Source organism: Rhinatrema bivittatum, chromosome 19 (genome assembly GCF_901001135.1).
Source record: "Rhinatrema bivittatum chromosome 19, aRhiBiv1.1, whole genome shotgun sequence".
NCBI lineage: Eukaryota > Metazoa > Chordata > Amphibia > Gymnophiona > Rhinatrematidae > Rhinatrema > Rhinatrema bivittatum.
This window is the reverse complement of record NC_042633.1, coordinates 1,040,108-1,184,286: the sequence shown is the minus strand read 5'-3', so window position 1 is coordinate 1,184,286 and position 144,179 is coordinate 1,040,108. Positions and strand designations below refer to the sequence as shown.

The 144,179-nt window shown below is 45.4% G+C and overlaps 2 protein-coding genes across 4 annotated transcripts; one reads left to right on the top strand and one right to left on the bottom strand.

Annotated features, from left to right (window-relative positions):
• The first annotated feature begins 12,663 nt into the window (after positions 1-12,663).
• Positions 12,664-13,866, top strand: LOC115080965 (gastrula zinc finger protein XlCGF67.1-like). The gene has a single exon (XM_029585454.1). The coding sequence runs from the start codon at positions 12,748-12,750 to the stop codon at positions 13,480-13,482; it is 735 nt and encodes a 244-aa protein (XP_029441314.1). The 5' UTR covers positions 12,664-12,747; the 3' UTR covers positions 13,483-13,866.
• A 56,005-nt stretch (positions 13,867-69,871) lies between these two features.
• Positions 69,872-133,054, bottom strand: LOC115080795 (G2/mitotic-specific cyclin-B2-like). 3 transcript variants are annotated; one of them, XM_029585205.1, is made up of 9 exons: positions 132,869-133,054; positions 118,010-118,138; positions 117,712-117,813; positions 115,651-115,818; positions 108,874-109,032; positions 108,202-108,438; positions 106,749-106,889; positions 106,221-106,331; positions 69,872-70,166 (listed from the first exon to the last, which is right to left on the bottom strand). In XM_029585205.1, the coding sequence occupies exons 3-9, from the start codon at positions 117,730-117,732 to the stop codon at positions 70,062-70,064; spliced, it is 942 nt and encodes a 313-aa protein (XP_029441065.1). In that variant the 5' UTR covers positions 117,733-117,813; positions 118,010-118,138; positions 132,869-133,054; the 3' UTR covers positions 69,872-70,061. The 3 variants fall into 3 exon arrangements, with proteins under 3 accessions (XP_029441065.1, XP_029441063.1, XP_029441064.1); XM_029585203.1 differs by lacking the exon at positions 132,869-133,054 and adding an exon at positions 132,647-132,767; XM_029585204.1 differs by lacking the exons at positions 115,651-115,818; positions 132,869-133,054 and adding an exon at positions 132,647-132,767.
• Between the last annotated feature and the right edge of the window lie 11,125 nt (positions 133,055-144,179).

The window sequence follows — 144,179 nt, the reverse complement described above, 5'->3', positions numbered from 1 at the left end:
ATAAAGTCAAAATACACAACAAAGAATCACAGTTTTACCCTTCCATGCTAGGAGTTCCACAGGGCTCCTCTCTCCCCCCCACGCTCTTTAACATTTACCTCCTACCCCTATGTCAACTATTAACCAATCTGAACCTCAAATACTTTCTATACGCAGATGACGTCCAGATTGTCATCCCTATCAAAGAATCCCTTACTAAAACTATTAAAATCTGGGATAACTGCCTTCAAAATATTGACAACCTCCTCTCCAGTCTAAATCTAATCTTAAATTCCGCAAAAACCGAACTCCTCATAATTTCCCCCGAAAACAGTAACCTCACCTCAAATCCACCAACCGGCCTTCAAACGGACATCCTCAGTGACTATCTCATAGAAGTTAACCCAGATATCTGTGCTATCACAGAGACATGGCTAAAACACACAGATACTGTACTCACAAATCAGCTTCCCATGCAATCTTACGACCTATTCTCTGTCCCCAGGCCGAAAAAAAGAGGTGGAGGACTCCTCCTTGCAGCAAAATAGAATTCTCCCTCTTTAAATCAGAACAAATCCAACTAGCATTAGTTTACGCCCCACCAGGAACCTTAGAATTGGATCCCTCACCGCTGATCGAACTTATAGCCAAACACATAATCACTGACAAACCTGCAATAATCCTCGGAGACTTTAATTTACATGTAGATGCTACTACACAATCCATCAACTGCCAAACAGTCCTCTCCTCACTCAACCATTTGGGCTTTACACAAATCATCAACAGTCCTACCCACAAGGCAGGCCATACTTTGGACCTTATTTTCATTAACGAACCCTTTACCATTCACACCAACCCCACTTGTTCTCTAGTTCCCTGGTCTGACCACAGAGTCATCCACACAACCCTTAAGATCAACAACCCACCACCTCAAGTCGCTACCAAATCCACCATCCACTTCAGGAAACCATGCTCTCCAGACACACTCAGCGAAAAGATGTCCGAAGCACTAAATCAACTAGACCTTACAGACGCAATAACTGCAACCACCTCATGGATCACTATCAACAATAAAATCGCAGATCAAATCTGCCCTACTTCAACCAAAACCATACAACCCACATTAGACAATAGAAAACCCTGGTTTACCCCAGAACTTAAATCACTAAAGCAATCGCTAAGAACAAAGCTGGAGAAAAAACCCAACCACTTCGACACATGCCATCTACAAATCCCTCCTCAACACTTACAGGAATACTATCCTTAGAACAAAGAGAGAATTCTACGCAAAAAAAATCCACAACTTCATTTTCGACTCAAAGGCTCTTTTCTCATACATCTCCTCTCTAACCAAACCATCTCCTCCCACCATCCCAGACCACCAAGCTCTCAACAAAGCAAACGAACTCGCCGACTACTTTAAGACAAAAATCACCAACCTTACACATTCAATCACAACCAACAGCTCCACCCAAACATACCACCTAACAGCCCTGCCGCAACAAAACACATGTCTGGATTCATTCGAGCTCACTTCTTCACTGGAGATAGAAAATACACTCAAGAAACTCAAACCATCCTCCCATCCATCAGACCCATTACCAACAAATCTCCTCATAGCCATACCAAACACCATCTCAAAACCAATTGCAGAAATTATTAACTCATCCCTTTCTCAAGGTCTAGTTCCCAACCAGTTAAAATTGGCAATCCTCAAACCACTACTAAAAAAACCAAACGCCTCTCCATCGGACCCAGCTAACTTTCGACCTATCGCTAACTTACCACTCATTGCCAAACTGATGGAGAAAATTGTCAACAAGCAACTGTCAGAATATCTGGAAGATCAAAATATTCTATCCCCGGCTCAATATGGTTTCCGAAAACGCCTAAACACCGAATCTCTATTACTATCTCTCACCGACACCATCCTCGTTAACCTGGAGAAAAAACAATCGTACCTGCTTGTTCTTCTTGATCTTTCTGCTGCGTTTGACACGGTAAAACACACGATACTTATAGACCAACTTGCCAATATAGGGATCAAAGGCACAGCTCTAAGATGGTTCCAGTCCTTCTTAAGCAACAGATTCTACAAAGTTAGAATAAACAACAAAGAATCGCATCCAGTCCTCACAGATCTAGGAGTCCCACAAGGTTCCTCACTTTCACCCACCCTCTTCAATATCTACCTCCTCCCTCTCTGCCACCTACTCTCAAACCTCAAGCTTACACACTACCTCTGTGCAGACGACATACAAATCCTTCTCCCGATTTCAGAATCCCTTCAAAAAACCATCACATACTGGAACGAATGCCTACAGCCGATTAAAAACATTCTCTCAAACCTCAACCTAGTATTGAATGACAACAAAACCGAAATGCTCATTGTCTCCCAGGATCCCCTTACAATCTCATCAAACCTCTCTCCTCCTAACTCAAATAGCAAGTTCTCACCCGACGTCAGAGACCTTGGAGCCTGGCTAGACAACCATCTAAACCTAAAAAAGTTCGTAAACACTACCACTAAGGACTGCTTTTACAAACTGCAAGTCCTTAAAAAACTTAAACCCCTCCTCTACTTCTCGGACTTCAGGCTCGTACTGCAATCCATCATACTATCAAAGCTCGACTATTGCAACTCCCTTCTGCTAGGTCTACCCTTCAACACCATCAAACCATTACAGATGGTACAGAATTCCGCTGCTAGAATCCTCACAAGTTCTAACAAAAAAGACCATATCACCCCAATCCTTCGTAACTTACATTAGCTTCCCATCAAACATAGGATACTCTATAAGATACAATAGTACACAAAGCAATATACAATCTGGCTCCTATCATGCTAAGCACTCAACTTCAACCGCATACATCTTCTAGACCAATTAGAAGCGCATACAAAGTAACACTGCATGTCCCACAAGTAAAATCAGCATTGAGCAAACTAGCATTATCTTCAGCAGGACCCCACCAGTGGAACGCGCTCCCCCCATATCTAAGACTAGAACCCAGTCATCAAGAGTTCAAAAAAAGACTGAAGACCTGGCTTTTCCAACAAGCCTTCCCAGATTCTCAATGATACTTAGACAGGAGGACTTCCTAAATACTAGGTATCCCTAAATTGACACCTCACCAATTCCTACTATCAGGACTCCACAACTGCTCAATCAATTTTTGAGTCCATAAGTTCACTATATTATTCTTATTGTATCTATATGGTAGATTTGACAGGTCATCACTACTACGTTAAATAGTTAAATTGTATGTACATATTATATTATATTTATTATTACTATGTTAAATTGACATCCGGTTTTATTGTTCCTTATGTTCTACAGTTCTATGTAAAGCCCCCTTCCGCTGTTGGGCAGTTCATCATTTTATGTAAACCGGAGTGATTTGTAATTCCCACAAGAACTTCGGTATATAAAAATTAAAAATAAAATAAATAATAAACTTCACAAGTAAGAGACCTAGGAGCCATCATCGATAATCGGCTAAATCTAAAATCTTTTATTAATCAAACCACGAAGGACTGCTTTTATAAGCTGCACGTCTTAAAAAGAATCAAACCACTTTTCCATTTCCACGATTACAGAACAGTCTTGCAATCAATAATCTTCTCTAAATTAGATTATTGCAATTCTATTCTATTAGGTCTCCCGTCTTCTCATACTAAACCTCTTCAGATGGTTCAGAACATGGCAGCCAGAATTTTGACAAACACAAGAAGAAGAGACCACATATCTCCGATTCTCAAAGACTTACATTGGCTGCCAGTGCACTATAGAATCTTATATAAGTCCATCAACTCTCTCCGCTTAACCTCCAAATCCCATTTAAAAAACATACCTCCATCAGACCTATCAGAGAGTCCTACAGAGATTCACTACAGGTTCCTCCTGCCAAAACCTTTCACCATATGACTCTCAGAGACAGGGCTTTCTCTACAGCAGGACCTACTTTGTGGAATTCCATCCCACCAGAACTGAGACAGGAACCTTGCCTCCCTACATTCAGAAAAAGACTTAAAACCTGGTTATTATGAAAGCCTTTCCAGATACCAACTGAACCTACTTTCAACCTTTGACAACTCCATAATGTTCTTTCTCTTTTAAATTGACAGGTTTTATTTACCTTGGTTATCTCTTTTTTATCTCATTGTTAATCTTTCTCTCGCCTTCTCTAAATTCCAAGTTGCATTTTGTCCCTGTTTTATTGTAACTGCTACTTTCTTCTTCTATCACATGTTAATTTTTTAAGTTTTTAAATATTTATCCTTTTGTCACACCCTGTTATTTGTAAACCGGCATGATGCGACTCCCATCGCGAATGCCGGTATATAAAAAATTCAAATAAATAAATAAATAAATCAAAACAATTAGGTGCGACTTAACTGAACTGCGTTAAATAGAGCTGGAGAGTATGGGATTCTAGGAAATTTAGGTATGCGGTTAGGGAGGAGAAAGAAGATATAGGATTCTAAATTAGAGGTGGTAGGAGGGGGGAGAAGCAGAGGGGAGAGAAGCACTTAGATTGCAATTAGGAGCAGTTGTAAAAAAGGGTATTGAAAGTAGTAAGCAGAAATAAGGGGAAATCAGAATTGGTGCATAAAAGGAAGTATTGGGTAGATAGAGGCAGGGCTTATAGAGGAGTAAATAGACATATGTATATCAGGTATAAGCATGCGTAAATAGCCATGTCTTGAGCTTTTGCTTGAATGTTATGGGAGACAGTTCAAGGCGTAGTTCGGAGGGCATAGTATTCCATAGCGAGGGGCCTGCAAATGAAAACGCTCGTGCTTTGGTAGAGGCATGGTTATATAGTTTGGGCGAGGGGGTCTGTAAGGTTGCGAGGTATGGATTTCTGGTAGGTTTAATAGATGCTTGAAATTGTAGTGAGTTATTAAACCATTTCATTTCAGGATTGTGGAGGGCTTTATGGATAAGTGTTAGTGTCTTGTACTGTATGCGAGATTGAATGGGGAGCCAGTGTAACTCTTTCAAAACTGGCGTAATGTGTTCCTTTGAGTTTGTGTTAGTAAGGATATGGGCTGCGGTATTTTGCAAAATTTGTAAGGGGCGGATGACATTTTTGGGAAGGCCTAAGAGAAGAGAATTGCAATAGTCCGTTTTAGAAAATAACATGGCTTGTAGAACTGTCCGGAAATCAGATGCGTGAAGCAAAGGTTTCAATTTTTTGAGTGTATGTATTTTGAAAAAACACTCTTTAAGAATTGTATTAATAAATTTTTTAAGGGTCATTTGGTCATCAAGAATGACTCCTAGGTCTCGGACTTGATGGGAGAATTGTATGTGAGTAGATGTTATAGGTGATGTAGGAGAGGAATGTAGGGGGGTAGGAGAAGAGATGATCATGAGTTCTGTTTTTGTGGAGTTAAGAGCAAGTTGTAAGGAAGTTAGAAGGTTATTGATAGCAGCGAGGGTGGTGTCCCAAATTTCAAGGGCTTTGGGTATGGATTCCGTTATTGGAATGAGGATCTGTACATCATCAGCGTACAAAAAGTGTGGAAGCTTAAGGTTGGCGAGGAGATGGCATAGCGGTAGAAGATAAATGTTAAACAGGGTAGATGAAAGTGAGGAGCCTTGAGGGACTCCTTGCGTCAGGGGGATTTCCTTTGATAAATGGCTGCCAATTTTGACTTTATAGTTTCGGTTGGACAGGTAGGAAATAAACCAGTTATGGGCAGTACCAGTTATTCCGATCTCGTGTAGTCGTTGGAGGAGTATTTGGTGGCTGACGGTATCAAAAGCCGCTGAGATATCCAGGATCACTAGAAGATGAGGTTGATTTTTATCTAGGCTTTTGAGAAGGTAATCAGACAGCGATAAGAGAAGGGTTTCAGTACTATGTAATTTGCGAAATCTGTATTGCGAAGGAGAAAGGATCTGGTGTTCTTCTAAATAGTCACTAAGTTGACGATTAATAGTTTTTTCTAGGATTTTAGCAATAAATGGGAGATTAGAGATTGGGCGGTAATTGGCAAGGTCTAATGGGTCGAGCTTGGGTTTTTTTTAGAATGGGTTTAAGTATAGCATATTTAAGAGAGTTAGGCACTTGCCCAGCATCGATGGATGCGTTGATAATGTTAGAGATGGGGCTGGCTATTAGATCAGGAGGGGCTATTGCACAGTCGAACGGATGATGTTGCGGTAGTATCTCTGCTTTTTCCTTAGAGAACACGTCTGCGAACTCCTCGTAAGGAGCCGGTAGTAACAAGTCCGTCTGTGCCAAAGTTACTTGCCGGATCTGAGGGGCCTTGATACAATTCCGAAGGCACTGAGAACTCCACTGAGCGATCTGCAAAGAGTCCCAATGGATTACCGGAGAGTGTTGTCGCAACCAAGGTAGTCCGAGAACCACTGGGTGTACAGCTTTTTCCAGGATCAGGAACGAGATTTTCTCTGTGTGCAGGATCCCGGTCTACAGGGGAACGGGTGCAGTGACCGTCGAGATGCTGCCAGGGAGCACCGTGCCCCGGATGGATGTGATCAGCAGCGGTGGTACATGAGGCCGCGTGGGGATCTGGAGTTGTTGTACTAGCTCTTGGAGAATAAAGTTCCCCCAGCACCGGAGTCGATAAAGGCCAAGGTCTTGAACGAGCCTCCCGGGTACTTCAGGGTTATAGGTACTGTACATTGAGGAGCAGAAGTGATACAGCCTAGGAGTAGCTCCCCAGAGCCTCCTAGGCTTTGGTGTTTTCCGCCCTCTCCTTACATTGGTTCAGGAAATGGCCTCTCCCACCGCAGTATAGGCACAACCCCAGTGCTCGGCGGCGGCATTTCTCCTCAGGGGATAGTGAAGTACGCCCCAATTGCATGGGTTCCTCCGTGGGGTGTCGAGGTGCCTTTGGTAGTCAGCATCAGAGGCCTAGCGAAGGCGGGAGCCAGAGGAACCATTCGGTGCGATGGCCTTCCTTCCTTGGCCCTTTGTTGGAGGCGCCGATCAATGCGCCCGGCGACATCAGTTAGGGCGTTGAGGTCCTCGGGGAGATCTCGAGCGGCTAGCTCATCTTTGACCCTTGCCGCGAGACCTTCTAGGAACACTCCGCATAAGGCGTCATCACGCCACCTGACTTCCAGTGCCAAGGTGCGAAATTCGAGGGCGTACTCTGCCAAGGGGCGCGCACCCTGGTGTAGTTGGAGCAACTCCGAGGTTGCGGAAGCCATACGAGCAGGCTCATCGAAGGCCAATTTGAAATTTTCCACAAATAGCGGCAGATTGTGGAGCATGGAGTCATCTCGCTCCCACATGGGTGAAGCCCAATGCAACACCCTTCGTCCAAGAGGGAGAAGATGTAGGCCACTTTAATAGAATCCGTGGGGAACTGTGCGGGCAGTAATGAGAACCGCACGAAGCACTGGTTCAGAAAACCCTGACATGCCTTCGACTCCCCAGAATAGCGAGACAGAGCTGGAAGCTGGGTGGGAGTGTGGATATTCACCACCAGAGGTGGTGCTGGTTCTGGGACCGGTTCCGGAACCTCGGCGTCCAGCCGATTAGCCAAGCGTTCTACCGTGGCCTCCAAGGCGTCCAGACACTGCTGTTGCTGCTGTATCCGCTGTGCTATCCCAGGTATAGCTTGAAGACCAGCGAAGTCCGCCGGATCCATGGCCTTGCAAACTGTTGGGAATCAGGAGGGTGGATCCTTGGTCCGACCGGCGGAGAGGGACTAACGTAGATCTCCGCTTGATGGCGTAGGTCGGTAGGCGATACCGTCGCTGCAGGAGAATGGCTCTTCAACCTCGAAACCCGTGCCCCTCCAGGAGAGTCCTGTGGAGGCCGGACCTCTGGGACTTAGGTGGCTTCACCCTGGAAACCTGCAGTCCCCCCAGGAGGAGCCCATAGGGACCCGGGCTGCTGGGACTTAGGAGAGTGGCAGGTGGCACAGACAAGTAGACGGACCAGATCCAAGGCAGGCGGCTGAAGGCATAGACGAGTAGACAGACCAGGTTCAAGGCAGGCGGCTGAAGGCGTGGGCGGGCAGGATCAGGCGGGCAGGATCAGGCAGGCAGACGAGCAGGAACAGGCAACTTACTACTCACAGGAGTCGACCACGTTGCAAGGCAAAGTTCTCGGTTTAGACGCCGGGGTTAAATCCCCCTCGGCGTCTGATGTCATCGCAGGGGGCCGGCAGGGTTTTCGCGCCAGAGGCCCTTTAAAAGGGTGCCCTCTGCACGCGAGCCTAAGGGGTGGGGTCAGCAGTGCTTGACGGCGTCTCCCTCGTGGAGATATGCCGCGATGCAGGCCCGAGCGGGCCCAGCGGATACGAAGGCTCGGGTGGCGTCCTGCGGGGTAAAGAAGGTAAGGGTCCGGTCGCGAGGTACGTGACCGGAACCGCAATAGGTTGTTGTCTGTATATAGATCCACTTTTCTTAATTCCCCCCTGCCACTGAAGCAGAAAGTTATGCTGGATATGCATTGAAAGTGAAGTATCACACTTTCTCCCCTGCCATTGAACCAGAGAGCTACGCTAGATATGCATTGAAAGTGAAGTCTCAGTCTTTCCCCCTGCCGTTGAAGCAGAGAGCTACGCTGGATATGCATTGAAAGTGAAGTCTCAGTCTTTCCCCCTGCCGTTGAAGCAGAGAGCTACGCTGGATATGCTTGAAGTATCAGTCTTTCTCCCCTGCCATTGAAGCAGAGAGCTATGCTGCATATGCATTGAAAGTGAAGTATCAGTCTTTCCCCCTGCCGTTGAAGCAGAGAGCTATGCTGGATGTTCATGAAGAATCAGTCTTCCCCCCCCCCCTGCCGTTGAAGCAGAGAGCTATGCTAGATATGTGTTGAAAGTAAAGTATCCGACTTTCCCCCCTGCCGTTGAAGCAGATAGCTATGCTGGATATGCATTGAAAGTGAAATTTCACACTTTCTCCCCTGCCGTTGAAGCAGAGAGCTATGCTGGATACACGGGACGTTATCAGTTATTCTCCCCTGCCGTTGAAGCAGAGAGCTATGCTGGATATACATTGAGAGTGAAGTATCAGTCTTTCTCCCCTGCCATTGAAGCAGAGAGCTATGCCGGATATGCATTGAAAGTGAAGTATCAGTCTTTCCCCCTGCCGTTGAAGCAGAGAGCTATGCTGGATACACGGGACGTTATCAGTTATTCTCCCCTGCCGTTGAAGCAGAGAGCTATGCTGGATATACATTGAGAGTGAAGTATCAGTCTTTCTCCCCTGCCATTGAAGCAGAGAGCTATGCCGGATATGCATTGCAAGTGAAGTATCAGTCTTTCTCCCCTGCCGTTGAAGCAGAGAACGATGCTGGATATGCAGGAAGTATCAGTCTTTCTCCCCTGCCGTTGAAGCAGAGAGCTGTGCTGGATATTCATGAAGTATCAGTCTTTCCCCCCTGCCGTTGAAGCAGAGAGCTACGCTGGATATGCACTGAAAGTAAAGTATCATTCCTTCTCCCCTGCCGTTGAAGCAGAGAGCTATGCTGGATATGCATTGAAAGTGAAGTATCAGGCTTATTTGATCAGGTTTATTTGGTTTGGGGTAGTTACCGCCGTAACAAGCAAGCTACTCCCTGCTTTTTTTGAATGGAAATCCTTTTTTTCCACATTACCTGTTGCCATTGGAGCTTAGAGCAATGTTAGAGGCTGAGGGACCTAAATATGTATGTACCTGGAGGAGGGGAGGAGCAGGGGAGATAGGATACAGACCTTCCGATACCTGGAAGGTTTTAACGATGCACAATCAACGACAAACCTTTCACTTTGGAAAGAAATCAGTAGAACTAGGGGTCAGGTAGTGAAACTCCAGGGAGGACGACTCAGAGCCAACGCCAGGAAATATTTCTTCATGGAGAGGATGGTGGAGCCTGGAATGCCCTTCCGGAGGAGGTGGTGAAGACAGAAACAGTGAAAGATTTCAGAGGGGCAAGGGATAAGCACTGCGGGTCCCTAAAGGCTCGAGGATGGAAGTGAGGAAAAGAGCGCATGGGGGTTACTGGGGGTAACTTGCTGGTGCGGCAGTTGCTACCCTTAACAATTAAGCCTTGACACTGTTAATGCAGCTCCATCCTTGCTCTCTGCTTCAACTGCACTGGTTAAAGGAAATTCGATTCAAACAGCATCCGAGGGCCCTGACCTTTACAGTCTGGGAAACTGATAAGCATGGGGGTAACCTGCACGGTGCGGCAGATACTGGCATAAGCTTGCTGGGCAGACTGGGTGGATCATTTGGTCCTTTTCTTTTTTTTTTAATGTATATTTTATTATTCTTATAAACAATACTGACAGCAATGTCCGCTTGTCTTAACAAAGGTGCAAGAAATTTACAAAAACATATTATAAGATAAAGGAATCCCCCTGTTATAAAGCAAAAGAGACTGGGTGGTTAACAATTTAAGCAATACTTAGCAACTTTCAGAAGAAAAATATAATGGTGCATACATTACATACCTTAGACTAGGATATAGTGACAGGCAATCGTGCATCAAGAAAACTTCTCAACTCACTTGGTTCAAGAAACACAAACCTTTCCTGTTGGTATTTAACCACACATTTACATGGGTAATATATAGTACACTGGGCCCCTAATGACTTTACTTCCTGAACCATTTGTAGGAAATGTTTTCTGCGAACTTGGGTTACCCTAGTAATGTCAGGGAAGGTCCAGATCTTTTGACCTAGATATAATTTTTCTCTATTTTTCAAAGACAACTTGAGTATCTTATCTCTATCTGTGCTCTTCGAAAATTTGACACATAAAGTGCCTCTAAATTCAACCTGCTCAGACGTAGTCTGTTCCAAAAAGGCTGTTAAATTGCTTGATTCACCCTGTTGTATATTCTGTGGACTATTTCCATTCTTCTTTTTCCCCATAGCTATAAAGTATATTTTTTCAATAATTGGTATCTCTCCTTCAGTTAATTTCAAAATTTCCATCATATAATTCTTAAATTGCTCAGAGGGAGATATTAATTTTACATTAGGGAAGTTCAAAATTCTTAACTTGTTATATCTTATTTGATTTTCAATCATTTCAATTTTCCCAGCATTCAACATGTCACCCTGGATCAAGCCTGTCTGAAGGTTTTCAACCTGGGTGAACCTATTTTCTAAACTTCCTAATTTCTCTTCATGTTTAACAACAACTGGTTCCACCTTTAAAATCTGGTTTTGCCTGCCCACACTAGTTGCATTTATTTGGTCCTTTTCTGCCATCATTTCTCTCTTTCTTCCTGTGTGCTGTGGAGTATTTCTCACTGACCTAAGTAAAAAGGGGAATAAAGATTCAATCACAAATCTTACACAGTTTATTGCAGTTTTTATGACCATCACAATAGGCTCTGCCAGTCAATAGACCTTCAGCTGCCTTATATTTAAGCAGAGTCTCTTTGTAACTTCCTCTGTTTGCAATAAGTTAAAAATTGGCACCGAGAGTTTAAAATGGCGGCAGAGCCAATGCATCTGAATGTAAGGAGGAATGAGGACGTGGATCACCGCTTATGAGATTTCCTGTGTGATTTCCCCCGATGCAGAATCCGCTTTGAAACAGAGCCTGTGTCTGGATTTTTTTGTGATATTTAAGAAGAAAAGAGACAAGAAGATGTCTTATTTGCATTTTAAGATCAAAATATAAAAAGTTTGCATTGTCACTGTGACCACTGATTAAATATAAGGCAGATGAAGGTCTATTGACTGTAGGAGCCTATTGTGATGGTCGTTAAAAACTGCAGTAAATTGTGTAAGATTTGTGATTGAATCTTTATTCATCTTTTTAGTTTGGTCATTCTATAGGAATTGACACTCAGTCTTTGGCTTATGAGAATTTCAAACGTTCCACATCGAAGGTGAATTTTAATGCTGGCTCTCAGTTAAATTCTCATTACTAAGACATTAGAATTCAGTTACTTTACGCTGACAGGACTGAGGTTCAGGGACCTGGGTCCAGAATGAATCCTAGGTCCCCAGCAGGGCGTGGCAGACTTTTTGGTGAGTGATTACATTCAGAGTGACGGGAATCAGAGCAGAGACTGGAGGTGAGAATGAGAGGCACAGAACCAGCAGGGTGAGGTCAGATGTGGCCTGTTCCCCTCTGTTCATGTGCTGTTGCCCACCTGTACCTGTCTACAAGCAGCACCAGGCTCTATTATATATGATAGGGATCCATAGCCACACTAATGCCGTTCAGTGATTAGATGGAGCTATCTCCCTATATACGTCCCCCTCCATTGTTGTAAATTTAGTAATCATACTCTCGCTTTTATCCACCAGAAGATGGATTCAGGAATAATCGTGAGAGGCAGAGAATGTGTGATGGGCAGCAGACGGAGGAATGGAAAGAGAGAGACCCCTCCAGAGACAGCCCAGGACCTTCAGCTGAGTATGCAGGAGGAATCAGTAGAATAACATCACCCAGGGGGAAAGGAAAGAGTCCATATGCATGTTCTGAACGAGGAAGAAATTTCAACCTCTGCCCCAGTCTTGTAGAAACTCAGAGACTCAGTGAAGAAGAGACTCCATTTCAAAGTGCTGACACTTCAGAAAACTTCACCACAAACTCACAATCTTTTGTACAGCAAGAAATTATTGAATGTGGGAACAAGTTTCCTGAGAAGACAAGTCACACATCTATCCAACAATGTCACAGAAAGGAAGAAACAACATTTACAGGTTCTGAAGAAGAGATAAGGACCCTTACGAATTAAAAACTTACAGCACATGGAAAAGATCACCTAAAAAAGAAACCATTAAAATGCACTCAGTGTGAACAATGCTTTTTCTTCCAAGCTGAGATGGAAGCACAAGTAAGAATTCACTCTGGAGAAAGACCATTTCAGTGCCCTGAATGTGAGGAGAGGTTTACTGAGAAATCAAACCTGAGAGAACAGAAACAAATTCACAGACAAGACCAACCTTTTAAGTGTTCTCAATGTGAAAAATGTTTCAGATATAGATCCTGGCTTAAAGTTCATCAGAGAAGTCACAAGGGAGAGAAGTCATTTATATGGTCTGAATGTGATAAAGATTTATTTCAGAAATGTAGTTTAACAAAACACACAAATACTCACACAGGTGTGAAACCATTTAAATGTTCTGAATGTGGTAAATATTTCACTACAGAATCCATTCTTAAAACCCACAAAACCACCCATACAGGTGAGCAACAATTTAAATGTTCTGAATGTGATAAATGTTTTGTACAAATGTCCAATCTCAAAAGCCACAAAAGAATGCACACTGGTGAGAAACCATTTAAATGTTCTGAATGTGATAAATGTTTCACTTGCATGCCCACTCTTAAAAGCCATGAAAGAATGCACACTGGTGAGAAACCATTTGAATGTTCTGAATGTGATAAATGTTTTGCACAAATGTCCCATCTCAAAAGCCACAAAAGAATACACATAGGTGAGAAACCATTTAAATGTTCTGAATGTGATAAATGTTTTGCATTCATGTCCCATCTCAAAATCCACAAAAGAATGCATACTGGTGAGAAACCATTTAAATGTTCTGAATGTGATTAATGTTTTTCACAGATGTCAGTTCTTAAAAGACAAACTGTCCATACATGTGGGAAACCATTTAAATGTTCCGAATATGATAAATGTTTCGCTCACATATTGGCTCTTAAAAACCACAAAACCATCCATATAGGTGAGAAACCATTTACATGTTCTGAATGAGATGCTTCGCTCAAAGATCCCAGCTTAAGTACCACAAAACAGTCCATATATGTGAGAAACCATTTAAATGTTCTCAATGTGATAAACTTTTCTTGCAGAAATCTGATCTTAAAAAACAGAAAAAATGCATACCGGTGAGAAACCATTTCAATGTTTTGACTGTGGTAAATGTTATACTCAAATATTTAACCTTAATAAACACAAGAGTCCATACCATTGCGAAAAGGTTTAAATGTTCTGATTTTGGTAAATGTTGCAGACATATATCTGCTCTAAGAAGCACAAAAGAATCCATAGTAGTCTGATTCAGAGCAATTTCCAAACACTCCCTGATATGTTTCCTGTGAAAATTACACATGATGACCTTCAGAAGGAGGCTCTCTTTGGCATAGTGCTAGTACTAACAAGGGTATTATTCGTAAATTTGAGATATAGATCATTTCTGACCTAACCTGGCTATGAATTAGGTTAATTCCTGTCAAGGTCATTGCAAAATATACTAATTTAGAGAGGACTTCCGGTGATGACGTCACCCGGAGCGTAGCCGGCAGTGAGAGCTCCGTGGCTCCCCATCGATCCCCCCCCCCCCCCAAAATGGGCGGAAACTGCAGCATTTTTTAATATATTTTCATGGAGAGACTCTTTGTATACCCCTGCTCCCGATGTCAAGGTGAGACAAGCTGGTTGCTGCGGGAGTGGATCGCCGCTTCCACGAGTTTGGATCTGCATCTCCCATAATCCAAATGGCGCTTACCCGCCGAGATTGTTAAGCGCAGTCCTCCATCTATGGTGGCGTTCGGGGAGGCAGTTAAGAGGGCAGAGAGTGCGCGATTCCTACTGCAGCTATAATAGCTGGCGATTGGTAAGGCAGCGGATGATCGGGGCCGCGAAGACGAGAGGCTCGGACTGTTGAATCTCTTCCCCAGAACAACCATGTGGACAAGATGGCAGCGACTGCAGCGGGTTTTTCGTTTTGATTTTTGGGGCATGATTCATTGATTTGGTGCTCTAGATCCCGGAGGTGACCCTTGCATAGAGCCTCATTTGTGAAGCAAACGCTGCGGAGCCATAACAACCAAAAAAAATAAAATAAAAAGCGCTCGTGATTTAGCTCCTCTAGTGAGATGGCATCATAGCGGGGGCAGTCCTTCATTTATTAATCAGAAGCTCACCTGAACATTGGTATTATTAACGGCCTCCCTGCTGATTTTTTGAGGTGTACAAATAAACTGCTCTGCTCACTTTGCGGTTCTTTGGCGGCAGACAGGACATTTGACCCTGTGATTTTGTTTATTCCCTGTTATCTAGCCGGCTGAGATCACTGTAAACGTCACTGGATACAATACCTTAGTTTCTCAAGCTGGTAAATTCCATCATCACTGGCTTTTTGGCACTTTTTCTTAATGCTGGCCTCTCTTCTGCTTTTATGGGGCATATAACAACCCTGCTTTGCTTATCTAGCACTTGTTGCATGAAGATAGTACATCCAGCCCTGCGACCTCTACCTATCTCATGTTTTCTCATCTACCGAGATATCTAAAAATCTGCCTGGACATAGTACAGCACAGACAGATTTTCTTACAGTGGACTGACTGCTGAACACTGATAACGTTTAGAGTGGGGGGAAATAAGGCCTGTCCTGAGCGAAGAATTCCCGCAGCCACAATGGCTACTAATGCGGAGGGTGCGAAACAACTCACATCAATTCAGAGGATGTCTTAATGTAAATCTCGCCTTGGGTATCGGGAGCGCCGGATGAGAGACTCATCAGGCTGCAGACTCTGATGGATGATATAAAGGGGACACTGGAGGGGCAGGCCAAATGAACGGATAAGTGACCAGGATGACAGGCTCGTAAATGCAGAACGACAGGTCCAACTTTGGCATATGCAGGAACTGTCAGAGACCAGTAAACGGAAGGCAGAGGGTATTCGGGAAACGTTGCAAATGCTCTTACACCAGAGAGCGTCAAAATCCTTGCGCTATTATCAGTTTCAGCTGTATCGTTATGGCAATAGAGCTAGTAAGCTGGTGGCTAGTCTAGTACGTGCGCGTGGCCCCAAATCTTTCATCACTGGTATTAAGGATCGCACTGGGGTGCTTCACGTCACTGCGCAGGCGATAGCAGCTCAATTTCATGAATATTATAGCCAGCTATATGGGGCTAGGCCTAGTGATGCTGAGATGCGGGAAAAATTCTTTAATAACATGCCTTGGCCTAGGTTTACTGAGTCAATAATAGATTTAGAAATTCAGGCCTAAAACCAGGTAAGACAGCAGGGCCAGATGGTTTGGGACCGGAATTCTCTAAGATCTTAAAATTTCCTGTATCACCGGTGTTGCGACAGTTTATAATGGGCTGCATCAGGGTTCGACAGTTAGTCCCCTGGAAAATCAATCAACTATAGTTTTATTGCCGAAACCAGGCAAGGATTTGCAAGATGTTGGTTCATATAGACCAATTTCTCTTATTAATGGTGACTTGAAGATTCTTTCTGCTGTTCTTGCCACCAGGTTAAATTCCCTCTTGCCCTCGGTAATTCATGAAGACCAAATGGGGTTTATTAAAGGGCGGCAGGGAGTCAAGAACGTGAGGAGGTTGATTAGATTATTAAATTTTCATCCGACAACTGAGGAGGTGGTCTTGAGCCTGGATGCGGAGAAGGCTTTTGATTCCCTTTCTTGGAATTACTTATTTTGGGCTCTGCAGACTTATGGTATTTCTGGTCCTTTTCTTACTTGGCTGCAAGCGCTGTATGACAACCCTGGTGCTCGCCTTCTTATTAATGGGGCATTGTCTACACCCCTCCCTATTCAATGTGGGGTACGACAGGGGTGCCCCCTCTCACCTCTTCTATTTGTTCTGGCGTTAGAGCCTTTAGCTATTAAATTAAGGCTGGATGGGGAGTTTAAGGGCTTGCGACTGGGCAGACATCAGATGAAATTGGCACTGTTTGCTGATGACATTTTGTTGTTTGTTGGCAATCCGAAAGTTAGTATCCCAGTCATTATCAGTCACTTTACAGCTTTTCACACTATTGCAGGCTTAACAATTAACTTTGCAAAATCGGAAGCGTTGGCGTTAAACCCTAAGGTGCAGTGTCAGTGACGGGAAATTTTCCCTTCACGTGGGCCCAACACAAAATAAAATATCTGGAGGGTTGGATATCATAAGATTTGGCAGATCTTTACGAGCTAAATATATCCAATACTATTGCAGCTCTGGTCGCCCAACTCCAGACGTGGCGGGCCCTGCCTCTCTCTCTATTTGGCAGATGTGCTTTGATTAAAATGGTTTTATTGCCGAAGTTACTTTATAAGTTGCACATGTTGCCTTGTTGGTTTGCGGGCAGGGACGTCAATTGGTTACAATCGGCGTTTCAAAAGTTTGTGTGGGCTGGGAAGAGAGCTCGACTGCATTACAAGGTGTTAATGTGTTCCCTGGGGGAGGGGGGCCTAGGTCTGCCAGATATTCGTCTCTTTAATTTAGCCTGCCAGCTACGTTTTGTAGGTGAATGGCTACTTGATCGCTACACTTACTGTGAGGATGGGTTGGTTATTAGTATGGTTTCTCCATGGTCCCCTTTATACCTCCTACAAGCCAGTAACAATGTGTATCGCTCTCAAATTCCACGCAGTTTGGTTCACCCCTGCCGTCAAGCTTGGCAATGGCTCCAAGTTCAGGGAGGTTTGCCGGCCTCCTTCGAAGCGAGACGCTGACGACATCCGGCTCACCTTCCTCCGCCTCCGAGGGGCACGCCGAACACCTTCAGCCAATCAGGGGACAGCCCTGATTGGCCTTTAAATCTGAAGATCTCCCGGACTGAGCCCTCTTCCTCCGGATGCAGCACGGCGGAGCAGAGAAGCAGGGCCTGCGCGATCGGCGCCGGAGACCCGCCGGGGTAAGGCCCGATATTTTTCACTTACCCACAGCCGCCTCCGACCCCGACCACGAGGCAGCCCCTGCCGGCCTCCTTCGAAGCGAGACGCTGACGACATCCGGCTCACCTTCCTCCGCCTCCGAGGGGCACGCCGAACACCTTCAGCCAATCAGGGGACAGCCCTGCTTGGCCTTTAAATCTGAAGATCTCCCGGACTGAGCCCTCTTCCTCCGGACGCAGCACGGCGGAGCAGAGAAGCAGGGCCTGCGCGATCAGCGCCGGAGACCCGCCGGGGTAAGGCCCGATATTTTTCACTTACCCATGGCCGCCTCCGACCCCGACCACGAGGCAGCCCCTGCCGGCCTCCTTCGAAGCGAGACGCTGACGACATCCGGCTCACCTTCCTCCGCCTCCGAGGGGCATGCCGAACACCTTCAGCCAATCAGGGGACAGCCCTGATTTGGCCTCCTAATTTAAATTGAGAGACGCCTAGCGTCGCGCGCCTAAGGAGCTCGACAAAGGAGCCTGCTCCTTTGTGCGCTCCTTAGTGCACTCCCTATTTGTGGAACCCGCCCGGGACCCAATCCCCCAATGGGAGACCTTTAACAGAGCAAAGGAACCGATGCTACCTAACCACCATTCTAGCATGTTATCTTTCAACCCAATCATCGGAGCCCAGAAATATAATAGTCCTCGATATAACTGCTGTGACCAGAATCATCCCAGCAACCACTCAGACAACCAATCAAGCTTACAGAGGACAGAGCACCTATCCAGCCGAACCAACTAAATTACTAACACCTTCAGCAATTCATCCAAATTAACTCATACAGACAGACACCCTCTCTCACCCATCCTCAGTCACCTCTTGAATTCATACAGACGCACACCATTGGGCTTCCAAACCCAGACCCAATCAAGCGCATCTCAAAATAAACCTCCACCAAAACCATCCTCACCATGCTCACATATAACATCCCAATCATCCACAACCTTAGGAGAACCCCCATATCTAACTTCACCAATGTCATACAAAAAAGAATCAACCCTATCACAACATCACCATTGAACCAACTTCTAGGCCTCACGCTACTCTCAGTAACCCTTATCAATGCGCAATCCTTAACTAAGAAGACACACATCCTCAACGATTACCTCTTGGATAGCAACCCAGACATCTGTGCCATCACAGAAACCTGGTTCAAAAACTCTGACATTGCCTTAACCAATCAACTACCAATTCAGACATACGACATCTTCACTTTTCATAGACTCAAAAAAAGAGGAGGCGGACTTCTCCTAGCCACTAAGAAAGAACTCAGACTGACCGCACATTCTATCAAGACAGAATCCAAATTAGAACTGGGTCTAGTCAAATCGAAACACTTACAAATTCTGTTAGTCTACGCTCCCCCGGGAGTTCTAGAAACGGACCCATCACCCCTCGTAGAATCCATCGTGAAACATATTAATTCAGACCTTCCAACAATAATTATGGGGGATTTCAACCTCCACACAAACGCAATACCTCGCTCTACCAACTGTGAAACTCTCCTCACCACTCTTGGCGCGATGGGATTCACTCAGACCATAAACAGCCCCACGCATAAAGCTGGTCACACCCTGGATCAAATATTCATTAATGCTAACTTCACCTGCACATCAGAACCTTCCTGTACCCCAATCCCTTGGTCAGATCATTTCTTAATAGAATCTTCATTTTCCACTCACAGACAGACACACACCTCTCCTCACACATCTACCATTCAATTCAGGAAAACATGTCCTTCCGACATACTCGGCGATCAGCTATCCAAAGAACTCTCCAACCTAGACCTAGCTAATCCTGACTCAGCCCTATCCTCCTGGCAAAAGATTACAGAAACAGTCGCAAACAAATGGTGCCCAATAATCTCCAAGTCACTCAACCCAACAAAAAAGGGAAACCAACCTTCGTTCTGCTCAGAACTGAAACAAATGAAACAGGATTTACGCCAGAAAGAAAATAGATGGCGCAAAACCCCAAACAATACAACCCTCGCATCATACAAGGGTTTCTTAAATCACTACAGGACCGCCATTCTACAGAAAAAAAAGGAATACTATGCAAACAAAATACACCACTTTCAATATGATGCGCAGGCCCTTTTCTCTTACGTATCACAAATCACCAAATCAACCCCACCACCTATTCCTGATGAACAAGCTCTCACCAAAGCCATAGAACTTGCTTCCTACTTCCAACAGAAGATCTTAAATACCCTCGCCCTCTTTCCTACAAATACAACTCCCATCAAGTCAGGTGAGAATTCCAATCCTCTAAACAGACCCAAATTTGACTGTTTCGAATCAATCTCCACCAAAGAGATTGAATCTCTTCTAAAAAGACAGAAACCTTCTAGCCATCCAGCTGACAATATCCCATCGAGACTCCTGCTTCTCATCCCAAACTTGATCTCAGGACCCCTGACCAACATAATAAACAGCCTCCTATCCCAAGGAAGCTACCCAGACATCCTAAAAACAGCTTCACTCAAGCCCCTCCTCAAGAAACACAATCTAGACCCAAACGTACCAGCAAATTTCAGACCCATCTCTAACCTCCCATTCGTCGCTAAACTAACGGAGAAACTGGTAAACACACAGCTTTCTGACTATCTGGAAGACCACAAGATCTTACACCCTTCGCAATATGGTTTCCGTAAATCACGCAATACTGAAACCCTCCTCATCTCACTAACAGACCATATTATTATAGGGTTAGATAAAGGACACTCCTTCTTACTAGTCTTATTAGACATCTCGGCGGCTTTCGACACGTCAATCACTCCATCTTGTTGGATCGCCTAGCAGATATTGGCATCTCTGGTACTGTGTACAACTGGTTCAAGTCCTTCCTCAGCAATAGGACTTACAAAGTCAAAATCAATAATAAAGAGTCACCTCTAACAAAATCTAATCTGGGCGTACCACAAGGATCTTCTTTATCCCCAACCCTCTTTAACATATACCTCCTCCCCCTCAGCCAATTGTTAACAGATCTCAATCTAACTCATTATCTGTACGCAGACGACGTACAGATTCTAATCCCCATAACAGAATCACTCTCAAAAGCGCTCACCCATTGGAATAACTGCCTTTTATCCATCACCAACCTACTCAACAGCTTAAACTTGGTCCTCAACGCTTCTAAGACAGAGCTTCTCCTCATCTCCTCAAATGATATCAATATCCACCAACCAACACCACTCAACCCCCACATCACATGTAAGCAGGTTAGAGATCTTGGGGTGATTCTAGACAATCGTCTAAACCTAAGGAAAATGGTCAATTCAACAACGAAAGATTGCTTTTACAGATTACAGGTCTTAAAACGACTTAAACCTCTCTTATTCTTCCACGACTTCAGGACAGTCCTCCAAGCGCTACTGTTCGCCAAAATAGACTACTGCAGCGCCCTTCTACTAGGACTCCCCAAATCCACTACCAAACCTCTTCAGATGATTCAAAATGCGGCAGCAAGATTGTTGACCAGCACCAGCCGCTACGAACACATATCACCAATTCTCAGGAACCTACACTGGTTACCAGTAAATTACAGAATTCTATACAAATCAATCACCTTAATCCATAAAACCATCCATCATCAACTTCAACTTGACCTAGAAATACCTTTCAAACTTTACTCCTCTAACAGACCAACTAGAGACATTTACAAAGGCACTCTTAATGTTCCACCCACTAAAGCTACACGCCTCGCTACGACCAAAGACAGAGCCTTTTCGACAGCAGGCCCTTCCATCTGGAATAGTATCCCATCAAACCTCAGACTGGAGCCATGCCTATTAACTTTCAGGAAAAATCTTAAAACCTGGCTCTTTCTCCAAGCCTTCCCTGAACCACCAGACAATCACTAGCTGGCCTTCTTTCTTACCCAGTCTGTCACTCCGTTTCTCAAAGAAAAAAAATAAATGGACTCTTAGACTTCAGATTAAAGCACCGTTCTTAAGTTTGTAACTTGTACACTCTACGGTAAAATTACTTTACTGGCCTTTTCTTCTTTCCAGCTTGTTGCAAGCTTCCAAGTTCTCGCCCCCTGTTGATTGTAACTTTGACTTATTCCTGCTTTGGTTATCTTTCGTTTACGTGAATTTGTTACTCTAGTTTTTTCCCTTTGTTAAACTGTAAACCGATCCGATATGGTAATCTACTATGAAGGTCGGTATATAAAATTGTTAAATAAATAAAATAAAATAAAATCTCTTTTAATGCCGTTGCTGGGTAACTGGGATTTCCCCCTGGGGCGGGAACAATATGCTATTTTTGATGGATGGTTACAAAAGGGACTCCCGTTCATCTATCAATTTTATTCTGAAGATACACCACTAGTGCAAGAATTTGCACCGTTGGCTACAGACTATGAATTACCAGCTAAGCATTTTTTGCCTATTTGCAAATGCGCCACTATTTGCATAGCTTCAAATGGACAGATGACCATAAGAACATAAGAAAATGCCATACTGGGTCAGACCAAGGGTCCATCAAGCCCAGCATCCCGTTTCCAACAGTGGCCAATCCAGGCCATAAGAACCTGGCAAGTACCCAAAAGCTAAGTCTATTCCATGTTACCATTGCTAATGGCAGTGGCTATTCTCTAAGTGAACTTAATAGCAGGTAATGGACTTCTCCTCCAAGAACTTATCCAATCCTTTTTTAAACACAGCTATAATAACTGCACTAACCACAACCTCTGGCAACAAATTCCAGAGTTTAATTGTGCGTTGAGTAAAAAAGAACTTTCTCCGATTAGTTTTAAATGTGCCCCATGCTAACTTCATGGAGTGTCCCCTAGTCTTTCTACTATCCGAAAGAGTAAATAACCGATTCACATCTACCCATTCTAGACCTCTCATGATTTTAAACACCTCTATCATATCCCCCCTCAGCCGTCTCTTCTCCAAGCTGAAAAGTCCTAACCTCTTTAGTCTTTCCTCATAGGGGAGTTGTTCCATTCCCCTTATCATTTTGGTAGCCTTTCTCTGTACCTTCTCCATCGCAATTATATCTTTTTTGAGATGCGGCAAACAGAATTGTACACAGTATTCAAGGTGCGGTCTCACCATGGAGCGATACAGAGGCATTATGACGTTTTCCGTTTTATTCATCATTCCCTTTCTAATAATTCCCAACATTCTGTTTGCTTTTTTGACTGCTGCAGCACACTGAACCGACGATTTCAATGTGTTATCCACTATGACACCTAGATCTCTTTCTTGGGTTGTAGCACCTAATATGGAACCCAACATTGTGTAATTATAGCATGGGTTATTTTTCCCTATATGCATCACCTTGCACTTATCCACATTAAATTTCATCTGCCATTTGGATGCCCAATTTTCCAGTCTCACAAGGTCTTCCTGCAATTTATCACGATCTGCTTGTGATTTAACTACTCTGCACAATTTTGTGTCATCTGCAAATTTGATTATCTCACTCGTCGGATTTCTTTCCAGATCATTTATAAATATATTGAAAAGTAAGGGTCCCAATACAGATCCCTGAGGCACTCCACTGTCCACTCGCTTCCATTGAGAAAATTGCCCATTTAATCCTACTCTGTTTCCTGTCTTTTAGCCAGTTTGTAATCCACGATAGGACATCGCCACCTATCCCATGACTTTTTACTTTTCCTAGAAGCCTCTCATGAGGAACTTTGTCAAACGCCTTCTGAAAATCCAAGTATACTATATCTACCGGTTCACCTTTATCCACATGTTTGTTAACTCCTTCAAAAAAGTGAAGCAGATTTGTGAGGCAAGACTTGCCCTGGGTAAAGCCATGCTGACTTTGTTCCATTAAACCATGTCTTTCTATATGTTCTGTGATTTTGATGTTTAGAACACTTTCCACTATTTTTCCTGGCACTGAAGTCAGGCTAACCGGTCTGTAGTTTCCCGGATCGCCCCTGGAGCCCTTTTTAAATATTGGGGTTACATTTGCTATCCTCCAGTTTTCAGGTACAATGGATGATTTTAATGATAAGTTACAAATTTTTACTAATAGGTCTGAAATTTCATTTTTTAGTTCCTTCAGAACTCTGGGGTGTATACCATCCGGTCCAGGTGATTTACTACTCTTCAGTTTGTCAATCAGGCCTAGTAACAGGTGGGAGAGAAAAAAAGGGGAAAAAATGGATAAAGTGCGTAGCTTGCTGGGCAGACTAGATGGGCCGTTTGGTCTTCTTCTGCCGTCATTTCTATGTTTCTATGTTTCTATTTGATTCAGTCCATCTGAATCATTACCCATGAAAACCTTCTCCATTACGGGTACCTCCCTAACATCCTCTTTAGTAAACACCGAAGCAAAGAAATAATTTAATCTTTCCGCGATGGCCTTATCTTCTCTAAGTGCCCCTTTAACCCCTCGATCATCTAACGGTCCAACTGACTCCCTCACAGGCTTTCTGCTTCGGATATATTTAAAAAAGTTTTTACTGTGAGTTTTTGCCTGTACAGCCAACTTCTTTTCAAATTATCTCTTAGCCTGTCTTATCAATGTCTTACATTTAGCTTGCCAATGTTTATGCTTTATCCTATTTTCTTCTGTTGGATCCTTCTTCCAATTTTTGAATGAAGATCTTTTGGCTAAAATAGCTTCTTTCACCTCCCCTTTTAACCATGCCGGTAATCGTTTTGCCTTCTTTCCACCTTTCTTAATGTGTGGAATACATATGGACTGTGCTTCTAGAATGGTATTTTTTTAACAATGACCACACCTCTTGGACATTTTTTACTTTTGTAGCTGCTCCTTTCAGTTTTTTCTAACAATTTTTCTCATTTTATCAAAGTTTCCCTTTTGAAAGTTTAGCACGAGAGCCTTGGATTTGCACACTGTTCCTTTTCCAGTCATTAAATCAAATTTGATCATATTATGATCACTATTGCCAAGCAGCCCCACCACCGTTACCTCTCTCACCAAGTCGTGTGCTCCACTGAAACCAATACAGAAAGGAACGTCTATTTGCTCAGACTGTCTTCGAGGCGGCCTTAAAGCCCAATTCAATCAAAGGTTGGTGCAAAGTGGACAGGCGATATAGTTCACCTCGGCAACTTTCATATTTAGCACAATATTGGACGGAGCTGGGGGTGACTGATGTATCCTCATCATATCTGCTTACGTGTTTCAAAACTATGCAAAAAAGTTTGCCGGACCTCTCACTCCAGGAACTACAATTTAAAATGTTACATCATATTATATGTGATGACACACGGCGTTATCAAATGGGGAGGCTTGCTTCGCCTATGTGCATCAAGTGTACTCAAGATAAAGGTACTCTGGTTCACCGATTGTTCACGTGCCCACGGTTGGCGGGGTTTTGGAACGAAGTACTGACTGTAGTTGCTCAAAGTACTCATTCAACAATTGGCAGGAGTGGGAAGCTTCTTCTGTCGAGCCTGCGGGGGTTAGTGCCTGGTATTATCGACTTGCATCGTCTGTGCAGATGGCGAGATTAGCCTCGTTGCAAGGCTTGAGGCCGGCGGACACAGACTGTAGACAATGCCGCAGGAAATCCAGACTCCTATGCTTTCAATGGGGTATCACACTTCATGGAAGTAATTACATTGTGCTAGTTTCTGGTTAATAAATTCTTGGTTATTGGTCTGAAGGGCCAGGTAAGGGGCTTGTTGGAGGGACTATTGGACCTTAAAGTATTGCTTTAAGAGGTTAATCTCACTGGCAGACTACGCCTTATGAGTTCATTGTGTGTTCTTTTCCTGGGGGTAGGGGTGGGATGAGTGCATGTTTGGATGACTGGTGTGAGTGGGATGTGTGAATGATTTGACAGCTTTGTCTGGTGGTTTTAGTCCACTGGAATTTGAAATGGAGTGGGGCAGAACGGCTGATTATTGGTGATAGTATAGCGATGGGGTGTGGTTTGTACTTGTTACTGATCAGTTGAAGGACATCGGACACCCTGTACATGTTGTGATGGTTGTACTGTCTTTACTCTTCAATAAAAATGATTTTGACAAAAAAAACTAATTTAGAGAAACTGCCCCATACAACAGCATGAAATGAGCCATGTGAAACAGAGACCATATAAATGCTCTGAATGTGACAATATACATAGTCACACAGTAAGGATGGTAGAAATGGACCAAATGGTCCATCCAGTCTGCCCCGCAAGCTTCTTATGGTAATATTTGCTGCGCCATGCAGCTTAGCCCCCAGTTTCTTTTAAGGGTAGCAACTGCCACTCCCTGCAGTTATCCCCAAGCCTTAGGATAACTCATAAAAAATGTAGTGCTAGCAGCATTTTTACGGGGTGATGAACCTTCTTGAAAATTCAGACAGTGCTGCCTGATCTGCTTTGCTTATGGACTTGTCCTGTATTTTTTCCCTTATGTCCGTGCATCAGTACCCCAGACTGTAAAACTCAGGGATCATGTTGATTGTCTCTGAATCCAATTCCTCTTTCCTGCCACTCCCCCCTCACTATCAAAGCAGAGAGCGATTGTTGCACTTGCGTTAAAAGCAGGAAGACTTATTGGTTAAGGTTAGTAATCCCCATGCTTTCTATTAAGGGTAGCAACTGCTGCTCCGTGCAGGTTACCCCGATGCTTATCAGTTCCCCAGAATGTAAAAGTCTGGGCCCTTGTTGCTTGTGGTCTGAATCCAATTTCTCTTTTCCCCTGTTGAGGAAGTGGAGACCTGTGTTTTATTTGCATGAAAGCATCAAGGCTTATTGGTTAAGGCTAGTAACTGCCGCAGTGAGAGAATTACTCCATGTAACCTTTTCCTCACTTCCATCCTCGAGCCTTTAGGGATTCTCAGTGTTTATCCCATGCGCCTTTGAAATCTTTCACTGTTTTTTTTTTTTTAATTTATTCTTTATTAGTTTTTTTCAATGATAACATCATGAAAACATTTACAAATATGTATCCCAATATTTCTAAGGCAATTATCCATAAACAAAACCATAATACTATTGTTATACATACACCATAATTGGGGGAGATTATATAATCAATATTTTAAGGAAAAAACAATATCTATTTTAACCCCAATTTTTGGGACTATCTTAGATAATTTTTACCACAATGGCGATAGGAGTATCTATTTATTTCTCAAGGACCTTTTACCTCTAAAATTTCAATTTCAGATAAAGATTGAGTTTTATCTAACAGGAATGTCTCTAAGTGTACAGGGTCCACAAACCCAAATTTCTTCCCCTTATAGGTTACATAACAAAAACACGGAAATTTTAAAAAGAAAGTAGCCCCAATAGCCACAACTCGATGTTTCATAGCAAGGAAGGTTTTCCTCCTTGCTTGTGTGGGTCTGGCTACATCGGGGAAGATTTGGATCTTGGATCTGCAAAAAGAGACATCCCTATTTAGGAAAAATTTCCTGAACAGTTTATCTTTGTCCTGCTCTGAAACAAAGGCAATAAAAAGAATTGCCCTATTCTCAATTATGTCCAGAGATTCCTCCAAGAAGGTTGAAATTTCCAAACTTGGATGTTCCTCTGTTACATCATTTGGAATATTCCTCTCCTTTTTCTTTCTAAAATAATATATTTTAGATAGGATAGGAATTTCTTCCTCTTTATACATTAATATCTCTCTTAGAAATTTTTTAAACATTTCTAATGGGGATAAAAGTCGAGTTATAGGAAAATTCACAATCCTTAGATTATTTAATCTTAACAAATTTTCCATACGTTCTAATTCTCTATGGATGTTTAAACTATCTCATATAAAGGTATTCTCTGATGATTGTACCACTTGAATTTTTTCTTTCAAATCAGATATATCTTTTTCACATTTTGATACTTTCAACCCTTGTTCCTTAATTACTTCAGTATTCACATTGATCACAGCTGACAAAGATCTATTCATTGCTACAACATTATTATCTAATTTTGAAATTATTCTCCATATATCAGATAGGGTAACATTGTCTGGGGGAATATCCGAGACAGTGCTACCTATAGAAACTGGTAAAGATTCATCATTTAATACTTTAAGCAAAGGTTTTTCTAACCCATGGTTTTCTGCTTGGGTTACCAAGCTTACTTCCAAGGGGTTTAATCCTACCAGTTCACTCGCCATTCCGAGTTGTGGACGCTTTCTTGGCTGCGGTGGTAAAGCGGGACCTTCTCCAGGACTTAGGGAAAACAATGATGAGTTTCCCGATAGTTCCTCTATTTGATCAACCCTCTGTCGAATGACATGTTGATCCATTGGGCCGGTGCGCTGTTGCTGCACTGGGGATGATGTTAAAGTCTTAGCCTTTCTCTTCTTCCCCATCCACAAGGAGAAGAATAACAAAGGTCAAAGTTCCTGGCCAAACTCCCGAACTCACCCGGACGAAGCTAGACTAAGCCGCGCGCCCGGCTTAGGCGTTGCGCCGCACCACGGAGAGATTTAAAAACCGTAGCTACGCCCCCTCCTGACGTCAGCAGACGCGTCTGTCTCAGCCCAGCTGAAGGTGATACCAGGACTCTCCCTGGGCGGCGAATCTCTCAAGTTTTCGCCGCAGTTGGAATCGGGAACAAGTCTCTGCCAGCAGGTAACCTCGGGGAGAGATGACCGACAGCCCACTCCTTCTCCTCTTACTCCCCACTTTCACTGTTTTTGTCTTCACCGCCTCCTCTGGAAGGGCATTCCAGGCCTCCACCAGCCTCTCCGTGAAGAAATGTTTCCTGATGTTGGTTCTGAGTCTTCCCTCCCTAAGCTTCATGTCTTGACCCCTAGTTCTGATTTCTTTCCAACGGAAAAGGTTCGAAGTTCATGCCTCTGTAAAACCTCTCAGGTATCTGTAGGTCATAAGAACATAAGAATCTGCCATACTGGGTCAGACCAAGGGTCCATCATGCCCAGCATCCTGTTTCCAACACAGAAATGAAATGAAACATAGAAACATAGAAATGACGGCAGAAGAAGACCAAACGGCCCATCCAGTCTGCCCAGCAAGCTATGTACTTTTTTTTTTTCCACATACTTGTTACTCTTGGCTTTTAGTACCTTTTAGTTCTATTTCCCTTCCACCCCACTATTAATGCAGAGAGCATTGCTGGAACTGCATCGAAGTGAATATCTAGCTTATTTAGGGGTAGTAACCGCCGCAATAAGCAATCTACACCCATGCCTCTGTCCACCCAGACTATGCAATTCGGACCTTGTTGGTTGTTGTCCATATACAGATCCTAAGAACATAAGAACATAAGAAATTGCCATGCTGGGTCAGACCAAGGGTCCATCAAGCCCAGCATCCTGTTTCCAACAGAGGCCAAAAACCAGGCCACAAGAACCTTGCAATTACCCAAACACCAAGAAGAACCCATGCTACTGATGCAATTAATAGCAGTGGCTATTCCCTAAGTATAATTGATTAATAGCCATTAATGGACTTCTCCTCCAAGAACTTATCCAAACCTTTTTTGAACCCAGCTACACTAACTGCACTAACCACCTCCTCTGGCAACAAATTCCAGAGCTTTATTGTGCGTTGAGTGAAAAAGAATTTTCTCCGATTAGTCTTAAATGTGTTACTTGCTAACTTCATGGAATGCCCCCTAGTCCTTCTATTATTCGAAAGTGTAAATAACCGAGTCACATCTACTCGTTCAAGACCTCTCATGATCTTAAAGACCTCTATCATATCCCCCCTCAGCCGTCTCTTCTCCATGCTGAACAGCCCTAACCTCTTCAGCCTTTCCTCATAGGGGAGCTGTTCCATCCCCTTTATCATTTTGGTTGCCCTTCTCTGTACCTTCTCCATCGCAACTATATCTTTTTTGAGATGCGGCGACCAGAATTGTATACAGTATTCAAGATGCGGTCTCACCATGGAGCGATACAGAGGCATTATGACATTTTCCGTTCTATTAACCATTCCCTTCCTAATAATTCCTAACATTCTATTTGCTTTTTTGACTGCTGCAGCACACTGAGCCGACGATTTTAAAGTATTATCCACTATGATGCCTAGATCTTTCTCCTGGGTGGTAGCTCCCAATATGGAACCTAACATCGTGTAACTACAGCAAGGGTTATTTTTCCCTATATGCAACACCTTGCACTTGTCCACATTAAATTTCATCTGCCATTTGGATGCCCAATCCTCCAGTCTTGCAAGGTCCTCCTGTAATGAATCACAGTCTGCCTGTGATTTAACTACTCTGAATAATTTTGTATCAGCCGCAAATTTGATAACCTCACTCGTCGTATTCCTTTCCAGATCATTTATATATATATTGAAAAGCACCGGTCCAACTACAGATCCCTGAGGCACTCCACTGTTTACACTTTTCCACTGAGAAAATTGACCATTTAATCCTACTCTCTGTTTCCTGTCTTTTAACCAGTTTGTAATCCACGAAAGGATATCGCCTCCTATCCCATGGCTTTTTAGTTTTCGTAGAAGCCTCTCATGAGGGACTTTGTCAAACGCCTTCTGAAAATCCAAATACACTACATCTACCGGTTCACCTTTATACACATGTTTATTAACCCCTTCAAAAAAATGAAGCAGATTTGTTAGGCAAGACTTCCCTTGGGTAAATCCATGTTGACCGTGTCCCATTAAATCATGTCTTTCTATATGCTCTACGATTTTGATCTTGAGAATAGTTTCCACTATTTTTCCCGGCACTGAAGTCAGGCTCACTGGTCTATAGTTACCCGGATCGCCCCTGGAGCCTTTTTTAAATATTGGGGTTACATTGGCCACCCTCCAGTCTTCAGGTACAATGGATGATTTTAATGATAGGTTACAAATTTTAACTAATAGATCAGAAATTTCATTTTTGAGTTCCTTCAGAACCGTAGGATGCATATCATCCGGTCCAGGTGATTTGCTACTCTTTAGTTTGTCAATCTGGCCTACTACATCTTCCAGGTTCACAGTGATTTCATTCAGTTCGTCTGAGTCATCACCCCTGAAAACCATCTCCGGAACTGGTATCTCCCCAACATCCTCATTAGTAAACACGGAGGCAAAGAATTCATTTAGTCTTTCTGCAATGGCCTTATCTTCCCTAAGAGCCCCTTTAACCCCTCTATCATCTAATGGTCCAACCGACTCCCTCACAGGTTTCTTGCTTTGGATATATTTTAAAAAGTTTTTATTATGAGTTTTTGCCTCTATGGCCAACTTCATTTCAAATTCTCTCTTCGCCTGTCTTATCAATGTTTTACACTTACCTTGACAATGCTTATGTTTTATCTTATTTTCTTCAGATGGATCCTTCTTCCAATTTTTGAAGGATTTTTTTTGGCTAAAATAGCCTCTTTCACCTCACCTTTTAAACATGACGGTAATCGTTTTGCCTTCCTTCCACCTTTCTTAATGCGCGGAATACATATGGACTGCGCCTCTAGGATTGTATTTTTAAACAATGTCCAAGCCTGTTGAACACTTAACTTTTGCAGCTGCACCTTTCAGTTTTTTCTAACTATTTTCCTCATTTTATCAAAGTTTCCCTTTTTAAAATTTAGTGTTAGAGCTGCAGATTTACTTATTGTCCCCCTTCCAGTTATTAGTTTAAATTTGATCATGTTATGATCACTGTTGCCAAGTGGCCCCACCACCGTTACTTCTTTCACCAAATCTTGCGTTCCACTAAGAATTAAATCTAAAATAGCTCCCTCTCTTGTTGGTTCCTGAACCAATTGCTCCATGAAGCAATCATTTATTACATCCAGGAACTTTATGTCTCTAGCAAGTCCTGATGTTACATTTACCCAGTCAATATTGGGGTAATTGAAATCTCCCATTATTATTGCACTGCCAAATTGGTTTGCTTCCCTGATTTCTCTTAGCATTTCATCATCTGTCTGACCATTTTGTCCAGGTGGACGGTAGTATACTCCTATCACTATACTCTTACCCAACACACATGGGATTTCTACCCATATAGATTCTACTGAGCATTTACTCTCTTGTATGATCTTTATCCTGTTGGACTCTATACCCTCCCGGACATAAAGTGCCACACCCCCACCAAGTTGATCCTCCCTATCATTGCGATATAATTTGTACCCTGATATTGCACTGTCCCATTGGTTATCCTCCTTCCACCAAGTCTCTGTGATGCCAATTACGTCAATCCCATCATTTGCTGCTATACACTCTAACTCTCCCATCTTACTTCTTAGACTTCTGGCATTGGCATACAGACATTTCAAAGTGTGGTTTTTGCTTGTTTTAACTAGCTGCTTTTCAGTTGTTTGGGATAATTTGGAAATCATTAGCTCTCTTCTACATTCCCCCTGCCGTTGTATCAGAGAGCTGATGCGTTGAAAGAGAAGTGTTAGACTTTCTCCCCTGCCGTTGAAGCAGAGTGCTATGCTGGATATGTATTGAAAGCAAAGTATCGGCTTATTTGGTTTTGGGGAAGTAACCGCCGTAACAAGCAAGCTACATCTCGCTTTTTTGTGAATGCAAAACCTTTTTTTCTTTTTTTTTTTTCTTCCACATTTCCTCTTGCTGTTGAAGCCCAGAGCAACGCTGGAGTCTCACCAACCGTGTGCATGTACATCGAACAAGGGCATTATCTCCAGGTAGTAGCCCTCATTCTCGCGAGCCACATTAACAATCAACAAATATTGAACAAGCCTAATAATTGGCAATACCTATAGCCTCTGTCCTAACCGGTAAATTTACATACTCTTACCCACCCATCTGTTTTTTTTTTTTTGGAGATGGCAGCCCTCCATCCTTCCGCTCCGTGAAGGTGGTATACCATTAGCATCCCGCTCCATGAATGCCACTCCAGCCTTCCGCTCCGTGAAGGTGGAACACCGACCACTGGCATCCCGCTTCGTGAATGCCTCTGTGGCTACTGCCGTGCAGGGTTCTGCCGCCTCCTCCCACCCCTGGCCTTGCGGGCCAGGTTATTGCTTATGCCAGGCCTTCATTGGGCCATCCCCCATGCTTAGCATATATCCATCCCCCACGCTTTCCCCCTATGCAAAGTCCTTGGTGCTCCGCTCCTCCCCTTCCCCTGACACCAAAACTTCCCTCCCTGTGCAGCGACAAATCTCCTTATGGACGGGGTGAGGACCCTGCGTCCGCTACTTTTCGTGGCTGTGACAATTCCCCCCCCCCCACAACAAGTCCTATAATTTGGGCTTCAAGGGCTGCTGCTTCTCCCTTTTGCTGCAACAGGTCTAAGGCGATCTCTAGCTCAGCCTTTCTGCGCACTTCGGCGGCGGCTGTGGCAGCAGCAGCTTACTGTTGTTCTTCTATTCTGAGCCCTTCTATCTTGAGGGCTGCTGCTTGTTCGGCGTACTGTATGCGAGCCACACCCTCTTCATTCACGTCCTCTAGACTTGATGGATCCACAGTGTTTATCCCACAGTGGCCAATCCAGGCCATAAGAACCTGGCAAGTACCCAAAAACTAAGTCTATTCCATGTTACCGTTGCTAGTAATAGCAGTGGTTATTATCTAAGTCAACTTAATTAATAGCAGGTAATGGACTTCTCTGCCAAGAACTTATCCAATCCTTTTTTAAACACAGCTGTACTAACTGCACTAACCACATCCTCTGGCAACAAATTCCAGAGTTTAATTTTGCGTTGAGTGAAAAAGAATTTTCTCCGATTAGTTTTAAATGTGCCTCATGCTAACTTCATGGAGTGCTCCCTAGTCTTTCTACTATCCGAAAGAGTAAATAACCAATTCACATCTACCCGTTCTAGACCTCTCATGATTTTAAACATCTCTATCATATCCCCCCTCTCCAAGCTGAAAAGTCCTAACCTCTTTAGTCTTTCCTCATAGGGAAGCTGTTCCATCCCCTTTATCATTTTGGTAGCCCTTCTCTGTACCTTCTCCATCGGAATTATATCTTTTTTGAGATGCGGCAACAAGAATTGTACACAGTATTCAAGGGTGCGGTTTTCCACATGGAGCGATTCAGAGGCCTTATGACATTTTCTGTTATTCACCATTCCCTTTCTAATAATTCCCAAAATTCTGTTTGCTTTTTTGACTGTATCCTGTCTCCCCTGCACCTCCTCTCCTTCAGCCTCTTCTCATAGGTCTTCCAATACTGATCCTGTCACATGGAAAGCTAATATATCCCCCAATCAATACCTCTGGGTCTCTAAGTTCAAAATCAAATCCCTCATTTCCTGTTAAAAAGTGAATGCTCCTGCCTGCAAATTCAGCTCAGCATAAAGAAAAGCAATCAGGTAGTTCTCAGGGAACAGAACTGCAATCAGACTACTCTGTCCTTGGTATTGCACCCGGGCACATAAAAATGACTGGTAACCAGATAATGCAATTTCTTAACAAGACACTGCCGAAAGGTATTACCGTTACCTTCCCAACACATTATCTCTCTGGGAAACTTGGCGAATGTCCCAGAAAGCAGGGGAATTTCAAGGTTTATGTCAGCCACTAAATGCTGTGATCTTTTTATAGATTGAAGGCCAATGCTTCTGCTAGGTGAATTAAAATATAGCTCATTTACCTCCAGTCTTGCTAAGGAGGTAGAACAGATGTTATAAGGCATTAGATATAAATATATGATATCAGGTAGACTTTTATGTGTCTCTGTCTATACTTTGTTTTTATATTCCTAGAAATAGGCATTATATGCTCTTTATCTATGCATCTATTTTTAAATTCTTTGATGTTTATGGTGCACTGTTTTCCAATACTGAATTTATTTTATAATCCTTTTTTTGTAAGCAAAAGGTATAAATATGTTGTGAATTCCAACCTGCATCGTCAGCTAGCAGTCCTCCGAGGACCCAGCATCCAACTATAGGTGAGATAGCCTTTCCTAAGATAAGACTCCTTAGAAATTGCATTTATGAAAGCACTACTTCCCCCGACTTAAGATCACTTGCAAACACAAAAGATTTTTTTAAAAAGCTGTTAAACACCATTCTTTTCACTCTAGGCCTTCCCAGATTTATCTGTATCCTGACAATCCTCTTCCTTTGTTTATTTTTTTTCTCTCAGTCCATGATTTTATGTTATGTTTTCTGTTATAGTTTAATAGTTATCTTAAGTTTATCATTGTTTTTAGATTTTAAGTTATATGTTCAGACTAAACTGTTTTATTTGTAACTCACCCCTCCCCCCCCCCTGAAAATTGGAGGGCGTGGGAAAGAAATGCTTTTATATAAATAAAATTGCCTCATATATAATAAACAAGCATATATTTGTGCTGAACACTTTCTTTGTCTGATTTACTGAGTTGCTCTGTCTTAATAAATAATTATCTTTCTCACCCTAATATGTTATCTCTAAGGAGTAATAATGTGTTACACTTATTTGACATGCGTTGCTGTGGAGAGAGAGTGAACTATAAGGGAACTCTTTGTTAAAGATTTTCTCACCCAGTACTACCGGACAGAATATGAACCCGAGACAACCCCACACCATTTTGGCTGCATTTCTCTGGACCACCTCCATCCTGTCTCTGTCCCTTTTGAGATACAGGCTCCAGCACTGAACACAGTTCTCCAGTTGAGGCCTCAACAAGGCCCTGTACAAGGAGATCATCACTTCCTTTCTCTTACTGGTTATTCCTCTCTCTATGCAGCCCTCCTGGCCTTGTCACATTGCTTTGCCATTTTCAGATCATCAGACACTATCACACCAAGGTCCCTCTCTCAGTCCGTGCGCATTAGTCTTTCACAGCCCATCACACACAGCTCTTTTGGATTACCGCACCCCAGATGCACGACTGCACTTCTTGGCATTGAATCCCAGCTACCAAATCTTTGATCACTCTTCAAGATTTCTTAAATCACTTTTCATTCTTCTCTACTCTGTTGCACTCACTGGTCTGCTTCCACAAATTGCCGTTCTTAGCCCCAGCCCGACTCTCAGCAGCATATGCAGTGGGCCACCACCACAGATTATCTCCCTGGCCAGCTGTTTTCCTAAACATGGTGAATCACCACAGACGCCCAGCAAATGCCACCACTCCTGCCTATACTTTTGGTTAGGCACGTGCGGGCACACACCTATCTTCAATATTTAAAGGGTCCACTGTGGGAAATCTCCCATGGTCCTTGCTGATGACGTCCGACAGTGAGTCCTATAAGAGGCCTCTTCTGACATGGCTCCAGTGCCTCAGCAACAGGTCTTCTATTTCCTAAAGTAGTCTGAGTTGTCTTCAGCCTTCGGCGCCCTTAGTCTTCTCTCTTTAGTCCCAGCATCCTGCCTCTTCGGTTCTTCAGTGTGGCTTGCTTCCTCTCTTGCTCCTTGCCATTCTGAACTGCCCGTTCGTCCCTCCTTTCCATTGGACAGATACCCGGTACTTGACCTTGGCTTGATTCCGGACCTTCTCGCTTGCCGTCTGCCTCTGATCATAGCCTGCCCCCAAATACGCCAAGCCTTCTCCTGATCTGATCCTGTAATGCCAACAGATCTCTCCACCAGCAGAAGCTGCTGGCCCCGGTACCTGAAGGCTGAACCCCAGGGGCACATAGGCTGGTAGAGGCAAAGCTCCAATTGGGTCTGGGCCTCATCTGAATCTGTCTGCCGTTGGTGGGAACCTGCAGGGCTCCTACCAGCAGGTTGTATCAAGTCCACCTCGGCTCACGGTTCACGCCTGAAACATACTCCTCTCCATATCAGAGCTTAGTATAATTCACCTAAAAACTCCTTGTAGGGTTTTGGTTTGCTGATAGTGTAATGTAAAAGTTTACCAAGGACACGAGGAAAATAGAGACAGTGCGTTTCTCATGAACAAAAGCCTTTATTTCTTATGCGCATAAGGAATCCAGCTCCTACATTTGAGAGACTGACTTGATTAGATAATCAATTGGTTAGCCTTAAATACAGTTTTGTCCTAGTAATTAAAATAATGGCTAATGCCAGAAGTCTAAGAAGTAAGATGGGAGAATTAGAATGTATAGTAGTGAATGATGACAGACGTAATTGACATCTCAGAGACATGGTGGAAAGAGGATAACCAATGGGACAGTGCTATACCGGGGTACAAATTATATCGCAATGACAGAGAGGAGCACCCCGGGAGGAGGTTGGCGCTTTATGTCCGGGATGGCTGGAGTCCAACAGGATAACATCCTGCATGAGACTAAATACCAAATTGAATCTTTATGGGTAGAAAATCCCTTGTGTGTTGGGAAGACTATAGTGATAGTAGAGACTACCGTCCACCTGTCAAGATGGTGAGACGGACAGTGAAATGCTAAGGGAAATTAGGGCAGCTACCAAATTGGTAGTGCAGTAATAATGGGAGACTTCGATTACCCCAGATTGACTGGATAAATGTAATCATTGGGACACGCTGGAGAGATGATGTTCTGAATAAAATGATAGGTTTATGGAGCAATTGGTTCAGGAACCGACAAGAGGGGAGCAATTTTAGATCTAATTGCTCAGGGAGCACAAGACTTGGTGAGAGAGGAAACGGTGGCAGGGCCGCTTGGCAATAGTGATCATAATGTGATCAAATTTGATTTAATGACTGGAAGAGGAACAGTATGCAAATCCACGTCTCTCGTGCTAAACTTTTCAAAAGGGAAAGTTTGATAAAATGAAAAAATTGTTAGAAAAAAACTGAAAGAGCAGCTACAGAGAAAGTAAAAATGTCAAGAGGGCTTGGTCAATTGTTAAAAATAACCATTCTTTTTTTTTAATTTTATTTTATTGCATTTCAATTATTTTACACTTTAAGTATAAACATAGAATAAGGTTACAGTATTGTTTTCCCAATTCAGTATTAACATTTACACATCATAACTTCATTCTATTTCTAAAGGAATAAAATAAGTAAAGTTCTAGAGATTCAACTTATTACTAAGAGCAACTAGGAGCGATCAAAAAAAAGAATAACTTAAAGAATATACTTATTGGCATATCCACATATATCATACTTTCCCCCCCTTCATTTTTATACATGTGTATCCAAAAATACCCTAAGCTGGCTAGGATCATTAAGATGTATTTGTCTTTCCAGATTTTATATGGCATTTGCAGGGATACCTTAATACAAATTGACGCCTTTTCTCAATAGTTTCACTTCGCATTTCAATAAATTTTCTTCTTCGTAATTGAGTTGAGCGTACCACATCTGGAAAAATCCTAACAGGTGATCCATAGAAATCTATTTTCTGATATTTAAATGTAATCTTAGTACCATATCTCTATCTACTGAGGATAAAAACTGTACTAATAAGGTAGATCTTACATTAATTTTTGATTCAAAAGATTTCTCAATAAACTCTGTCAGGTCTAAATTTTCTTTACTTTCCCCACCCTCTCCATTTTGTGGTTGCTGTAAGTAGTAACTCTTTAAAATAGTTGGAAGGGAATCATCTGTATATCTTAAAGACATTTTTTAAGTAACTATTTACTAGCTCCCCAGATGTCATTAAATGGGTTTTGGGGAAATTCAAGAATCTTAAGTTTGTTCTCCTATTTAAATTTTCCAAATTCTCTAATTTTCCTTGATGTTCTTCAATAGATTTTATAACATTAACTTGCACTTCCTGTACCCCTTCTATTTTCTTCCCAGCTCATTTATATTGATCTCCATTTTACCTAAGTTCTCCTTAGTACTACATCTTTCTTTTAATGCATCTTGTACAGATTTCATTAAACAGTTGATGACTTTTTGCATTTTTACATTATTAGTCCAATTCTTCTAAGGAGAATTTTTGAGGAACAATGACAGGTACATCTTCAAGTCCGACCGCTTGGTCTTCCGGATTATGTATATTGAAGGGTCCCTCATCACCTGTTTACCAATTTGGGGGCTGCCTGCTTGCTTCACGGAGAGGGTCTGCAGCCTGTGGCCCGATCCATAACTTTTTCTTTTGGACTGTATACCTTGCTGGGAGCTGGAACACCTATACGCGACCAGCTGAGGAGCCGGAACGACCTTCCTGCATCCGGGGCTTGCTGGTGACATCGGGAGGAGGAGCCGTGTAGGCTTAAAACACAGCCTACGCCGAGAGAGATTGCTGCCATGCTTGCTTCACACGGAGACGGGTCTGCATGCCTGTGGCCCGATCCATACTTTTTTCTTTTGGACTGTATACCTTGCTGGAGCTGGAACACCTATAAGCGACCAGCTGAGAGCCGGAACGACACTTCCTGCATCCGGGGGCTTGCCGGTGACGTCCGCGAGGGAGCCGGTAGGCTTAAAACATAGCCTACGCCGGAGAGGACGCTGCCTGCTTGCTTCACGGAGAGGGTCTGCAGCCTTGTGGCCCGAGCCATACTTTTCTTTTGGACTGTATACCTTGGCTGGAGCTGGAACACCTATACGCGACCAGCTGAGAGCCGGAATGACACTTCCTGCATCCGGGCTTGCCGGTTGACGTCGGGAGGAGGAGCCGGGTAGGGCTTAAAAACACAGCCTACGCCGGCGCGACGCCGCCGCGCGACGGCTAAGCGGCGCGCGGACAAGGGGGCGTGCGGCTTGTTCCGGCTTAGTCCGGCGCAGAACAGCTTTGAACGAGGATTATCGGCAAGCAGCCCTAGAGTTCAAACAAGCTAAGTATTTGACTCTTATTGCCCTCCTGAAGCTGATCTATTTGGTTATTGCTTAGCTATGCCTCATACCAAGAGGAAAGCTAAGATTAGAGATACAGTATCTACTTCTTCAACTCTTCACCAGTAAAAACGTACAACCCAAAATATTGAGGTTTCAGAGAGTTTCCTCCACATCACCTGGTGGGGGGCCGCTAATGATTCTATTGTGGAGCGGGAAAAGGATCATTTGGCCACAGAAATATCTTTAACCCCCGGGCCCCAGAGAAGCCAGACCCCCCACCAGCATGTTGGCTGGAGCATCACCTGTAAACGATCTTAACACCTCTATGGGGAGGGGTTTGAATGGTATCAAACCTATAAGTTTGGACAGTCCTGGAAATATGGACTTACAAACCCCCTAAAAAATACCATTCTAATTTGCCTCTCTCACAATTAATGGAAGAGCAGAAAACTACGTTTAAATGCCCCTATTACCGCTGATGAAGTCAGTTTGGTCATATGACGCCTTCGGCCCTTAAAGGCCCCGGGCCCGGATGGCTATACGGCAGAATTTTTTAAACTACTTCAAGATCAGGTGGCAAGCCCTTTAGCGGCGGGATATATGGAAATGATCACCCAAGGCGCCTTTCCCCCAATGTGAATCGGGCACATATTACCTTTCCCTAAGGAGGGGAAGGATCCTCTTTTGCCCGCGTCCTACAGACCCATATCCTGTTGACGTGGATATTAAAAATCCTGGCAAACTTTTAGCGGACAGATTAGCTGATGTAATCCCTTCCCTTGTTGGGGACCACCATGTTGGATTTGTGAGACCAGAGATATGACATTACTAACATCCGCAGAGTGCTGACTGCCATGACTATCTGCCGCCAGATGGAAATCCCTTACCTGCGATCAGCTTTGAACGCCGAAAAGGCGTTTTCATAGAGTAGAGTGGGGGTTACCTTTTTGCAATATTAGGAAAGATGGGGTTTGGCGACTTTTACTTGCAGGCGCTGCATCTCCTTGATGATTAGATCCCCAGTGGTTATTGTTGCTAATGGGACGCAGTCGGAACCCTTGAGGGTGGCTCGAAGGACCAGGCAGGGCTGCCACTGTCCCCCTATTATTTATTTTGCAGCTGTAACCTCTCCTCCTAGCATCCAACAAACTAAGGAGATTCATGGGGTCCATATGGATACACAAAATTTTAAGAGTGTCGCTTTTGCGGATGACCTCTTTTGTCTTTATCATGGACCACAGAGGTCTTTACCTGCAATTGCTGCGGGTAATCTGGGATTTCGGGGTTTTTTCGGGTTTCCGACTAAATGAATCCAAATCCTCAGCGATGGCTTACCCTCTGACATTACAGGGGTCGTGGCCAGATACTTTCCCATTACAGTGGGCGGGTGATTTTATTCGATATCTGGGGGTGCAACTTCCATCGGACCCTGAACGCATATACCAGGCGAATGTTCCTCGGCAAATACAATTACGACTGACAGTTTGGTTAGTTGGAGTCATCTTCCCCTCTCCCTGCGGGTAGGGTGAACCTTGTCAAAATGATCCTTCTTCCCCGCTGGTTATATCTCTTCCAAAATATCCCAATTTTAGTTCAGCGCAAGGATATCCAAAAGAAGGGGCTATACGGAAATTTGTTTGGAGGGGAGGGAGGGCCGAGGGTCCCCCTTTCCTGGCTGAAGGTGGGAGGGGAAGGGGAGGCCTAGGGTTGTGTCCGATTTGGCTGCGTACAATTTAGCTAGTACCCTGCGAATTGTTGCGCGACTGGTTACTAGGTATACTCAGTTCATACCTCGTTAGGAGCGGACCAAGCCTTGTTGTATCCATTATCGCACCCTCTTATGTTGTGCAAGCCGGTTCGGTACATCTACCCTCCTTTCTTACCCCCACGGTGATGGTAGCCCGCGGCGCCTGACCTGGAGGCGGCTTACCCAGTTGTTAAAAGTCCCCAATCGATGTGCTTATTTCCTCCTGATAAGGGGGAATGTGGAATTTTAGCCAGGAAGTCAGTCTTCTAGTTTCCCGCAGCTGGTTCACACCCGGGGTATTTCATTGTTGGGCCACCTATTGACTACAGAGGGACTGACTATGCCTTACCAAGTCTTTTTGCAGACTTATGGCTTTGGAGTGACACCCCCCTCCCCTACCTGCAGGTTTGTCATTATATACAGGCCCTGGCTGCTGAGGTAAAGACTCCGGAGACCTATCATAAGTTGGATACGGTGTTCCACTTTGCCAGGACTGTAGCCCCTTCCCTATCTATGTATTACAAAGCCCCGCGGAAATACCAGGAAACCGATGTGACCTCAGTACTAGAAGCCCGCTGGAATGGAGATGGGGACTTCGTTTGACTAAGTCCATGTGGGGGGGGGGGCGCTTTAAGCGAATAGCCAGAATCTCGAATAACCAATACTATCGGGAGCTCCAATTTAAGTTTTTAAGCCGGGCGTATGCATCATCGGTATTAGCTTATCATTTTGCCATAGCCCCTTCCACTGCTTGCAATTCGTTGTGATCATAGCAAATGCACATTATCTCAGGCTGTTTGGACATGTGCCCCCATTCAGAAGTTCTGGAAATGAGTGGCGTTTATACCTAGCAGATCTTCTAGATGTCGCTTTTTCCAGCTACCCCCCCTGTGGCTTCCTTTTTGGTTGTATTTCCCCGATTAGGATTCAGGATCCTGGCTTCTCACTGGCTCCTTCACAAGGCATGCCTGGTGGGGAAAAAAGATAATTCTTTCAGTGTGGGCGGTCTCCTGAAAATCCTTCCTTTGGGCTTGGCAGATAGCCTTCCTACCATGATGACCATGGAAAGCCTAGAGGCCAGAACAAGCCCTCATCGCCGCCGGAGATTCCTCGCCGTGTGGCAGCTTTACCTTGCAGTCGCTTCCCCATCGAGCTCGAAGTTTGGTTATAAATGATTAACTCGAGCTAATTGATTGCCTTGTCCTTCTCTCTCTGTGATATGTGTAGCCTTGCCATGGCTTGCTTAACTGACTTACGTCCTTACTCAATGCTCTGGGAGGGGGGGAAGGTTTGGATGGGTGGGTGGGGAGCTGGGGATGGGTTATGTCTTTCTTGGTGTTATTGTTTTGAGGTGAGATTGTTGTCACTCTTCTCTGCCTAGTGTTGATTTGTTCTGTTTGTAATATTTTTGAAATTCCATATAAAAATTGCTTAAACATTTAAAAAAAAAAATACCATTCTAGAAGCACAGTCCAGATGTTTTCCACACATTAAGAAAGGTGGAAAGAAGGCAAAACGATTACCGGCAATGGTTAAAAGGGGAAGGTGAAAGAAGCTATTTTAGCCAAAAGATCTTCATTCAAAAATTGGAAGAAGGATCCAACTAGAAGAAAATAAGATAAAGCATAAACGTTGGCAACGTTAAATGTAAGACATTGATAAGACAGGCTAAGAGAGAATTTGAAAAGAAGTTGGCCGTAGAGGCAAAACCTCACAGTAAAAACTTTTTAAAATATATCCGAAGCAGAAAGCCTGTGAGGGAGTCAGTTGGATCGTTAGATGATCGAGGGGTTAAAGGGGCACTTAGAGAAGATAAGGCCATTTCGGAAAGATTAAATGATTTCTTTGCTTCGGTGTTTACTGAAGAGGATGTTGGGGAGGTACCCGTAATGGAGAAGGTTTTCATGGGTAATGATTCAGATGGACTGAATCAAATCACGATGAACCTAGAAGATGTGGTAGACCTGATTGACAAACTGAAGAGTAGTAAATCACCGGGACTGGATGGTATACACCCCAGAGTTCTGAAGGAACTAAAAAATGAAATTTCAGACCTATTAATAAAAATTTGTAACTTATCATTAAAATCATCCATTGTACCTGAAGACTGGAGGATAGCAAATGTAACCCCAATATTTAAAAAGGGCTCCAGGGGCGATCCGGGAAACTACAGACCGGTTAGCCTGACTTCAGTGCCAGGAAAAATAATGGAAAGTGTTCTAAACATCAAAATCACAGAACATATAGAAAGACATGGTTTAATGGAACAAAGTCAGCATGGCTTTACCCAAGGCAAGTCTTGCCTCACAAATCTGCTATACTTTTTCGAAGGAGTTAATAAACATGTGGATAAAGGTGAAGCGGTAGATGTAGTATACTTGGATTTTCAGAAGGCGTTTGACAAAGTTCCTCATGAGAGGCTTCTAGGAAAAGTAAAAAGTCATGGGATAGGTGGCGATGTCCTTTCGTGGATTGCAAACTGGCTAAAAGACAGGAAACAGAGAGTAGGATTAAATGGACAATTTTCTCAGTGAAGGGAGTGGTCAGTGGAGTGCCTCAGTGATCTGTATTGGGACCCTTACTTTTCAATATATTTATAAATGATCTGGAAAGAAATACGACGAGTGAGATAATCAAATTTGCAGATGACACAAAATTGTTCAGAGTAGTTAAATCACAAGCAGATTGTGATAAATTGCAGGAATACCTTGTGAGACTGGAAAATTGGGCATGCAAATGGCAGATGAAATTTAATGTGGATAAGTGCAAGGTGATGCATATAGGGAAAAATAACCCATGCTATAATTACACAATGTTGGGTTCCATATTAGGTGCTACAACCCAAGAAAGAGATCTAGGTGTCATAGTGGATAACACATTGAAATCGTCGGTTCAGTGTAGCTGCGGCAGTCAAAAAAGCAAACAGAATGTTGGGAATTATTAGGAAGGGAATGGTGAATAAAACGGAAAATGTCATAATGCCTCTGTATCGCTCCATGGTGAGACCGCACATTGAATACTGTGTACAATTCTGGTCGCCGCATCTCAAAAAAGATATAATTGCGATGGAGAAGATACAGAGAAGGGCAACCAAAATGATAAGGGGAATGGAACAGCTCCCCTATGAGGAAAGACTAAAGAGGTTAGGACTTTTCAGCTTGGAGAAGAGACGGACTGAGGGGGAGATATGATAGAGGATGTTTAAAATCATGAGAGGTCTAGAACGGGTAGATGTGAATCAGTTATTTACTCTTTCGGATAGTAGAAAGACTAGGGGGCACTCCATGAAGTTAGCATGGGGCACATTTAAAACTAATCAGAGAAAGTTCTTTTTTGTTCAACGCACAATTAAACTCTGGAATTTGTTGCCAGAGGATGTGGTAAGTGCAGATAGTATAGCTGTGTTTAAAAAAGGATTGGATAAGTTCTTGGAGGAGACGTCCATTACTTGCTATTAAGTTCACTTAGAGAATAGCCACTGCCATTAGCAATGGTTACATGGAATAGACTTAGTTTTTGGGTACTTGCCAGGTTCTTATGGCCTGGATTGGCCACTGTTGGAAACAGGATGCTGGGCTTGATGGAACTTTGGTCTGACCTGGTGTGGCATATTCTTATGTTCTTACAACACTCCTTTGATCTTCGGTCACAAGGTGAAAAGAAACATTTGCTTACATCTGACATTCCAAAGAGTCCTGGGAAATTAACTAACCTTGCAGACATGCATTTTTTATGATTCTTCATTGTGGGCCTAAGACTACAAAGAGGTACACGATTTCTTCTGTTGTCTAAGCGTGAGTCAGTTTGAAAGAAGACCTCACAAATTCAAGCAGTGCCTCCTGGAGTTCCACTAAACAGATGCCTACCATAAATTTTATTATCACAATAGTCAATGTTTTTCAAGTGACCAAAAAACTAGATGCAATAACCAATAAAATCATTATAAACAAAAGTCAAAACATAGGTAGTGCATGTACAGTAAAATCTAAAAATGTAATTCAAACCGCTGGGAGTGGCAAACTCTCTAGAATCATCACGTTTCTGAAAATATGCAACTAGTGTTTTAGGCTTTATAATGGAAAGAAAACAAGAATTATTTACAATACAAATTAAAATATCTTTCACTGTCAGCTTGTGGTATCTCATGGCTTAGAGCCACTGCTACATATACAGATCACTTGTTTTATGGTCATTGTGATTCTGAGCCAGCTATTAAGCATGCAGGTTTTCCTGTACATTAGCTTGTACTGTACTCTTTATTATTATGTGAGAGCCACTGTCACCATGTGGTATCTCATGGCTTAGAGCCGCTGCTACATATACAGATCACTTGTTTTATGGTCATTGTGATTCTGAACCGTATACAAAAAGAACTCAGACAATTTCCATCAATATCAATACCAATGTAAAAGGAAATGTCACAATATAATTCTCTAAATCGCCGTCTCACCACAAGGATATATCTAATGATATTATATTTCTTTTAAATTGCACAGCCGCATCATCAAGCCTGTCAGCGTGTTCTCTTAGTGTTTAACAGGAGAGCCGCCCGGACCTCTAATCATCTGCGGCAGTCTTTTCCTATATATATTTTTTTCAATTTTTTCAATTTTGCATGTTTATAAAAAAAAATTTCATCTTCACTGCAATACAGTAGCACTTGTTATCTTATATGATGTAAGATTAGAATAGAGCTCAACATACGGCCGAAGTTTCGCAGCATCAGCTGCTTCATCAGGAGCTATTGGCAAAAGTGCAGAATTCTTATCGTAGGCAAATGTTCTCTGTCATTGTGATTCTGAGCCAGCTATTAAGCATGCAGGTTTTCCTGTACATTAGCTTGTACTGTACTCTTTATTATTATGTGAGAGCCGGTGTCACCATGTGGTATCTCATGGCTTAGAATCTCTGCTACATATACAGATCACTTGTTTTATGGTCATTGTGATTCTGAGCCAGCTATTAAGTCCTGCATGCAGGTTTTCCTGTACATTAGCTTGTACTGTACTCATTATTATGTGAGAGCCAGTGTCACCATGTGGTATCTCATGGCTTAGAGCCTCTGCTACATATACAGATCACTTGTTTTATGGTCATTCTGATTCTAAGCCAGCTATTAAGTCCTGCATGCAGGTTTTCCTGGTCATTAGCTTGTACTGTCCTATTTATTATTATGTGAGAGCCAGTATCACCATGTGGTATCTCATGGCTTAGAATCTCTGCTACATATACAGATCACTTGTTTTATGGTCATTGTGATTCTGAGCCAGCTATTAAGTCCTGCATGCAGGTTTTCCTGTACATTAGCTTGTACTGTACCCTTTATTATTATGTGAGAGCCACTGTCACCATGTGGTATCTCATGGCTTAGAGCCTCTGCTACATATACAGATCACTTGTTTTATGGTCATTGTGATTCTGATTACGAAAAACCAAAAGACTAAGAATCCACTTATTTAAAACTGTATACACCCGATGTGCTAATAATTATTTAAGAATTATAATATTTTTGATGGAACCGTATCAGCAAGCCAGGCAACGGCAGTGGGGTAACTTGCCGTCCGGACTACTCGTCACTTGCGGCGTTATTATTAATAAATTGAAAGTCTGTATTTAAATGAATGAATGCATAGGTGTCATCTGTTCCTTCATATTAGGATTGAAGAATAAAGCCCGACAACGGCCGGTGTTTCGCGATACAAATCGCTTCTTCAGGGGTCAATTGCATGAATTCCAATAGATGTAGAACAGATGCTATTTAAAAAAGAAACATGTATCAAAAAGTGTTAAATAATGTTAAATACTTAGCTTGGGGTGTTACAGCAACGCCAACCTTCATCCTGGACAATGCTGTCTCTCATGTGTAAATCTTTAGAACGGGACAGAACAAACCCTGAGTCACTGACCCTTGAAAAAGCCCGCGTTTTTTGTGTGCGTGGTGACGTATGACGTTCCGTCTCGCTGACAGCACGTTGCTATAGTAACCTGTCAACGTTGAGCAACGCTAGCAAAAGCGCTTCAAACAATATTAAATACACGGAAGGGTATTTTCACAAAAAAACTTGAAGTTCCATTGCTGAATTCAGCCCTTTGGGTTCAACTGTATCAAGACGATGAATCCACGTAATAGACGGTTGTTAAAATCTCCACCCCGCCAGCTGGGGGATAGCTGTTCAAGTACGCAAAACTTTTAAATTGTCAAAATATGTTGATGTTGAAGACAATGAGCTGTCAGTGGGGCTGTCAACCTCTCTGTGGAGATACAGGACCGGTGTTCAATTAATCGAGTCTTCAATGCTCGCTGGGTCTTGCCTACGTACCACAAATTACATGGGCACTGTATTAGATAGATCAATCCAGTGGAATGACAATCTGTAAATTGTCTCAAAATGTGAGTAAAATTTATTCTTGTGAAGTATAAAGATGATGTGTCAATCATTAATTGACATACTGTACACGTTCCACAGGATGTGTGTGCTCCTATTTTGACCACTGGCTGTGGAACCAGAGAGTCAGAATGTACTAGTAAATCTTTACAATTAGAGCCTCTTTTGAGTGCAAACCGGGGGGTGTCCTGAAATTCATCATGGATCTGCAGTAAATGCCAATTATGATAAATGATCCTTTTCATGACCGAAGTCATGGATGAAAATGGCAAGACACAAGTCAAAGTGTCTGTGGGTTCTGTCATCTTTGGTATGAATAACCAATCCCTGTTGATAAATCTAGCACGCGTGTAAGCTTGCTTAACACAACGTGGAGGATAACCTCTCTTGATGAACCGATCTGTCAAAACTGCAGCTTGCTGGTGAAACTCGTCTGGGGTTGAACATAGTCTCCTTAGCCGAAAAAATTGGCTCACTGGTAGATTTTCCTTTAGGGACCGCGGCTGTGCACTTGTGAAATGAAGAAATGTATTGGATGCAATATCTTTCCTGTACATGGTGGTCTCAAAACCATGAGGTTTCTTAAAAATTTTTATGTCCAAAAAATTAATGACCGTGGTATTGATCTCTGATGTAAAGTGGAGATGAGAATTGCGGGTGTTTAACCAATTTAGAAAATCTTGAAAACAAGAGGTCGTGCCTGTCCAAAATAGCAGTATATCATCTGTATATCTTTTCCATGTTTTTACATATTGAGTAAAAGGATTGTTGTTATATATCCAATTGTCTTCAAAAACAGCCATGTAAAGATTCGCTAAATCCGGAGCCATGGTCGCTCCCATGGCGGTGCCGCAGATCTGCTGATAGAAAACACCTTCGAACGCAAAAATTTTTTTTGTTAAAGCGATATCTAATAAGGCTGACAAAAAACTCGATGGAATTCTATGTGGACGTGGTCGCTCCTCAAAAAATCTCTCCGCAATGAGTAACATTTCGTCCTGTGGAATGGAAGTGTACAAAGCTTCCACATCAAGGGTAACTAATGTAAGTTGAGTGGTATCTTCATGAAAGGATTCCAAAAATTGAATGATCTGTTGTGAATCTCTTCACCTTTATCCACATGTTTATTAACTCCTTCAAAAAAGTGAAGCAGATTTTTTAGGCAAGACTTGCCCTGGGTAAAGCCATGCTGACTTTGTTCCATTAAACCATGTCTTTCTATATGTTCTGTGATTTTGATGTTTAGAACACTTTCCACTATTTTTCCTGGCACTGAAGTCAGGCTAACTGGTCTGTAGTTTCCCGGATCACCCCTGGAGCCCTTTTTAAATATTGGGGTTACATTTGCTATCCTCCAGTCTTCAGGTACAATGGATGATTTTAATGATGTTACAAATTTTTATTAATAGGTCTGAAATTTCATTTTTTAGTTCCTTCAGAACTCTGGGGTGTATACCATCTGGTCCAGGTGATTTACTACTCTTCAGTTTGTCAATCAGGCCTACCACATCTTCCAGGTTCACCGTGATTTGATTCAGTCCATCTGAATCATTACCCATTAAAACCTTCTCCATTACAGGTACCTCCCCAACATCCTCTCAGTAAACACCGAAGCAAAGAAATCATTTAATTTTCCGCAATGGCCTTATCTTCTCTAAGTGCCCCTTTAACCCCCTCGATCATCTAACGGTCCAACTGACTCCCTCACAGGCTTTTCTGCTTCGGATATATTTAAAAAGTTTTTACTGTGAGTTTTTGCCTCTATGGCCAACTTCTTTTCAAATTCTCTCTTCGCCTGTCTTATCAATGTCTTACATTTAACTTGCCAATGTTTATGCTTTATCCTATTTTCTTCTGTTGGATCCTTCTTCCAATGTTTGAATGAAGATCTTTTGGCTAAAATAGCTTCTTTCACCTCCCCTTTTAACCATGCCGGTAATCGTTTTGCCTTCTTTCCACCTTTCTTAATGTGTGGAATACATCTGGACTGTGCTTCTAGAATGGTATTTTTTAACAATGACCACGCCTCTTGGACATTTTTTACTTTTGTAGCTGCTCCTTTCAGTTTTTTTCTAACAATTTTTCTCATTTTATCAAAGTTTCCCTTTTGAAAGTTTAGCACGAGAGCCTTGGATTTGCACACTGTTCCTTTTCCAGTCATTAAATCAAATTTGATCATATTATGATCACTATTGCCAAGCGGCCCCACCACCGTTACCTCTTTCACCAAGTCATGTGCTCCACTCAGAATTAGATCTAAAATTGCTCCCTCTCTCGTCGGTTCCTGAACCAATTGCTCCATAAAGCTATCATTTATTCCATCCAGGAACGTTATCTCTCTAGCGTGACCCGATGATACATTTACCCAGTCTATATTGGGGTAATTGAAGTCTCCCATTATTACTGCACTACCAATTTGGTTAGCTTCCCTAATTTCTCTTAGCATTTCATTGTCCATCTCACCATCTTGACCAGGTGGACCGTAGTATACCCCTATCACTATAGTCTTCCCCGACACACAAGGGATTTCTACCCATAAAGATTCAATTTTGTATTTAGTCTCATGCAGGATGTTTATTCTGTTGGACTGTATGCCATCCCGGACATAAAGCGCCACACCTCCTCCCGAGTGCTCCTCTCTGTCATTGCGATATAATTTGTACCCCGGTTCTTATAGCACTGTCCCATTGGTTATCCTCTTTCCACCATGTCTCTGAGATGCCAATAAAGTCTATGTCATCATTCACTGCTAATTCTCCCATCTTACTTCTTAGACTTCTGGCATTAGCATACAAACATTTCAAAGTTTGTTTTTTGTTTGTATTTTCATTCTGCTTTTTAATTGATAGGGATAATTTAGAATTTTTTAGCTCAGGTGAGTTTTTAGTTACAGGCACTTGGACTACTTTTCTAATTATTGGAACCTCACTGTCGGGATGCCCTAATTCTAATGCATCATTAGTATCCTTTAAAGATACCTCTCTCCGAACCATGCGCTGCTGAGCGACTGTCAGCTTTCCCCTTTGTTCTAGTTTAAAAGCTGCTCTATCTCCTTTTTAAAGGTTAGCGCCAGCAGTCTGGTTCCACTCTGGTTAAGGTGGAGCCCATCCCTTCGGATGAGACTCCCCCTTCACCAAAAGGTTCCCCAGTTCCTAACAAAACTGAATCCCTCTTCCTTGCACCATCGTCTCCATCCACGCATTGAGACTCCGGAGCTCTGCCTGCCTCTGGTGACCTGCGCGTGGAACAGGGAGCATTTCAGAGAATGCTACCCTGGAGGTTCTGGATTTAATCTTTCTACCTAAGAGCCTAAATTTGGCTTCCAGAACCTCCCTCCCACATTTTCCTATGTCGTTGGTGCCCACGTGTACCACGACAGCCAGTTGAAGGGGTGAAGAAGGTGAGGGGGTGAAGGATGTTGGGAGGAAGGAGGGAAGGGGTGAAGAAGGTGAGGCGGTACATGAACAATGCAAGATACTGTCCAAAGGTGATGAAGCAACAAGATACGTGGAACGCAAGGCACACTGAACATCCAGGAGGAAGCCAAACACTATCATCAGCTACACATACACACTACATATGTAGGAATAGAACTGATGTGCAAATACCATGCTGTTTACCTATTTCTTCACAGCAGTGGTCAGCATGAAACCACTCACATCTATTATACAGCTGCACTGTCCATATAGGGTAACTAGACTTTTCCATACCTTCCCACATACATACCATCCATGACCCCAGATATTCTGCAGAGCCCCTACACTGGGAAGAGACAAGGTTACACCAAGAAAACCTGGATGGTGAAAGTCTCATAGGTCAGAAGCAGAGACGACATGGTTGAAATACAGAGTCTTGCAGGGATCCCATTTGAGAGCAAACACATACAACAGACACAAGTTTAGCAGGCCACACATACATAATGCCACTTTTGATTATGTAGGATTCCTACCTTTTGAGTATGTAGGGCTCTGACCTACACATTTCTCTATGCTTCCTATATCAGCAGCAGTCAGCACACCAGCATGTATAGTTCTGAACAGAGCTGGATCTTGATAGCAGGGTCACAGAGAAGGGTAGCTCAACCCAGGACAACTGCTAATTAACACCCTTACCACAGCCAGCAGGGCAATCAGCCCCTCACCAGGGTATTACACTGGTAGCTGGTTAGTCTTAATTACCCATGGGGGAGGTGAAACTGCACACACATGTACCCTATCAGCCATAATTGCAATAGAGAGGCACATCTGAGTATAAGTAAATAGGGGATTACATTCGATAGGAGTTGTGCGCACAGGTCCTTTAAAATATGGGGGATGCGTGCACATATCATAGACCTGTGCGCACATCTCTTTTAAAATCATTGGTGGTGCGCACAAAGTAGCCAGCGCGCACGTTCCGCATCAATCTTAATTATCTGCACGCATAAGTGTTATTCGCGCAGATTGGAGCCACCTGTGCGCATAAGTTACGCGGGTGTAATGGTGAAACGCGCAAATTAGCCTGCTTACAAAAGGATCCCTCCTCTACTCAGTTGCCAGCTTCACCATGTCTCAGGCACGTCCTGTTCAGCTGCGTAAGCCCAACTTCTTACCAGAGGAAGTGGATATGCTTGTCCAGCATGTCATGAGGCACCAGGATCTGCTATATGGCCCACAGTCACGAAGGGTGGGTGCATACTGTAAAGAGCAGATCTGGAAGCGGATCAGGCATGGTGTGAACTCAGTGTTCCCCCACAACCGGTGCATTGGGGAACTGATGCACAAGTGGAGGGACCTGAGAAGGCTTGTGAAGCGGAAGCAGGCCAGACGGATTGCGGAGGGAGAAGGCAGCCACATCAGCTTCTCTCCCTCTGAGCAGCTGATACTCAGCACCATATCTGAGGCAGCTGTAGGAGGAGCTGGGCAGCTTGACACCATGTCTCGTGTAGTGCAGGAAGGTGAGCAGAGTTTAACTATTTCTGACCCCTGTACTGAATGCATGTAGCACTTCTACATACCCCTGCTGTTCTCCAGATATTCCGCTAATACCTGTTTCATGTACTGTATGGCAGCTAGCATAGATGCCATCTCTATCTGTATGTAGAGTACAGTGGTGTGTGTAACACCATATAAGACACACATGGGTCATTGTATTGTGGACTGACATTATCCTTGGATTGCAGGATGGGCAGGTCTACACAAGATAGAACACAGCTCCCATGTGCTACAGCTTTGGTTATATAAGCTCATTGTAAATGTGGAGTGTTCTTTAAGGTGTCTAAGCACCAATGCTGTGAATGATATTTGGAATACAGCTCAGTTATTAGGTGTTCCTGCAAAGGCAGTATATAACAATCAATGGGGGAGGATATTTGTTTGGGACAATGTGGGTTGGCTGACTACCAGCTGGTGAATGTGCCATACCTGCAGCACACTCCATGCTTTCCAGCACTGTATGGGGTTGTCCCCCTTGTTGAACACCTGTATGCTTACCCCCCCCCCCCCCCATTCCCTTCTTCTGACCTATCCCTTATCCTGGACGTTGCCCAGTAGCCACCTTCCCCTATTCTGGCCCATCCCCCCCCCCTCCCACACTATCCTTGCCCACTTGAAACCTCAGAAGGTTTCTAGCAGGTAGCACAGGTCATGTGTCCATGCAGGCATATAAGATTGATGCCCTAATCAATTTCTGATCAAAATTGAGATGAAGGCAGTAGTCCAGCAGCAAGAGGGGGGCTTCCCAGTCTTTTGCATCGAGTGTCACATGTATGATTTTTTACCCACCCGTGAGAAGTTGTACATGTGCATGCGATGCAAAGAGCTCCTGGCTCAGAGAACGAGTCTGATCTCTGGAGGCTAGAGTGGCAGACCTGGAGGAGCTGAGGCAGACAGAGAGGTATATAGATGAGACCTTCAGGGACATAGTAGTCAAGTCCCAACTTCAGACTGGCAGCGCTGGTGCTGCCTTGGAGGAAGAAGGTCTCATAATGGGAGAGCACCAAGCAGGTGTAGCAGGAAAGGATCCTGTAGCAAGGACCTGCTCTCTAGGTGATGCATTGTCCTTTCACACTGAGGATATCTCCCCAAGGCCTACTGCCCAGGAGGGAAGAGTTAGGTCGGCCGTCATAGTTGGTGATTCGATTATTAGGAATGTAGATAGCTGGGTGGCTGGTGGGCGTGAGGATCGCCTGGTAACATGCCTACCTGGTGCGAAGGTGGCGGACCTCACGCGTCACCTAGATAGGATTTTAGACAGTGCTGGGGAGGAGCCGGCTGTCGTGGTACACGTGGGCACCAACTACATAGGAAAATGTGGGAGGGAGGTTCTGGAAGCCAAATTTAGGCTCTTAGGTAGAAAGATTAAATCCAGAACCTCCAGGGTAGCATTCTCTGAAATGCTCCCTGTTCCACGCGCAGGTCACCAGAGGCAGGCAGAGCTCCGGAGTCTCAATGCGTGGATGAGACGATGGTGCAAGGAAGAGGGATTCAGTTTTGTTAGGAACTGGGGAACCTTTTGGGGAAGGGGGAGTCTATTCCGAAGGGATGGGCTCCACCTTAACCAGGGTGGAACCAGAAGGCTGGCGCTAACCTTTAAAAAGGAGATAGAGCAGCTTTTAAACTAGAACAAAGGGGAAAGCCGACAGTCGCTCAGCAGCACATGGTTCGGAGAGAGGTATCTTTAAAGGATACTAATGATGCATTAGAATTAGGGCATCCCAACAGTGAGGTTCCAATAATTAGAAAAGTAGTCCAAGTGCCTGTAACTAAAAACTCACCTGACCTAGAAAATTCTAACTTATCCCTATCAATTAAAAAGCAGAATAAAAATACAAACAAAAAACAAACTTTGAAATGTTTGTATGCTAATGCCAGAAGTCTAAGAAGTAAGATGGGAGAATTAGAATGTATAGCAGTAAATGATGACAGACTTAATTGGCATCTCAGAGACATGGTGGAAAGAGGATAACCAATGGGACAGTGCTATACCGGGGTACAAATTATATCGCAATGACAGAGAGGAGCAGTCGGGAGGAGGTGTGGCGCTTTATGTCCGGGATGGCATAGAGTCCAACAGGATAAACATCCTGCATGAGACTAAATACAAAATTGAATCTTTATGGGTAGAAATCCCTTGTGTGTCAGGGGAAGACTACAGTGATAGGGGTATACTACCGTCCACCTGGTCAAGATGGTGAGATGGACAGTGAAATGCTAAGAGAAATTAGGGAAGCTAACCAAATTGGTAGTGCAGTAATAATGGGAGACTTCAATTACCCCAATATAGACTGGGTAAATGTATCATCGGGTCACGCTAGAGAGATAACGTTCCTGGATGGAATAAATGATAGCTTTATGGAGCAATTGGTCAGGAACCGACGAGAGAGGGAGCAATTTTAGATCTAATTCTCAGTGGAGCACAGGACTTGGTGAGAGAGGTAACGGTGGTGGGGCCGCTTGGCAATAGTGATCATAATATGATCAAATTTGATTTAATGACTGGAAAAGGAACAGTGTGCAAATCCAAGGCTCTCGTGCTAAACTTTCAAAAGGGAAACTTTGATAAAATGAGAAAAATTGTTAGTCAAAAACTGAAAGGAGCAGCTACAAAAGTAAAAAATGTCCAAGAGGCGTGGTCATTGTTAAAAAATACCATTCTAGAAGCACAGTCCAGATGTATTCCACACATTAAGAAAGGTGGAAAGAAGGCAAAACGATTACCGGCATGGTTAAAAGGGGAGGTGAAAGAAGCTATTTTAGCCAAAAGATCTTCATTCACAAATTGGAAGAAGGATCCAACAGAAGAAAATAGGATAAAGCATAAACATTGGCAAGTTAAATGTAAGACATTGATAAGACAGGCTAAGAAAGAATTTGAAAAGAAGTTGGCTGTAGAGGCAAAAACTCACAGTAAAAACTTTTTTAAATATATCCGAAGCAGAAAGCCTGTGAGGGAGTCAGTTGGACCGTTAGATGATTGAGGGGTTAAAGGGGCACTTAGAGAAGATAAGGCCATCGCGGAAAGATTAAATGATTTCTTTGCTTCGGTGTTTACTGAAGAGGATGTTGGGGAGGTACCCATAATGGAGAAGGTTTTCATGGGTAATGATTCAGATGGACTGAATCAAATCACATAAGAACATAAGAAAATGCCATACTGGGTCAGACCAAGGGTCCATCAAGCCCAGCATCCTGTTTCCAACAGTGGCCAATCCAGGCCATAAGAACCCGGCAAGTACCCAAAAACTAAGTCTATTCAATGTAACCATTGCTAATGGCAGTGGCTATTCTCTAAGTGAACTTAATAGCAGGTAATGGACTTCTCCTCCAAGAACTTATCCAATCCTTTTTTAAACACAGCTATACTAACTGCACGAACCACATTCTCTGGCAACAAATTCCAGAGTTTAATTGTGCGTTGAGTAAAAAAGAACTTTCTCCGATTAGTTTTAAATGTGCCCCATGCTAACTTCATGGAGTGTCCCCTAGTCCTTCTACTATCCGAAAGAGTAAATAACCGATTCACATCTACCCATTCTAGACCTCTCATGATTTTAAACACCTCTATCATATCCCCCCTCAGTCGTCTCTTCTCCAAGCTGAAAGTCCTAACCTCTTTAGTCTTTCCTCATAGGGGAGTTGTTCCATTCCCCTTATCATTTTGGTAGCTCTTCTCTGTACCTTCTCCATCGCAATTATATCTTTTTTGAGATGCGGCGACCAGAATTGTACACAGTATTCAAGGTGAACCTAGAAGATGTGGTAGGCCTGATTGACAAACTGAAGAGTAGTAAATCACCTGGACCGGATGGTATACACCCCAGAGTTCTGAAGGAACTAAAAAATGAAATTTCAGACCTATTAGTAAAAATTTGTAACTTATCATTAAAATCATCCATTGTACCTGAAGACTGGAGGATAGCAAATGTAACCCCAATATTTAAAAAAGGCTCCAGGGGCGATCCGGGAAACTATAGACCGGTTAGCCTGACTTCCGTGCCAGGAAAAATAGTGGAAAGTGTTCTAAACATCAAAATCACAGAACATATAGAAAGACATGGTTTAATGGAACAAAGTCAGCATGGCTTTACCCAGGGCAAGTCTTGCCTCACAAATCTGCTTCACTTTTTTGAAGGAGTTAATAAACATGTGGATAAAGGTGAACCGGTAGATATAGTATACTTGGATTTTCAGAAGGCGTTTGACAAAGATCCTCATGAGAGGCTTCTAGGAAAAGTAAAAAGTCATGGGATAGGTGGCGATGTCCTTTCGTGGATTGCAAACTGGCTAAAAGACAGGAAACAGAGAGTAGGATTAAATGGGCAATTTTCTCAGTGGAAGGGAGTGGACAGTGGAGTGCCTCAGGGATCTGTATTGGGACCCTTACTGTTCAATATATTTATAAATGATCTGGAAAGAAATACGACGAGTGAGATAATCAAATTTGCAGATGACACAAAATTGTTCAGAGTAGTTAAATCACAAGCAGATTGTGATAAATTGCAGGAAGACCTTGTGAGACTGGAAAATTGGGCATCCAAATGGCAGATGAAATTTAATGTGGATAAGTGCAAGGTGATGCATATAGGGAAAAATAACCCATGCTATAATTACACAATGTTGGGTTCCATATTAGGTGCTACAACCCAAGAAAGAGATCTAGGTGTCATAGTGGATAACACATTGAAATCGTCGGTGCAGTGTGCTGCGGCAGTCAAAAAAGCAAACAGAATGTTGGGAATTATTAGAAAAGGAATGATGAATAAAACGGAAAATGTCATAATGCCTCTGTATCGCTCCATGGTGAGACCGCACCTTGAATACTGTGTACAATTCTGGTTGCCGCATCTCAAAAAAGGTATAATTGCGATGGAGAAGGAGCCGGAGGACACACTGGCTGATCTGCTCCAGGACAGCAGTGGGTCTGACCATCCTGAACCTGAACTGGTTGCCAGTCAGGCGGAGAGACTGCTATTACAGCAGAGCGCTGGGATCCTGGACGCTATCTCTAGCCTGCCTGGGGTGGTGCATCAGGAATCACAAGCCCTCCGTGATACCATCAGGGGCTTCAGCAGGTGATGCGGGAGCTTTGCCGGGCAACACAGGAACAAACCAAGGGGTGGAGGGAGCTGCTGCAGCGATTGCCTCTTGTCCAACCTCAAGCACCAGCAGCACCATGGGCTTCCATGGGGCCCTGGATGCAGTACCCTCCTCCTTATGGGGCACCAGCCCGTGCAGAAATGCCTGCCGTGGGACAACCACCTGCGCCTCAGCCTGGTGTAGGCTATCCATGGATGGCACCCCCACCCCCGCCACCTGCCGTGCTTCCAGCACCACCACCAGAGCTGCAGCAGCCACTGGCTGGACCTTCCTGCAGCCATGAACTGACCCAACCCCCTGTGCCGGAGGGGAGCGTCAGCGGTGGGAGGAGCCCATTGCAGAGGAGCTCCAGGTTGGGGCAGCCGAAGCTTCCTGAGGGCCGAAGGAAAGGAAGGCCAAGGAAGTGAACTGTACATGTATTTACCATTTTTATTTGCCTTAACATTTTTAGTTAAGGCAAATAAATATCCCACCTTGTATATTCTCCACTCTCCTCCTTTTGTTACTTCCCAGCCTACCCCAACCCCCCCTGCTGACCCCTCCGACGGCACTGTATTTTCCAACACAGCCTCTTCATATTAAAATGTCTTTACTCGTCTAACCCCTCGAATATACTATATGTAAATAACCCTCATTTAATATTATATGTTAAAGTTATCATTTGATTGTTTTTTGTTAAGCTACATGCTAGTTATCATTTGACTGTTCTCTGTATCTCGTTGTTTAGAATGTGAACCGGAGTGAAGGCCTTCACCAATACTTCGGCATAAAAAAAACCTATAAATAAATAAATAGTTCTGTGCACTTTAAATACACACTTGGGAATAAATACACTATCACCTTGTGAAATGGCTTTCTATGTTTGTATAGCCTGCCTTTGACTCAAGCGATGGATTACTGCCAATTCCTCCTGAGTCAGATATAGTGCCTCCTCATTCTCTTCAGGGGCCTCCTCCTCCTCCTGCCAAGGGATGTGTCTGTTCAGTGCAAGGTTGTGTAGCATACAGCAGGCTAGGAAGATCTTACACACTTTAGAGGGGCTGTACAGAAGGCATCCTCCAGATCTTTCGAGACAGCGGAAGCAGGATTTCAGGATACCAAAGGTTCTCTCTCTGATAGCCCTGGTCTTACGGTGTGCCCTGTTGTAGCGAGTCTCAGCAGCAGTTGCGGGGGAGGCTACGGGGATCATGAGCCAGGTTTTAAAGGGATAGCCTCTGTCACCTGTAGGAGAAGACAGCAAATAATGGTTACACTCCTTCTGTGCTTCATGATGGCACAGGTCAGAGGGCAAGCAAACAGGAGGCATGCTGTGCCACCCTAAATAGAAGCTTACCAGACATAGCTGGGAGGTATTATTTTAGACATTAGTAAGCTTACCTAGGAGCCATCCTCCAGTGATGTTTCCTTGCTGGAAGTGGTCATGAATTCTGGATTGTGATAGAATATAGGCATCGTGACAGGATCCTGGAAAGCGGGCCGCCACATTGGTGATGATGCCCTTGGAGTTGCAGACCACTTGCATGTTCATGGAGTGGAAACCCTTGCAGTTGCGGTAGGTGGCCTCATCTCCTCCTGGCGCCCTTAGGGCCACGTGAGTGCAATCAATAGCTCCCAAGACTGAGGGGAAGCGTGCAATTTGGTAAAACTCTCATTATCTCTTGCTGTTCCTCCCTTCTGAGCGGGAAGGAGATAAAGTGTTCTGTTTTTCTGAGCAAGGCAGCCAGGAACTGGTGCAGACACCTTGATGTGGCAGACTGAGTGATACCGGAAGTCACGCCAAGCGGGGTTTGGAAGCTGCCAGTAGCCAAAAAGGCCAGAGCAGTAGTCACCTAGATGTGTACAGGCAAGGCGCCATGCCTTGCCTTTGTGTGACAGGTTGCAAGTCGGCCTCTAACAAATCGGCAGAGGTACTGTATGGTCTCCTTATTAAATCTGAAACGTTGCATGACTTCTTCCTCGGACAGATCCAGAAATTGTGTTCGGGTCCTGTAAACTCTATGTAAAGGGTACCTCCTCTGTCTCAGCATTCTTCTCCTCCTCTCTCTTTCTCTTCTGAGCCGTATAGAGCCCAGGACCCATATCGCTATTATAAGCATGTGTACAAGCAGGAATCACCTGAGAATAGCTGTTGAGTTATGGGGCTCCTGCGGCAGTCAGCTACCATTCACACATTTACACCTTGCCTAGGGCAATCGTTTGCAGTTTCCCAGTTCTTACCAGTTAGCCCCCCACGGCCTCTTCCTTCCACCTTCTATCTTTCTCCAGAATGTAGGGTCCCTGAGTGGTGAGAGACGGCAGACGCGGACACTTCTGCAGTCGTAGCGCACACAAGCAGGCAGTAGTAAATATACGCGCGTGACTAGGGCAGCGCACGCCGGTGGATTTGTGCGCGTCGCTTATAAAATAAGTCTTATGCGCGTAAGCCTGGTATACGCCCCGGACACGCCCCTTTCTTATTTGCGTATGTTTACGCGCACAGGGCCGTTTATGCGCATAAATACCCCTAGGCAAAATTTGGTGTATTCGTGCTTCTGTTATTTACACGCATAAGTGCCGTTTCCTACGCGCGTACCCCTTTGAAAATCCGCCCCCTAATTTTTTAACACCCTATTTTTGACACCCCGTTTTTGAAACCCCTTTTTTGACACCCCAAAAATTTTTGACACCCCAAATTTTTGATTCCCGAAAATTTTTTTACACACCAAAACTTGACACCCCAAATTTTTTTTACACCTCTTTTTGTATACCCATTTTGACACACCTTTTTTGACACCCCAAATTTTTACATCCCATTTTTTATACCCCTTTTTTGACACCCCTTTTTTGACTCCGTTTTTGAAACCCCTTGACACCCCTTTTTTTCACACCCCAAAATTTTTTGACACCCCTATTTTGACACCCCAACATTTTTTCACACTCCAAGTTTGATTCCCCAATTTTTTGACACCCTATTTTGATTCCCCAAAATTTGACACCCAAAAATTTTTTGATTGTCAAATTTTTGATACCTCCAAATTTTGACTCCCCAAATTTTTGATACCACAAAATTTTGACACCCCAAAATTTTGATTCCCCTAAATGTTTTGACTCCCCAAATTATTGACACCCCTAATTTTTTTAACACCCCTTTTTTGACACCCCAAACATTTTTGATATACAAAAAGGTGTAAAAAATTTTGGGGTAACACTTGACACACCTCAAAATATGTTGACACCCAAATTGACACTGAAAATTTGATTCCCCAAAATTTGACATGCCAAATTGACACCCCTAATTTTTGATTCCCCAAAATTTGACACCCCCACATTTGTTTATTCTCCAAAATTTTTTGGCACCCCAAAATTTTTTGACACCCCAAATTTTTAACACCCCTTTTATTAAACCCCTTTTTTGACACCCCAAATTTTTTTACACCCCATTTTGTATACCTTTTTCTTGACACCCCAAAATTTTGATTCCCCAAAATTTTTTGACACCCCATTTTTGACACCCCTTCTTTTGAAACCCCTTTTTTAACACCCCTTTTTTTGACACAGCAAATTTGACACCCCAAATTTGATACCCCAAAATTTTTTTACTCCCCAAATTTGATACCCCCAATTTTTTTTAACACTCCATTTTTTTGACACCCCCTTTTGACACTACATTTTTTGACACCCCAAATTTGACACTACATTTTTTAAAACCCCCACTTTTTTTTACACCCCATTTTTTTAACCCCAAAATTGACACCCCAAATGTTTTACTCCCCATTTTTTACAACCCTTTTTTTGACACCCCATTTTTTTGAAACCCCAAAATTTTTTGACACCCCAAATTTTTCATACCCCATTTTTTTACTCCCAATTTTTTGACACCCCAAAATTTTTTACACCCTATTTTTGACACCCCATTTTTTTACTCCCAATTTTTGGACACCCCTTTTTTTTGACACCCCAATTTTTTTTGGCACCCCTAATTTTTTAACAACGCATTTTTGACACCCCTTTTATTAAACCCCTTTTTGACACCCCGAATTTTTTTACACCCCATTTTGTATACCTTTTTCTTGACACCCCTTTTTTGACATACCTTTTTTGATACCCAAAAATATTTTGACACCCCAATTTCTTGATTCCCCAAAATTTTTTGCCATTCCAAAATTGACACCCCCAAATTATTTGACACCCTATTTTGACACCCCAAATTTGATTCCCCCAAATTTGATACCCCTAAATTTTTGACTCCCCAAAATTTTGCCACCCCTAATTTTTGAAACCCCCAAATTTTTTTTACTCTGCATATTTTTACACCCCAATTGACACCCAAAAATTTTTTGAATCACCATTTTTGATTCACCCTTTTGAGACCCCCATTTTTTACACCCCAATTTTGACACTACAAAATTGACACCCCACTTTTTGAAACCCCAAAAAGTTTTGACACCCCATTTTTTCACAACCCAAAATTTTTTTACATCCCATTTGACAACCTTTTATTACACCAGAAAATGTTTTTGACGCCGCATTTTTAACACCCCTTTTTTGACACCCCTTTTTTGACACCCCAAAATTTATTTTGACACCCCAAATTTTGATTCCCCAACATTGACACCCCATAATTTTTAACACCCCTTTTTGACACCCCAAAATTGACAAGCCAAATTTTGACACCACATTTTTGATACCCCTTTTTTTGACACCCAACTATTTGACACTGAAAATTTTTTGAAACCCCATTTTGACACCCCTTTTTTAAACAACTTTTGACACCACTTATTTTTGACACCCCAAAATGTTTTGATACCCATTTTTTGACACCCCAAATTTTTGATACCCCAATGGGCGGATTTTAAAAGCCCTGCTCGCGTAAATCCGCCTAGATTTACGCAAGCAGGGCCCTCGCGCGCCAGCACACCTATTTTGCATAGGCCGCTGGCGCGCGCAGAGCCCCGGGATGCGCGTAAGTCCCGGGCGGGGCCAAACGATGCTGCGTTTTGGTGGCGGGATGCGGCATTTCAGGGTCCGGGGGGGGGGGGTGGCCGCGCCCTCCGGAACCGCCCCCGGGTCGCATCTCGGCGCACCAGCAGCCCGTTGCCCGTTGGTGTGCGTGGATTTACGTCTCCTTCCGGGAGGCGTAAATCAAGGGATAAGGGATAAGGGATAAGGGATAAGGGGGGGGGGGGGGGGGGGGGGGGGGTAGGGCGAAAGAAAGTTCCCTCCGAGGCCGCGCGTCTCGGCGCGTGCCGGCTGCCCAAAATCTGCATCTTTGTGCGCGCCGCTCCAGGATTTTATAAAATCCAGCGTACTTTTGTTTGCGCCTGGTGCGCGAACAAAAGTACACGAATGCACATTTTTAAAAAATCTACCCCCAAATTTTTTACACCCCAATATTTTTTGCCACCCTAAATTTGATACCCCAAAATTTTTACACCCAGTTTGACACCCCTTTTTTGACATCCCAAAATTTGACACCCCAATTTGACACGCAACATTTTTTTTGACACTCCATTTTTTTTGAACCCTAAAATTGACAACCCAAATTTTTGATTCCCCAACATTTTGACACCCCAAATTTGACACCCCGAAAATGTTGAGGTGTCAAAAAATTGGGGTGTCAAAATGGCCGCGGCTTGCAGACGCTGAATCGAGCTGCCCCGTCAATCGCTTGTTCATTTTTCCTTTATACATCTTTTAAAAGATTAAAACTTTTCCTGAAATGCCTCACAAGCGAAAAAGTAAGGGTCTATCCTCCAGACCTAACCAGCTTGGCGGGGCAGCGGTACATCACCAAGTTCGCGTCGGTCTCTCCTATCGTGGGAACTTCAAACGCTGCTGCGGGAGAGCCGAGAGAAGCGGCAGTATCGCCTGGCGAAATCATCTTGAGCCCACCTGAACCTCCAGCCCCATTGGAGTAGCTCTCCCCTCCGCCTAAGTAATGGAGCTGGACTCACTGACGATAAGTTAGTCGGGGGAGAACAGCGTGAAGGATCCATTACTCAGATTGGAGCAGGGTCTACCCTCCTCCCGTTGGAGGCACAAGAATTGCCCGCGAGGAGTTTGGTGAGTGAGGGCAATGAATCTCTGGGAACAAGAGAGAAAAGCTACAGGGGGAGGTAGGAGAAAATACTCTGGGACCCCTAGAGTTTGAAAAGCCAGCGGTAATAACTTTGGAAGCCATATGGGATAGGGATGTGAATCGTTTTAGGACGATTAAAATTATCGTCCGATAATTTTAATATCGTCTTAAACCGTTATGGAACACAATACAATACAGATTCTAACGATTTATCGTTATAAATCGTTAGAATCGTGAGCCGGCACACTAAAACCCCCTAAAACCCACCCCCGACCCTTTAAATTAAATCCCCCACCCTCCCGAACCCCTCCCAAATAACTTAAATAACCTGCGGGTCCAGCGGCGGTCCGGAACGGGCTCCTGCATCTTGTAGTCTTCGGCCGGCGCCATTTTCCAAAATGGCGCCGAAAAATGGCAGCGGCCATAGACGAAAAAGATTGGACGGCAGGAGGTCCTTCCGGACCCCCGCTGGACTTTTGGCAAGTCTCGTGGGGGTCAGGAGGCCCCCCACAAGCTGGCCAAAAGTTCCTGGAGGTCCAGCGGGGGTCAGGGAGCGATTTCCCGCCGCGAATCGTTTTCGTACGGAAAATGGCGCCGGCCATACGCGTATGGCCGGCGCCATTTTCCATACGGAAAATGGCGCCGGCAGGAGATCGACTGCAGGAGGTCGTTCAGCGAGGGTTCCGGCGCCTCGCTGAACGACCTCCTGCAGTCGATCTCCTGCCGGTGCCATTTTCCGTACGAAAACGATTCGCGGCGGGAAATCGCTCCCTGACCCCCGCTGGACCTCCAAGAACTTTTGGCCAGCTTGTGGGGGGCCTCCTGACCCCCACGAGACTTGCCAAAAGTCCAGCGGGGGTCCGGAAGGACCTCCTGCCGTCCAATCTTTTTCGTCTATGGCCGCCGCCATTTTTCGGCGCCATTTTGGAAAATGGCGCCGGCCGAAGACGACAAGATGCAGGAGCAGGAGCCCGTTCCGGACCGCTGCCGTTCCGGACCGCCGCTGGACCCGCAGGTTATTTAAGTTATTTGGGGGGGGGTTCGGGAGGGTGGGGGATTTAATTTAAAGGGTCGGGGGTGGGTTTTAGGGGGTTTTAATGTGCCGGTTTTTCGATTTTTCGATTTTTCACGATATTTTACCCCCCCAAACGGCAACAATACGATTCCCTCCCCCTCCCAGCCGAAATCGATCGTTGAGACGATCGAGGACACGATTCACATCCCTAATATGGGATCTTATGGCTACCTTGGCCAATCTCAGCAGCTGGGTAAAATTGAAACTAAAGTGGAATCTGTGGAAAAAGACCATTTGCAGATGATCCAGGACCACACTAACAGTATTCAGGATTTGACTATTAAGGTAAACCAGACAGTCACTCAATTCCTCTTTAATGAAGGACTGTATAGTATCTCAGAGGAGGCTGGAGTCCGTTGAAAATTATATGCGTTGTTTGAATGTTAGACTGATCAATTTTCCTAAAGTAATGGGTGAACCAGTTTTGGTGACTTTCAAACGTTTTGCAATGGAATCCCTGAAGATTGAAGCTGAAAAGGTGCTGCCTGTGAAAAAACGTTTTTCTTATTTCAAGAAGAAGTAGTTTACAGATGTCATGGGGAGGAGAGAGGGATGAGCCAAATAATGTAACACAATGGACCTCAGTTTCCACTATTGCAGTAAGGGGCGTTTCCCATGCAAATGAGGCTTTTTTCGTGCAGCGGGGAAACGTCGTGTGCCGCGATGTTTTCGCGAATCGCTAACACATCTTCGCGGTGCACGATAAAACAACTGAAGAATCATCGCACTGCATGAACAGCTGTTTCATGGAAGGTGAGAGTGAGAGTGGCTATAATGTCTACTCCCTAGACAGGTATTTGTATCCCTATGAGAGGCCCACCTAGTAACTCGAGGTGGGGATTAGGTATGAGTGTAGAGGGTTGGGGGCCGCTTTCACATTCAACATGAGACGTATGAACAGAACAGTGGTCTCTTGTGAAGATTTGATGGCCTTCGGAGTAAGGGAACTCACTCCAAGATGAGATTTGGGCAATGTTCTCTCCACCTAGCTTGATGGACACTCTACCTGGGCAACAAGCTAGGTGGAGAGAACATTGCCCAAATCTCATCTTGGAGTGAGTTTCCTTACTTGAGGTGTCAAAACAATTTTGGGGTGTCAAACAATTTTGCGGGCGGATTTTAAAAGCCCTGCTCGCGTAAATCTGCCCGGATTTATGCGAGCAGGGCCCTGGCGCACCTATTTTGCATAGGCCACCGGCGTGCGCAGAGCACCGGGATGCGAGTAAGTTCCGGGGTTTTTTTTTTTTTGTCGGGGGCGCGCGTGGATTTACGTCTCCCTCTGGGAGGTGTAAATCGATGGATAAAGGTGGTGGGGGGGGGGGGGGGGGGTTAGGTAGGGGAAGGTGAGGGGAGGGCGAAAGAAAGATCCCTCCTAGGCCGCTCCGATTTCGGAGCGGCCTCAGAGGGAACGGAGACAGGCTGCGCGGCTTGGCGCACGCCGGCTGCCCAAAAATCGGCAGCCTTGCGCGTGCTGATCCTCGCGTATCTTATAAAATCCAGCGGGGTGTCTAAAAAATGGGGTGTCAAATAGGAGTGTAAAAATGGGGTGTAAAATAATTTTGGGCTTTTAAAAAATGTTGGGGTATCAAAAAAAGGGTGTAAAAAAATGGGTTGTAATTTAATTTTGGGGTGTCAAAAAAAGGGGTGCCCAAAATCGGCAGCCTTGCGCGCGCTGATCTGCGCGTATCTTATAAAATCCAGCGTACTTTTGTTTGCGCAAACAAAAGTACGCGAACGCGCATTTTTAAAAAATCTATATTTTGGGGTGTCAAACAATTTTGGGGTGTTGTGTACCCACCACTCAAAACCTGAATAAATTCACCCAGGAGATATTGTATACCCACATTTCACTTGGAGACTTCAATTTACATGTTGACGTCCCCTCTCCATCTACCAATGGTGAAACACTCCTTACTGACATGGCGGTAAGGAGTGTTTCACCATTGGTAGATGGAGAGGGGACGTCAACATGTAAATTGAAGTCTCCAAGTATTATGGCTGGGGAATCCAGATTCAGGTAGGAGGCTATTAGTTCCAGAAGGGGGCGAGGCGTCTGAGTCGAAGGCCTGGGGGGCATAGACAAGGAGAATTTGAAGATAGTCTGATTTGAAGAGTCCTATTTCAAGTTTGGTAGGTGAGTTGAAACCCACCCATAGAGGGTGGGTTTCAAATAGATTATCAAGAAACCCACCCATAGAGCTGGTCATACCTTGGGTCATACCTTATATTCATTAACACAGGCATCTCTAACTCCAACACCACCGATCTGCGAATCAGTACCCTGGTCAGACCACACCTTAATCTCGACCACCATCACACTGGCACAAAGAAATAGCATCCTCGCCCCTCAACAACAATTCTCCTACAGGAAATCATGCGCCTCCGACGACCTCCACAATCACCTAGTCTTAGAACTCCCCCTCAGACATCTCTACTCCAAATTCAGCCCTTCATTCATGGCATAATATAACAGAAGCTACAGCAAACCAACTCTGCCCTTTGACCACTAAAAAACTCAAACACAACCATCCTAAAAGACAACCTTGGTTCAATGAAGAACTTCAAAACCTAAAACTCTCCCTCAGACGGAATGAAAGCAAATGGCGCAAAACCCCTTCAGCGTCCACCCTCTCGGCCTACAAACTGGCCCTCCACCACTACAAAAACTCCATGTTAAAAACTAAAAGACTTCTATGCTCACAAGATCCATCACATGATTTTTGACAATAAAGCCCTGTTTGCCTACGTCTCCAACTTAACTCAAATCCAAGTACCGGACATACCGCTTAACAAAGCCCAAGAAAAAGCAGAGGAGCTAGCTCTCAACAAAATCACTAACCTTCTAACAAAGATGACACCCAATACCTCTTCCCCTCACAGTACCTATCTACACCCTAACAAAAACATCTCTCAACTCGTTCGAACCCATCACAACCTCAGAGATCCTAAGAGTACTGAAAAAAATGAAACCCTCGTCTCACCCTTTAGACCACATCCCCTCCAAACTACTTCTTATTCCAGATACCATCTCCAAAGCCTTGGCGGACATCATCAACTGCTCCCTATCCCAAGGAATCTACCCTGACGACCTTAAAATGGCTTCCATCAAACCGCTCCTGAAAAAACCAAATTCAGATCCAGACGACCCCCACCAACTTTCGCCCAATCTCCAACCTCCTTTTCATTGCCAAGGTCATGGAAAAACTAGTTAACACTCAATTATCAGACTACCTTGAAGATCACAAAATTCTCTTCCCCTCACAATATGGCTTCAGGAAGTCTTTAAGCACCGAATCACTTATTTCCTTGACAGATTACCTCATCCTGGGCCTTGACAAAGGCCAGGCCTATCTATTGATCCTCTAGGACCTCTCGGCTGCCTTTGATACTGTTAACCATACTATCCTCCTAAACCAACTACTGAACATCGGCATAAACAGGCGCAGCACTGGCCTGGTTCAACACATTCTTGAAAAACAGAGGCTTCAAGGTCAAAATACACAACAAAGAATCCAAATGCTACCCTTCATCTCTAGGAGTCCCCCAGAGCTCATCCCTCTCACCCACCCTCTTTAACATCTACCTCCTCCCTCTCTGCCAGTTATTAACCAACCTGAAACTAAAATTTTATCTGTATGCCGACGATGTCCAGATCGTGATACCCGTCAAAGAATCCATCAAAAAAACCCTAGATCTATGGGAATCATGCCTTCAAGAAATCAACTCCCTCCTCTCCAGCCTCAATTTAATCCTTAACTCCTCAAAAACGGAACTCCTTCACATATCCACTGAGAACAGCTACCCCCTCACAAATCCTTCAACAAACCTTCAAACAGCCCAAGTGAGAGATCTGGGAGCGATCGACAATCGGCTAAACCTAAAAGCTTTCATAAACCAAACCACGAAGGACTGCTTTCATAAACTGCATGTCCTAAAAAGAATAAAACCACTGTTCCACAACCATGACTATAGGACAATCCTACAGTCAATAATCTTCTCCAAGTTAGACTATTGCAACTCCCTATTATTAGGTATCCCTTCATCACATACTAAACCTCTTCAGATGGTTCAAAATACGGCAGCCAGAATTCTGACATTCACGGAGAAGAGATCACATCTCCCCCATCCTCAAAGACTTACACTGGCTGCCGATTCATTATAGAATACTATACAAGTCCATCACCACAATATACAAATCTATCCAACAAATCGCTCCGCTCAACCTACAAATCCCTTTCAAAAAACATACATCCTCCAGACCTATAAGAGAGCACTATAAAGATGCTCTTCAGGTACCTCATTCCAAAGCCTCCCTTCACATAACTCTGAGACGGGCATTCTCCACTGCAGGACCTCCCCTGTGGAACTCCATCCCAACGGAGCTAAGGCAGGAACCTTGCCTCCCAACTTTCAGGAAAAGACTCAAAACGTGGCTATTCAAAAAAGCCTTCCCAGACTTGGATTAAACTCATCACCCACCTCACCTACAACCAACTTCCAACACCTACAACCAACAACCAAGCGCTACCAGCATGCAGAAAACCCTCACTTATGACCACTACCGTCATATAAAAAACTGCAATTATTCCAAATGAACAATTCATTGTAAAACACATAATTCTTGTAATGTACCCCGTCTTATTTCGGTTAATATACTATGTTAAAGTTCCTTTCATTTTTCCTCTTGCTCCCACAGTTGCACTCATCCCTGTTTTATTGTAACTATTTTATGTTTAACACCTATTATTTATTTCGTTCATTGTTCCTTTTATCACTCCACTGTTTATTGTAAACTGGCATGATGTGATATCCTCACGAATGCTGGTATAGAAAAAACTAAAATAAATAAAATAAATAACCCACTGGTCCTGAGTCCATCTGTCTACTCTAGGGGAGAAAAACAAAAGTCAGCTTCTGTGTCAGGATCTCAGATGGCACCACCCATGTATGAGAACTGCCATCCTGCTTGGCCTCTGAGAATCCAGAGAAAGCTGAATCTGGTAGCCTCCTGATCCAGTCGAACGAGTCTTATCTTAAGAGGTACTCCATGAATAAGGTTGTACTCACATACCCTAGACTATGCTCAACTGAGGGAGGAAGAGCTAATATTCCACCTTCTACCAGCAAGTTTCCATTAGCCTAATCAGGCCTTAGTCCACAGTATGGGATGCTCACCTTTCGTCTCCTGAAGACAGCATACTGGCAAGCTAAGCTCATTACTTAGCTTTGCTGATGTCACCCATTTATAACCATGTCTCCATCTGCTGGCTGGTGGACATAACCTATACTGGTCTGACTGAATGACAAGGAAAGGCAATAAGACAAGCCCACACATCAAATCCATGCAGGCTTTGTTCCAGAAAAGTGGGAGGTCCCCTCCAGTCACATGAAAGGGATTTAAAGTTTGATTTGTCTGCTGGCCCTTCTCCTGGGACAAGATTCCAGTGATGTTAGAGATTATATAAAGAGACCAGCATTTTGATCCAAAATTAAGGCAAGAGGTTTTTTGAAAAAAAAAAGTTCTTTATTGTCAGATTTACAAAAACCCTTACAGAATGTCTGAAAAGCTATACAGAGGCAAGCTAAAAAGGCTAGCCCAATGACAGACTATTTACAAAAAGCAGCAATTCTGCCATTACAGGCATATTTTAAAACAAAAAAAAAGTGCAGATAGGATTTTACCCTCAAGGTACTATACTTGTAAAGAAGCAGCAAGGTCCTTAATTAGCTGTGCCTTCAGCTGAGGAGCTGTACTGATAGTCATTAGTTTGTTGCTGGCATATTTGTTCTTCACAGCCTGAAATATGAAGGAACATATTTTAGCATTTAGACCATAACATTATGCAATGCACTGGTGCTTGAAAACACAAACCTGCACACAATTACTCCAGCTAATTCAGAGTGGTATTTAACTTGCTGCTCTTTTGAGAATGGTAGCTCAGCAATGAAGTCAATGAACTTGTGTTGGTGTATGGAACAGTAGCCAGTTTATGCTGCCTCATACTAGTTTCAGTAGAAAGGCTATAGTACAATTGCTCCAATGAGTAGGAAAATAGGGATATGTCATTTTAGACATGAAGTAGTGTTACGTTACCGTTCCTATTTTGTTTTCAAACAAATTTTTTTTTTTTTTTTTTTTAAATAAAGAGCCACCACTAAAACCACCCCACCAGGTCTGTCCTTCCTGGTCACCAAACCTACTTAAAAATGCAAAGTTCCCTCTGACCTCCCCCTCCCAGTTCCCACTCCAGGGGCAGGAGCAATCCTATGTCAAACATGCCCTGAATAGTTCAGCTCAGTTACTCACCTTGGAAAGGTGTTGAGGTAGTGTGATTAGGTTTGAATAGGGAACAACATTTGTTAATCAAGGGAGCTGTGAGTCACTCAGGCTGACTAACTAAAGTTAGACTGTTTGTATTTCCCAACCCACCCACCCCAAGCTCATCCCTTAATTTATAGGCAGGTGCCACTTGCACAAAAAAAAACCAAAAACCCATCAACAAAAACTTTATTGAGAATTCGATCAGACCCCAGTAGGCCACTACCAGACATATAGTGAATTCACTAATACATTTAAAGGAACTTAGACACATTCCTACTCCCATAGCAACCTAAAACTTAACTAGGAACTGATCAAAATTGAGATGAAGGCAGCAGTCCAGCAGCAAGAGGGGGTCTTCCCAGTCTTTTGCATCGAGTGTCACATGTATGATTTTTTACCCACCGGTGAGAAGTTGTACATGTGCATGTGATGCAAAGAGCTCCTGGCTCTCAGAGAACGAGTCCGATCTCTGGAGGCTAGAGTGGCAGACCTGGAGGAGCTGAGGGAGACAGAGAGGTATATAGATGAGACCTTCAAGGACATAGTAGTCCAGTCCCAACTTCAGACTGGCAGCCCTGGTGCTGCCTTGGAGGAAGAAGGTCTCATAATGGGAGAGCACCAACCAGGTGTAGCAGGAAAGGATCCTGTAGCAAGGACCTGCTCTCTAGGTGATGCATTGTCCTTTCACACTGAGGATATCTCCCCAAGGCCTACTGCCCAGGAGGGAAGGGTTAGGTCGGCCATCATAGTTGGTGATTCGATTATTAAGAATGTAGATAGCTGGGTGGCGGGTGGGCGTGAGGATCACCTGGTAACATGCCTACCTGGTGCGAAGGTGGCGGACCTCACGCGTCACCTAGATAGGATTTTAGACAGTGCTGGGGAGGAGCCGGCTGTCGTGGTACACGTGGGCACCAACGACATAGGAAAATGTGGGAGGGAGGTTCTGGAAGCCAAATTTAGGCTCTTAGGTAGAAAGATTAAATCCAGAACCTCCAGGGTAGCATTCTCTGAAATGCTCCCTGTTCCACGCGCAGGTCACCAGAGGCAGGCAGAGCTCCGGAGTCTCAATGCGAGGATGAGACGATGGTGCAAGGAAGAGGGATTCAGTTTTGTTAGGAACTAGGGAACCTTTTAGGGAAGGGGGAGTCTCTTCCGAAGGGATGGGCTCCACCTTAACCAGGGTGGAACCAGACTGCTGGCGCTAACCTTTAAAAGGGAGATAGAGCAGCTTTTAAACTAGAACAAAGGGGAAAGCCGACAGTCGCTCAGCAGCGCATGGTTCGGAGAGATGTATCTTTAAAGGATACTAATGATGCATTAGAATTAGGGCATCCCGACAGTGAGGTTCCAATAATTAGAAAAGTAGTCCAAGTGCCTGTAACTAAAAACTCACCTGAGCTAAAAAATTCTAACTTATCCCTATCAATTAAAAAGCAGAATAAAAATACAAACAAAAAACAAACTTTGAAATGTTTGTATGCTAATGCCAGAAGTCTAAGAAGTAAGATGGGAGAATTAGAATGTATAGCAGTAAATGACGACAGACTTAACTGGCATCTCAGACATGGTGGAAAGAGGATAACCAATGGGACAGTGCTATACCGGGGTACAAATTATATCGCAATGACAGAGAGGAGCAGTCGGGAGGAGGTGTGGCGCTTTATGTCCGGGATGGCATAGAGTCCAACAGGATAAACATCCTGCATGAGACTAAATACAAAATTGAATCTTTATGGGTAGAAATCCCTTGTGTGTCAGGGAAGACTACAGTGATAGGGGTATACTACCGTCCACCTGGTCAAGATGGTGAGATGGACAGTGAAATGCTAAGAGAAATTACAGAAGCTAACCAAATTGGTAGTGCAGTAATAATGGGAGACTTCAATTACCCCAATATAGACTGGGTAAATGTATCATCGGGTCACGCAAGAGAGTTAACGTTCCTGGATGGAATAAATGATAGCTTTATGGAGCAATTGGTTCAGGAACCGACGAGAGAGGGAGCAATTTTAGATCTAATTCTCAGTGGAGCACAGGACTTGGTGAGAGAGGTAACGGTGGTGGGGCCGCTTGGCAATAGTGATCATAATATGATCAAATTTGATTTAATGACTGGAAAAGGAACAGTGTGCAAATCCAAGGCTCTCGTGCTAAACTTTCAAAAGGGAAACTTTGATAAAATGAGAAAAATTGTTAGAAAAAAACTGAAAGGAGCAGCTACAAAAGTAAAAAATGTCCAAGAGGCGTGGTCATAGTTAAAAAATACCATTCTAGAAGCACAGTCCAGATGTATTCCACACATTAAGAAAGGTGGAAAGAAGGCAAAACGATTACCGGCATGGTTAAAAGGGGAGGTGAAAGAAGCTATTTTAGCCAAAAGATCTTCATTCAAAAATTGGAAGAAGGATCCAACAGAAGAAAATAGGATAAAGCATAAACATTGGCAAGTTAAATGTAAGACATTGATAAGACAGGCTAAGAGAGAATTTGAAAAGAAGTTGGCTGTAGAGGCAAAAACTCAAAGTAAAAACTTTTTTAAATATATCCGAAGCAGAAAGCCTGTGAGGGAGTCAGTTGGATCGTTAGATGATCGAGGGGTTAAAGGGGCACTTAGAGAAGATAAGGCCATCGCGGAAAGATTAAATGATTTCTTTGCTTCGGTGTTTACTGAAGAGGATGTTGGGGAGGTACCCGTAATGGAGAAGGTTTTCATGGGTAATGATTCAGATGGACTGAATCAAGTCACGGTGAACCTAGAAGATGTGGTAGGCCTGATTGACAAGCTGAAGAGTAGTAAATCACCTGGACCGGATGGTATACACCCCAGAGTTCTGAAGGAACTAAAAAATGAAATTTCAGACCTATTAGTAAAAATTTGTAACTTATCATTAAAATCATCCATTGTACCTGAAGACTGGAGGATAGCAAATGTAACCCCAATATTTAAAAAGGGCTCCAGGGGCGATCCGGGAAACTACAGACCGGTTAGCCTGACTTCAGTGCCAGGAAAAAGAGTGGAAAGTGTTCTAAACATCAAAATCACAGAACATATAGAAAGACATGGTTTAATGGAACAAAGTCAGCATGGCTTTACCCAGGGCAAGTCTTGCCTCAAATCTGCTTCACTTTTTTGAAGGAGTTAATAAACATGTGGATAAAGGTGAACCGGTAGATATAGTATACTTCGATTTTCAGAAGGCGTTTGACAAAGTTCCTCATGAGAGGCTTCTAGGAAAAGTAAAAAGTCATGGGATAGGTGGCGATGTCCTTTCGTGGATTGCAAACTGGCTAAAAGACAGGAAACAGAGAGTAGGATTAAATGGGCAATTTTCTCAGTGGAAGGGAGTGGACTGTGGAGTGCCTCAGGGATCTGTATTGGGACCCTTACTGTTCAATATATTTATAAATGATCTGGAAAGAAATAAGACGAGTGAGATAATCAAATTTGCAGATGACACAAAATTGTTCAGAGTATTTAAATCACAAGCAGATTGTGATAAATTGCAGGAAGACCTTGTGAGACTGGAAAATTGGGCATCCAAATGGCAGATGAAATTTAATGTGGATAAGTGCAAGGTGATGCATATAGGGAAAAATAACCCATGCTATAATTACACGATGTTGGGTTCCATATTAGGTGCTACAACCCAAGAAAGATCTAGGTGTCATAGTGGATAACACATTGAAATCGTCGGTTCAGTGTGCTGCGGCAGTCAAAAAAGCAAACAATGTTGGGAATTATTAGAAAAGGAATGATGAATAAAACGGAAAATGTCATAATGCCTCTGTATCGCTCCATGGTGAGACCGCACCTTGAATACTGTGTACAATTCTGGTCGCCGCATCTCAAAAAAGATATAATTGCGATGGAGAAGGTACAGAGAAGAGCTACCAAAATGATAAGGGGAATGGAACAACTCCCCTATGAGGAAAGACTAAAGAGGTTAGGACTTTTCAGCTTGGAGAAGAGACGACTGAGGGGGGGATATGATAGAGGTGTTTAAAATCATGAGAGGTCTAGAACGGGTAGATGTGAATCGGTTATTTACTCTTTCGGATAGTAGAAAGACTAGGGGACACTCCATGAAGTTAGCATGGGGCACATTTAAAACTAATCAGAGAAAGTTCTTTTTTGCTCAACGCACAATTAAACTCTGGAATTTGTTGCCAGAGAATGTGGTTCGTGCAGTTAATATAGCTGTGTTTAAAAAAGGATTGGATAAGTTCTTGGAGGAGAAGTCCATTACCTGCTATTAAGTTCACCTAGAGAATAGCCACTGCCATTAGCAATGGTTACATGGAATAGACTTAGTTTTTGGGTACTTGCCAGGTTCTTATGGCCTGGATTGGCCACTGTTGGAAACAGGATGCTGGGCTTGATGGACCCTTGGTCTGACCCAGTATGGCATTTTCTTATGTAGCTCTGGATTTTCAAGATGGCTGCCAGTCAACCAGGTTTTCCTGTACAACATGATGGTACCAGCCTTGAGTTCACCCAAGTTGGATTTTCAATATGGTTACCAGTCTGTGGAGAAGGAGCAAATGGGTATTGTTCACCTGGGATAACAGAGGGATCACTCACTTTTTGAAATAAGAAATTGAAAGCTTCACTCCTACAGGAAAGTTACTGCTTATGAGGTATCACCCTATTAAGTTGAACATAAATGGCAGATGCTCACACCTCATGTGACTCCTGGAGTTTTCCCATTCTAAAGAGTTGTGCCCCATTTCACATGCTTTAGAACTAAAACCTTAAGTCTGTGCTTTTTCTGTTGCAAAAGCAGTGCAGTTAAAGTTCATATTAATCTCTCAAGTGATATGCAGAAACTTAGACAGCATGGCTACTGTTAGCTAGGGATGGGCATTTGTTTAACACACATGGCCAATACACAACAAGTATGCAATTTGTTTGTCCCAAAAAATGAGTTAAAGTACAGATGAGATGTCATTTGTTTCCCATTGAATAACATTGGCAAGATAAGAGCCTGAGACTGGGAAGCTCATGTGGGAGTTTCCATAGCAACCAGCCCCATCATCTATGACATTTAAAGTCATAGAAAAAAAACCAGGATTTGTTATCAAGGAAACCAGACTGACAAAAATGTTTGCTACATTCCCTTCTTTTATGTCAATGAATCACTGCTCTGTTTATTCTTATAGTATTCCCAGGCAATTACAGCTTGCATTTGTGTGTGACTTCTGTTTCAGTGCTTTTGTTCAACATTAGGTACATTTCGTCTTTTCTAATCCATTTAGCTACTGTCACTTTGAAAAGACTAACCTCTCTCTAGATCAGTAAGAGTGAGATAATTGGCATGTTTTTCATTTTTTTCTTTTCATCCCCTTCTCCCCTGGGGGGAGGCAGGCTGCTGCCTGGCAGTGGCTGTGTTTGGAGTGATTATTGAATTTTAAACCTGTTATGTGAACCAGTGTAGCACCAGTGCTACTAGCTAAACCACAGTACCCAAGTTTTAACTGTCTACATGCAGAAGAGTCAGTGCCTCCACACAGAACAGTGTGCCAGCCACTTTATGGATTTGCTACTGCATTTTATTACTAGTGTAGAATTCTGTACTCGCATTATACCATTCTTTGCTTTTTCTCAATGTGTGCATACACGTGATGCACTAGGCAGCAGAGCAAAATACTAAAATTCTAACTATAGTGTATTCTGTGTGTTCAATGTTGCACAGAAGGATCACTGTAGTTGCACTAGTGTGACATCCAGTTCACTTAAAGAAATGAAAGATTAAATCCCTTTGTCAGGCAGAGACACTAGAAGACATAGGAAGCCCGCAGTTGTTAGCAAGTCAGTGGATCCCCAACCAAGAGGATTTTTTCAACTCCAAAATATCAGGAGAGGCAGGCATGTCAAAGCTGTAAAAAAAATTGAAGTTTGGGGAGGATGCGCCAGTCCCATCAGTGCCAGACAGATCCTGTTATGTCAAAGGAGATAGAAAGGGAATGCCCAAGTAGCAGCAGCCCCAGCGTACAACTACCAATGCCTTTAGAAGCAGAAGTACAAGTGTTAAAACCTAAAGCATTAGCAGGGCAGTCAGTGCAGAGGCCATAAAAGCAGTTTTGTCATCCACTTCTTCTGAATCAGAGCTTGAAGAATCTCCCTTCAAATAATATCCTGAAGCAGAGATGGGATAGGCATCAGATGAAGACCCAGTATTAGGAGGTTTATTCAGTACTGTGCTAGCTTCTGCTCACTGACAGAAGAATGGGCAAGTCCTCTGCCCAAGTTCCTCAGGCTCCATCACCATTTTAGTGCCAGCAACAGCATCCACCCCCAAGGATGCAGAGGCAAGGGATCACAAGAAGGGTGATTTGTAGCCAATGCCTTTGTGCATTGTAACTATTGCACAAATGACTTCTGCCAAGGGAAGCAACTGGGCCACATCCCCTTCAGTATGCACCTGGGGGATGGTAGTGGCAGTAGTCAGGGGGCCCCTTCTGCAAGACAGAGAATACTAGTGTTTGGAAAAAAAAAAAAAAAAAAAAAAAAAAGGGAACGAGTGTTCCTCAAGCTGCTTCCAAGACTTTGGCTCCTTCTACCAGTCAAGGGGCAGACTGGCATAGATAGTCCTCAGCCATACCTAGGCAGCAACAGCCCACAATGGAGGAAGTGGGGTGATCAGTCACATTGTCACAGGAAAAGGGGTAGGCAGCATCTAAAGTGGTAACTAGGACTATTTGTGAGATGATCAGCTCCTGCAGGGCATGGAGAATGTGCGTCTCAGGCATTTGCTGCAGCTCTTAGCACCAAACTAAGAAGAGTGTCCTTCAGGACCCCTTTCATCAGGAAGGTCATGCCTAGTTTGTACAAGCATTGCCATCTGCAGCTGCTGAAGATGGAGTGCACATTTCACAAGTGAAACCTGGACATCCACAAATGCCTCACTCCTTCCTCTGTCACACTACAGAACGGGCAAAGCAACAGGAGGCAGGTGGGCTTTGCTGCACATGCCTCTGGTTCAGAAGCTATTAGAAATTCTGGAGAGTTGGCAATTGGATCAGAGAAACAGAAGTCTTATGTAGAGTTCTTTGTCACTGACAATGGGTCTAATATGGGAAAGACAGTATCTGACAGGGGATATCAGGGTGCACTACATTTTGCTCATACCCTGCACCTAGCAATGAAGGAGGCCCTGGGGCTGGGGTCCAGGGACCTACAGCATGTGTAGCTGCATGGCTTACTAGAGAAGTGTAGCAAAATAGCTGGACACTTCCACTGAAGTGTGAAGGCAGGGGACCTTCTCTATGAAAAGCAGGAGGAATTGAGAGTACTTGCCAGAACTCAACCTACACAATGTGGCAGAGTCTAGTGGAGCGTGCAGGCTCCCCTAGGGCATCACGATTAGTCAGACATGAGAGCTTGTGAAAATCCTGAAGCTCTTTAAGAATGCCACAGAGGAGCTGGGAGGCATAGATGTCATGTCTATAGTAAACATCCTGTTAGAAAAGGTAGTGGGCTTTCTACAAGAGGGAATGAGGTGTGAGGTTTGGTGTCTTTATAAAAGCAGGTGAGAGACTAGGACTAACCACAGACCCCATACACATGCTTGCTACATTGTGAGCCACCTGTGAAAGGGAGACTCACTTCAGGCCAACAATGACATATGAAGAGTATACTGACAGAGAAAGTTTAAGCTAGAGCACCGGTTGGGCATAGGAGAGATGTAGCACAGGAGGAAACGTCATTGACCAGGTCAGCCAGTAGTGCAAGTCACAGCAGCACCCTGTCGTTACCACCTAGCACTCCCTCAAATACATTAAAAACAGACAATCCACACTTCTGTCCACTGCAATTGCAAAAGCAGCTGGGAAGACAAACATGTCAGATACCAGCAAAGGAAACAAGCTCAAATCTCAGTAACATGCTATGTTGCAGAGACCATCAAGGACATTACACAGATGTGCTGTCATATTGGTCCCACAAGTCCAGCATATAGCCAGACCTAGCAACAGTGACTCAGCACTCTCAAGCCCACCAACTGTGAAAGTGTTTTCTATGACAGGAGATAAGCCCACATCACTCCAGGCTGTCACCACACCTGATGGAGATGCTAGTGTTCCTTAAAATTAGTCTGCCTTTGCTTGGCTTTTCAGATTTGCCATGAGAGTGAAAAGATGAATGAAATGTACTTGAAGGGCCTATAGCTGGCTACTCTGCCTCAAAGGGGCCTATATTCAGCAGCCAATAGCTAACTGCAACTGAATGCTGTGACCATCACCACCAGTTGAGCCACACTCCTTTCTCCTGCCATGTCTCCAAAAGACAGTACAGGGGCCAACATGCACTAACAATCTGCCTGCTTTGCTCTGTTAGGAGGTAGCAGGATTGGTCAGACCCCAACTTATCCCCATTCAGAAAACTGGGGCTTGTCACACCCTGCTGCCTCCAGAGACATCAATACCACTGGGGCTTTACTCTTCCTGTTTCCTTCTGATATGTCCAACAATACTGGGACCTGACACTATAGGGGTCTAGCTGCATAACCAGTAACAGCTTTTCACTAGCATACCCCAACATAAACAGCACAGGGGTCTGGCAGCACATTCAGCAGCAGCCTTACACTGCCATAAGAACATAATAAAATGCCATACTGGGTCAAGACCAAGGGTCCATCAAGCCCAGCATTCTGTTTCCAACAGTGGCCAATCCAGGCCAGAAGAACCTGGCAAGTACCCAAAAACTAAGTCTATTCCATGTTACCATTGCTAATGGCAGTGGCTATTCTCTAAGTGAACTTAATAGCAGGTAATGGACTTCTCCTCCAAGAACTTAGCCAATCCTTTTTTAAACACAGCTATACTAACTGCACTAAACACATCTTCTGGCAACAAATTCCAGAGTTTAGTTGTGCGTTGAGTAAAAAAGAACTTTCTCCGATTAGTTTTAAATGTGCCCCATGCTAACTTCATGGAGTGCCCCCTAGTCTTTCTACTATCCTGTAGTTCACACATCCTCAGGGGTTTGATACATCCTTATGAGGCTGCAGTGGTGCTTGGAAGATGGCAGGCAGACTCCTCCATTTCCCCAAATGCAGCCTGTGAGGCATGACTCCACTGACTTCCCCGGCATGCTTCATCCCAAATAGCTGGAGAAGCAGGCAGGCAGCTGGCTCCCTTCTAACCTTGCCAGGGATGGATTCAGAACAGCAATCCAAGCTCTGGAGACCGGAGATCTGAATTTAAAGATTCTCTTACCTGGTCTCTGCGCTTTCCAATCATGTGTTGGATGGTCTCCAGCTGCGGGGAGAGAGGGAATTACCTTCACTGCCGCGCTCTTTTCTGCACCGGCTGCCTTTCAGCCGCACTGGGAGGTAAAGTCCTCGCCAGGAACCGGCTACCGGACCAAGGCACACCTCTGAGGGATATGTGAGATAAACCTCAGGAATTCGACTTGGAGGGACCCTTAGGTATCACTGCAGGAGAGTGGGGCTCTATTTTCCTTAAGGTAAATTGTTTCTTCTGTAATGCTTAGCACTATTCTAGTGTGTGGGATAGTGTCTGCATCTGCTAGGAGACAGATACTGAAGAGCTAAGCTCACTGCAGGGGTATATCTAGGGTGACATCTGCTTTGAAATCTGATTCAGTCTCCCATCTGCTAGCAGAAGAGCACAATACCCATTGGTCCTGAGTCCATCTGGCTACAAGTTAGGAAAGAGTGGCTTTATACAAGACACCACTGGAGCATGACAGATACTCTGCCTTCTCCAAAACACCAAACTGAAGAATAACTTAGTCTGTCTTACTCCAACCCTAACCACTGTTGCCTGACACATCTATGGCATACGATATTCCAGGGGTGGCCAACCAGTATCTCGAGCCACATGCAGCTCTTTCCAACAGACCATGCAGCTTCTGTCTCAAGTCCTACTCACTCACTGACAAATGCATGGGAGATTTGTCCAAACCCTGCATGTAGCAATCCTTCCCCTTCACTGAAGCCAGCTTGTACACTTAACGTCTGCCAGTGAGCTGGCTACTGTGAAGGAGGTGGGGGTGGGGGAAGAATCCGTGCATACAGGGACAGCATCCCTCCATTCACAAGCCAGATGTGGTAAATAGCCAAAGAGATCTCAGTTGCTTCCCTTCCTGGGTCAGACCTGCCCTTCCTGCAGGGAAATCCCAGCCACTGAGGATTGCTGTGTACAGGACACCCTCCCCCCCCCCCCAAAGCATGTCAGAGCTTCAACCGAACCTGAAGTGCTGCCCCCAATTCCACCACCCCAAAACAAGGCAGTAAGCTGGGAAAGGCTTCCCTTCACTTGTGCTCTACATGTGGGAGGCAACCAGGACACCTCTAGCAGCTGCCAAACCACTGCTTTCCTGTCTCTGGGCCCCTCACGCTTGACCACAGCATAAGACATACATCTCTTCCTGGAGCCTCAACAGCCCACTAAGAACTATTACGGGACCCTGCCTGGTGGTCTATTGGGAGGGGGGAAGAAATCAAATGTAATAAAAAAAACAAAAAAGAAAAACAGGTGGCTGTTGCTTGTGCATTACAGAGGAAGAAAAGTGTGCACATGTGAAAGAAAGTGAGTCTAAGAGTAACATAAGAAAATGCCATACTGGGTCAGACCAAGGGTCCATCAAGCCCAGCATCCTGTTTCCAACAGTGGCCAATCCAGGCCATAAGAACCTAGCAAGTACCCAAAAACTAAGTCTATGTCATGTTACCATTGCTAATGGCAGTGGCTATTCTCTAGGTGAACTTAATAGCAGGTAATGGACTTCTCCTCCAAGAACTTATCCAATCCTTTTTTAAACACAGCTATATTAACTGCACGAACCACATTCTCTGGCAACAAATTCCAGAGTTTAATTGTGCGTTGAGTAAAAAAGAACTTTCTCTGATTAGTTTTAAATGTGCCCCATGCTAACTTCATGGAGTGCCCCCTAGTCTATTATCCGAACGTAAATAACCGATTCACATCTACCCGTTCTAGACCTCTCATGATTTTAAACACCTCTATCATATCCCCCCTCAGCCGTCTCTTCTCCAAGCTGAAAAGTCCTAACCTCTTTAGTCTTTCCTCATAGGGGAGCTGTTCCAATCCCCTTATTTTGGTAGCCCTTCTCTGTATCTTTTCCATCGCAATTATATCTGAGATGAGGCGACCAGAATTGTACACAGTATTCAAGGTGTGGGCTCACCATGGAGCGATGGAGGTTATGATATTTTCCATTTTATTCACCATTCCCTAATTTAAACATTGTTTGCTTTGACTGCTGCAGCACAATGAACTGATTTCAATGTGTTATCCACTATGACGCCTAGATCTTTCTTGGGTGGTAGCACCTAATATGGAATCTAACATTGTTTAACTATAGCATGGGTCATTTTCCCCTATATGCATCACCTTGCACTTATCCACATTAAATTTCATCTGCCCAATTTTCCAGTCTCACAAGGTCTTCCTGCAATTTCACAATCTGCTTGTGATTTAACTACTCTGAACAATTTTGTATCTGCAAATTTGATTACCTCACTCGTATTGCTTTCCAGATCATTTATAAAAAAATTGAAAAGTAAGGGTCCCAATACAGATCCCTGAGGCACTCCACTGCCCACTCCCTTCCACTGAGAAAAAACTGTCCATTTAATCCTACTCTGTTTCCTGTCTTTTTTTTTTTTTTTTTACACCAGTTTGTAATCCATGAAAGGACACCACCTATCCCATGGCTTTTTACTTTTCCTAGAAGCCTCTCATGAGGAACTTTGTCAAATGCCTTCTGAAAATCCTACATCTACAGGTTCACCTTTATCCACATGTTTATTAACTCTTTCAAAAAAGTGAAGCAGATTTGTGAGGCAAGACTTGCCTTGGGTAAAGCCATGCTGACTGTTCCATTAAACCATGTCTTTCTATATATGTTCTGTGATTTTGATGTTTAGAACACTTTCCACTATTTTGCCCATCACTGAAGTCAGGCTAACTGGTCTGTAGTTTCCCAGATCGCCCCTGGAGCCCTTTTTAAATATCGGGATTACATTAGCTATCCTCCAGTCTTCAGGTACAATGGATGATTTTAATGATAGGTTACAACTTTTTACTAATAGGTCTGAAATTTCATTTTTTAGTTCCTTCAGAACCCTGGGGTGTATACCATCAGGTCCAGGTGATTTACTATTCAGTTTGTCAATCAGGCCTACATCATCTTCTGGGTTCACCAAGATTTGGTTCAGTCCATCTGAATCATTACCAATTAAAACCTTCTCCAAAATGGGTACCTCCACATCATCCTCTTCAGTAAACACTGAAGCAAAGAAGTCATTTAATCTTTCCGTGATGGCCTTATCTTCTCTAAGTGCCCCTTTAACCCATCGATCATCTAACGGTCCAACTGACTCCCTCACAGGCTCTCTGCTTCGGATATATTTAAAAACATTTTTACTGTGAGTTTTTGCCTCTATGGCCAACTTCTATTCAAATTCTCTTAATTTGTCTTATCAATCTCTTACATTTAGCTTGCCAACATTTATGCATTATCCTATTTTCTTCTGTTGGATCCTTCTTCCAATTTTTGAATGAAGATCTTTTGGCTAAAATAGCTTCTTTCACCTCCTTTTAACCATGCCTTCTTTCCACTTTTAACGTGTGGAATACATCTGGACTGTGCTTCTAGGATTTTTATTTATTTTTTTTTTTTAAACAAAAACCACACCTATTGCATACTTTTTACCTTTGTAGCGGTTCCTTTGTTTTTTTTTTTTTCTTTCAATTTTATCAAAGTTTCCCTTTTGAAAGTTTAGCACGAGAGCCATGGATTTGTTTACTGTCCCCCTTCCAGTCATTAATTCAAATTCAATCATATGATCACTATTGCCAAGCAGCCCCACCACTTACCTCTCACCAAATCCTGTGCTCCACTGAGAATTAGATCTAAAATTGCTCCCTCTCTCGTCAGTTCCTGAACCAATTGCTCCATAAAGCTATCATTTATTCCATCCAGAACTCTGGCGTGTCCCGATGATACATTTACCCAGTCAATATTTGGGTAATTGAAGTCTCCCATTATTACCACACTACCAATTTGGTTAGTTTCCCTAATTTCTCTTAGCATTTCACTGTCCATCTCACCATCTTGACCAGGTGGATGGTAGTATACTCCTATCACTATATTCTTCCCTGACACACAAGTATTTCTACCCATAAAGGCTCAATTGTGCATTTAGTCTCATGCAGGATGTTTATCCTGTTGGACTCTATGCCATCCTGGACATAAAGCGCCACACCACCTCCTGGGTGCTCCTCTGTCATTGGATATAATTTGTACCCCGGTATAACACTGTCCATTGGTTGCCTCCTTCCACCATGTCTCCGACATGCTATACATTCTAATTCTCCCATCTTACTTTAGACTTCTGGCATTAGCATACAAACATTTCAAAGTTTGTTTTTGTTTGTGTTTTCATTCTGCTTTTTAATAGATAGGGATAAGTTGGCACTTTGACTACCTTTCTTATTATTGAACCTCACTGTCAGGATGCCCTAATTCTAATGCATCATTTGTATCCTTTGAAGATACCTCTCTCTGAACCATATGCTGCTGAGCGACTGTCTGCTTTCCCTTTTGTTCTAGTTTAAGAGCTGCTCTCCTTTTTAGAGGTTAGCGCCAGCAGTCTAGTTCCACCCTGGTTAAGGTGGAGCCCATCCCTTCAGAAGAGACTCCTTCCCCAAAAGGTTCCCCAGTTCCTAACAAAAACCTGTATCCCTCTTCCTTGCACCATAGTCTGATCTACGCATTGAGACTCCGGAGCTCTGCCTGCCTCTGGGGACCTGCGGGTGGGAACAGGGAGCATTTCAGACAATGCTACCCTAGAAGTTCTGGATAGGAAAATTAGTTCTTACCTGATAATTTTTGTTCCTGTAGTACCAAGGATCAGTCCAGACAGTGGGTTATGTCCCCTATCCAGCAGATGGAGACAGACCAGAATTGTGAGGATGTCCCTTTAAGGGGAGAACCTGTACACTAACCCCTTCAGTATAAGGGCTGTCAAAGCATAAAAAACAAAGAACCCAAACTAGGGTCAAGCAAGTAACAGTAAAGCTCAACAGAGCAACAATAGAACCCATGGAACCTATATGCTCTTGAATATACTTTGTATGGGCAGTTGACCAAGACTTCCGGTATAGTTGTTCAGTAATTTTACTCCATGCCCATTTGAGAAACTGTGAACCTGCAAGAAAAGCTTCGAGAGAACAGACAAAATAGGGAAGGGAGTCTGGACTGATCCTTAGTACTACAGGAACGAAAATTATCAGGTAAGAACTAATTTTCCTTTCCCTGTACGTACCAGGATCAGTCCAGACAGTGGGATGAACCAAAGCTTCCCTAAACGGGTGGGACAGAGACAGTCCTGCTTGAAGCACTTGCTGCCCGAAGGAACCGAACACCGGAGCGTGAACATCCAGACGGTAGTGTCGAGCAAAGGTATGCAAGGATGTCCAAGGGGCGGCCCTGCAAATTTCCTGGGGAGAGACAGCTTGACTCTCCACCCAAAAAGTAGCCTGAGAGCCAAGAGAATGAGCTTTCAGACCCTTAGGAATGGGGCGACCTTGACAGAGCTAGACCGAAGAGATCGCCTCCTTCAAACACCGGGCAATAGTGGTCTTAGAAGCTTGCTTACCACGATTAGGATCACTCCAGAGGACGAAGAGATGGTCCGAAAGAGGGACGTCATTAGTAACCTGAAGATAGCGAAGCAGGAGCAGTTTAACATCCAACCGGAGATCCCCGCCAATGGGGCCCGCAAGTTCCACCTCAAAAGATGCTGGCAGCTCTACCAACAGATTGATGTGGAAGGAGGTAACCACCTTGGGCAAAAAGGAGGGCACTGTCTTGAGACCCCAGAACCGGAGAATCGTAGGAAGGGCTCCCGGCAAGACAACGCCTGGATCTCAGAAATTCGCCGCGCAGAGAAGATAGAGATCAAGACGACAGTCTTAAGCATAAGATCCTTGAGCGTAGCGTGGTGTAGAGGTTCGAAGGGAGCCACACAGAGTGCCTGAAGGACCAGATTAAGACTCCACGATGGACAAGTGGCTCGAGAGGGAGGACAAAAATGTCGACCACCCCGGAGAAACTGAACCTTGTCGGGATGACTCGCAAGAGGGTGACCGTCCATGGGCCCTAGAAGAGAGCCAAGCGCAGAGACCTGAATGCGGAGCCCTTAGAAAGACCCTTCTGGAGGAAAGAAAGAATTGTTGGGACCGAATTAGAGCGGACAGAGGAGCCTGATTCAGCACAGACTCAAAGACCTTCCAGACCCGTACGTAGGCCCGAGAAGTAGATTGCTTCCGCGCTCGAAGAAGGGTGGATAACCTCTACACTATAACCCTTGCGCCTCAGGCATCGCCGTTCAAAAGCCAGGCCGCTAGACAAAAGCGATCAGCCTGGTCAAAAAATAAAGGTCCCTGCCGGAGAAGACTAGGTAGGTGACCGAGACACAGGGGCTCGTCCGACGTCAGATTGACTAGATCCGCAAAACACTGTCTTCGCGGCCACTCGGGAGCTACAAGAATGACCAGACCCCGGTGGAACTCTAATCTTGAGAACTTTCCCCACCAGGGGCCTCGGAGGGAACACGTACAGGAGTACGCCCGACGGCCAGGACAGAGCTAGCGCGTTCGCACCCTCCGATCCATGCTCCCCTCCAGCGGCTGAAGAACCGATTGGCCCTGGCATTGCGCAGAGTCGCCATGATAGCGAGGTGAGAGGGACCCCATCTGGTCATTATCAAAGCCATGGCCACCTCAGAGTTCTCACTCTCCCGGATCAAGGACTTGCTGGCTGAGGAAATCCGCTTGAATGTTCTCCTTGCCCACATTGTAGGCCGCCAGGCATTGCAGATGAAGTTCCGCCCAGGAGAGGAGAAGACTCACTTCCAGAGCTACCAGGGGGTTTCGAGTACCACCCTGGCGGTTGATTTAAGACACCGCGGTGGAGTTGGAGAGTACCCTCACCGCGGAGGAGAGGAAGGAACTCCTGAAGAGCCAGGCACACCGCCAAGGTCTCCAGACGATTGATGTGCCAGTGAGATTGACCTGGAGTCCAGACGCCCTGGGAGAGGCAGACTGCGCCCTAACCAGATAGGCTGGGATCCGTGGTAACTATTGTCCACTGCGAGGCTTCAAGAGGCATTCCCCGAAGGAGATGCGGCAGGTAGAGCCACCACTGCCAATCGTCAACTGTAGAAGCGGAGAATGGAAGGACCATCTGGAACTGCTCAGATACAGGCTTCCAGCGTGACAGCAAAGCTTTCTGCAACGGTTGCATATGAGCGAAAGCCCAAGGGACAAGATCTATGGCGGAGGCCATGGACCCTAGGACCTACAGGTAGTCCCAGGCCGTGGGCGAAGGCAGAGCCAACAGGTGTCGAAGTGGGCCCCCAAGAACTCTAAGTCTTGAGAGGGCTAAAGATTGCTCTTGGCGAAGTTTACTATCCACCTGAGAGAGGAGAGAAGAGCTAACACTCGATCCACCGCCTGTCGACAGGAAGCCGCCAACTTAGCTCTGATGAGCCAATCGTCCAAATAAGGATGGACCAGGATCCCTGCGACCACCACCATGACGTTTCTGAAAATGCAAGCGCTGTTGCAAGACCGAAAGGAAGTGCCCGAAACTGGAAATCACGATTGAGAAACATAGAAACATAGAAACATAGAAATGACGGCAGAAGAAGACCAAATGGCCCATCTAGTCTGCCCAGCAAGCTTCACACATATTGAGGATGTGAAAATGGAGATACCTCTGGTAGTCGCGGTGAATGGGGATGTGAAGCGAGGAACTCTCCTGAAGGAACCACCACTAGGATTGCTCGAAGGGTTTCCATATGGAAGTGGGGAACCTTCAGGGCGCGATTGACCCGCTTGAGGTCCAGAATCAGGTGGAAGGACCCGTCTTTTTTTGGGAACGATGAAGTAAATAGAATACTGGCCGGCGCCAAGCTCCCTCTCCGGGACCGGGATCACCGCCCCCAAATACAGGAGCCTGGCCAGCGTCTGTTCTACCGCGGCCCTCTTGGACTGTCCGCATGGCGAGAAAAGGAACAGATCTGGAAGGGTGCGGATGATCTTGGGGCATATCCGTCCCTGATAATGTCGAGGACCCACTGGTCTGACGTTATTGTGACCCATTCCTCGAGAAAACAAAAAAAGACAGGCGATCACCGAGGCCCATTAGTCAAATGACCTTCATTGGGCAGAGGATTTGGGAGCGGTATACGCAGGCTGGCCCTCCTGAAAGGGCCGGCGCCCAAAAAAGGACTGCAACCAGGACTGAACCCGGGAGGAGCCTCATGAAGAACCACCCTGCCCACGAGAAGTAAAACGCCGTTAGCCCCGAAAGCGAGAATGCATGGGTGTGGGGCGATCCTCCGGGAGCTTATGGACCTTGTCTTTCCCTAGGGAGTCCATAAGTTTCTCAAGATCCTCCCCAAAAAACATCTTACCTTTAAAGGGAAGTGTAGTCAGTCGAGCTTTAGAAGACTGATCAGCCGACCAGGTGCGAAGCCAGAGGAGCCTCCGAGCCAATACTGCCGATGCCATCACCTTGGAAAGAACCCGGACCAGGTCGTAAAATGCATCAGCCGCATACGCTATGACAGCCTCCAAGCGCTCCACCTGTTCTGCCTCCGCAGACGGAAGAGGCTGTGCACCAAGCAGTGTTGAACCCACCGGAGGCCCGCACACAGCATGAGACTACTGCAGCAAGTAGCCCGAACCCCCAAGGCTAAAATTTCATGGATGCGCTTAAGATGAGACTCCAACTTACGGTCCTGCGGATCCTTGAGGTATCGTGGTGTGCTTAATGAACGCGGAGACATAAGAATCAACCGCGGGGTACCTTAACAGATCCAAGCCTTCCTCAGGAAGGGGATACAGCATCTCCATGGCGCGCCCCACTCGGAGAGCCCCCTCAGGAACCTCCCACTCCTGTAAAATCAAAAGCTTCAGCATAGGGTGAAAGGGAAACGCCAGGGCCCTAAGTCCTCCTAGGACCGGATCCATAATCTTGGGCAGGGAGTCCATCGGGTAATCTACAGAGGGACCCTCCAGACCTAATTCCTGTAGGACGAAGAGGATAAGGGACCCCAGCTCCTCCCTACGGAACAAGCGAAGGGCTCTGGGGTCATCTCCCTCCAGCGGAGAGGTATCCATAGCGTCTGGGGAGGTATCCGGGTCCGGAGTACCCGGAGCATGAGGAGAGGAGCCATCCTGGGGACCACCCACAACCTAACTGGCCCCTGGGTTTCCGCAGCCGGGCTATTAGTAAACAGCAAGGAACGGGGCATTTTTGAAGGAGGTGGGATGGGGAGGGGGGTTCCTGCTCCTCATGCAAGCTAGCTAAATAAGATTTATGCATGAGAACAAGTTCAGCTGAAAAAAAAGGGACCCTGAAAAAACAGGATGGGACGGGTGGGGGGGGGGGGGGGGTCAGTACTCACCTCCTGGGGGTCCACAGGGCTCAAATCAGGGGGTAAATCAAAAAAATCTGGCCCCCCAGCCCCAAGCAGTTCCGAAATCGGAGCTGTTGAAAAATCCAAAATGGCCGCCACTGAAAAGCTCTGCCGGCTCAAAAACGGCCTGGCCAAGCCTGGGGGAGTCGATCCCCGGGCTAAATTTGTCCTCTCAGCCGAGGAGGGACCTTCCCCACCCGGCAGGTAAGCAGGGTAAAGACCCTGCAGCAAAAAACGGGAGTAAAAAAGCCCACAGGCAAGGCAAACTGCCTGCTGCTTAGGCATGGCCCAAGCTCTGTTGAGAAAAAAAAAAGTTGAAAAAAAATAGTAACTGACTGGGGCTGTGGGTGGCGCCTTACTATATGTAGGGGTGCCCGACGAGTTTTGCTCTGTCTCCATCTGCTGGTGCGGAGTCACAACCCAGGTGTCTGGACTGATCCTGGCACGTACAGGGAACTCCTCTTAAAGTGACAGCCTCAGCACCAAGGAGAGAGAAGGGAGACCTTGCTGACTCCTGTCTGTCCGACTGCCCGATTAAAGCCTGAGGACCAGAAGAGGGCCAAAAAAGGTTAAAAAAAAGTAAGAAAAATTCTGGTCAACTGCTGCAGAAGTCAGAGGTATTTGAATACCTGCGACTTCGGAACTTTGGTACCTTTTAAACTGATTTTTTTAAATCAGTAGTGACTGAGCGCAGCAGCAGGTCTAAAACCCTCTCGGCAGCCAGAAAAGGGGAGAGAGAGTCCCAGAGGGAGACTGTCCCACACCTGGAAGGTAACCCGGACTCAGACTATGCAGCGCAAAAGGGCAAATAGCCCTGTGAGTCCGGCAAGAGCGAGGAAACTAAGTAGACTCCTAAGAAAAAAGAAAAAAAAGACACTAGGGATCAAAAAACCACAGAAATATAACTTTTCTGAAGTACTTGCTTGAATCTAAGAAGGAATAGAAAAGGCTGACAAGCCAGAGACAGAGAGCCGAAGGGGAGCTGCTGCACCTGCTGGAGACAGATGAATACTGAAGGGGTTAGTGTACAGGTTCTCCCCTTAAAGGGACATCCTCACAATTCTGGTCTGTCTCCACCTGCTGGATAGGGGACATAACCCACCGTCTGGACTGATCCTTGTACATACAGGGAATTAAGCTTTCTACCCAAGAGCCTAAATTTGGCTTCCAGAACCTCCCTCCCACATTTTCCTGTCGTTGGTGCCCACATGTACCACAACAGCCAGCTCCTCCCCAGCACTGTCTAAAATCTAGGTGACACATGAGGTCTGCCACCTTCGCACCAGGTAGGCATGTTACCAGGCGATCCTCATGCCCACCAGCCACCCAGCTATCTACATTCCTAATAATCGAACCACCAACTATGACGGCCGACCTAACCCTTCCCTCCTGGGCAGTAGGCCTTGGGGAGATATCCTCAGTGCGAAAGGACAATGCATCACCTGGAGAGCAGGTCCTTGCTACAGGATCATTTCCTGCTGCACCAGGTTGATGTTCTCCAATCATGAGACCTTCCTCCAAGGCAGCACCAGGGCTGCCAGTCTGAAGTTGGAACTTGGCTATGTCGCTGAAGGTCTCATCTGTATACCTTTGTCTGCCTCAGATCCTCCAGACATCGGACTCGTTCTGAGAGCCAGGAGCTCTTTGCATCCCATGCACAACTTCTCACCAGCGGGTAAAAAATCATACATGTGACTCTATGCAGAAGACTGGAAAGCCCCCCTCTTGCTGCTGGACTGCTGTTAGCCAGAGTGACTCACTGCTCTCTTGATTAACAAGTGTTGGTACCTAATCAAACGAAATCACACTAACTAAACACTTTTCCAAGGTGAGTAACAACTTTTCAACCTTTTTACTTAGGTATTCACTGCTCCTAGCTTATTTCTAGCTTCTGGCTACTTTGATTAATATCCAAACACTAACTTCTGTTTATTCGCTGCCTGACTATTAAAAGCACAAACACTAAATAATATCCCCAAATAGTTAGCTTTGCCCCAATACTTTTAAAAAAGACAATGTTCCAAGCAAAAACGTACCGATTCCTTTCAGCCACCAGCAAGGTGATCCTCTGCTCTCAGTGCTCCCACTGAGTAGTGAACATGTATCAAAGTAAGTGATTCAATGTGCATGCAGGAATGAACATAATGTACATGTGTAACAGAAAGGATTGTGTACCTGCCCCTTCCCACCAACACAATCTCAGGGTAACTGGAAATCAAGACCCAATTTCCACACCTGGCAAAATGTTAATCCTTATTGGGTATTTGATGAGTCTTCTGTTTTAACATCATGAAAGGACCTGAACAGGTTAATGTAAATGTTATTTACTCACATAATAGGACTAGAGGTATTCCATGAAGTTAAGTAGCTCATTTAAAAACAAAAGAGAAAATTCCCACTCAGTGCATAGTGAAGCTTTGGAATTCATTGCCAGAGGAAGTGGTTATGGCTGTTAGTATAACTGGATTTAAAAAAAGGTTTAGATAAGTTCATAGAGAAAAAAAAATCCATAACTGCTAATAAGCAATAATAGATTAGATCTATTTAACAGACGGGTACTTGCAAGGTACTTGTAATTTAGATTGGCCACTGTTGGAGGTAGGATGCTGGGCTTGAACCCCTGGTCTGACTTAGTATGGCATAGCTTGTGTTCTTGGGGTTTGGGAATTTTTATTTTTGTGTTTAATTTGATGTTCTATTCAGCTATTTTGAAATATGTACTCTTTTTGTTACTATATAAGGGATGCTTTTCTCTGGCTCCATCTGCTGGAAGGGAGACATAACCCAGCAGTCTGGACTGATCCTGGTATGTACAGGGAACAGGGTCTGGCTTGTAATGGCCTCCAGTTCAGTTTTTGCCTGCATGTTTATTTATTATAAAAACAAGCCGTTAAGCCCGTCACAACGGGCTACATTACATTTTTGTTTTCGGTCCATTTTGGAACACAGCACCCTCCTACACCTTTTTCTCCCTCATTCCCCCGTCCCCTCAGTCACTCACCCCCTTCCCACCCCTCAGTCTTACTCACCCACCCTCTGCCTCCCACCCCTCACTCTCAGTCACTCCCCACCCTCTTTCAATCCCATCCCTCACTCATCCCCTCAGCTCATCCACAACCCCTTCCCTCTCCCTCAGCCCTCCTCCACTCCCTCTTTTTCTCTGCTCCACAACTTCTTACCCTTTCCACTTACTCACATCCTTCTGTCTCTCCCCTCCCCTTCATTCTCACCCCTTCCCTCTCCTCCCCCCCAATCTCCCCTTCCTCTCCTCCCCATTCCCTTTCCTCCCCTTCTCTCACCTCCTCCCTCCCCCCACCTACTCCCTCCCTCACCGCCGCCGATACTTCGCCTCGCCACCGCCATGTTTTTTTAAGAGCTGACGCTCCTCTCTGACCGACGTGCTCGCCCGCACATGCGCGGTAGAGCTGCTCTCTACTGCGCATTTGCGGGCCGTCGGTAAGAGCCCATTTATAAGGTAGATGTCTATTCTGCATGTGTGAGGTATTCTGCTAATGCAAGCTTGGCCACCTGGTGTTTTGCAGGTCCATTGGCTGTGGCACCATCAAGTCTCTTGGAGAGAGAATGTTGCCAGGAAGAAGTGGGAAAGGAAAATTATGTTCTTACCTTATAATTTTCGTTCCTGTAGTACTAAGGATCAGTCCAGACTGCTGGGTTATGCCTCCCCTCCAGCAGATGGGAGTCAGAGAGAAAACTGAAAGCACCCCCTAGATATACTGGTGTGCCACCTGCCATCCTTCAGTATAATTGATATCAAAGCAGAAGAAATGTAATACAACTCCTCCGCCAAAATAGCCAATGATTAAATATGGCAACTGACTAGATCAACTAGTAAAATTCTGTAACGTTAAGTATTAACATTGTTCAAACACTATTTCTACAAACCAGAAAACAAACCCAAACAGAAACGAAATGGGTAACCACTTACCGGATACCTGAAAAAGCTGGTAAGAAATGGGTTCGAGCAAGCTCTCCTGAAACACAGTACCGGGCGGGCGTCTGGACTGATCCTTGGTACTACAGGAACGAAAATTCAGGTAAGAACATAATTTTCCTTTCCCTGTACGTACCAGGATCAGTCCAGACTGCTGGGATGTACCTGAGCCAACTTAAATGGGGGTGGGACCCCGAGAGTCCCGCTCGAATTACACTGCTTCCAAAGGAATCAGCTGACGGCCCTCTAACATCAAGCCGCCCTGCAAATCTCTTGGCTAGAAACCAGGTGACTTTCACTGCGTTCTCAAGTGACTTCGTGGGCAGAATGAGCCTTGGGCCTTGAGCCCCTCAGGAACAGACTTACCACAACCAATGTATGTAGAAGCGATCGAGCCCTTCAACCACCTGGCAATAGATGCTTTGGACGCCTGCAGCCCTTTCTTGGGGCCCTGCCACAAAACAAACAGGTGATCCGACCTTTGAAATTCATTGGTGACCTCCAAATATTGCACGAGTACTCGACGAATATCCAAACGCCTCAAATCTGACCCTTGAGAAGACTTCAGCTCTGTCGCCGAGAAAGAAGGCAATTCCACCGTCTGATTTACATGAAAAGCCGATACCACCTTAGGTAAGAAGGAAGGTACCGTACTTAACGACACACCGGACTCCGAAATACGCAAGAACGGTTCTCTGTACGAAAGAGCCTGTAACTCAGACACCCGACGGGCAGATGCGATGGCCACTAGAAACACCGTCTTGAGAGTTAAATCCTTTAAGGAGGCCCGTCTGAGAGGCTCAAAGGGGGCCGCATTGAGGCCTTTGAGAACCAAGTTCAAATTCCAAGAAGGACAAGGAACCCTCAGCTGAGGACGCAAGTTCCGAACACCACGTAAAAATCGTGCTACATCTGGGTGACACGCGAGAGAGGACCCTTCAACCTTTCCCCTCAAACAACCCAGAGCCGCTACTTGAACCCTCAGAGAACTGTAAGCCAAACCCTTCTTCAATCCATCCTGCAAAAACATAAGGATTTGAGCTACCAAAGCCCGGCGTGGCGCAATTTGAGACCCCGCACCAGGAGTCAAACACTTTCCACACTCTAGCGTAAGTAAGCGTAGTAGAGGGCCTCCGCGCCTGAAGCAGCATGGAAATGACAGGTTCTGAATATCCTTTCTTCCTCAATTGTCTCCTCTCATAAGCCAAGCCGCCAGACAAAAGCGATCGGCCAGCTCGAAAAATACCGGTCCCTGCCGAAGGAGGTTCGGAAGATGACTGAGGCGTAAAGGCCCATCCGTTACGAGATTGACTAGATCCGCGAACCATGGTAGTCTTGGCCACTCTGGGGCCACTAGAATCACCCAACCGCGATGGGATTCTATGCGTCTTAACACCTTGCCTATCAGGGGCCACGGAGGAAACACAAAGGAGGATATGACGAGGCCATTGAAGCACTAGCGCATCTACTCCTTCCGATTAGTGTTCTCGCCTTCGGCTGAAGAACCGCACTGCCTTTGCATTTAGCAGAGTTGCCATCAGGTCCAGACGTGGAATCCCCCATCGCAGGGTGATGAGACTCATCGCCTCGGCCGAGAGCTCCCAGTCTCCAGGATCCAAGTGTTGTCGACTGAGATAATCCGCCTGAATGTTGTCCACGCCTGCAATGTGGGTGGCCGCGATGCGGGACAGATAACGCTCCGCCCAGGTCATTAACAACAATGCTTCGGCCGCCACCGGCCGACTCCTTGTGCCGCCCTGGCGATTTATATATGCTTCCGTGGTTGCGTTGTCCGATAGGACTCGACTCGCCCGTCCTTGTACCAGCGGAAGAAGGTGGCGCAAGGCTAGATGTACCGCTCTGGTCTCCAAACGGTTGATGGACCAAGCGGCCTGGCGAGGGGACCACGTTCCCTGTACCGCTCTTGATTGACAGACCGCTCCCCAGCTCGTCAGACTGGCATCCGTCGTCACTACCACCCATGGAGGAGGATCCAGATCTACTCCCTGCAAGAGATGGTCTGGGATCAACCACCAAGCTAGGCTTGACCGTGCCAGCTCCAGCAGTGGCAACTGGACGCCGTAATCCCCGGATCTCTGGTCCCAGCGAGAAAGAGCAGCAGTTTGCAAAGGACGCATATGCGCAAAAGCCCACGGCACCATCTCCAGAGTAGAAACCATATGTCCAATGACCTGCAAATAATCCCAGGCCGTAGGTAACGGGAGATCCAGTAGGTTCTGTACCTGAATCATCAGGTTTTCCAGTCTTTGCAGAGTCAGAATTACCTTGCCCACCAAGGTATCGAAACATGCTCCCAAAAATTCCAAATGCTGACTCTGAACCAGCTGGCTCTTTGCAAAGTTGACAACCCAACCTAGAGACTGAAGTTGCTTTACTACCAACTGGACTGCCTGCCTGCACGAGTCCTCCGACTTTGCCCGGATGAGCCAATCGTTGAGGTAGGGATGCACCAATATTCCTTGACGGTGCAGAAAAAGTGGCGACTACTACGAGAACCTTGGTAAACACTCTGAGCCGTGGCTAACCCGAACGGGAGAACGCAAAACTGGAAGTGTTCCCCCAACACCATGAATCTCAGGTACCTCTGGTGACGTTCCCTTATTCCAATGTGAAGATACACCTCAGCCAGATCCAAAGAAGCCAAAAATTCTCCCTTGTGGACGGCGGCAACAGATTGTAGAGTCTCCATGCGAAAGCGAGGAACGCGCAAGGCCTTGTTTACTCTTCAAATCCAAAATTGGCCGGAACGTACCTTCCTTCTTTGGGACCACGAAGTAAATGGAATGCTGGCACGTCCTGGTCTCATCCGGTGGAACGGGCAACACTGCCCCCAGGGACCGTAACCGGCTCACAGTTTGGGCTATAACAGTTTTTCCCGAGGACCGCAAGGAGAAATCATAAAAAGATCCCGGAGGGGCTGAGCAAACTCCAACTCATAACAGTAATGAACCACGTTGAGGACCCACTGGTCTGAAGTGATCTTGACCCATTCCTCCCAAAACTGGGACAACCAACCTCCGATACGTGGGGAGGAACATAAGAACTTGCCATGCTGGGTCAGACCAAGGGTCCATCAAGCCCAGCATCCTGTTTCCAACAGAGGCCAAACCAGGCCACAAGAACCTGGCAATTACCCAAACACCTAGAAGATCCCATGCTACTGATGCAATTAATAGCAGTGGCTATTCCCTAAGTAAACTTGATTAATAGCAGTTAACGGACTTCTCTTCCAAGAACTTATCCAAACCTTTTTTGAACCCAGCTACATTAACTGCACTAACCACATCCTCTGGCAACAAATTCCAGAGATTTATTGTGCGTTGAGTGAAAAAGAATTCTCTCAGATTAGTCTTAAATGTGCTACTTGCTAACTTCATGGAATGCCCCCTAGTCCTTCTATTATCTGAAAGTGTAAACAGAGTCATATCTATTCGTTTAAGACCTCTCATGATCTTAAAGACCTCTATTATATCCCCCCTCAGCCGTCTCTTCTCCAAGCTGAAAAGCCCTAACCTCTTCAGCCTTTCCTCATAGGGGAGCTGTTCCATCCCCTTTATCATTTTGGTTGCCCTTCTCTGTACCTTCTCCATTGCAATTATATCTTTGAGATACGGCGACCAGAATTGTACACAGTATTCAAGGTGTGGTCTCACCATGGAGCGATATAGAGGCATTGACATTTTCCGTTTTATTAACCATTCTCTTCCTAATAATTCCTAACATTCTATTTGCTTTTTTGACTGCTGCAGCACACTGAGCCGACAATTTCAATGTATTATCTACTATGACGCCTACATCTTTCTTGGGTGGTAGCTCCTAATATGGAACCTAACATCGTGTAACTACAGCAAGGGTTATTTTTCCCTATATGCAACACCTTGCACATGTCCACATTAAATGAAGGCAATGAAGGCCTGCGCGCCTTCATTGCGAAGGTTTGCCGGCGGCCAAATTCTGCGAGGACCCCAGTCGCTGCGGTTGCCTGCCTCGAAAAGGAAGGAGTCCAAGTCTGAGACCTGGGACCCTGCTGTTTCTGGGGAAATGAGCCTCCCCTTCCCATGCGAAACCGGCGTTGCCCTCGTAACCGGGACCGCGCAGTTCCGAAAGAACGAAACTGACGGGGCTTGTCCTCCGGCAACTTATACACTTTGTCTCCCAAGTCTTTGATGAGTTGATCCAACTCCTCCCCAAAACAACAACAACTTCCCCTTGAAGGGAAAAGAGGCTAGACGCGATTTAGAAGAGGCATCCGCCGACCAACGACAGAGCCACAGTAATCGCCTAGCAGCAACCGCCGATGACAGTGTGGGCAGAGGTTCTCAGCAAATCATACAAGGCATCCGCTGTGTAAGCAACTGCCGCTTCCACACAATTGGCCTGTTCCGCCTCATCCGGTGGGAGCTCCTGGGTGGTTAGCAATTGTTGAACCCAGTGGAGGGTGGCCCTCTGGACCATACTGCTACAAGCCGCTGCCCGGACCCCCAAAGCCGCTATCTCAAAAATGCGCTTCAATAGGATCTCTAACTTTCGGTCCTGGAGATCTTTCAAGGCTACCCCTCCCGTGACGGGGATGGTAGTATGCGTAACCACAGCTGTGACTGCCGAATCCACCAAAGGGACCTTGAAGATCTCCAAAGAATCCGAGGGCAGAGGATATAACTTATTCATTGCCCTGCTAACGCGCAGGGATGCCTCCGGAACCTCCCATTCCCTTAGATACAATCAGTAACACCTTGGAATGTAAAGGAAAGGTTTGTGGGGGGGGCCCTCAGACCCACCATAGCTACGTCCCCAGTGGAAGTATCCGTCTCTTGCTGCGGCGCTGGGATTTCCAATTCCTTCAAGACATGAAGGATCAAATAGTTAAGCTAGTCTTTGCCAAACAGGCGCAAAACCAGGGGGTCGTCCCCTTCAAGAGACCCCTGAGCGTCTGAGACGTCCGCCCCTGCGCCATCTGGTGAGCCCTGGGTGAGATCCGGGACCCCCGGACCACCTGTACCCCAAGTGAATGAGTTCCTGTTTTGTCTGGAGCTCCAGACTTCTCCTGGGCCCCAGACTCTTCCTGAACAGGAGACACTCTAGGAACCTTTGTAGGGGAGGGGTGTCGTCTGGCTCCCAACCTGCTTCTGCCTCTAAAAAAGCTTGGTGCATCAAAAGCACAAATTTAGAAGAGAAAGGCACTTTCCTTTTAATTGAGCCCCCCCGCGGGTCGATCCGGAGGGGGGGGGGGGGCTCGAGGAGCATCAAATTCACAGCCACTGTGCGGGCTCAATGCCGGTGGTGAAGGAGGAGAAGAATCCTCATCCTCTGACGCGGAATCTAAGGCTGCCGCGTGGTCAAGATGGCCGCCGGCTCCCCCTGACTGGGAGGCGGGCCCAACGATCGCGCCGCTGACAGCCTTCCCAGCCACGCCGAAGAGGACGTAGTCGTGCCGCTGCGGGCAGCGCTCGGCCCCCGGGAGGGTCCCTTGCCCCCGGGAGCAGAGACCCTCCCGGGAGAGTTGCGCCCCCGCCCTCCCGCAGGCCGAACAACGTGGCATAGAGGGCCAAGAAGAAAAGCGCGCCAAAAGTCAGTCACTTCAGCAAGCGCTACTAACGCCGGGTGAAAGCTTCCACCCCCTCCGGAGTCCCTGGTCAGAGTAATTAGAGGCGCGGCAGGCTAGGGCTGAAAACCAGATCACTGCCTGCTACCAACAGGACTTACGTGTCCTTTAGCTTTTTTTTTTTTTTTTTTTTTAAACAAAGATAAAGCCCTCTTCAGAATAAAACTCTGGAATAATTGTGCTTGGGGGGGGGGGGGGGGGGGGGTGACCGGCCCACCGGTAAGCTCTCCCCCAGGACCAAAAGGGACACACTAATCCGGGCAAATCAATGAGAGCAATGCTCTCAGTGCCTGCCTTTGCGCTGTGCTAGATAAAACAGAACCACCGCTAAAGAAAAACCTATAGTACTTTAAACTAAGAAAGAAAATGAAACTAGTTGATCTAGACAGTACAGTCCGTATAATAAACACCTGAAAAGATTTTTTTTAGTCAGGACAGACAGGACTGCAGGTTATGCCTCTCAATCTGCTGGAGTCAGAGGAAATACTAAAGGATGGCAGGTAGCACACCAGTATGTCTAGGGGTTGCTTTCAGTTTTCTCTCTGACTCCATCTGCTGGAGGGGGAGGCATAACCCAGCAGTCTGGACTGATCCTGGTATGTACAGGGAATGGATAAGGGAGGGGGGCTGGTAAGGACTTCACATAATTCGGTAGTACTAGGGCAGGGGGCACTCACTGAGTGAACATGAGCAGCAGAATAGTATGCGTGCACGCCACAGAGGAAGAGAGAGGAGGAGTATGTGGGTGTGTTTGGGAGCAACGCTTTTGGGTATGTGAGGGTGGAGCTTTCCCATTCCCTCTTGTGATAAGCATAGTGGCTTTACGGCTCTCAGTGTGTGAAATGTTGGCCACCCCTGCCCTAATCTAACCATAATCACTGTGACTGTCATTTCCAGCTGCAGTATCCCATGCTCCACCATATGCATTCATGCCAGACTTATCCTGCTTTGCTCCAACCAGAACCCCTGGGACCTATCATCCTACAACCATATCCAAACAGTCTCAGCAAGGCTCATGGTTCTTAATTTCCAATAAATGTTGCAGGCCTTAGGAATGCTACATGGACCTAAAAAAAACCAAAAAAAAAAAAAACACGACAACAGTGCTGGGGGTGTTACAGCTGCATGCTCATGTTCCACTCCTACCTTTCCAAATTTTTTTTTTTTTAATTAAAAGAAAATTATTACTTACCTGCTAATTTTCGTTCCTGTAGTACCATGGATCAGTCCAGACCGTGGGTTATGTCCCCAATCCAGCAGATGGAGTCAGCCAAAACCTTGAGGGGGCGTCACCATAAGTAGAACTACCCCCTCTGCAGGAGTTCAGTATCGAGTATATCAAAGCCCGAGTAGAAAAACCCGAACCCCCTCATGGAATCAAGTTCATGGGAAAAAAATTGGCCACAACCAGCCATGTAACTGTAATAACAGACTAACAGTGGGCGTCCTACAACGGGTAGGAGACAACACGTCAACTGGTGAGGCGCTGATGCTGGGACAACAGTGAAAAATTGACAAGTGGTGAAGTACAGATACCCTTACCGTTCCCAAGAGCAAGGTGAAGCAGGAGTAGAAACCCAAAAGCGGTGGGCGTCTGGACTGATCCATGGTACTACAGGAACGAAAATTAGCAGGTAAGTAATAATTTTCTTTTCCCTGTACGTACCTGGATCAGTCCAGACCGTGGGATGTACCCAAGCTTCCCTAAATCGGGTGGGGTCCTGCGAGGCCTGCTCGGAGAACCTGTTCACCAAAATGTCCCGTGACTGAAGAGGCGAGATGTAGGCGGTAATGCCGCGCGAACGTGTGCAACGACTTCCAGGTAGCCGCCCGACAGATCTCCTGGGATGAGACCGAGCGCGCCTCCGCCCAGGAGGCCGCTTGTGACCTTGTAGAATGCGCTACAATGCCAGGCGGAGGCGTCCGCCCTGCCCCAACATAGGAAGCGGCAATACCCGCCTTCAGCCATCTCGCAATGGTTGTCTTGGAGGCTTGGGAGCCTTTCTTCGGACCGGACCAAAGGACAAATAGATGGTCGGAAGTCCGGAACTCGTTGGTAACCCCCAGGTATATACGCAGTGTGCGTTGAACATCCAGGAGTCGGAGAGACTTCGGCTCGGAAGCGGAGAAGGACGGCAACTCCACCGTCTGGTTCACATGAAAAGCCGAGACCACCTTCGGTAGGAAGGAAGGGACGGTGCGGATCGAGACTCCCGAGTCAGAGAACCGGAGGTAGGGTTCCCTGCACGATAGCGCTTGTAACTCTGATATACGCCGAGCGGAGCAGATCGCCACCAGAAATACCGCCTTGAAGGTGAGATCCTTGAGCGTCGCGGAGCGCAAGGGCTCGAACGGAGGCCCCGACAGGGCTCGCAGCACCAGGTTGAGACTCCAGGAGGGACAGGGATCCCGTAGCGGAGGCCGGAGGTGCTTGACACCCTTGAGGAACCGAGCAATGTCCGTGTGCTGCAGGAGAGAACCCCCATCACGCAACAACGAACCAAGAGCGGCAACTTGGACTCTCACCGAGTTGTAGGCTAAGCCCTTGTCCACTCCGTCTTGCAGGAACTGAAGGATCTGAGGGACCGAAGCCGTTGTGGGGCTAGTTTCCTGGCTGGCACACCACCGCTCGAACACCTTCCAGACGCGTACGTAGGCCACCGACGTGGACGTCTTGCGCGCCCGCAGCAGCGTTGATATTACCGCCTCCGGGTACCCCCTGCGCCGGAGGCGTCGCCTCTCAAAAGCCAGGCCGCAAGACAGAAGAGTTCTGCCTGCTCGAAAAATACCGGGCCCTGGTGTAGGAGGAAGGGGAGATGCCCCAGCCTGATCGGGCCGTCGACCACCAGCTGCAGCAGGTCCGCGAACCAGGGTCGCCTGGGCCATTCCGGGGCGACGAAGATCACCGTCCCCGAATGTCCTTCTATTCTGCGGAGCATCCGGCCGACTAGAGGCCACGGTGGAAAGGCGTAGAGCAGCAGATGTGCCGGCCATGGGAGTGCCAGGGCGTCCACCCCCTCGGCACCGCGTTCTCTTCGCCGGCTGAAGAAGCGGGGAGCTTTGGCGTTTAGAGCGGATGCCATCAGGTCTAGGTGAGGAGCCCCCCACCGATGAACGAGGAGCTGCGTCGCCTCGTCGGACAGAGACCACTCCCCGGGATCCAGCCGTTGACGACTGAGGAAGTCCGCTTGAACATTGTCCACCCCGGCGATGTGTGACGCAGCCAGCCGGACGAGATGACGCTCCGCCCATTGCATGAGCAGCGCTGCTTCCAGCGCGACTTGTGGACTGCGCGTGCCTCCTTGGCGATTGATGTAGGCCACAGTGGTCGCATTGTCCGATAGCACTCTGACCTCGCGGTTTCGGAGGAGCGGGAGAAAATGCCGCAGGGCGAGCCGGACCGCCCTGGTCTCCAGACGGTTGATGGACCACGTTGCCTCCACCGCCGACCACGTTCCTTGCGTGGCGCTGCGATCGCAGACAGCGCCCCAGCCCGCTAGACTGGCATCGGTGGTTACCACCACCCAATCCGGTAAGTCGAGGGACACGCCTCGGGCTAGGTTCGTCGGATCCAACCACCAGGCCAGACTGTCCCTGGCCTTCTGAGGAAGTGGCAGAATCATCTGGTAGTCCTGCGAGACCGGTTTCCAACGGGAGAGGAGCGCCCACTGCAAGGGCCGGAAATGTGCAAACGCCCAGGGGACCATATCTATGGTGGATCCCATCACCCCCAGGAGTTGCAGGTAATCCCATGAGGTGGGTTCCGGTAACACAGAGAAACGTCGTATGTGATCCCGCAAAGAGAGCGCCTTGTCCTGTCGCAAGAAGACTTTGCCCAGCCGGGTGTCGAAGGTCGCCCCCAAGAAATCCAAGCGCTGTGAGGGTACGAGGGAGCTCTTGGAGAAGTTCACCACCCATCCCAGGGAATGCAGAAACTGTAGCACCCTGGACACGGCCGCCTGGCCAAGGTTGAACGATTTCGCGCGAATGAGCCAATCGTCCAGATAGGGATGAACCAGGATCCCCTCCCTTCGGAGAGCCGCAGCCACGACTACCATAATCTTGGTGAAGGTGCGTGGGGCCGTCGCCAGTCCGAACGGGAGAGCTATGAACTGGAAGTGCTGGTCCAGTATCTTGAATCGCAGAAGACGGTGTTGATCCGGCCGAATGGGGATGTGTAAGTAAGCCTCCGTGAGGTCCAAGGAGGCAAGGAACTCCCCCCGATGTACCGCTGCGATCACCGACCGCAGCGTTTCCATGCGAAAACGGAGCACTCGGAGGGACTTGTTGACCTCCTTGAGATCCAGAATGGGCCGAAACGATCCGTCCTTCTTTGGCACCACGAAGTAGATTGAATAGTGGCCCAAGCCCACCTCTCCGAAGGGCACGGGCGCGATAGCGCCTATCTCCTGAAGCCTGTTCAGCGTGGACTGCACCGCCTGCCGCTTGAGGGCCGAGCCACAAGGGGAAAATACGAAACGACTCTTCGGTGGCCGGACAAATTCCAAAGCGTAACCCAACTTTACGGTGTCTAAGACCCACTGGTCTGAGGTAATCCGCGCCCACTCCTTGTAGAACAACTTCAGACGTCCCCCGATCCTGGGGACGGTGGAGTGGGCGACTCTGGCATCATTGTGAAGACTTGGGGGGGGGGTTACCTGTCCCGAGAGCGGAGCGCGCGGGCCTGCGGCCGCGAAAGGAGCGCGACCAGGGCTGGGGCCGGGAAGCGGGCGGCCTGGAGCCCCCCGGCCTGTAGTTCCTGTAACGGCGCTGCGCTCTGGCTCTAGTCCGGGACGAAGCAAACGCCCGGGAAGGGCGATATCTATCCTCCGGGAGGCGGTGAACCGCATTTTCCCCCAGCGACTTGATGAGCTGGTCTAGATCCTCTCCAAAGAGGAACTTACCCTTGAATGGTAGGGAGCCCAGACTCGACTTGGAAGACGTATCTGCCGCCCAATTGCGAAGCCACAGCAGCCGCCTGGCCGCCACCACCGAGACCATAGTTCTCGCCTGGACGCGGAACAGGTCATACGAGGCATCCGCCCCGTACGCCACTGCAGCTTCTAACCTGTCCGCCTGGGCGGCCTCCGCCGCTGGTAGATCCTGGGAGGTGAGAAGTTGTTGAACCCACAGGAGGCTTGCCCGCTGGGCGAGTGAACTGCACATCGCCGCTCTCATACCCAGCGCGGAGACCTCGAAGACTCTTTTCAGGAAGATCTCCAATTTGCGATCTTGCGTATCCCGCAAGGCCGTGCCCCCTGTCACCGGGATTGTCGTCCTCTTCGTGACCGCCGAGACTGCAGAGTCAACTCTCGGAACCTTGATGAGATCCAGGAAATCTTGAGGTAGCGGGTACAGCCGTTCCATGGCACGACTCACTTTCAGAGTCGCTTCGGGGGTATCCCATTCCCTCGTGAGGAGCTGCAGAAACGAGTCGTGAATGGGGAAAGCCCTCGCCCTCGGGCGCAGGGCCGCCAGGACCGGATCTCCCTTCTTCGAGGATGTGACCACCGCCGGCGCTACTGGAGCAGGCGGGTCAGGTGGCGGGTCCAGGTCCAGCTCCTGGATGATGCGCGGGATGAGCTCGTCCAGCTCTTCCCTCTGGAAAAGGCGCAGCGTGCGCGGGTCGTCTCCCTCCGTCGTGGCGTCCCCTTGCCCCAGATCGATGAAGTCCGGGTCAGGGTCCACTGGGTCCGGCGCCGATCCCCCTGTCGCTGGCGAAACCCGAGCACGTGCGGGAAGGCGAGGGGCCCCCACTCCCGCCGCAACGGGGGGGGCCGGAGGCGAGGTTCGGCATATCTTGGCAGGGGGGGGGTCCACCGGTGTATCCAGACCCTGCAGGTATGCCGTGTGCATAAGTAGGACGAACTCCGGGGAAAAACCGGGTCGCGCCGCGGAGGCTCTGGAGGGGGGCACGTCCGCGCTCTCCTGCCCCTGCGGGCCCTGCTCCGGCAGCAAGGACGGGGGCGAGTCTGGCTCCGACTCCCTGTCATTCGCTCTCTCCTGAGGTGCCTCGGGGCGCCGAGCGCTCAAGATGGCCGCCGTTCCCGCCAGGCCTGGGGGAGGGGCCCGCCCCCGGCGTCCGGGCAGAGGCGCGAGAAAGGAGAAATCTGCAACAGGCTGTGAGGTGCCTTCCCCCCCGGGAAGACACCGGGCACAGATGCCCTCCCTGGAGATGCGGGACCCCGGTTCGCCGCAAGCCGCGCAGCGCGTCGGCCGCGGCATCGCAGTGCCGAAAAAAAAAAAAAAAAAAAACTGCGAAAAACGAAAACGAAAAACGAAAGAGCTCAAAAAGAATAAAAAAGTGAGCCTCGGGGTCCCGCGAGCCGAAACGCCGCCGCCGCGGGGGGGCCCGATGGCCTGCACTGCCCGCCGACGTGAGGAATCCGAAGGCGCGGGGGGGCCCTCCTGGCCACACTACCCACCAAGAGGAAAAGCCTGCCTGTCTGCCTTGCCGAGCCGCCCACGAGGCGCTCAAGATGGCCGCTGACAGTGTGGCAAGCGCGCAGAGGCCGGTGCTATCGGCCTCCGCGAGGTACCAGGGGTGTTTGGGGGGCTGAAAGGAAAAGAAACAGCAACTTACCCCGTAAGTAGTGCATAGAACACAAGGGAGACACAAACAGAGGGTAAGCCACGCCTCCCCAATGTTGAACCCCTCAATTAATTAATTAACTCAATTAGAGCTTTCCTTTTTTTTTTTTTTTTTTACAAACTTGATTCAAACTTGATTCCAAAGAAATAGGCAATAGCCCAAGAAAAGGCAGCCAAAGACAAAGTGAAAAGCTTATGCTGAATTGGGAGCACTCCAAATTCCCTACTCGCATCTGCTGGAGTCAGAAGATACTGAACTCCTGCAGAGGGGGTAGTTCTACTTATGGTGACGCCCCCTCAAGGTTTTGGCTGACTCCATCTGCTGGATTGGGGACATAACCCACGGTCTGGACTGATCCAGGTACGTACAGGGAACGGACCATTTCTGCTGTGCCAAGCTATTCTTACCACATTACGGTGCTTACTCACGCTACTGCTCTGTGCATGAATAACCCAGCAGTCTGGACTGATCCTGGTACGTACAGGGAATTGTCTAGTGTACCCACCTTCTTGCCAGCTATCCATTCTTTTGCACACTTGAAGCACTGCTGCATGAACTGTAAGCAATTTCATTACCACTCACTGTTCTGATGCACACTTGGGTACCTTCATGGTTCCTTAGGGTGCTAATGCCACTTGTTCCTCATCATACCAACTATTCATGACACTAGTGCTGGGCTGGCATCCTCAAACCTACACTGTTCTTCCTCCTCTTCTAGAGCACAGATTAAGTACTTCAATAGTTTAATTTCATTTGTTTTCCATTAAATCCTAATATGGATCCCAAACCAAAACGGTTCTTCACATCCCTACTGCTAGCAGCTTTTCCTTTTGATGGAGTCTTCATTGAGGACTAAGGAAAGGGGGAAGATACTTACAACATATTTTGTTGTGTTCTCATTGACTTTAACTACATTTTTGGCCATGTGTTTCATGATAAGCATCAGACCATCCTCTGTATAGCCAGTATAGTACTGCTGAGTCAAATCCTGAAATGAAATTGCAGGTTGTCAAATACAGATATCACTCATAGCTAAAATTAGTCTCTGGTAGAATGCCATTCAAGCTTACATCCTGTAGTTAAGAAAGCTTATGCCATTTGGATTCCCAGTAGCATTTTCCCTGAGAAAGCCAGTCAATTTAATACATTGAGATTTAATTCGTGTTCTAAAGATTTATACAATGGTCAAAACCAGTTACTCTAGTTCAGACTACATTAGCAGACAAGCATTCCCATATAAAACAGGAAGAACCACCTAGTTAGAGATTTGAGAGGAGAAAGCTGTACTGTAGAAAAGTTAGTCTCATCAAAATGCAACCAGTTTTTAGACAATGGGTGGTACATACATTAGCTAGATGATGCAAGCTTAAGTTGGCTCCCAGCATACCAAACCAGGCAAACTCACCCATGTGCCTTGCCCCAGAATCTTTTGAGATAAACACGAGGCAGCAGCTGCTATTTCTGAAGGAAGAAAATGAACCATGTCATAGTCCACAAGGGTCAGCTCCATCAGGTATTTTGCTAGTGTGTGCTGTTTAACATCTGCCTGAAAATCAAATGTTGTACAATTAAACTAGGGTCAGCGTTACAAATCAGATTATTAAAGTCAAGCAACCTGACCATAAGAGAAGCTACACTGGGAAAGCAACAGTAGATCAAGGCAGATAGTGTAAATTAATCTTACCATACTACTCCAAAAATGAAGTGTCTCCCTGCCAGCAGGTAGAGATAAAACCAAGTATGACAATACATGAGCTGGTGCAGCAGTAATCTTGACAGTATACTTGTCAAGTTGATTAAATGAACAAGTGAGCAAGCTTCCATTAGAAATGGGATCCCTCTTAGGGAAGAGCAGGTCCTGCTCCCAAACAAATCTGCTGTAATTTCTGTATTTTTGCCAGCCTAAACAGATATGGGAGGATTCTGGAATGGTATGGCAGGATTTGAGGAAAGAAAATTCAGGAGATCAAAAATTGCTCCTATTATCATCATCCAGTCCAAACACCAGCTCTGGGTGAGTAGAGTAAAATCAATAGGCCCACAGCTTTGAGAGGAGGTTTTCAACTCTTAAGGCTACCTGACAACTCTAGAGGAGTTCCTCACCCATTGGGCTTTGGCAGGACCTCCCAAGGAGGGTCAATTGGGAACTCTTCAAATACTGCACCTGCTGAAGATAGATACTGACTAGGTTACTATTGTGCCAGCTCATGTACCAAGTGATGTCTGGGGGACACCACAAAAAAACTCCAAACACTGTAGTTTTAGCAACATCTGCTACTACTTTCTGGACAGGTTTGACAAGATAAGTAGTTCTTTAAACTTGTGACCTGAAGTTTAGTAAGAGCAGGAAAGTCCTTCAATTCTGTGACAGTATTCTGCATCTAGGGTCAAGACATTAAGTTCCCATCCACAACCAGAATATGTTAAGCTTACTTAGTTGAGACAATTAGCTTTATATCCTCTGGTTTAAAAGAAATAGCCAAATTCTGTAAGACCATGACCATTATCCCACTCAAAATTTACACTGTTCCCCCACCCCATTCTAAGATCTCTTAAGTCATAAGCAGGGTGGCTATCCAGTTACTTGCCTACTCTGCTTATTGGTAAGTCTACCCTGACCCCAGTCCCCTGAAAGTGGTGCAGTTTTGCCTATAGCAGTCTGGCTAATTGCTAATAGTTAATAGCCTGTAACATGGAGGTTCATACTGAGCCAAGATAGACAGCAATTGTGCATCACAAATGAAGTTCTCATTCTTAACAAAAAACCTGATCAGAATGAGTCCAATCAGAACTGATCCAATCTTAAAAAGCTGCATTTTCTGGTAGACTTAGTAAAACTTGCTCAGATTGGCACACACATTGCATGCTTTTGATGCACGTCTTAAGAAGTGAAGTGGCAAAGGTCGTCCTAGATCAAAGTTGAGCTTTCTCAAAATCATCATTTCCATCTCCTTGATCTGATCCTTGGAGTATGCATGATCAGTGATATAAACAAAGTCTCCAATTTCAGGGGTATAAGTTTCTTCATATTTTGATCCTATCAACAGTGCTGCAACACCAGCCAGCTGAAGCGTCTTGCGACCAACTGGCTGGACCTAAGTTAGGAGACAAAACACTGTATGTTAGAACTCATATATCCCAACACTGCAGATTTAAAGAGAGACACTGGAGGAGGTGGGGTGGGCTGGCTTCAGTTCAGAAAGATGAAAGAATTTGAGCTGTTCTTGAACATTTGCATCTGATATACAATCTCATGTTAAATACAAGGCTTTATAATAAAATAGTCACTGCCAAATTCATGCAATATATATATATATATTAGTTAAGGGAAGTCAAGCATACAGATTCTTACCATTTGGAGAGTTGGACAGTTAAGGATCAGATCCTTACTCCAGCTCTGAAGACTCCATAGCCAAGGAGAGAGTTCATCTTTCCATCACAGCCTACAAACTAGGAAGACTTGACTAGGCCAGCCTGGTGCTCCAGTGACAATGTACAAGAGACACACCTTTGATGCACAGAACACTTACTTGCAAGAAACGGTCCAAGACTGCAATACCCATGTAGAGTGTCTCCTGGAGAAGCTGGAACCTAGAATGGACCTGCACTAGCCAGTCTACCAGTATAGTTCGCATATGTTCATTGATCACTCTTCCTTCAAGATATCTGGGATACACTCTCTGCTGAGCCTACAACCAAGTGAATGCTTAAAGTTATTGTATAACCTTTAAAAAAAAAAAAAAAAAAAAAAGTACCCAAACATTAGATAAGCAATAGTAGGTTGTAATCTAAGCACTGATACTGAACAGCCCTAACTTCTGTAGCCTTTCCTCATAGGGCAGCTGTTCCATGCCCCTTTTGGTCACCTCTCTCTGCCCTCTCCAGTGCAGCTATATCCTTTGAGATGCAATAACCAGAATTGCACCCATTTTGGTAATACTAGAGGGAAAATCAAAATTCCCAAAATACTTAAATAGCACAACTGTGGGAATCATATCAATTAACATCTCTTATAAACATTCTCATATTCATCCTAACTCCAGTAACTCAATGTCAAAGTTTCAATAAAGTTGTTTAATACAAAAGGTTCTATTTTTTTCACTTTTAAAAAAATAGTTCCACAATTTACATTATATATCATGTAAATATCATTGTAAGTTGTCACTCAAACATTAAAGACACACAAAAGTCATTTCACCATAGTCTAAGGCAGTGGTTCTCAACTGGTATGTTGCGAAGCATCAGCTGGTGTCGAGCACCCACTGCTCTCCCCCCTCACCTCAGCAAGACAAGCACTGCTGCCATTCCTGCCCAGGCTATCAGCACATTCAAGCCCAGAGGGGAACGGCAGCAGTGTTTTGTGGAAGCCGGCAACAGGAACGTGACCTTTTCTTCTTCCCAACATATACACATGCTGTCACACACACAGGCACACTGTCATATACACATTCAGGTATATTTTCAAAACCCAGCACACACATACCAGAAGATACATGCGTGGCCAGGCCGAGCACATTTTCAAAATAGCCTGGCCACATGCGCAGAAGTGCCAGATTGTTGAAGAGGGGTGGGCCGGTATAGCACCCCTTTTGCGCTTGCTTTAGCTAGACTAAGTTCTTCTATGATGAGCATCCTTAAGAGCCGCACCTCCCTCTACTGGGATGGTTACTTTTGTGACAGAACAGAGCATCCACCTTAAGAAAATGCAACTGCTCTCTGGCCTGTGGATCCAAGGAATATAAACCCGGCAAGGCATGTCCTCCTTTACAAAAAAAAAAAAAAAAAAAGCCACACCCCTCTGGCTAACTCCATTCCAGAGCAATGAATCACATCCAGGAGGGTAAACATGAGGCCTTGTGTAGGGCAACCAGAAGTGGGTCCTCCTGTATCCCCCCCCCCCCCCCCAAGGAGTCAGTCCCAGCCACTCCAAGGGCCTTCAGAGTCTAAGATCAGGCTTGGCCACTCATCTCTATGAAACCGAAGAGTTTTATGTGGCTCCAAGTCTGAGGGAATCTCCTCCTCAACAGGAGAGGGGTCATATCATCCTGATCCACCTGCATTCGAGTCTTGTCAGGCTGTGCCACAGCTCTTTACCATGGTGGCAGGCACAGAAGAACTGAGCACATGGACCTAAACCAGTAGATATAGTCTACTCCCTGTAGAAGTGTCTAATCCCTGGAAGAATTCCACAGGTCTGAACCAGACATCCTGAGAGCGAGTTCACCCTGAGGAGTCAGCCTGTGGATCAACCGAAGGAGTGGATACCAGCATCGTGTCACCCTCAGAGATGGACCATTGTTTGCAAAATCAGGAGGTAAAATCTTCAAGCATCCAGGCAGTGCTGACAGACTTAAAGAAAGCTCTGGTTGTATTGCCACATTTAGATAAGCACTTGGACTTCTTTGCCGAGAGTGCCATGGTTGTAAAGCACTCAGTGATGTTATAGGTAGCTAGACGCACAAAGGTTCTGCAGGTATCCGCGAGTAAAAGCTGTGCCCAAAATTGACAAAATGTACATCCAAGTACAAGCAAAGGGTACACATGCCCAAAAACTTAGTATCCAGGTACAGGTGTACACACACACACACACACACACCCACACCTTAGGCACCTAAGGTGTGCATCCAGAAGCAAGTCAGCAACGGATGCACAATAGGGATGAGTATGTGCACACTGAAAAACCACACGAAATCACCCTACCATGTGCCAGAGGGAGAAGCCTGAGAATAGGGCATAGCCTCAACCCACTATGCCTGAACTACCTGCCATACCTCACAGAATTCCCCAGAGATGAGAGCAGAAGGCCAAAACGGATTTTTTTTTTTTAATATATAAAGTACCTGAGCTCAGCCCTCCCTAGCTGAGAGCAGAACTGGTCCCAGCTACAGGGGGAGAGGGCAAAAGCCTTCACTGCTGAGCCTATTGGCCTGCAACTGCTAATTAAATTTTAAGTCCACACCACCCAAAGCTACCAGACTGAAGGCACTCTGAGGGAGGGACCAAATGTTATCACCTCAGAAGGCAAGTGGTGTTACATAGCTGTAGCATCTGTGATGTCTTTTGTACTTCCTTTTCTTTTATACTATGCAGCCAGCCATAGGGAAATGCATGCCCACCATTTTCTGGAGACAGAATACTGGCAGGGCTATATAACCACATGGTCACCTTTTGCTCAGTCTTCATCTGCTGCCAGAAGGGCATAACCTACAGGTGGGGGAATGACCTGCCAGAATGCAGAGAAAGAACCAGTTTTCCTCATCATCCCCAAACTAGGCCAGACACATGGGACATCCTCAAGCCTTCCTAAACAAACCTGAAAAGCCCTCTAACATTTGTGTACCATAAGCACCACATGCCTGCCCTACTGCTCCCCTGAGGATGCCACTTAAGCCCCAAGGAATGTAAGCTGATGCAATTGCTTCCTTAATCCATCTTGCAATAGGAGAGGCTTTCTGCCCATACGGCCACTAACAGCACAAAAAAGGTTACCTGATCTCTTAAAAACTATGAGACCTTTAAATCTCTCAGAAGAAACCAAACCTGAGCATATGAAGATCCTTATTCCACTCTGTTGAATGGCCTTTGATCTATTAAATGCCAGCACCTCAAATTACTTGAGTGAGATGAACCGCTGAAACCACTTTAGACACCACCCCCAGTCTCCAAAATCTGATTGACAGGATCCCTACACAATACGTCTTGCTGAGCGATAGTTACTAAGAACAGGTTTTTTTTTTATAGAGTAAGGGTCTTTTAGAAAAAAACTTTCCTAATTGGCTCAGAGGGAGGTTTACATAGGAGCCTTCAACACTAGATTAAACTGGTGGTATCACCATGGGATCTTAACAAGAAGTGGGGGTGGGTACAACATGCTTCATGCTCCTCAGAAAACAGGCCACATCCAGTTGGCAAAGCGATAGAACCATAAACCTTAACCCTGCACCTTTAGAGAATAAGGCTAAGCCTTGCTGCAAGCCTTTCTGCAAGAATATTTCCAGGATGGAAGCCTGAAAAAGGCTAAAAAAACCAAACCAAAAACCAACTCTACTTTTGATACCAAGACTCAAACACCTTCCAACACGTATAGATGGTTGCAAGCCAGAAAGAGGCCTACAAGTGGTAATGACCTCTTTCAAACAGCCTCTCTCAACCTTTTCCTCTTAAGTGGCAGGCCACAGGAGAGAAGCAGTTACCCCTTTTCAAGTAATTCAGACGCTGAAATGGCAATCCAGGGACATGATCCAAATGAAATTGGCCTGCCAGCTTCAACACCCTTAGAAGGCAAGGGGTGCACAACAGACAGAAGAGCTTCCTGAGGCCAAGCCTGAACCCCAGCATTGAAATCCTCCAATCCTGTCTCATCTCCCACTGAAGAACCTCAGCACCATGTTCTGACTTGAAACCATCAAGTCCACCAGGCATCCCCCACGTGGACCTGATGAGAGAGAATACCTTCTCTGCTAACTCCTATTCCCCAGGATCCAGCCTGTGCCTACTCAAAATCTGCTTGTACATTTTCCACCCTGGCCACACAAAACAAAGAACATAGTCACATGCCTTTTGATCCAGTGGAGCAATACTGTTTCAAAGAAAACTGCAAGGCTTTGTTCCTCCCTGCTTGTTTATATAAGCTACTGCTATCACTGTCTAGTTTCTGATCTGGGGGATGGAAGACCAGCAACACTCCAGATTGTTTGGGTTTACAAATGACTGACTAGGTGGCCTCCATCACAGACCTGCCTGAATGGTTTGTCCTTGACAGATAGCCCCTCAGCTTGTCAAACTGATGTTGTCATCCCCATACAGGATTCCAACTCCATGCCCCTTGACAAGCTGTGCTGCAACAGCTGCCAGGAAAGACTAGCTGCATCCCCTGCCCCAAAGATGTCCAGTTTCAAATTCCTGTCATTAAGGACTGCAATGCAAGAGAAGAGATCTCTGCAACATTCATGGGGACCAAATCCAGCATAGATACTATAGATCATAGTCTCTGGGAAGTCTTAACTGCAACAATTGCTGCATCTGCTCTTGAAGTTGTAACTGGCTTTCCATGGTAAGGAAAACAAGCTCACAGATAACCAATCTGAGCTTGGAGTATCTTTCACCAAGAGCAAGTTGATCCTATCTAGGCTCTGTAGGAGAGTGACTACCCTGCTCTCAGCCCAATCAATCTCCTCAGACATTGCTCAAATACAGATGTACCAGAATGCCATCTCTGTGCAAGGTCAGCACTAGCAACACCATCTTCTTTGTAAACACGCATGGAGCCATGTCTAGGCCAAAGGGGAGTACTTGAAACTGGAAATGCCCTCCTAATACTACAAACCTGAACAATCTGATGATCTCTGGATAGGGATGTGCAGGGAAGCCTCCAAAACATCAAGAGATGCCAGAAATTCCCCTTTCCTGGTCACTCAAATATGGACCAAGAGTTTGTACATGAAAGTGGGACGCTTGCGATAAGTTGCAGGAGATTGGGCATCCAAATGGCAGATGAAATTGAAAACAGAAAGTGTAACGTGATGTACATAAGGAAAAGTAGCCTACATTGTAGTTATGAGGTTAGGTTCCATATTAGAAGTTACCATGCAAGAAAGATCTGGGCATCAGTGGACAATACATTGAAATAGCTCAGTGCTCTGCAGCAGTAAAAAAAACAAACCACCACAACCAGAACGTTAGAAATTAGGAAAGGAGTCATGAATAGAATGTCCTAGTTCCTCTGTATTGCTCTGCACCTTTAGTACTAGATGCAATTCCGGTTGCCAAAGGGAAAAAAAAATAAAATAGCAGCACTGGAAAAGGTTCAGTGAAGGGCAGATAAGTGATAAAGAGGTTAGAACTCCTCTCCTAAAAAAAGGAAAGGCTAAAGATGTTAGGGCTGTTCATCTTTGGAGCAAGAGACATACAGCTGAGGGGGGAGGGGGGGATATATAATAAAGTCTACAAAAACCTTGAGAACTAGTATGGGTAAATGTGAATTACTAAGGACTAAGAGGCTTAACATGAAATTAGCAGGTGGCACATTTAAAACAAATGTGAACATTTTCACTTAATGAACCATTAAGCTCTTGAATTCATTGCCAGGGGACATGGCAATGAATAACTGGGTTTAAAAAATTTTGATAAGTTCCTGGAGAAGTCCATACTATTAATGAAATTGACTTAGAAACAGTCACTTAGTACTGGCATTAGTAACATGGTATTTGCATCCTGGATTGACCACTGTTGGAGTGAGGCACTTGATTGAGCCTCACTTCTAACCCAGAATGGTAACCTTATGTTCTTCCCTGTTTAACCTCTGTGATTGAACAGCCTTCCCTTGCACATGTTACAAAAGCCCAAGAACAAGTCACCTTCTGGTGTCCACAAGCTATGCAGTACTTCCTGCACAGCCCAGATGCAGCCATCTTAACTTCAAAATGCCACATGGGAACTGGAGAAATGAATATTTAAAAAATCCTAATCCTCCAGGCATACCAATATGAGCCAGAATAGGCCAGCCCCCTCCCCCAGCAGGTTCCTGCTGGCCACCTTCAAACTACTCCCAGTCACTTAAAAACACGCAATAGTAGCCAAAAAAACGTTCATAGTTCCCTGAAGCAGATTCTTTCTATGAAGGCAGTCAGGAGCTTCAGAGGGGAGGAAGAGGACCAAGTCTAAGGGAGTTAGTCCCACTAGCTATCACACCATTCAGAACAACCAGAAGGTATTACCCCTACACTACCAGAAGAATAACCCAAAATTGGACCCAACACCCTTTGAAGCAATTTCTTCACACCAGAATGTTTGATCCCAGGTTAGACATCCCTACCATCGGTTAGAGATAATACTGGGAGACTGCAGGTGGCACAGTTGCTTAAGTGCCAAGAGTGCAGTGAAGCTTTTGTTCTGTCTTCATCTGCTGGTAGGAAAGAAGATCCATGCATCTAGACTAGTCTGGGGGGGGGGGGGGACAATAAAATTTTTCATTTCAAATTAAATGAAAGCTACAGTTTAAATCCTACTTCTCTTCAGTAAAAGTTAACTGAACTGAAATTGCCCTACTTCCCCCTACTACCCATAACTAATCAAGCTTGATATTTCACTTGGTTGCAGCTCCATCACTGCTCTCTACATTAATGGTGGGGGTGGAAGGGAAATAGAACCAAAGAGCTAAGAGAAACAGATAAGTATGAGAAAAAAATGTGAAGCTTGCTGGGCAGACTGGATGGGCCGTTTGGTCTTCTTCTGCCGTCATTTCTATGTTTCTATCTAATCAGTTAAAAAATCTGACTGATTTCCATAATAAGAGGTCTAACACTTACTTCCAAATTTCGGAGATAAACATATATGTCCTTTACATATTCACTGCACAGCTGAGGGTTGCCATCATCTCCTGCATCAATATCCTCCACATTAAGTAGGGTATCTGAAAAAGCTTGGCATAGTTCCTCTTCTTTCATAGACACATCCACAGGAGCTGGCAATAGAACCTGAGTATAAGCCATGAGAATGGATCAGCCTCTAAGTCCGTACCTTTCCAACCTAGTCCTGAAGGCACACTAACTGGCCTGGTTCAGGATATTCATGGTATGCATGACAGGATCGCCAATGTATACAAAAGGTGTATGCAAATTCATTGTGAATATCCCCAGGCCAGCTAGGCGTGCCTCTAGGACACAGCTGGGAAGTGTTATTCTAAGGATACCATTTGTTTAGTCTTGCAGGAAAAAAGCCTGTATGATAAACTGGACTATGCAGACTTCTGCAAACCCTGTGAAGTTATTCAGGTTGAAATATTCAATAGGTATTCTCAAAAAGGCAATCTGCTGCCTAGGAAAGGGAAGAGATGGCATCCCCCTCCCCCAGTCTCCCTCTAGCACCCACAAAATCACACAAGCTGACTCTCTCACATGGGGTTTCTTTGATTTTTAGCCACCACCAGCCTGAGCTAAGGCAGGCTGAGGAAGGTGCCACAGCAGCGTTCTGAGAGATTTTTTGCTACCTCACAATTCTGCCACCTGAAGCAACTGCCTCACCATAGAATCACCCCTGGGTATTCTAATTAAAAAAAAAAAGACACTACATGCTCACATTTGAGGCTGCTCTGACATATGACCCTCAGTACCAAAAAGATCTAACATTTTCAGAACTGCAGCTATTTTAGATAACTAGGTTCAAATGCAGAGGAACCCCACAGGAGCAAGTTTCTGGCCTGCAGACAATGTAGCAGGGCTTTTATCTTGCCCCTGAAAATGCTTTCCTTTTGCAAAGGATTATGGGCCTCTTCGGAGCATAATTTAAGGTTATGAACACTAGAGCAGGGGAGGCCAACTCCGGTCCTCGGCCACAAGCAGGTCATCCACAATGAATACCAGATAAATTTGCATACAATGGAAGCAATGCATGCATCGCTCCTCTAGGTTGAGGGACAGTTTGCAAGGAAAGTCACCTAATGGCAGAACAGAATCTGCAACACTTGGAAGTCTCAAAAACAAACTGCTCCGAGACAAACCAACAAACCAGTGGAATACTGGGCCAAGAACGCATCTCCCCCTTCCTTCCAGGTATCTAGTTACAGGGGCGAGAGTTGGGCATCATACCAAGGGCTCTCCTCCTCCAAGAAGGAAACCAAAAGGCAACACTACTATTCACCCTCCTCCCATCGTTCCAGTAAAGTCTGCTTTATTTATTCTGGTGACTGAAAGGCTAAAGAACAAATAGATCAGCCCCACTTATTCCCATCATTGACTCTACCCAGTTAGCACCAAAAATCTTCAAACAAGTTTCAGACCTTTGCATGTAGTTAGAATCTATTCTGTCTTTGCTTACACTTTTTTTTTTTTTGTATAGTTTCCCCGTCTCCTCATACCTTCCCCCCCCCCCCCCCTACATAATTTTCTGACTCATTTGTTTCTCCATGTGGATCTTGATATCAGATGATTCTCACTTCTAGTACCACCCCATCTCTCCTCTCAACCTTTTTTGTTTACCCTCCCCCTCCACCCCAGCATGCTTCACCTTTCTCTCTCAAGCTCCTATCACCTAACACATCACCCCTCAGCTTCTCTTACAGTTAGTTAATCTCACCCCCCCCCCAATCAGGGGGGGGGGTTCATTGCAATAGAAGACAGCCACTAGCTATCAACTTTTAGTAATAAGCCATAACTACCCCATAAACTATCTCTGCAATATTCTCAACTCACAGACCTACAACAGGAGGATTTTTTTTTTTTTTTTTTTTTTTTTTTTTTTTAATGAAGCTAGTTGATACTGACCTTAGGGATGAAATGAAAGTTTCAGCATCTAAATTAAAGATTTGCTAGTATCACCATTTTAAAAGACCTCATGCAAGACTCTACAGTTTCCATATTTGAAATATTTACCTTCTGAAGAATAGTGGTCATTGCTTTAGGTTCAGGTTTCTGTGTCACTTTTGTTGGTTTAGAAGCTACTAGTTTTGTAACTTCAGCTGGTGCTTTGAAATTCTACCAAATAAAAAAAAAAGTTGAAGTGGAATACATACAAGTACTGCATTTTAGATCCAGTAGTGTAAACCCCACTAGTCTACGAGTTCCTACAACACAAGGCTGAGGAACAGTTTTTAAAAAAAGAACGCCACAACCTATACATTTTGGCTGCACCTCAAGTTCTCTATTTTTTCCATCCTTATCAGAACCTTACCTTATGTGCCTGAGGTTCCCCGACAGTAACATTGGTAACAATATGTCCCAGAGCAGCCCTCCTTGTGGTTATTTGACTTTTAGCCTTAGGAATGCCACCTCCGATGGCATAATCCACTTCGCTATTGGTCTAGGAGAAAGATAAAGATTAGGGAACAATATGAACCGCAGTTAGATACGTCTATGGGTAAAGTATTCAAGGGGCTTTATGAAGACTTGCACTAGCCTTTCACATCTGCAATTTAATAAATCACAAGAATTAGTAGGATGTGCAGAGGGATGCCATACGTTGCATTCGGCAAGGGTCCCGTCCCCCCCCCCCCCCGATACATTTGTTAATTGTTATTCGTCACGGCTAAAATTAAATTGACTACAATCTTCCCCCCCCCCCCCAAGACTTACCAAAACTCCCTGGTGGTCCAGCGGGGGGTCCGGGAGCCATCTCCTGCACTCACTCTCAGCTGCTGGTTTCAAAATGGCGCCGATGGCCTTTGACCTACTATGTCACAGGGGCTACCGGTGCCATTGCTCAGCCCCTGTTACATGGCCATTGGTGCCATCTTGTGCTCCTACCATGTGACAGGGGCTGACCAATGGCACCGGTAGCCCCTGTGACATAGTAAGGGCAAAGGCTATCGGCACCATTTTGATTATGGCAGCCGACGGCCCCGAGTGCAGGAGATTGCTCCCAGACCCCCACTGGACTTTTGGCAAGTCTTGTCGGGGTCAGGAGGGTCCCCCAAGACTTGCCAAAAGCTCCTGGTGGTCCAGCAGGGGTCCGGGAGCAATCTCCTGCACTCGGGCCATCGACTGCCAGTAATCAAAATGGCACAGATAGCCTTTGCCCTTACTATGTCACAGGGGTTACCTATGCCATTGGTCAGCCCCTGCGACATAGTAGGTCAAAGGCTATCAGTGCCATTTTGAAACCGGCAGCTGAGGGTGTGAGTGCAGGAGATGGCTCCCGGACCCCCTGCTGGACCACCAGGGAGTTTTGGTAACTCTTGGGGGAGGGAGGGTTTGTTTAAATTGGCTCCTTTAGATGGCCGAAGATTTGTTGTATTCATGGGGAACTGCTACACGTTTTGCTTCCCCATGAATATGTCCTTATATATGTTGTGGATTGCCAATTCATAGGGAATGAATGCACACCCCTAAGCATTAGTACATTCCATGCCAACAGAGGCTTTCCATAGTAAAGTAGCCCACCCTGCTTGGTTAGGATTTCCAGAAGGGACAGGCTGAAAAAAGTGAACTGTATGCTCCATCAAAAATATCACAAGCAGATAGTATCCCAGCTGTGCAAAACCTACACTACCACACCCAGGAGGGAAATGCAGGCAGGGATTACTAGGAATAATGTATTTGTTAGATAAAATTGTACATCTGAAGTTTGGGAGCTTTTTGTGAAACTAATTTGCTAATAAATTTAATGGAAATACCAAGCACATCACCTACATCATTTGTTACTACACTTCCCATAGACAAAGTGGGAGAAAACTTTAGGTGCCAATGTACTAAAGGTTAAAGGACATAATTAAAGAGCCTGATAGAATATAAGGCACTTGGTAGAGTATACAGTTTAATAAGTCGTTTTGCAAAGGCTTTACTGCCAATGCAACAAGACGTTTTGCACAAAAATGGGTACAGGGGGATCTGCATAAGAAGGCACTAACCCAGGGGTCCATGCAATAAAGTCACATAGAAAGCGGGCACTGAACAGTCAGCACTCACTCTCTTAATGTGCCCCAGGCACCAAGGGGGTGGAGGGGTGCCATGCAATACTAAAATTAGGGGGCCGCGTTTGGGTTCGCATTAGCAAGGATGCACTATCTGTTTTCGTGACCGCCGTATGCAAAAACCGACGCAGACTTTATCAGTGTAGGTTTTCATGACTACCGTCTGAGGCAAGGAAAACAGACGTCGATAATCTCGGCATTGGTTTTTGTGATGGACAGACCTTTTTTTTCCACTTTTCTTTTGTTTTTCATCCTACTTAATATCACAATGCTATTAAGTAGGAGGCAGTACAGAAAAGCACAGGCAGGCGTTAACAGATGACAGTTAAACGTGCATCCAAGATGCACTTTTTTTTTGCATCGGGAGTGAATGCCTAATAGCCTCATTCACATGCATTTGCATCTGATGATCGTTATTAGATTCACTCCATGTTGGACGTGCGTTGAATATGCGCTAATCCCCTTATTGCATTATGGGATTGATTAGTCTATTCTACTCGTGTCCGACTGCAGGTTAACAGTGCACTCATCTCAGCGCACCGTATTGCATTGCCCCCCCCAGCGGCACACCTATCCAGTCAGGTTTTCAGGACTAGCATAATATGCACAAGATATATTAACATGCACTGAACACTCAGTGTACACAAATCATTCCATGCATATTTATTAAAGATATCCTGAAAATCCACCTAGTTAGGCATACCTCCAGGAGAGGATTGGGAAAACATTCTCATAGGTTAATGCAAACTATTATACCCCCCCCCCCCCCCATGCAGAGATGTATGCTTTCTTAGCACTGGAAAGAGGTGGCATAAAGTTCCCAGGCTGTTAGTCTATGGGTATAAACAGGAGTGCCAGTGCTATAGGACCTGTAGTCAGGATTTTACACACCAAACATGTCTTATTCACAAATTATTTTTGCATGCATAAAATATGCTTTATATACTTTCTCACACTGAAAGCATTGTGTGTACGTAATGTACTCAGAGTATGCTTTCTGCACAAAAGTAGGACTTTTGCCACAACCTGAGCCACTTGTTTCTCCCAATAGCATTACATATGTGCTCAGCACAAAAAAAAAAAAATATAAAAGGCTTAGCTTATGTAAGGGATATTGCAGAATCAGCTGCAGCACTGACATTCGGCCTGGAGTGAAGATGACCTGACTATCTATCCTTGAGTATTGTTTAGACTGGAACTGCTGGCAGGGACAGTGAGTAATCCTATCCTGCACGCACACTTGTTGACATTGGACTATAAAGGACGAACAGCTATGGCTGCAAAATGGGGAGAGCGAGAAACATACTTCCACTTTGCTGGTATGCAAAGTGCTGCGTGTCCTTTGTAGACGTCCAAAGGGACGGGACCCCTTTTGCCTGTGGTGGGCTCTCTCTCTGAGGCAGGCTGATGAAAAGGGTGTTGTGAGTATTGGCCAGAATATTGTGCACGGATACAGATGAATATGCTTAGAATTGTTCTTAATGCTTAAGAACTGTACATGCTTAGAACTGTATGTTTAGAATTGTATATTTTAGTGCTTAGAACTGTATACCTTTAATACTTAGAATTATTGATTGTATATCAATAAACATATTATTTTACTTTTACCTTATTCCTTACATTTGGCGACGAGGGTGGGATGGCTTTATTTAAAAAGGCTTTATTTAAAAGGAAAACAAAGCAGCCATCCGAACCTATTACTCCTGTGGATGTTAAAATCCCAGGATGGGAAAAAACTCCCTATTCTGTGCTGGCTCAGGAATGGGCAATGAATATGGGATTGGCAGAGGCATGGGATGTAGGTAGCGAGCCTGTAAATATTGTTGACAAATTACAAGAGGTCCCAGTAAAAAAAGGGAAGGAACTAGAGGCAGTAGGAAGACGTGGCTGTCTTTTACTGACAGGATACAGAAAGTGTCACGAAGAAAAGCACAGCTTGCAATTGAAATTAGCTGAACTAGAAAAAGAAATGGATGGTCTGCTAAAAGACAACATTATGTTGCGATGCCACTTAGAAACAGTTTCCCAGAAAGCAGACCATTATCAGTCAGTGGCACAGGATAAATATCGAAAGCGTAGACAAGTGAATAAAATGAAAAATGAATGGAATCCCGAAACATGGGACGGGAATATTTGGGATTCCACAGATACAGACAGCGCAGAGGAGGCAGAAGTAGAATCCCCGTCAAAAATAAATACTGTCGAACAAGCATGCCCTATTGTTCGGCAAGCTGTAGAACAGGAGGCTACCCAAGTGTTAGAAGATTTCACACAGCAAGATAGAATGGGGCATGAATTTCCCGCTATACAGACACAGAAAGTTAGTGACCAGCCTTTAAAGGCAGCTGGATATACTCCTAATTTAACTTCAGAGCACCAACTCCCAACCCCCACTGTCCCCCTACTGAATCAGCCTACAGGGAACTCTGCTAGGGTTGATATCACGAGCAGAGTTCATTGTACTCCCGTTATAGAATTAGATTCCCCAGCCCGTGAACAGATTAATGAAACATTTGGAGCCTGTGGCTATCAGCATAATGACCCAGCCTCTTTAAAACCTTTAGACAAGTGTTTAAGAACAATTGAGGGACAGAATGAAAAGTGTCGTGAGACAACAGCAGACAGGGTAGATGCCCCAGTGGCACACAATACCCCAGTAACACACAATACCAGGTTTAGGGAAAGGGGAGTGCCTGGCAACACTCAGTTACATTTTATTGCCCCTATCATTCCTTTCTTTGCAGTAGTAGAACACTTTTTTGCTCTGCAGCTCTTACACAAATGTGTCATGATTATGTATCCCATTCTGTGTGTATTTACCTTTAGCATTGTGACAACAGAAAGTGTCGTTTGTTAGGAATCACAAGGACACTAAACTAGAATTAAAAGCAGCAACTAAGAAAAAGCACTTTTTAGAGCAGCAGTATTTGGGAAGAATCCATGGCATTCTAATGCCTTAGCAGACAAATTCTTTTGGTGATATAGAAATAAGATTTCTAAGTATATCCATGCCACAATGCTCAAAAATGAGTACAGCCTTCATATGATTATTGTTAAATATTACAAATGCTTGGTCACAACGCTTTAAGATTGGCTAAAAACTGGAGAAAAAAAATATTTTTTTTTCCTGCCCATTTGGCAAAAGATATACATCACTATGAGCAGTGTAAGATTGATTTAAGTGAGACTTAGAAATCCTTTGGGAACACCATAAAACCAAATCCTCCTCTGATAAGAATGAAACATAAGGTAATATAAACACCACTGCGAACAGAGGAGCAAATGATCCAGAAGAGAGGGGGGGGAGTGAAAATCCGCCATTGCATACATCCGTGACAGGATGTTGAAGGGAAGCCTAGAAGTTGTGGCATTTGTTATTGAGAAACGGACATACAGAAAAAAATTGTCACAAACCCCTGGATTTTACTTTCAGTATTTACCTTCCCTTCCTGGAAGGCCCCTATGTGGCCTCAGCTGATAACCTAATGAAAAGCTTGTAATATTTTAATTGTGCAGCTATAGATTTAGCTAAAAGATTTTACAGAAGCAGGGAGAGACTAAACTTTGTTTTCTTTCTCCCATCTATCCCACATGACTAAACTTGAAGGTCTGTAAACAATTCTGGTTTCCGTGATTAAGCAATTAGAATCTTTTAGTTAGAAGATAATCAAAGTAGTGATTTTTAACCTTAACGGTGCTGCTCAGTTACTTATAGCTAGCCATTTAATACTTTGTAATGTGATTTAAAAGATTAGAATTAGCCTCTCTTTGTATGTGAGATTTTTCTTTTACAGACTTACAAGAATAAAAGCTGCTGTACAGGAAGCTGAGGGTTTTTTCTCTCTCCTAGATTTTGTTTTGTTGTTTTTCTGAACAGATCTGTTTTACAAATTCTGATTTTTGCTTAATTTTGGATCCAAAGATTTTTGTTTTTACTTTTAAAAGGCCTACTTTTTGAACTTTAATGTTCGATAATTGTTTTTTGTCTGTGGTTCTCTCATTATGTGTTCTGTTTGTGTCATTACATGAAGACAGAGTTTATTGACTGTAGAAAAGTGCACTGAACAACAATAGCTTCTGACGTCATTTAAGTGAAGCAGTCACTGCTAAAGTTTTATGGACAAAATGTTTTAGAGTATATTATGCTAAGGGGTGACTTGATTACTTGCAAGTATAGTTTTACCCAAAAGAACGGAATGTATTTGTCTTCCCTACTATGAAAACACAATTCTGAATCAGCTTGTGTAGGAGAGCTGTCTCTAGCTCAAGGCCTAGTATACTAGATAACAGTACTTGCCCATCATTACTTTAGGTAAAGGTTCAAGTGCTGCTGTCCGTAATTCTCCACTCCAAGAAGGGGGGCCATCCCGTAGACACTGTCAGCAAAATCTTTAAGAAGCTGAGCAGGCTTGAAGGGGGGTCTAGCTAGTAAAGCAACCCCACAAGCTTTTCCTTGCAAATTCCAATTGCTTTTATTATGTTTCACAGAAGTACAGGTTTGTTTTTTTTTTTCTCTTCAGCAATGAGGGCAGAGATCTGAGTTTCTGCTAACTGAATTTATATTATTCCAAAGTGGCTCCGAAGGCAAAGAAGAAAGCTGTCCCTGCTAAGACCAAGGCCAAGTTAGAGTGCCTTGTAGTAGCGCCTCCTTGAGGCTTAACAGAAATAAGAAATAATTTGACTGTAATCATTCTTATAATAATTTTCAGGTCGATACAGTAAAGTGTGCTCCGGAGCGCACTGTCAGCCTGCTCTGGACGCGTGTTTTCCCTTACCCCTTATTCAGTAAGGGGAGGGAAACACGCGGCCCACCCGCGGCACCTAATAGGGCCCTCAACATGCAAATGCATGTTGAGGGCCCTATTAGGTATGCACGCGCGATTCAGTAAGTAAAATGTGCAGCCAAGCCGCACATTTTACTCTAAGAAATTAGCGCCGACCTTTGGGTCGGCGCTAATTTCTTCCGGCGCCAGGAAAGTGCACAGAAAAGCAGTAAAAACTGCTTTTCTGTGCACCCTCCGACTTAATATCAAGCGATATTAAGTCGGAGGTCCCCAAAAGTAAAAAAAAAAAACAAAAAAAAAAACATTTGAATTCGGCCCGCGGCTGTCGGGCCGAAAACCGGACGCTCAATTTTGCCGGCGTCCGGTTTCCGAGCCCGTGGCTGTCAGCGGGATCGAGAACCGACGCCGGCAAAATTGAGCGTCGGCTGTCAAACCCGCTGACAGCCGCCGCTCCTGACAAAAAGGAGGCGCTAAGGACGCGCTAGTGTCCCTAGCGCCTCCTTTTCCCCATTTTTCCCGCGTCACCTCATTTAAATACTGAATTGCCCGCACCGGCGAAGGGCTGGTGCGCGCGCCGGGAGAGCGGGCGTTCGTCCGCTCTCCCGCGGTCTTACAGTATCGACCTGTTTGTTGTATGCCAGATTTTATTTTCCAGGTCGACAGCCTTCCTGCCATGAAAGAAGTGAGACTGATATCTTTCTTTTTTCAGATTTTTTCAGGTTATTTTCTTTTCCACTTTTAAACAGAATTCTGATTTTTGTTTTACCCTGGCCAACATTTTCCAGTTTTTTTTTTCTGGTTTAACTTTACTTTTTGATTTAATTTTTGAGCTCACAATATGTGTTAATTGTTGTTTTGTCTTTTGTGCAATGAATAGATGTGTGACAGTTTGAATGAAAGGATGTCTAAGCATCTGGGTTGCTTTTGTCTGAATATTGTATTACTTTATAGAAAAGTGGGAAAACAAAGGGATTAGATATTATGTAGCTGTTTCTTTGACTTATGATGAAATAATATTGGATATCCATATGAATAGTGTATATATAGGGATTATTGCATACCAGAAGTTATTGATGTTTATTGTAGAGTTTATTTACTTAATTTTGGTTTTTATTCATCGTATATCAGGTATTAATCCATACACACAAACATCTGAATTAGTGCTGAGAGTGCAGCGGCTGTACTTAGAGGACAGCTTCCAGAGTGCTGTGCTGCAAGACATATTCACTTCATTTGTCATTGACCTCATAACTTGAAGTCTTCCCACCCTTTGCCACAGAAGATACCTTGAATCTTTCATTTTATGGACTGAAGTGCTCAGAATTTCCTTGTTCCATGGGGGTGGCCTTACATAGACACTGTTTTTAAGTAATATGTATATCTCTTTGAAATGTAATAACTGATAACTATGATGAAATATGATTGTGATACACTCAGTAATACCTAGTCACACTGTTACTTGCAATTGTTACTATTTTGATTCTCACGTTAATGATACTGAATTGATGCAGTTTTATTGCTCTGTAGTTGCTCTTCTCTGTGTTAATGGTTCAGACAATAGTTTTTTTTTAGAAAGACCTAGACTAGATTTTTGAAACAGTAATTTTTGTTGTTTTCTTTTTTTGGCACCACCAGGGGGTGGGGGAGTATGTACTACACCTGAGTTTAACTGTTCCAGATACCTAAAAGAGAAGGAGATTAGCAGGCTGTACGCTGCCAGTGGGAGAGGCCGTTGAGCAAGGACCTAAGACCATACTTCATCGAGGGGTGGAGAGGCACCCAAATAACTGCACATATGGACGCAGGCTATACTGAGCGCAGTAGGCCTGATGCTGGATAATCAATGAAAGGTGGCCTATATATATATCCTGATGAGCTGGGCGTCCCCCAGAAGTCAGAGAGGCCAACCACATACAACAAGAAGAATGGAGATCGCAATGGATGATAGAAGATTCAAGATACTGAGACCAATCACTGTGGATACTCCTGGCAGGCCACAGGCTCGCCTTGCTACTGTTTTAAATTGGGCAGATCTCTGTGTCAGTTAAACTCCAGAGCCATGCAGTTTAGATGGGGCTTAGGTATTGATAAGGATATTCTGACCCATTACTCAGAAAGAGCTTTTCTTGCAAATCTGATAGTAGCCCTTGTTTTTCTATATTTGCTAGTCCTGAAGGACCAGTGTTTAATACACATATTGTTTTAACCTATGTAAATATAGATTAGCACACTGCCTCTCATTAATTAAGTCTGTCACAAACTCTATTTGTAGCTGAACATCTTCATTCTTTGAGTCACAAAATCAATGACGACCGGTCGCTCCGCTATGTTAAATTGGCTCCTACACCCTATCATACTTGTCATGGGTATTTGTACCCATTGTGTTACCAATTAAGTTGACCACACCCTCTTACTATAGCCTCTTCCACTACTGTGGATTGCAGGACATTATTACTCAGGGGTGGAATGTAAGGGATATTGCAGAATCAGCTGCAGCACTGACATTCGGCCTGGAGTGAAGATGACCTGACTATCTATCCTTGAGTATTGTTTAGACTGGAACTGCTGGCAGGGATAGTGAGTAATCCTATCCTGCACGCACACTTGTTGACATTGGACTATAAAGGACGAACAGCTATGGCTGCAAAATGGGGAGAGCGAGAAACATACTTCCACTTTGCTGGTATGCAAAGTGCTGCATGTCCTTTGTAGACGTACAAAGGGACGGGACCCCTTTTGCCTGTGGTGGGCTCTCTCTCTGAGGCAGGCTGATGAAAAGGGTGTTGTGAGTATTGGCCAGAATATTGTGCACGGATACAGATGAATATGCTTAGAATTGTTCTTAATGCTTAAGAACTGTACATGCTTAGAACTGTATACTTTAGTTCTTAGAACTGTATATGTTTAGAATTGTATATTTTAGTGCTTAGAACTGTATACCTTTAATACTTAGAATTATTAAGATTGTATATCAATAAACATATTTTACTTTTACCTTATTCTCGCCTACCTGATTCCTTACAGCTTATGTTTAATACATTAGCACAGTGTTTCCCAACCCTCTCCTGGAGGCACACCTAGCCGGTCAGGTTTTCAGGATTGCCGCAATAAATATGCATGAGATTGATTTGCATACCCTGGGTCTCCAATGTATGCAAATCTCTCTCATGCATATTCATTATGGATATTCTGAAAACCTGACTGGTTAGGTGTGCCTCCAGGAGAGGGTTGGGAAACACTGTATTAGCATACCTCAGGTGAAGATACTGAAATTCAGCAGTATTTTGCCACTCATATTAAGCCCTAAAAAAAGGGGCAACAACTTGGCAGAATAAATCCTCTGCTGACAAGTCAGTTTGTGGACTAGCCCATTTGAAAGATAACCCTATCTCTATGGTGGTAGGAACAAAGACCAATAGCACAAAAGCACATTTTTTCATGAGGGAAGGGGGGGGGGGGGGGGGGAAGAGAAAACAATACTTTTGGACACAAACTATTATGCAGCTCTTCTTCTTCATTCGATAGAGTGACCTACCCACAAAAATGCACAGCTTTACCATCCCCATCATACCCTCCAAATACAAAGAGAAAATGCAGAAAACACTGCCCTTACAACAGAAGAGACTCATCCCTATTACAATTTCACCAGTCACACAACTACTGGGCTTTTCATTATTCTCTCTGACCCTCTTCAACGCCCAATCCATCTCAAAAAAATCCCATATTCTTAATGACCATCTTACAGAGAACAAACCAGATATCTGTGCCATTACTGAGACCTGGTTAAAACCCACGGACTCAGTACTTCTAAATCAACTGCCTACCCAAACCTACGACATGTTCTCGATCCCCAGACCGAAAAAAAGAGGAGGTGGTCTGTTCTTAGCCACAAAAAAAGACCTAAAGATAACGCTGCAACACTCCCTTTCAAACTCAAACCTTGAAGGGGCATGCTTTAAATCCAAACAACTTCAAATATGCCTCATTTATGCCCCCCCAGGAAAATTAGAGGCTGACCCATCTCCCACTATAGAATTCATAACCAAACACATCAATTATGACTCCCCAGCTATAATAATGGGAGACTTTAATCTACATGTGGACTCGAACAAACACTCCCCCAACTGTGAAAATTTCCTCTCCGCTCTCAAACACATGGGCTTCAAACAAATCATAGATAACCCCACCCATAAAGCCGGACACATTTTGGACCTGATCTTTGTGAACGTAGGCATAGCCCCATCATCCCCTCCAATTTGCACGCCCGTACCTTGGTCGGACCACTTTATCATAACAACGAACCTCAAGACAGCAGAGCTTCCACCACCCTCCCTCCACAAATCCAAAATCCTCTTCAGGAAGCCATGCTCAGCAGAAACCATTTCCAATTCCCTGGATAAAGAACTACTACAGCTCAATCTCTCCGACGTGAACTCAGCCATCATTTCTTGGCAAGACATCACCAACAAAGTAGCCGAACAAACATGCCCTCTATCCACCAAGGTGATACACAAAGATCAAGACAACAGAAAACCCTGGTTTACACCCGAGCTAAAGGCCATCAAGTTAGAACTTAGAAACAAAGAACATATCTGGTGCAAAAATCCCACCTCCAAGAACCAAGCAATCTACAAATCCACACTAAACAAGTTCAGGAACACCATTTTCAAAACAAAAAAAGACTTACGCAAAAAAAATACACCACTTTATATTTGACTCCAGAGCTCTCTTCTCCTACGTCTCCGCCCCTCCATCCTTTCCAGACGACAAAGCGCTTTCCAAAGCAAACGAACTCGCATATTTCGTCGAAGAAAAAATCATCAAACTCACCAAAAAACTTCACATGCCAAACTCTTCCACCACCCCATTGCTGACTCAGCAGAACACCAGATTGGAATCCTTCGAGACCTCAGCATCACTCAACTCTTTCGAGATGACAACATCACTTGAAGTTACGAACATTCTTAAGAAACTCAAACCCTCCTCGCATCCTCTGGATACTATACCATCAAACATCCTCATATCAATACCCAACTCCATAGCGAAACCCATAGCAGAAATCATTAACTGCTCACTTAATCAAGGTATCGTACCAGATTCCCTCAAACAAGCTATACTGAAACCTCTCTTAAAAAAACCAAATTTGTCTACAGAGGAACCAGCGAATTTCCGTCCCATTGCTAATCTTCCCTTCATCTCAAAGATCCTAGAAAAAATAGTAAATAAACAGCTCACGAACTACCTGGAAGATCACAAAATTCTGGCACCTTCTCAATATGGATTTCGAAAAACACTAAACACAGAAACTCTGCTGATATCCCTCATGGACTCAGCTTTCCTAAGCTCAGAAAAAAAAGACAACCTCACCTCCTCATTCTCCTCGACCTTTCTGCAGCCTTCGATACGGTCAACCACACTATCTTACTTGACAGATTAGCTGCAATCGGTATTTCAGGCATGGCCCTAGACTGGTTCTGTTCATTTCTCAACAACAGATCTTTCAAAGTGAAAATCAATAACAAAGAATCACAGGCAAACAGCTCTAACACGGGAGTCCCTCAAGGGTCATCTCTCTCCCCTACCCTCTTCAACATTTATCTTCTTCCCCTATGCTTCCTCCTATCCAAACTGAAAATCAAACACATGATTTACGCGGATGACATACAAATCCTCATCCCTATAAGGAAATCCCTTCAACTATCTCTAATGTTCTGGGAACAATGCTTTCAAAAAATTAGCACTCTCCTCACCGAACTCAATCTAGTCATCAACAAGGACAAAACAGAATACCTCATCATCTCACAGGAAGATAACTTCATCCAAAGAGAGATCACACCCATTATAACAGATCAACAACAAAAAGACACCGCTCATCAAAATCCACTTACACCAATCCTAGACAGCCTTAAAAATACATCCCACGTAAGAGACTTAGGCGTTCTGCTAGACAATCAGCTGAACCTCAAAAAATTTGTAAACACAACCAAAGAATGCTTTTTCAAACTACAAGTACTGAAAAAGCTTAAACCATTACTTCACGCTCACGACTTCCACCTCGTCCTGCAATCAATTATCCTGACCAAAATAGACTACTGCAACGCGCTACTAGTCGGATTACCAGCCTCCACCATCAAACCTTTCCAGATGGTACAGAATTCTGCAGCTAGGGTCCTGACCAACTCTAACAAGAGAGACCACATCACGCCCATTCTTTACAATCTACACTGGCTTCCAATTAAATTCAGAGTCTCCTACAAAGTCCTGACCCTCACTCACAAATACCTAAACATAGCACCTAGCGATCTCACCCATCAACTCCGTACCTTTAAATCAACAAGACCAATCAGAAAAGCCTACCAAGACACCCTGATCATCCCTCAAACCAAAACTCCACTAAGAAATAGGGCTTTCTCCACAGCAAGTCCTTCACTTTGGAATGCACTACCACCAGAACTCAGACAAGTCACCTGCCACCAATCATTCAAGAAAAAACTGAAAACCTGGCTATTCAGCCAAGCATTTCCATGATTTCTAAGAAGCTGCTTCAACAAACCCTTATTACATCCTCTCCGCTCCAACTATATAACCCCTCCATCCCCCTCCCTCTATTCTTCTCTCCCCCCCTGGATTTAGACATATAAGACTTTCTTATGCCATGTATATTTTGTTCTTATGTTTATGTTTAGCCATGTATTTTTATCTTATGTTTAATTGTTACTCAAAAAGTTATACAATATGTTACTCTAAAAAGTTCTTTGTTATATGTAATTGCCCACAAGCAAGCTTTTCAACTGTTCTCTGTAAACCGATTTGATTTACATATAATGTAAGAAGATCCGTATATAAAAACCATAAATAAATAAATAAGATTATCGTATATGCACTAGCTGCAATTACATTGCAAGTTTTAGAGCAGGGGTGGGCACTTCCGGTCCTCGAGGGCCACAAACCAGTCTGGTTTTCAGGATATCCCTAATGAATATGCATGAGAGATTTGCATGCACTCTGCTTCAGTTGTATGCAAATCTATGTCATGCATATTCATTAGGGATATCCTGAAAACCAGACTGGTTTGTGGCCCTCGAGGACCGGAAGTGCCCACCCCTGTTTTAGAGGGACCTCAATTATTAGGTCGATACAGCATCTTACATGAACACCCTTCAATTGTGGTACCCCAACATTAGAGAAAGTGCCCTTGAAAGCTAGATACAGACCTAATTAATTAAAATATTTAAAAGTTTATATGTTCTTTATTTTTAAAATATGACCTAGACACAGCATTACCCAGATCTGTAACGCTGAAGGCCAAATAGCTATTTTATGAAACGTATTTAGCACAAAAAAATAGCAAACAAAAAAAACAAACAAAAAAACAAAACTCCATTTAGAAATTCTAACTTAGAACTATGTAATCCAATACAGAACCAGGATAGTTATTCCAAGTACAAAGCTACTATTCTGGCTATCGTAGTGTGGGTCAAGTTCCCATAGGTGGTAGAACGGAGCTCCACGTGTACTTCTACTATTCTGGAGCAGTTTTCCCCAAGTCGTGACATCAAGAACAAGCATAGTTCTTAATCATGAAAAGGCAGAAATTAACACCAAGAAAAGTTTCCATAGGAGGCCTAACGGGACCAATAAAGAGTTTAGGCAGGGTATTCTGCAAATTGAGACAAATATGGAGAAAGCAGAATAAGCAATAGTAAAGTGATCCCCGGGTCAAGACAGAAAGCTTCCCATACAATAAAGCTATTTAAAGCTTACGTAGACCCCTCCCCCCAAGCCTTTTAATAGGGAATAAGACACCCGAGGAAAACATTAAAGAGCTCTTTCTTTGTAAGAATGAAATAATCACTTTTATATAGAAGTCTGAATACCTTAAACTAGAAAGGGAAAAAAAAAGTCCAGAAATCTACTTTAATTTTTGAACGATCTGGGCTTTAGTCGACTTCCAAAGCCGGGAGACAGATTTAGCGGAAAAGGATTTTATAATAACGCTAGAATCCACTTCATACTATACATCAACACTAAGCGTTTTCAATAGAAAGCTAAATAGACAAGGAAACCAAAATATAAGCTACTACAGAAATTAAAGACAACCCATTGCCTACTTACAACAGCACAACGAGCCGCCATTTCTGAAAAAAAAGGTAAAACACAGGGTCCCCACTCCCCAAAATTAAAAGGACCACTTTTTTTTTTTTTTTTTTTTTTTTTTTCAAGGCACTGCAGCAAAGGTAGCTATAAGTAGCAGACATAGCGCTCAAGCCGAGCATACAGAGTTTAAAGAGCGCTGGGCGTCACCCGATTGGTTACAACGCCATAGAATGCATTTACCTCATTGGTTGAGCCGGGAGCCTTTGGAATGCGTCGTCATGGCGACACGCCCTACGCTGGAAAATACTTGTAAAGCAGTCGCTAAAACACCTCAGTCATTCTTGCAGCTTGTCAGATGTCGTCTTCCAAAGGGTTCGCTCTTGGAACCAGTACTGTACACTGGAGAGAATATTTATCCATTTTAGTTTTGTTTTGATTAAATCTCACGAGATTAAAGGAGATCGTGAACGTCACGAGGGCGACAGGCAGGCGGAGACTGCGCGTCATCGCTCTCTGCTGGGCTGGGGGAGACGTCTTGCGTCACGTGGGTGCGGGTGCTTTATGTATTTTTCTTGAGAGTGTTGCTCAGTGTTGCCAACCTCGCTTATTTACCGCGAGATTGGGCTTCTTTTTGTAGTCATTCGCGGGGTTTTTTTCCGATTCGCGGGTTGCTTTTAATTGGGCTATTTTTTCTGCCAGTCGCGTTTTTTTTGGCTTGTTGGGCGGGACTTGTGCTCTGAATCATGTTACAGTGATTGGCTGCTGCTGCTGCGATGAAGCTGTCCATAGCAGGCGCACCCTATCCCTATATTGCAGCAGTAAGCCAATCAGAGCAGAATGCAAGTCTTGTTGATGCACACGACACATTTTGTGGGCAGACCCAGCCAGCACAGCATCGCACGTGGGCGGAACGGGAAGGCCAGCAGCACAGCATTGGAGCGCAACAGCAAAGGAATCCAGAGTGTGCAGCTACAGCCAGGTATCAGGAGGGAAGGAATTAGTATGTTGGGAGGGGGAAATGAGAGTGTGGGGGCCAGAGATGTGCTTGGTGGGGGGTGGGGAATGAGTATGTGAGAGCCAGAGATGTGCTCTGAGGGGTTAGGGAGGGGGGGAATCAGTGTGTGCGGGGCCAGAGATATGCTCTGAGGGGTTAGGGAGGGGGGAATGAGTATGTGGGGGTCAGAGATGTGCTTGGAGGGGGGTGGGGAGAGGGGAATGAGTATGTGAGTGCCAGAGATGTGCTCAGAGGGGGGAATCAGTGTGTGTGGGGCCAGATATGTGCTTGGAGGGGTTAGGGAGGGGGGAATGAGTATGTGGGGGCCAGAGATGTGCTCAGAGGGGGGAATCTGTGTGTGTGGGGCCAGATATGTGCTTGGAGGGGTTAGGGAGGGGGGAATGAGAGTGTGGAGGCCAGAGATGTGCTTGGAGGGGTTAAGGAGTGGGGAATGAGTGTGGAGGCTCGGAGGGGTTAGGGAGGGGAGGAATGAGAGTGTGGGGGCCAGAGATGTGCTTGGAGGGGTTAAGGAGTGGGGAATGAGTGTGGGGGCCAGAGATGTGCTTGGAGGGGTTAAGGAGTGGGGAATGAGTGTGGAGGCCAGAGATGTGCTCGGAGGGGTTAGGGAGGGGGGGAATGAGAGTGTGGGGGTGGGGAATGGGGAATGAGTATGTGAGGGCCAGAGATGTGCTCTGAGGGGTTAGGGAGGGGGGAATGAGTATGTGGGAGCCAGAGATGTGCTTGGAGGGGTTAAGGAGTGGGGAATGAGTGTGGAGGCCAGAGATGTGCTCGGAGGGGTTAGGGAGGGGGGGAATGAGAGTGTGGGGGCCAGAGATGTGCTCGGAGGGGTTAGGGAGGGGGGCATGAGAGTGTGGGGGACAGAGATGTGCTCGGAGGGGAGAATCAGTGTGTGCGGGGCCAGAGATGTGCTCGGAGGGGTTAGGGAGGGGGGAATGAGTGTGAGGGGGCCAGAGATGTGCTCAGAGGGGGGGAATCAGTGTGTGCGGGGCCAGAGATGTGCTCGGAGGGGTTAGGGAGGGGGGAATGAGAGTGTGGGGGCCAGAGATGTGCTCGGAGGAGTTAGGGAGGGGGGAATGAGTGTGTGGGAGCCAGAGATGTGCTCGGAGGGGGGTGGGGAGAGGGAAATGATGCGAGGGCGTTAAATGCTATAAAAATAAAAAGTTTCAATCTCACGTGTTTTGGACTTTTTTTGGGCTTGTTTTTTTGGAGAAAAGTGCTTGTTCTTTCATGAAAACCTGGCAACACTGGTGTTGCTTCATTTTTCCCGCTTTGTGAGTTGGGTGGTCGCTACGCCTTGAAACAGTCCCATATCAGCGGCTAAAGGGGAAGATTATACCACAGAATGGGTTACAGCCGGATAGCGGTGTACTTCAGGATAAGTGGTCTAAAATCTTATGGAATACCAGCAAAAGTCTCTGCTGCCCGGGCAAGGTTGGTTCCGGTTTCCTCTCTTGTATAGACGCTCTGAGTATTTGCTATTCTTGCACAGAAATACATATTAAATATAAAACATAATATATACACAAGGTGATATATTTTAATTGGACTGAAATATTTCTTGACTAGCTTTTGAAAGCTACTACTCTCTTCCTTAGGTCAGAATAGAATGAACAAGAATTCCCTATACCTACCAGGATCAGTCCAGACTGTGGGTTATGTCCCCCATCCAGCAGATGGAGTCAGAACAGAACTTTCGAGGGTGCTGCTGTATAAGCTCTCAGTATTCTTCTCACTCCAGCAGATAGGAGCTGGGGAGCCTTAGCTCCCCTAGGATTGTAGAATTTGTATTCTCTCCCTGTTTCTATACAATTTCTGTTTGTTGGTGAATCAAGTTTGTTTACAAAAAAAAAAAAAGAAGAAAGCCAAAGGCAGGTCAGTTTTCCTTCATTTCTCCCCCAATTCATAGAAACATAGAAATGACGGCCGAAGAAGACCAAACAGCCCATCCAGTCTGCCCAGCAAGCTTCACACATGTTTTTTTCTCATACTTATCTGTTTCTCTTAGCTCTTTGGTTCTATTTCCCTTCCACCCCCACCATTAATGTAGACAGCCGTGATGGAGCTGCATCCAAATGAGATATCAAGCTTGATTAGTTAGGGGTAGTAGGGGTAGTAACCGCCACAATAAACAAGTTACACCCATGCTTATTTGTTTTACCCAGACTATGTTATTCAGCCCTTATTGGTTGTTTTTCTTCTCCCCTGCCGTTGAAGCAGAGAGCTATGCTGGAAATGCGTGAAGTATCATGTTTTCTTCTCTCCTGGCGTTGAAGCAGAGAGCTATGCTGGATATGCATGAAGTACCAGTTTTTCTTCTCCCCTGCCGTTGAAGCAGAGAGCGATGCTGGATATGCGTGAAGTATCAGTTTTTCTTCTCCCCTGCCGTTGAAGCAGAGAGCTATGCTGGATATGCATGAAGTATTAGTTTTTCTTCTCTCCTGCCGTTGAAGCAGAGAGCTATGCTGGATATGCGTGAAGTATCATTTTTTCTTCTCTCCTGCCGTTGAAGCAGAGAGCTATGCTGGATATGCGTGAAGTATCATTTTTTTCTTCTCCCCTGCCGTTGAAGCAGAGAGCTATGCTGGAAATGCGTGAAGTATCATTTTTTCTTCTCTCCTGCCGTTGAAGCAGAGAGCTATGCTGGATATGCATGAAGTATCAGTTTTTCTTCTCCCCTGCTGTTGAAGCAGAGAGCTATGCTGGATATGCATTGAAAGTGAAGTATCAGGCTTATTTGGTTTGGGGTAGTAACCGCCGTAACAAGCCACCCCGCTTTGTGAGTGCAAATCCTTTTTTCCACATTTTCTCTTGCTGTTGAAGCTTAGAGCGATGTTGGAGTCACAGTACCCATGTGTATGTTTATTGAATAAGGGTATTATCTCCAGGCAGTAGCCGTCATTCTGGCGAGCCACCCACTCTTCATTGACGGCCTCTTGACTTTATGGATCCACAGTGTTTATCCCACGCCCCTTTGAAGTCCTTCACAGTTCTGGTCTTCACTACTTCCTCCGGAAGGGCATTCCAGGCATCCACCACCCTCTCCGTGAAGAAATACTTCCTGATATTGGTTCTGAATCTTCCTCCCTGGAGCTTCAAATCGTAACCTCTGCTTCTGCTGATTTTTTTCCTACGGAAAAGGTTTGTCGTTGTCTTTGGATCATTAAAACCTTTCAAGTATCTGAAAGTCTGTATCATATCACCTCTGCTCCTCCTTTCCTCCAGGGTGTACATATTTAGATTCTTCAATCTCTCCTCACAAGTCATTTGATGAAGACCTTCCACCTTTTTGGTCGCCCTTCTCTGGACCGCTTCCATCTTGTCTCTGTCTCTTTGGAGATACGGTCTCCAGAACTGAACACGATACTCCAGGTGAGGTCTCACCAAGGACCTGTACAAGGGGATAATCACTTCCCTTTTCTTACTCGATATTCCTCTCTCTATGCAGCCCAGCATTCTTCTGGCTTTAGCTATCGCCTTGTCACATTGTTTCACCGACTTTAGATCATTAGACACCATCACCCCAAGGTCTCTCTCCTGCTCCGTGCACATCAGCCTTTCTCCCCCCATCGAATACAGTTCATTCGGATTTCCACTCCCCATATGCATGACTCTGCAGTTCTTGCCATTGAATCTCAGCTGCCATATCTTCGACCACTCTTCCAGCTTCCTTAAATCCCGTCTCATTCTCTCCACTCCTTCCGGCGTGTCCACTCTGTTGCAGATCTTAGTGTCATCCGCAAAAAGACATACCTTACCACATACCACCGTCCAGTCGGGCACGAGCAGTGACACTCCACACGCCAAATGATCCGCTTCTAGCCACCAGCGTAGACTGACCCTCGCTTGAGCTGGGAGCGACAGCAGTAGATGGAACGCTTACTCTTGCTTCTAGCGGGAAAGCAACGCTGATTGCAACGGACGTAGGTGGGCAAAGGCCCAGGGCACCAAAGCAAGCGTTGAGGCCATAGAACCCAAACCGTCAGATAATCACAAACCAGCGGAAGCCGAAGAGACAATAACCGGCGCACCTGACTCTGAAGCTTGCACACCCGCTCCCTGGGAAGAAACACCTTGCCCTGCTTTGTGTCGAACAGGGCTCCCAGGTACTCCAACGACTGGGTGGGAACCAGGTGACTCTTGTTGAGATTGACCACCCATCCCAGGGACTGCAACAGCTGTAGGACCCTGTCCACCGTTTGCCGACATCGAGTCTCTGACTTGGCCCGAATCAGCCAATCGTCCAAGTAGGGGTGTACCAGGAACCCCTCCCATCGGAGCTGAGCCGCCACCACTACCATTACCTTCGTGAAGGTGCGGGGAGCCGTGGCGAGACCGAAGGGAAGAGCCCCGAATTGATAGTGCTTGCCCAGAATGCAAAACCGGAGGAACCGTTGATAAAACGGTTGAATGCCGATATGGAGGTACGCTTCCGTGAGATCCAAGGAAGCCAGGAACTCGCCAGGACGAACCGAGGCAATCACGGATTGAATAGTCTCCATTTTGAAGTGTGGAATGCGAAGGCATCTGTTTACCCCTTTTAGGTCCAAGATTGGCCATGCTGTTAATTTTTCACAATTAACATCTTTGGCACGATGAAATAAATGGAGTAACGGCCCTTGCCACGTTGGCCAGGAGGCACGGGGTGTATCGCACCCAAGCTTTCTAGGCGCCGAAGGGTACCCTCTACGGCTTCGCGCTTCCGAGGGCACTTGCAGGGCGACACCAGAAATTTGTCTGTCGGAGTCCGTGCAAAATCTAACGCGTAACCGCGTCTTATCACGCTGAGGACCCACTGATCCGATGTTATTTTGGCCCATTCCTCGTGGAACAACTCCATCCGGGCTCCTACGTTTGGGACGAACGATTGGAGCTGACGCGAGGGATGGACCGGCCGAATCTCATTGAGAGGCCTTGGACCCCGATCCCGCCGGGGTTCCCCCCTGTCTACCGAACCACTTCCCCCGAAAGGACTGCGGCCAAGAAGAGAATTGGGAGGACCCCGCACGGTAGGAGGGACCAGAGGACCTCTGGGGGCGAGATTTCCTGTTGCCCCGGAACTGAGACCTACTAGGGAAGGATGACCGAGTCCGAGACCTGTCTTCAGGCAGCTTAAAAAAGCCCTATTTTCCCCGAGGGACAGCATCAAATCATCTAACTCTTTGCCAAACAATAATTTTCCCTTGAACGGCAGTGCTCCGAGGTGAGCCTTGGACGACCCATCCCCCGCCCAATTGAGGAGCCAAAGGAGACGACGTGCTGACACGGCCGACACCATGGATCTGGCTGAAGTACAAAGGAGGTCGTAGAGAGCATCTGCGCTGTACGCTATTGCCGCCTCCAGACGGTCTGCCTGCTTGGCCTCTTCCTCCGAGAGGTCTGCATTGGCCTGGATGACCTGGGCCCAGCGCAGGCTCGCCCGCATGGCGAAGTTACTACAGATGAATGCGCGGACCCCCAAAGCCGAAACCTCGAAAATCTTCTTCAGCTGCAGCTCAAGCTTCCTATCCTGTATGTCTCTGAGGGCCGTTGCCCCTGTGACCGGAATCGTCGACCTCTTCGTCACCACCGAATCCACCCTTGGCAACCGGAGAAGCTCCAGGGCATCCTCTGGAAGGGGGTAGAGCTTATCCATGGCCTTACTGACCTTCAGGCCCAGCTCCGGCGTATCCCACTCGTGGAACAATATATCGGACGCCGAAAAATGGAATGGAAAAGCCATGGCTGGTCCGGTGAGACCCAGCAGAACCGGATCCATCTTTGCATCAGGTCGAGAAACCTCCGGCGGCGCTTCCACCCCCAGCTCCTGGAGGATAGCTGGGATAAGTGGGAGTAACTCCTCCCTCCGAAATAGGCGGACCACCTTTGGGTCATCTCCCTCGACGGCCAGCGTACCCTTACCAGTACCAGGCTGGGGGGTACCGTCCCCCGTAGCCCCTTCGGCCCCCCCCCCCAGGGGTTCCTCAGCTGGATCTGTTATCCAACTCCTCCCTGTTATCCTACTCCTGTATTAAAGTTCTGTTTCCCAATATTTAACTTGGTTCCTTGTAAAGGCAATGCCTAACTGACAGTTTCCTGTCAGAGTTCAAGTTTTGTGTAAACTGATACGATGTGCAAACGGTTGTCGGTATATAAAAAATGCAAAATAAATTCCTAAAGATATTGTCCCTATCTTGTTCAGCAGAAAATGAAACAAAAAGAGTTGCTCTTTTATGTATTAATTCGATGGATTCCTCCAAGAAGGTAGATACGCCTATACTTGGAGGATCTTCCATCTCTGTATTTCGCTCATTTCTTCTAGGTCTTACAGAGAAATAAAAAATCTTAGAAACTTTAGGAAGTTCCTCCTCTTTATATTGTAAGATTTCTTTCAGAATTTTTTTAAACATCTCAAATCGAGATAATAATCGTGTCTGTGGAAAGTTTACCAATCTCAAGTTTTTTGATCGCAACAAATTTTCCAACCTTTCATTTTCTTTATGCAAAATCAAACTATCCTGCATAAACACATTCTGAGAGTTTTGTATTAATTGAATCTTAGAATTTAAAGCAATTACTTCTTTTTCACAATTAACAATTTTTGTCTCATGCTGAGCAATTGAATCAGCATTAACATTAATCACAGTGGATAAGGATTTATTCATTAAGGAAATATTGTTATCTAATTTTGATATCAGCTGCCATAGGTCACCTAAAGACACATTGTCCAGGGGTACCGGATTAATGCCTATACCCAAATCAACTGGTGGAATATCTAACACTTTTTTAACCTGTAAAACATTTTTATACCCATTGGTTTCTACCTGCCTTTGCAGGTTTGCCTCCAAGGGCGTTATTCCTACCAGTTCTTGTGCCACTTCGGTCGATGGAGACCTAGAAGGCTGAGGTGGAGATATAGGTCCTTCACCAGGTCTAAGGGAGGCCAGAGACACTCCTCCCACACTGTCCTCCTTTGGTGATATTTTTTGTCTTACAACATCTTTCTGTGGGCAAAGGATCCAAATTTTTCCTGATGTTGCCCGGCCCACTCAAGCAAGGAGAAAGTATTTCCTTTCATTAAAAGAACGAGTAGTGGGAATAGGGGAAACTTTTTTTCTTAAATTTCCTTGTGTATGTCAAGTGACCTACCAGGGGAAGAAATTTAGATTTGTGGATCCAGCTCATTTGGAGACTTTTTTGTTAGATAAATCACAGCCTAATTTTGGAGATTTAGGTCAATAAAAGAAAGTCATGCCTTCCTCCTATATACGGTGAGCTAATAATTTTCATCTTAAATATTAAGATTGGCAATTATTAGCAATAATATATAAATTGGTATTTATATATAATTATTGCTTTATCCCCCTATTATGTGAAATGTACACAAATGACTGTTATGGTTTATATTGAATACTTTGTATTTTATTCATAGTTGTGTTACATATTTCTTATTTCTTTTTCAAGATAATGTAATTGAAAATTTAATCTACCTTATAAATGGGCTCTGACTGACGGCCCGCAAATGCGCAGTAGAGAGCAGCTCTACCGCGCATGTGCGGGCGAGCACGGCGAGAGCCGTGCGTGCCTGAAAAAAAAAAAATGGCGCTGGGGCCGCAGGAGCGGCGGCGGCGGCAAGAAGCAGGAGTGGGAGGAGCAGTAGCGGCGGCAGCGACGACGAGCAGGAGCGGCGCCGCGGGCGGGAGGGACACCCCCCCCCCCCCCCGGCGATCTGCCGGTTGTGGATGATCTTAAAGGGGAGGGGATTGAGAGAGGGGGAGTGACTGAGGAGAGGGGGGGAGTGAGAGGGGAGGGTGAGAGAGGGGAAAGGGAGAGAGGGGGAGAGGGAGGGGGGGAAGGGGAGAGAGAGGGAGGGGGGAGGAGGGAGAATGAGGGGGAGGGAGTGGGAAGGAAATGGACCGAGCCCGTTGTTACGGGCTTAACGGCTAGTAAAGTATAAATTAAAAAAAAAAAAGCAAAATAAATAAATAAATCTCCCTCGTCCGGCGACGTGGACTCAGTGTCCGTGTCCTGAGGGACACCCCTCAACGGATGTTTCTCTTTATGAGGGACGGAGGTTCTTTGCGAGTCCGCACAGGATTTTCTCTTCCGGGATCCGGAGCCTCCTTCGGCTCCCTTGGCGGGAAAAGATTTCCCCGCTCTGCGCCTGTGGCCTTTATACTTGAGGACTTTGCCCAATAAAAGCACAAAGTCTGAAGAGAAGGAGGATTCAGAACCCGACGAATCCTCAAGCGCGCTGGCCTCCACTGGGGATTCAGGCCCCCCCCCCCCCCCCCCCCCCCCCCCCGAGCATGCCACCATCAGCTGCGGCCTCCCGCAAAATTTCCCGGGCTGTACCCAAAATGGCCGCCACTCCCGCACTGATCGGGAAGGGATCTGCAGGCCCATCTGCAGCCTTCCCCACATGCGGCGGCGAACGCGCCGGCCGGGACCGAACGGCCCCGGACGGTCCCTCACCGCCCAGAACGCAGGAAGAACAGATCCCCGCGCGCAGGCCGAGCCGCATGCGAGGCAGGCCGACCCCCTCGGCATCGGGCGCGACCGCGAGGCAGAGAAAAAAATTAAAAAGTGGAAAATTCGATTAAATTAAAATTAAAACTAACACCCGCGCCGGAGCAGCCCCCCACCCCCGCGAAGGAACAGAGAGCTGGCGCGACGAAAACAAAATAAAACACTTTTATTTATTTATTTATTTATTTACTGACTTGCCGCTGTCCTCGGTCCTGAGAAATGTGCTCCAGCGGGGGTGAGTGAACCGGGCTCCCCGTTGTCACCCCCGACGCTGCTACTAGCGTAGCCGGGTCCTCGACCCTAGCAGCGGCCTCTACCAGGGGGGGATGGTCCCCTCAGAACTTTCAAACCCCCCTGGGAGGCAGGACGGAAGGAGGACCTTCCTTCTGCAGTCTTCCTGTAAATATAAAATTGCTTCTCTATTTTTTTTTTTTTTACTTTAGAACTGAAAGAACCCTAAGCCTAACTAACTATAGGAGTAGGCCAGAGGCTGTGACTGCACCTGCACCATCTACTGGAGACAGAGTAAGACTGAGGGGCTGTGTGAGGCACGTGGCTATATGTAGCCAGGTCCGACAGATCTTGCTCTGTCTCCATCTACTGGTGCGGAGTCACAACCCAGGTGTCCTGGACTGATCCTGGTACGTACAGGGAAAAATTATTAGTCTTTATATTTTTATTTAGATTCTTTTTATACTGAAGTATAGCAGAAAGCCTTCACTCCGGTTTACAATTGAACAACTTCATACATGAAAACGTTTTTGTAACACATAAACATAAACATTAGATAAACATAAACAATATTCACAATTCTGTCCAGTCACTCCTTCAAATTTACCCCAGACTGAGTCCCTTTGAAAGTAAGAGAGGCATAACATACATCATCTGTATCCGATGTAGAATCCGGCTCACCTCTGGAAGCCCGGGGCCGGAGGGGCCGAGCCCTGAGTGGGCCCTCTCGCACTGGGACAGACCTAGACCGCTTCCCGGCTCTAGACCCTGAGTCCGGAGTGGAGGCATCCTGGGATCTCTTCCTGGCCAGTCTACGGGCCTTGAAAGCCTTGTGCATAAGGAGCACAAACTGGGACCCAAACGACGAATCCGAGGACCCCCCATCATCATCTCCCTCGGAGATGGGATCCTCAATGGGAATAATTGGCTATGCTGGTCTGTCCCCCCCAGGGACCCTGCGCTGGGGTGATAAACGCGGTGGAGGGTCGTCCTCCCCCGTATCCGCTGGCCCTGCGTTTGCCTCGCCCCCCGAGGTGCTAAAATGTCTGCCGTTGCCGCCGAAAATGCAGGGACAGGATTCAAAATGGCGCCCATCCCCGGGAGCCCCGAAGACTCTCTGCCAGTAAACGCCGCTGTGCCGGCAGAGGACCCGGCGCGCGTCTGTTTGCCCTCCCGGGTCCCCATCGCAGTCGCCGAAGCTCCCTCTCCTCCGGAAATGCAGGAGGAACCAAGGCTGTCTCGAGACAGCCGCGCCGACGCGGACCCGCAGGCCCGACAGGCAGCCCGCCTCGGCATGCTCTGCCGCGGCACGGGAGGGAGGAGCGCAGAACTGACCACAGTAAAACGAAATGGGGGCCCCCCCCCTACAGATGATACAGCAGCCGGCCCCCCCACCGAAGGACGGGAGGGAAGGAAAACAGGCAGGCAAAACAAAACTTTGTTTTGTTTTTTTTTTTTCCAAACACGTTACCAATCACCTCGGGTCCGGAGTCAGCTGGGGGGAGTGAACCGGGCACCCCGGTGTCACCTCCAGTCTCGATGGTGCGCCGGAATATGGAGATCCCCCACTCGTCGGCGGCCTCAACCAGAAGGGATGGTCCCCTCAGGACCTCACAACCCTCTGGGAGGCTAAGTCCGGGACCAGCAGGCAAGCCTCTGCGGTCCTTAGCCCTAGCTGAGCTTAGTTTAAAAAAAAAAGTAACTACCACCTAAAATTCAAGATTCAGCACAGACTGTAGGTTTTGCACCCTCTCTACCTGCTAGGAGACAGAAGAATACTGCCAGAATGTAAGTGGCACC

What these genes read in the sequence shown, in the direction of transcription:
- LOC115080795 (XM_029585203.1), bottom strand. Translation starts at nt 132,667, where the DNA reads ATGGCGGCTCGTTGTGCTGTT. An exon ending in TGGCGGCTCGTTGTGCTGTT is followed by an intron (nt 118,139 to 132,646) that starts GTAAGTAGGCAA and finishes TCTTTCTCCTAG; the next exon opens with ACCAATAGCGAAGTGGATTA. An exon ending in TCTTGGACCGTTTCTTGCAA is followed by an intron (nt 108,439 to 108,873) that starts GTAAGTGTTCTG and finishes CTCCTAACTTAG; the next exon opens with GTCCAGCCAGTTGGTCGCAA.
- LOC115080965 (XM_029585454.1), top strand. Translation starts at nt 12,748, where the DNA reads ATGGAAGCACAAGTAAGAATTCACTCTGGAGAAAGACCATTTCAGTGC.